The sequence below is a fragment of the Salvelinus alpinus genome, chromosome 9, assembly GCF_045679555.1.
Source record: "Salvelinus alpinus chromosome 9, SLU_Salpinus.1, whole genome shotgun sequence".
Taxonomy (NCBI): Eukaryota; Metazoa; Chordata; class Actinopteri; order Salmoniformes; family Salmonidae; genus Salvelinus; species Salvelinus alpinus.
In genome coordinates, this window is record NC_092094.1 from 24745270 (window position 1) to 24881772 (window position 136503).

A 136503-nucleotide genomic window follows, 5' to 3' on the forward strand; every position below is an offset into this window, starting at 1 on the left:
CATATGGAATCATGTAGTAACCAAAAAAGTGTTAAACAAATCAAAATATATTTTATATTTGAGATTCTTCAAAATAGCCACTCTTTGCCTTGATTACATTTTTGTACTCTATTGGCATTCTCTCAACCAGCTTCATGAGGTAGTCACCTGGAATGCATTTCAATTAGCATGTGTGCCTTGTTAAAAGTTAATTTGTGGATATTTCTTTCCTTCTTAATGCGTTTGAGCCAATCAGTTGTGTTGTGACAAGGTAGGGGTGGTATACAGAAGACAGCCCTATTTTGTAAAGTCCATATTATGCCAAGAACAGCTCAAAAGGCATAGAGAAATGTCAGTCCATCATTACTTTAAATCGCAAAAACCATCAAGCGCTATGATGAAACTGGCTCTCATGAGGACCGCCACAGGAAAGGAAGACCCAGAGTTACATCTGCTGCAGAGGATAAGTTCATTAGAGTTAACTGCACCTCAGATTGCAGCCCAAATAAATGCTTCACAGAGTTAAAGTAACAGACACATCTCAACATCAATTGTTCAGAAGAGACTGTGTGAATAATATTTTTTTTTAAATCACCTTTATTTAACCAGGTAGGCCAGTTGAGAACAAGTTCTCATTTACAACTGCGACCTGGCCAAGATAAAGCAAAGCAGTGCGACAAAAACAAACACAGAGTTACACATAAACAAACGTACAGTCAATAACACAATAGAAAAATCTATGTACAGTGTGGGCAAATGTAGAAGAGTAGGGAGGTAAGGCAATAAATAGGCCATAGAGGCGAAATAATTATAATTTAGCATTAACACTGGAGTGATAGATGTGCAGATGATGATGTGCAAGTAGAGATACTGGGGTGCAAAAGAGCAAGAGGATAAATAACAATATGGGGATGAGGTAGTTGCGTGTGCTATTTACAGATTGGCTGTGTACAGGTACAGTGATCGGTAAACTGCTCTGACAGCTGATGCTTAAAGTTAGAGAGGGAGATATAAGACTCCAGCTTCAGTGATTTTTGCAGTTCGTTCCAGTCATTGGCAGCAGAGAACTGGAAGGAAAGGCGGCCAAAGGAAGTGTTGGCTTTGGGGATGACCAGTGAAATATACCTGCTGGAGCGCATGCTACAGGTGGGTGTTGCTATGGTGACCAGTGAGCTGAGATAAGGCGGGGCTTTACCTAGCAAAGACCACACATGCCTTCAGGCCTTCATGGTCGAATTGCGAATTGCTGCAAAGAAACCACTACTAAAGGACACCAATAAGAGGAAGGGACTTGCTTAGGCCCAGAAACACGAGCAATGGACATTAGACCGTGGCAAATCTGTCCTTTGGTCTGATGAGTCCAAATTAGACATTTTTGGTTCCAACCGCCGTGGCTTTATGAGACGAAGAGCAGGTGAACGGATAATCTCTGCATGTGTGGTTCCCACCATGAAGAATGAAGGAGGAAGTGTGATGGTGTGGGAGTGCTTTGCTGTTGACACTGTCAGTGATTTATTTAGAATTCAAGGCACACTTAACCAGCATGGTTACCAAAGCATTCTGCAGCGATACGGCATCCCATCTGTTTTTCAACAGGACAATGACCCAACATACCTCCAGGCTGTGTAAGGGCTATTTGACCAAGAAGGACAGTGATGGAGTGCTGCATCAGATGACCTGTCCTCCACAATCACCCAACCTCAACCCAATTAAGATGGTTTGGAATGAGTTGGACCGCAGAGTGAAGGAAAATCAGCCAACAAGTGCTCAGCATATGTGGGAATTCGTTTAAGACTGTTGGGAAAGCATTCCAGGTGAAGCTGGTTGAGAGAAGGCCAAGAGTGTGCAAAGCTTTCATAAAGGCAACGGGTGGCTACTTGAAGAATCTAAAATCTAAAATGGCTAATACATGATTCCATATGTGTTATTTCATAGTTTTGATGTCTTCACTATTATTCCACAATGTAGAAAATAGTAAAAATAAAGAAAAACCCTTGAATGAGTAGGTGTGTCAACTTTTGACTGGTACTGTATATACTAATCATTGTGTCTGTGCCATTATAGCGTCTGTGACATCATGGGCAGCGCATTTTTAAAGTGGTCACATTTGTTCTTCTTCACTGGCTGATTGCTCCCAACTCATAGGAATCCTCACCCAGTTGACTACTTTAAATGGTGGATGCCCTCATTGGCAATGTCCATGCTAAAACAGGTTATATCCATGATGAGTCCTCAATCTAACTCTGCGTTCAACTTAAATGTATGCAGCTGGCTATACACTTCTGTCCCCCGGTGACCGGCTCATAATTAAAACATCCTTCATTCAGGCTGCAAGGGTGTCGGTTTCCTCCTTAACTAACTTTAATGGTGAGCCACCACAAAAAAAGGGGGAAATATGCATGCTGTCTTAATAAAACACAATTTACTTCCTAATGTTCAGCCAATCAGGTTACAGTAGTCTGTTGTGGGCGGAACAAAGTGTCACTAGCCTGCGGCTATGGAACCCTGACCTGTTCAACGGACTTGCTACCTACCACCTTGTTGTGTTGCTGATCAAGTTTCTGCTGTTCTGCCTGCGACTATGTAACCCTGACCTGTCGTGCTACGTTCTCCCAGACCTGCCGTTTATGCCCCTGTGTCTCATGTACTCTTATATTCTCCACCCGGCACCACCAGAAGAGGACTGGCCACCCCTCAGAGCCTGATTCCTCTTTAGGGTTCTTCCTAGGTTCCTGCTTTTCTAGGGAGTTGTTCCTAGCCACAATGCTACTAGATCTGCATTGCTTGCTCTTTGAGGTTTTAGGCTCGGTTTCTGTATAATCACTTTGTGACAACTGCTGATGTAAAAGGGGCTTTATAAAGATAGTTGATTGATTGATCTTCAACCAGGATGGTCAAGGGATCCAGCTTTTGTAAGAATTTACTTTTTGTATTAGGTTTAGGACAACTTACGCAGCAGGTTAGGATAATTAGGTTAAGGTTCAGAAAAGGGTTAGGGTTAGCTAAAATTCAAACAAAAATATATGTTTTTTACTTTTGAATTAAATTTGACAAAAGATGGATCCCATCTAGACATGACCACCTAGGATAGCCGGCTGCATGCATACATTCCAGTTGGATGCAGACAATGATGTGTATACGCATCATTGGACGCAGATGACAAATTATGTAAAGTAAATAATATGGCCATCTGCCGGACGGTTGGGCTAGGAATTGTCCATGTTTGGCTTGGGTGGACGAAGAGGTCAGTAACTCATCAAATGTGATACAACAATACATTTGTAGATATATCTGCGCAGTATGTTTGTTATGTTTGTGTATGGTTCTCATGACTTAAGATTGGGTGTTGCGGGACCACTTGTCACATTGTCCAAGGTGTGTTTGTGTTTTGATAAACAATGCGTTCTGTCCAGATAAAGATGGTAATACAGTATTGAAACAGACCTACCACTGGCCAAATGTCTCTTTGTTTTCCTGTCCAACAGGAGTGCATCCCTCATACCACCCTCAGATCATCCCTCAGACCATAACTACTTTATTTTAGTTGGCTACTTGAGCAAAACTTAAATGTAATATAAGCTATTCTAGGAGCCTATTGTTTGTGTATGATCTTTATTCATTGTTCACTTGTTTTCCAGCAATGTCAGGTACAGGCAGGGATGACTGGGGCCTTCAGAAAGTAAAACACAGGGCCTTTAAAGTAATTTGAACATCACAGATATTCAAAATTCAAAAGGCACTCAGACATCTGAGGTATCTAACATCACAGATATACATTCCCACTGTGCCCACGATAAAGTTAACTACATTACTTTAGTTGGCTACTTTGAGCAAAACTTGTATGTAATATAACTTATTATGGGAGCCTAGTGTGTCTGTATGAACTATGAGCAATATGAGTCTGTCAGAGGTCGTCACACTGGATGTGGATGGTGATGGAGTCCTTGGTGGTCCACACAACGAAGAAGCAGGTGTCCCTTCCAGTGATGTGGAGCTGACCTTGGACTTGGTGCCAGTATGGATGGTCTTCACAGAGGCAGTAAGACCCTCTCTCCTTGATATAGAACTCCTTCGACCTCACTGCCTCTTCAATGGTAAGGTCCCTTGCACCATAGGGACAGTTGACCTCCACCACTGCTGTGGTGCCCACCAGACTATCCGGTGAGGCACTAAGGATCCCAGACCCTTTGACCAAAGCAAATCCATCCCTGTAGCCATTTTGAATTCCTTGATGCCCTCCTCTTCGTTATCTGTGCCCCACTTTATAGACAACACCCAATCCAACAACTGTCATCTGAGGACCCTTTTTAGCAGCGACGGTGTAAAGCATTTGGCACTAACCACTGCTCCATAATTGCTGGCCATCAACCTCCCTCTCCTCATGGTGTGCCAGTTGGGGTTGGTACGCTGTCCAACTGTTTCCTGTCGTATAGCCTCCTGGTGCTCCACCGACAGCGGCATGCCAGCCAGGATGCCTGCGTGCCCCAGGTGCCTTTGTTTTTTAATGCCTGGTACAGACACGGATGACAGGGAGGGTAGTGATTGTTCTGGCTCAGGTTCAAGGAGACATGCCATGCCATTCCAATGAACCTGCCCCGGAGACGGTTCCTTAGCCACTGAAAATCCTACTCTGTGGACTCCAGGAACAGAGGTGTCACGTTCTGACCATAGTTCTTGTGGTTTGTGCTTGTTTTAGTGTTGGTCAGGACGTGAGCTGGGTGGGCATTCTATGTTGTGTGTCTAGTTTGTCTGTTTCTGTGTTCGGCCTAATATGGTTCTCAATCAGAGGCAGCTGTCAATCGTTGTCCCTGATTGGGAATCATATATAGGTGGCTTGTTTTGTGTTCGGGATTGGTGGGTGGTTGTTTCCTGTCTTTGTGTTTTCTATGCACCAGCTAGGACTGTATCGGTTTGCCACATTTATTATTTTGTATTTGTTAAGTGTTCACGTTTATCGTTCGTATTAAACATGTTGAGCACTGGCTACGCTGCGTGTTGGTCTGATCCCTGTTTTACCCCCTCTTCTAGTGAAGAGAGGGAAGGCTGCCGTTACAAGAGGGTTGTAGTCTTCAGCCGGGTACATATCCTCCACTGACTGCACCTGGTTGGGCATGGCTGGCTTCCTCCACATGCATTCCACATCCGTACGGTCGATATTGTGAACTGCCAAAATACGCTGCATGGCTACACTTATGAGCTCCACGAAAGCATTTGCATGTGGTAGAAAGAATCCCCTGGTCACCTGCCAAGAGGAAGGATGTTAAGTGCCACATGCCTTTCAATGCATGACTTTGAACACCTTGAAATGCATTTGTTGTAAGAAATGTGCTATATAAATAAAGTTTGATTTGATTGATGACATTACATCTGTAGAATATTTAGTCAACTGTAATTTTCACGAGGACAAGTGCAGTTTTCCCATTTAATTTAATTGACATACAGTGCATTCAGAAAGTATTCAGACCCCTTGACTTTATCCACATTTTGTTACGCCACAGCCTTATTCTAAAATGGAATAAATGTTTTTTTCCCCTCATCAATATACACACAATAACCCATAATGACAAAGCAATATCACGTTTAAAAAAAACGGAAATATCACATTTACATACGTATTCAGACCCTTTACACAGTACTTGTTGAAGAACCTTTGGCAGCGATTACAGCCTCGAGTCTTCTTGGGTATGACGCTACAAGCTTGGCACACCTATATTTGGGGTGTTTCTCCCATTCTTCTCTGCAGATCCTCTCAAGCTCTGTCAGGTTGGGTGGGGAGCGTTGCTGCACAGCTATTTTCAGGTCTCTCCAGAGATGTTCGATCAGGTTCAAGTCCGGGCTCTGGCTGGGCCACTCAAGGACATTCAGAGACTTGTCCCGAAGCCACTCCTGCATTGTCTTAGCTGTGTGCATAGGCTTGTTGTCCTGTTGGAAGGTGAACCTTCGCCCCAGTCTGAGGTCCTGAGCGCTCTGGAGCAGGTTTTCATCAAGGATCTCTCTGTACTTTGCTCTGATCATCTTTCCCTCGATCCTGACTAGTCTCCCAGTCCCTGTCTCTGAAAAACATCCTCACAGCATAATGCTGCCACCACCATGCTTCACAGTAGGGATGTTGCCAGGTTTCCTCCAGATGTGACGCTTGGCATTCAGGCCAAAGAGTTCAATATTGGTTTCATCAGACCAGAGAATCTTGTTTAGCTGACTTTTGGCAAACTCCAAGCGGGCTGTCATGTGCCTTTTACTGAGGAGGGGCTTCCATCTGGCCACTCTACCATAAAGGCCTTATGGGTGGAGTGCTGCAGAGATGGTTGTCCTTCTGGAAGGTTCTCCCATCTCCACAAAGGAACTCTAGAGTTTGGGTTCTTGGTCACCTCCCTGACCAAGGCCCTTCTCCCCCGATTGCTCAATTTGGCCTGGCTGCCAACTCTAGGAAGGGTCTTGGTGTTTCCAAACTTCTTCCATTTAAGAATGATGGAGGCCATTGCTTGGTTTTTGTCAACTGATGGAGCTTTATAGACATGTGTGTGTCTTTCCAAATAATGTCCAATCAACTGAATTTACCACAGGTGGACTCCAATCAAGTTGTAGAAACATCTCAAGGATGGTCAATGGAAATAGGATGCACTTAAGCTCAATTTTGAGTCTCATAGCAAAGGGTCTGAATACTTAGGTAAAGAAGGTATTTCTGTTTTTTATTATTAATACATTTGCAAAAATGTCTAAAAACCTGTTTTTGCTTGTCATTATGGGGTATTGTGTGTTGATTGATGAGGGAACAAATGTATTTAATCAATTTTAGAATAAGGCTTTTAACGTAACAAAATGTGAAAAAAGTCAAGGGGTCTGAATACTTTCCAAATGCACTGTATCAATCATATAGTGCCCTCAAACTCAACTCTGGACCTTGAAGCCAGTTCCACTGCATTCTCTCATTGTTTCTCACACCAGGTGGGTGCAATTAATTATCAGGTAGAAAGGAAAACCAGCAGGCGCCAGACCTCGTATGGTAAGAGTTGAGTACCCCTGATATAGTGGGAAGGATCCTGTAAATCAAGACTGTGTGAATGCATGTACCACTGAATAAACAAACATTGTGTCTTTGAAGATTTTTCTCTGGTTATGCAACTACAATACAGGATGGATGTCTAAACAAATTCAATTCTGAATGTCAATAGATTTTTTGATTCATTCTCATCAATGACACCATTCTAGAACTGAGTTATAACTCATCGAAGTCTGGTATCCGGGGTAATCTGGTTAATGATTATATGATCGAATAAGTGGCTCTTTCCTTGTAGAATGTTGACAGCTGTATAGAACACATTGTATTGCTAAGATGCTCAAACTTAACTTAATAGCTACACAGACACAGGATAAACTTTATCCCTCATGCTGGCCCTGACAAAACCGGCAAATTGTCCCTTACTACAGCTGCACTTCTCCACATGGCCAGACTTATAGTGGTCTTTAATGCTCTTTTGCTCTTCTTTGAAAAATGCCATGTCTGAAATAGACACCAAAGTCGACATACTGTAAAAACATCTACTGATCTCCTGCTCTGCTAACTAGCTGAATCGTAGTCAGTGGCTAGCTAAGACAGAGAAAGGGGACGGAAGAAGTTCAACATTTTATTCAATTAATTTTAATACAGCAAATGGATTCATCATGGATTGGGTACAGGTCTCTCAGATCGCGCTGGTGAACGGTAGCTGACAGTGTCGGCTAGAGATGACTTGCAGGAGCTTCCTGCAGGAATTTGTAGTCTTGCTGAGGTCTTCTCTGTTGCTAATTAGCACTTTGTAAATTGAGACGAATATATTGCTAAAACTCAATTTGGCAGACAGAGAATTACATGGTTATCAAAACATCACACCAAGGTAAGCCTACACCAAACACATACTTAATTTGAAGTGTTTGTATAATTCACTATGTGAAAAATGAATGGTGGAAAGAGATTGGAAACATTTCCGTGTGTGACCGCTAGGTTTTATGGGTATTATGACATGTCCACTATGGCGGACTATTGCCACGTTCAAAACAACTGGGAACTCAAAATTCTCATACTTCCGAATTCAGTGCATTCAAAACAACTCTGAACTCGATTTGAACAGTCACCCAACTCAAGAACTCTGGCCTCTTTCTAGAGCTCCGACTTTCCGTCCTGAAGATCACTTCTCCTTCTTGTTTGGTGTAACGGTGTTGGCATTAACTATATGTGCATTCCACCACCTACTGTACAGGTGGATATTAAGGATCCAAAAAGGGTAAAAAAAAAAGAATCCATACAAACTATCAGTAACAAAATGTTAATTAAAGTAAATCAGCCTGCTTTTCTGTTTTAATAAAGCCCCTTCACAGGCTCAGAAGGATCCTGTGATGGCGGGACATTTCCTGGCGATCACACTCAGGGAATTCGGAAATATGAACCCCACCACAGTTGCAACATTTTACATTCACAGACTCATCAATAACATATTCTTTCTGTCTGCAAACACTTGACACATGGCCAAACTTTTTACACTTCTTGCATTGCATCGGGTTTTGCACGAACGCTCTTACGGCGTATCTTATATATCCAAACTTTACATATGGTAGTAAATACTCATCAAACATCAAATATACAGATAAACGTTTCTATTTTTTCCCATTCTCCATACTTGTCAAGTGTCGTGCATGAACTACTCCTGTAATTTTTAACCTAAGATATTGATTATCAATGTCCAACGGGTGTCACGTTCCTGACCTTATTTCCTTTGTTTAGCCTTTGTTTAGTTGGTCAGGGCGTGAGCTGGGTGGGTGTCGTCTATGTTATGTGTTTCTTTGTTTAGGTTTGTCTTATTGGCCTGATATGGTTCTCAATCAGAGGCAGGTGTTTTACGTTGTCTCTGATTGGGAACCATATTAAGGTAGCCTGTTTTCACTGTTGGTTTGTGGGTGATTGTTCCTGTTCTTGCGTTCATCTGTTTTTGTGTTCTCTAGTTCGGGACTGTAGCTTCGTTGGGTTTTCGTCTGTTTATTGTTTTGTTCATTATTGAAAAAGTATTCTAATAAATATGGATACATACCACGCTGCGCTTTGGTCCTCCTCTCCTTCTACCGACGGAAGCCATTACAGAATCACCCACCACAAAAGGACCAAGCAGCGTGGTAACGGAAAGCAACAGCAGCAGCGGCCGAAATCTCAGGACTCCTGGACATGGGAGGAGATTTTAAACGGAGAAGGACCCTGGGCACAGGCTGGGGAATATCGCCGCCCCAAAGCCTGGCTTAGCCACACTCCCCGTGTTCCCCCCCAAAAACAATTCTGGGGCTGCCTCTCGTACCTGTCGCACTGCCGTGCTGCCTCCTCATATCGCCGAGCGAAAGCTGAGCGGCGGCGATATGAGGAGGCAGCACGGCAGTGCGACAGGTACGAGAGGCAGCCCCAGAATTGTTTTTTGGGGGGGGGCACACGGGGAGTGTGGCTAAGCCAGGTAGCAGACCTGAGCTCACTCCTCGTGCTTATTATAAGCAGCGCGTTACTGGTCAGGCACCGCGTTATGCGGTTAAGCGCACGGTGTCGCCAGTGTGTGCCCATAGCCCGGTGCGCTATAGGGCAGCCCCCCGAAAGCGTCATGTGAGTGTGGGCATCCAGCCAGGGCGTAGTGTGCCTGCTCAGCGTGTCTGGTCTCCAGTACGCCGTTTCGGTCCAGGGTATCCTGCGCCGGCTCTGCGTGCTGGGTCTCCGGGGCGCTGGGAGGGTGCAGTGCGTCCTATGCCTGCGCTCCGCTCGTGCCGGGCAAATGTGGGAGTGGAGCCTAAGGGAGAGGTGCGTGTAGTAGGCACTAGATCTCCAGTGCTCACCCACAGCCCGGTTCAACCTGTGCCTGCACTCTGGAGGGTCCGGGCTAGAGTAGTATTCCAGCCTGGAGGAGTGGTGCTAAGGCTGCGCACCAGAGCTCCAGTGCTCCCCCACAGCCCGGTCCTTCAGGTGCCTCCTCCTAACACCAAGCCTCCTGTAGGTCTCGCCAGCCTGGTGGGTCCTGTGGCAGCCCCACGCACCAGGCTGTCTCTCCGTCTCCTCCCTACAGGTGTGCCCGTCTGCCCAGCGCCGCCTGCGCTGCCCGTCTGCCCAGCACCATCTGAGCTGTCCGTATGCCCAGCGCCGCCTGCGCTGCCCGTCTGCCCAGCGCCGTCTGAGCCGCCCGTCTATCCTAAGCCTTCAAAGCCGCCCGTCTGTCCTGAGCCTTCAAAGCCGCCCGTCTGTCCTGAGCCTTCAGAGCCGTCCGTCAGTCAGGAGCCGCCAGAGCCGCCCGCCAGTCAGGAGCCGCCAGAGCCGCCCGCCAGTCAGGAGCCGCCAGAGCCGCCCGCCAGTCAGGAGCCGCCTGAGCTGCCCGCCAGTCAGGAGCCGCCAGAGCCGCCCGCCAGTCAGGAGCCGCCTGAGCCGCCCGCCAGTCAGGAGCCGCCAGTCAGGAGCCGCCTGAGCCGCCCGCCAGTCAGGAGCCGCCTGAGCCGCCCGCCAGTCAGGAGCCGCCTGAGCTGCCATTCAGCCATGAGCTACCCCTCAGTCATGAGCTGCCCTTCAATCATGAACTACCCCTCAGTCATGAGCTACCCCTCCATCATGAGCTATCCCTCAGTCTTGACCTACCCCTCAGTCATGAGCTACCCCTCAGTCATGACCTACTTCTCAGTCATGAGCTGCCCTTCAGTCCGGAGCTATCCCTCAGTCATGAGCTGCCCTTCAGTCATGAGCTGCCCTTCAGTCCGGAGCTGCCCCTCAGTCCGGAGCTGCCTCTCAGTCCGGAGCTGCCCCTCTGTCCAGAGGCGCCCATCAGTACAGTGGGGTTATTTTGGAGGGTCGCCATTCCGAGGAGGCCAGGGAAGCGGGGATTAACTATGGTGGGGTGGGGGCCACGTCCAGCGCCAGAGCCGGGGGTGATTGTTCCTGTTCTTGCGTTCATCTGTTTTTGTGTTCTCTAGTTCGGGACTGTAGCTTCGTTGGGTTTTCGTCTGTTTATTGTTTTGTTCATTATTGAAAAAGTATTCTAATAAATATGGATACATACCACGCTGCGCTTTGGTCCTCCTCTCCTTTTACCGACGGAAGCCATTACAACGGGACACCAGAGATAACACCTTTTACCGGTGCTCTGCTCTGAAAATCAAAGCTGTTCACTTCATGCTTCGACAATTCCGCGAGCCACAATGCACGCTCCTTTTGCTCTTCAGATACACACGATATCAACACCATACCATTTCTGGTTACTTTGACTGCATCCACTTTTCCCAACACCTTCTTCACCATCCTTCAAAATAAAATAAAATAAAATAATAAACATCCTTATCCAAACGTTGTCCAACAAGCAATGATTCATTAGACTAATTTTCCACAACAATCTTTGCCCTTTTTGTTCCATTCTTGGACTGTTGTCCACTCATCTTCCTCGCTAACTGTACTTGACGTGCTTTCAGCTTCAAACGACCCTTCTGCTTCCGCCATCTCTTCTTCTTCGATGAGGTTTAATGGCGGTTGGCATCCAATAAATGTTGCATTACCGCCACCTACTAGACTCCCTTATACTTTGCTTGAAAAAAAAATACAAAAAGAATATAGAAATAAACACCCTACCATCTAACACTACACTCACAAAAAAATACAAAAAATGAAAAATAACCATACGCTAGGCCAACAGCCTGAAAGGATGGGACACCACCACTTAACACACGCTATAACTCTTCTGATGTCTCGCACACCCAAATACCTCTCTGCAGCTGCCACCACAACCTCTTTTTTCTGTGACTTACGTTCCATCCCTGCAGTACAGTTGATAACCATTGCTATAAAGGCCAAAAATTAAATCTTACTGAAACATGTATCACTTGTCGGTTTATCCCTCTGTACTGGTACAGATCTACTACTCACAACACTCCTCTCAGGATCCCTCCCCCTTGACCCATCTTCATAAACTTTCTTCACTGCCTCAGCATATGACAACTTCTGCACTACTCTAACCCTGGAAACCTCAACATGCATCTCTCACACGGGACATTTCTGATCCTCAGCCCCATAGGCACCCCTACAATTAACACAGACCACTACTTTCCCCAATGCTACATATTCCTTTGTCTCATGCCCTTCTGCACACGTCTCACACCTAGGAACCTCCCTCCTACACACTGCTGCCACATGCTCATAAACTTGACACATGTAACAACGTAATGTATTCGGCACAAAAGCTCGTAGAGGATAACTTATTTTTCCTAACATCACTTTGTCGGGCAAAGACTCAACATCAAAACTCAAAAGAACAGACAATGACTCTTCTGTTTCTCCACACACGCCACCCTGTCTGCGTCGCTCCAAACGACGAGCATCACAAACACAGAGAATCTTCCCCTTCAGTTGGTCAGCTTTCACATTTACCACTAACCCAGTAATCACTTCTTTCAATGGTGCCCTTTTCTTGAGAGCAGAACAATTCACATCTCTTGCCCCCATTCGTTAAACACGGAGCACATGCTCCCTCTGACCAGCAGAAACACAAACAATTATCAGAAGACCACTTCTGGTTACCCTCACCGATTCCACAGCACACAAGTATATTTTCACTCACCCTGAAACCCCAAATGGATCAGCCAAAAGATCCCCTCCATTCCTCCTCCGTATTCCAAGTATAAGTCTCATTATGATAACATTGCACTTCTCTTGACATACATCTTGTTCTTGCCTTGTCAAGGAACACCATTTAACCGGCTGTCACAATCTCCGTACAATCAGCACGACCCCTTGGGATGTAGCGCTCAACAGTGCATCCCACTTGTAAAGCAGTTGCTTCTTCTTGATGTTCTTCTGTTCTTCCGCCATCTCCCTACCCTGAAGATCACTGACTTCATGATTTGACAAAAAAAAAAAAATCTTCAGTTGTTTTGAACTCGGCCCTCCCCCCAAAAAAGGATTAGGCAAAAGCACAAAACAATCTGAGACCAGGCTAAATTAAATGTTTTATTTTATTTGTTTAATCTTTATTTAACTAGGCAAGTCAGTTAAGAACAAATTCTTATTTACAATGACGGCCTACCCCGGCCAAACCCGGACGATGCTGGGCCAAATTGTGCTTCGCCTTATGGGACTCCCAATTACAGTTGGTTGTGATACAGCCTGGAATTGAACCAGGGTCTGTAGTGACGCCTCTAGCACTGAGATGCAGTGCCTTAGACCGCTGCGCAACAGTTGGGGAAAATGTTTGATTTGAAAATGATAGGACTGTCTTGATAAGTAGATTTACAGAGATTTGGGAAATTGTGGAGGTCTGCTGAATCAGTCATCATTTTGATATCAATGTATGACCACTGGTCATGAAGGAAAGGAAACGATGAAAGGAGGCACATTTGGGTCGCGAGATTTTGGGCAGAACGCGAGATTTCCTATGTGACCAAGGGAACCGTGTTTTGTTGCTGGCAGGCATGACTTTCTAAACCGCTGTCTTGCTAGCACAGGAGCATCTTTGCAATTCGCATGGAGCTTCCAGAACCGATCAGAAGACGTTTAGGACACTTTTCCAGAACTGTGTTTGTTGATCAGAGTCGTACTCAACCATCTCCCGAAGATCATGTCACGTTTTTGGGGCACAGTGAGTGGAAACTTGCATGGATTGGTAACTGAAGCGCTAGCTAGCGCTTGTCTCAGCTAGTACTGTAGCTAGCTAAACAAGCCATTGCCACCCCATTATCCATAGGTACCAGGCAGATATTATTTACATCTGTTGGCCCGGCCGTGTATAGGTTATATACTAACTAGCTTACTAGCAAGTAGGATACGGAAAGAACGTGAACCCTATTGTTTTACGTTCCCAGACAGTGAGGTTGTCTCCAGCCTGCCTCTCCAGATGTCACTGTTCTTCAACATGTGTTTTTTCCCACTGTGGTGGATCAGCGAGGTGGTGATGCTGCACCTCAAGGTAACTCACCTCTAGAATTTAGATGCACGCATACTCTATGTACCTAACTAACCAGTATCTAAATAAACCCCTTTGCCTTTTTTTCATATTGTTTCAGTATCCAGCCCTTCCTGACTACTATAAGTTCATCCTCATCACCATCCTCATCCTGATGACTCTTGTAGAGGCTATCAGACTCTACCTAGGCTATGCAGGAAATTTGCAAGAGAAGGTACACACACACACACACACACACACACACACACACACACACACTTTCACCGTATCCTTAATTATTAAAGGGCGACTGCACTTCCTGATTTGGCCTCGTTTTAGATTTGGTTCATTAAGGAATTTTTGTGGCCTTGACTGAATTCAAAAGTGAGTTGGTTTCAGGGTATGGTTTAATAGAGTGGGTATAATTTGTGGAACCTTCCAACAGGAATCTGTTAGAAACACTTTGTAAAGTACAAGGATTCCAACAAACAACGCATACAAAGTAGCATGATCAATTCACCTAGCTAACTAGCTGCCGAATAGGCATCAACTCACCACGTAGCTTATTCTTAATGTTTGTCCATAGGCTACAAGAGTGAGGACAGACATTTTTCGGAGTAAAAAAACGTAATTACATTGCCCACTCCCTACCCGGTATCTTAATCTGCCACTATACAACTTCATATGCGTTGTTTGTTGGCAACCTTGTTATTTACAACGTTTTTGGAACAGATTCCTGTTGAGACGGTCCACAAATTATACCGACCCGGTTTAATATGGGTGTCTCGTGTGTGTTAGGCAAATTATTAAGGCAATTTGCTTCATCCAGCTGGTGTGCAACCCTGGCAAAATTGGTTTGGATAGCCGTGCTTCTACATCTGCATTGCTTGCTGTTTGGGGTTTAGGCTGGGGTTCTGTATAGCACTTTGTTACATCGGCTGATGTAAAAAGGACTTTATAAATACATTTGATTGATTGTTTTGATAGCCTATTTCTGGGGCTAGTTAGGGACTGTCAATAAATTACTAATGTAAATGAGACGATGTTCATGTTGCACACCTTTTACTTTTCTCATTAAATGCTTTCAATATTTGTATATGAATTTCTACAATTTATAGTTGGAGATTTTTAAGTAATTGAAATTAGGAGCTATTGGAATTTTAACATATTGTCCCATGTACATTGTGTAATTTACAGATAGTCCCTAACTAGCCGCATAGGTATATCCAAAGTCAACCCAAACTTACCACAGGCATTACGATTTTTGATGATTACTTGTGTGCTGCCAGCTGTGAGCATGTGGGCAGGTTTGAAACAAACCCAACTTTCATTTACGTTTTGATGTAGTTGCGACCACAAGTGACTGACATTATGGCCAAAATGATCCTATTTACATTATGTAGTTAATTTTGACAGTAGACCTATATCAATACCACAGATTGTTTTCTAAATGAGAAGTTGTTTTTCATGGGCAGTTGCACTTTAAGCCATAGACCACCTCTGGGGTTGGCCCATGGTTGGAAAACATCTCAGAGAACTGGTCTTGGGTGATTGTTTACGGTCTCTCTCTCATGACAGGTCCCTGAGCTGGCTGGTTTCTGGCTCCTGAGTCTCCTGCTGCAGTTTCCTTTGATTCTGTTTCAGCTCTTCAACCAAGCCATTCTGATCCAACCTCTGGAGAGAGGGGTTCACTTCATTCTGGCCCTGTTCATACTCACACAGGTGAGGTTGCATGCCTGTTGCCTGTTCTTACCATGGTAACTAGATTAGTGTCCAATTTGACCACTTTGGGGTAATTTAAACCCTGGTTTATTTTCTCTGTCGTGTATAAAGGTTGTGTGTCTGGGGCCTCCCGAGTGGCGCAGCGGTCTAAGGCACTGCATCGTGGTGCTTGAGGCGCCACTACAGACCCGGGTTTGATCCCAGGCTGTGTCGCAGCCGGCCGCGACCGGGAGACCCATGAGGCGGCGCACAATTGGCCCAGCGTCATCCGGGTTAGGGGAGGGTTTGGCCAGCCGGGGTGTCCTTGTCCCATCGCGCTCTTGTGGCGGGACAGGCGCATGCACGCTGACTTCGGTCGCCAGCTGTTTGGTGCAGCTGGCTTCCAGGTTAAGCAAGCAGTGTGTCAAGAAGCAGTGCGGACGCATGGTTCTCGACCTTTGCCTCTCCCGAGTCCGTACGGGAGTTGCAGCAATGGGACAAGACTGTAACTACCAATTTGGATATCACGGAGAAAAGGGGGTAAAAAAAAGTCTGTTCTAACAGTCCCTTTCTCTCTTAGGCCCTCTCTGGCTTTGTGGCTCTACGTGGGATCGTCAGACACACAGAGAGCCACTTCCACCTCAGACAGTTTGATGGGGTTCAGGAGCTGAGGGCAGCCTGACTGCTCTGCTGAGCTGACATGCACAGACAGAGGTACTCGGGTGTAAATCTCCTATTGATGTTGATTATGAGAAATTTGAGTTGCTTAAGTGCATCTCAAGTTAGAATTCAGCTCTGTGTTTTCAGTGGACCATGTTCAGACATTAACACAATGTGTTTGTGCCTTGAGTGATAATTTTTTGGGGTTGTTGTACAGATGTAAAGACAATAAAGGTTTGGGTTTTTAGACGTATCTGTTTCACAATGTTTATGCTACAATAACACCAAGTTTGAATTTTGAGAATGTAGTTTTCTAACAGATAATTTACTGCATAGATAGTGACTCAATCTGATTATGCCTTCAATCGATAAACGGAAAATAGTTGACACTGAAATGTATACAAAATATTATAAAGTTAAAAGGTTAAATAGGTTTACAACGACATGAAGACTCAATAAGAACACAATCAAGACAAAAAATAAATGTAATTTCTATTGCCATCTGAAAGGCAATGTGCTGTACATGTTAAGGCACGTTCAGACTGCACCTTAGATCAGGACTAAGAGCAGTGTTTGACTTGCAGGAGCTCACATTTAATTGGGTATATCCATGCTAATAATATTGTTACGTGTTTTTGCCAGGATCAGAAAGTTGATGTCTCGTTTGTGCACAGCATTCTCTGTACAGGGGCAAGATCGAATTTCAAAAGTGAAACATTGTTTCCCATGTCGGATAGGCAGATATACTAACCATCACTGTTGGAAATCAAATGCAAGGCTAGTAGAAGCAAAAGGAAGTACTGTTAATAGATGTTTAATTCCTTATAACATTGGTCGCGTGTTGTTTGTCCGTTAACCAGGGCTTTGGAATACAAGTGTGAATCCTTAGCCCAGGGCTAACAAATGCTGAAACATAGGCTAAGCTATCTCAGGGCCAGTCAAGCCTGGGGCTAAGCTAGCCCGGGGCTAAGAACAATGCAGTGTGAAAAGACCTTTTATTGTCCCATGGTCAAAATAGTTGCAGAAACTCCCTCTAGTCTCCATCCATCTTCAAGGGTTCATATCAGCAGTCTGTCAAATTTGCCAATGTGTTTCCCTGCCTGGTTCTCAGCTCCAAAGGTGCTTTATTGTGAGGGGCAGACCCTGACAGTCTGGCGACCATCCTCTCCTCCAGATCTGCCTTTTGTTAAGTTTGATGGGGTGGGGATGTTCAGAGTGCATCAACCTATTAAGAACAGGTTTGGGAGGTCAAGGCCCAGGTTGTTGTAAAACACCTTGAGACAAATGTACCTGTAACAGTATTTTAGTAACACTGCAAAACTATCAAGATGCAGTAGGGCTTGAAGGGTAATTGGCAGCCATACCTTCTCTGACTCCTCCTCCTGCCAGAGGGTCACATGGCCTATGACACCGATGCGAGTAGTGGGATGGGGGATCCAGGAGCGTACTGTCTTTAGAAATGAGGTTCTTGGGTAATGCACAAGCCACAATCAGTCTAAACAAATGAGGAAGAGTGAGCTTCTCTCTCATCCATACCTTCTCTCTCTCTTCTCTCTGACCACAGCTACCGTTGGCCAAGATTTTCTTTAACTCAATGAGATTCAAACCTTGTCATTGACGTTCTTGCTCATCATGGGAGCGAAGATTCTCTCATGGAGCCATTGTGTGGCATCATCGCGGTTGGTACAGTCGTACATGAAGACATTGTTCTTACGACTGTGACCGTGAAAATCCATACAGCACCACATCCCTCTCAGCCATCAGTTTTGGGTGCAATGACAACAACAAGGACAGAGGGGAAACCATAGCAACAAGGTCAGAGAAGGCAGACTGAACATACAAACCTCTCCGTAGGTTAGAGAGGCATGACTCTCTCACATCTGTTTGAGTATCCTCCCACTTCCCCCCTCTCACCAATTGACCATGTTCCTGGTGTGCCAGACGCAGGGGAAGGAGTCCCTCAGCAGAGTCTTGTTGTTCCTGTTCAGGTCCCTGCCGGCCAGAGAGCAGTAGTAGTTCCCCACCACCACCCTGTCTGGGTTCAGCATAGGCATCACCTGCAGGTCCGCAAGGGAGCAACTCAACAATCAACATCATGGGGTCTCTTTATGAGGTGTTTCTAATTCTGAATGGAAAACGAACATTTATCCCACATGGCAATCAAACACATAACTGAAATAGTTGGTTATTTTCAAAGATAAAAAGGCCCAAAGTGCATAAGTGACTTTAAACACAAAGATCTCCCTCAGCTGCCTGGTGTCGTCCGACTCCCAGCAGGAAGTCCAGGAATCCCTGCATCAACCAGGAGCTGTTGTTCTCCCTGGGTTGCACCCCGGCCGTCACCACCACCGCCTGCTTGGCACTCCTCTCCGCCCACCCTCCTCCCGTCGACGTCACTGTCAGCACATGTACAACGTTGCCGGCCAGGCTGCGGCAATGCACCCGCAGCTTGCAGTAGTCGGCGGTGGCCGAATTGGAGGTGAGGCGGCTGAGGTAGCACTGCAGGTGGGAGTAGGTGTTAAGGTGTTAGGTGTTCTGTACTGTATGCCTCTGGATCGTTCTATACAGTGTAGAGGTCAAAACAACATTGAGTGTTTGTGTTACAGCAAACAGTTCAGTGGTATGTACCTATGTACATTACCTATGTCCAAGGACCCTGGGACTAAACACGGGCGTAGCCAGATTTTTTTTGGGGTGGATAGGCCTAGAAAAATTTGGATAGGCATTTTTCTACTTGTTTATTACATTTATTTTGCAATGTGCACCGTATATTATTTCGTAATACAATCGTTTTATACTAGTGCATAGTACTTGGAGCAACCTCGTTACATATACAAATAATTACATATCCCAGCATATTAAAATAAGATAGTAACTTTAGACCAGTTGCCAACTTGCCAACAACATAAAACTCATCTTCAGGCGCACTTTAATCTCGATGGGCAAACAAGTCTATATTTGATGTTACCATTTATACCACAGCGGGCAGTAGTACTATAAGGTACCTTACCTTTAGTAGACGTATCATAAGGCGTGACCTACATCACAAGGCGCAGACGGCGAGACTTTGAGTTGAATATGGTGATGATTTCATCATAATCCAATGTATCTGTCTGTTCACGCTCAAAACAGCAAACTGAAGTGGTTCAGTCGGGCGCTTGTCATTGATGTGCGAACACGTTTTTTATCCTAGTTGGTGTTGAGAAAAGTCTCTCCACACTGCGTGATGTCATTGGAAGTGTGACAGTGATCCTTAACATAGTTTATATTAGGGAAAATATCATCAGGGCAGCTGTCAAGTACACTCATTATGGAGGATACGTCACTCTTTCCCATGTTCATTTTGCAACTCAATTGCTGAATAAAAACAGTGAATTCAGCATCCTCAATTGATATTGCATAATGATCGCATGTGGTCTTCAGCTGCTCTTTAAGGCCGCAGGTTTGGGATTCTTTGGAAAAGGAGGCTGCCGCTTGCATGATCCCATGTGTCTCCTTGAAATCTTGAGTTTAACTCGGTAATCTGTCTGTCTAGAATATTGTTCCAAAGTTGCCTCAGGTCACTGTCACTCTTGATGCTGGATGTTTTCCCTAATGAAGTTGTGACTACACTGTCTGCCAATTTTACAGGCAGTTTTCGCTGCCGTGATGCGCTCACGTCCCAATTACTAATATCACGCTTAACCATCATCTCTTCAGTTAGCTTGAGAACTTTATCAAAGTCTCCCCCTGAGTTCTCTGAACGTAGAAAAGCTGCTTTTGAGGATTTCAATTAAACCAATACAGTCCGTCACAGATAATGTAGAGCTTTGTAATCCCTTCATAGCAAAATCACTAGTGTCAAACTATTTACTAAACGTGACTAACAGGAATAACAACGTATTGTTCTGGATTTCTTGTAAGAGGGCATCAGCTTCTAATTTGGTTTGTCCACAAGCCTCTGAAAAATCTGCAAGAACCTCTAAAATGACATCTAGCAGTAACAGCACTTTACTCACAGACCCTGATTTTGAACTCCACCGTACATCCGTGGATCTTTCTAGCTCGATACGTGGTCTATCGGGATGCAACTCTTTCTGTACTTCTATGAATCCAGCATGTCTGTGGGATCCACTCATAAATGTGTGTAGCTGGTTTACTGTGTCAAAAGAAGTACTGACATGTCCCGACACTTTTTCCGCGGTGCACAGAACCAAATTCAAACGGTGGGAGTTGCAATGCACATATACCGCTTGCTTAAATGTTTGCTTTAGTAGGACATGTACCCCTCCCCTCATCTGTTCCCTGACATGACTGAAGCGCCATCGAAACAAAAACCCACACAGAGTGGGATCCCAAACTGTTATAGACCTATATCCATCCTGCCATGCCTTTCTTAAATCTTCGAAAGCCAAGTTAACAAACAAACTTTTGCACCCCAGTATCTCTACTTGCACATCATCATCTGCACATCTATCACTCCAGTGTTAATGCTAAATTGTAATTATTTACCTCTATGGCCTATATATTGCCTACCTCCCTACTCTTCTACATTTGCACACACTGTACATAGATTTTTCTATTGTGTTATTGACTGTATGTTTGTTTATGTGTAACTCTGTGTTGTTGTTTTTGTCGCACTGCTTTGCTTTATCTTGGCCAGGTCACAGTTGTAAATGAGAACTTGTTCTCAACTGGCATACCTGGTTAAATAAAGGTGAAATACAAAAAACAAATATGGACTTGGTCTTTTACCAAATAGGGCTATCTTCTGTGTACCACCCCTACCTTGTCACAACACAACTGATTGGCTCAAATGCATTAAGAAGGCAATACATTACACAAATTAACTTTTAACAAGGCACACCTGTTAATTTAAATGCATTCCAGGTGACTACTTCATGAAGCTGGTTGAGAGAATGCCAAGAGTGTGCAAAGCTGTCAAGACAAAGGGTGGCTACTTTGAAGAATCTCAAATATAAAATCTATTTTGATTTGTTAAACAATTTTTTGGTTACTACGTTTCCATATGTGTTATTTCATAGTTTTGATGTCTTCACTATTATCATACAATGTAAAAATAAGAAAAACCCTGGAATGAGTAGGCGTGTCCAAACTTGTGACTGGTGCTGTATGTCTATATTTGGCCATAGTTGATCTACCCTGTTGAGAAAAACAAAGCCTTGTGGTGCTGGCAGACACTAATAATAAGAGACTTTACTGTAACTAGCAGAGGCATTTAACAGAGATCTAATCTGGTATTTTGGGATGACAGGCCTTTAAGAGATGACTCAACTGACACCATCCTCTGTGTCTTTTGATGAAGGTATTTCCTGAAGCATCCAACAGGTGAACTGGATTGCCTTAAACAACTGGATTACACTGCTGTATCACATCCAAGAGAAACACAACCCAGCATTGGAAAAGCTGGGGAATCACTTGCTATGTAAGATACAAGGCTTACCAGCCCTCTTGCTCATAGGTCATTCCAATGTGCCCATGCCACAAACTCCACGCTTAACACTTTTTAATCACAAATGCAATTTGAACTTTTAAGTAACCATACAGCCATACAGATGAAGAGAAAATAAGGAATAGTTAATATTACTAACTAAGCTTAAAATAGCTTTAGTCACTATATTGACCCATTTTCCCTTTGTAGCATGTCCATATTGTGGCTGTCATCTTACATAGCCTCCCGCCAGGGTCCTGCTCCTCATCCTCCATGTTGGAGTCATTACTGTCAGGGGAGTTGGTGTCTGGGTGGAGGCAGCCGGGGTGGTGGAAATCCTTCCATCTCCTTTGGCTAGAGGTTGCCTTGGAAATAATTATCTCTGCTTGAGGGGTGTATGTAAACATGTTATTGTATGTTAAAACTGGCTGTTATGGCAAGAGTAGCAGTAGCACAATCTCATTTACCATGTGAAAGTACTGTATAAAAGGTCACAACGACATCTTTGTTTGTTGGGGTAAGATTGATTCCCTTGAATGGATTAATTTGCAGGATAAAATTGCATGATCATTTGCCAGAGAGTGGAATGCTGTAGGTCAGCATCGTTCAGGTCTCACAAAGGGACATTTCTGTAAACAAATGATGCAAGGCAAGCCTCTTGAGTTTCCAGTAATTGTGTCAGGTTGCCAAGTGCCAACCTCCAGTAAAGAGTCCAACCTAAATTAAATGCATGTCCCTGTCCTCTTTCTCAAGATGTGGCCAATTTAAACAGCAAGAATACATGTTTTAATTAAGAAAGAAAAATGAACGAATCTTATGAAATTTAATTTGTGGTCTTATGCTTCCATCTATTGCAAATATTTTGCACTACCTTAAACAATGTGTTGATCAGACCATCAAAGCCTTATTCTAAAATGTATTACATAGTTTTTTCCCTCATCAATCTACACAAAATACCCCATAATGAGAAAGCAACAACAGTTTTTTAGAAAAACTGAAATATCACATTTACATAAGTATTCAGACCCTTTACTCGGCACTCTGTTGAAGCACCTCTGGCAGCAATTACAGCCTCGAGTCTTCTTGTGTATAATGCTACAATCTTGGCACACCTGTATTTGGGGAGTTTCTCCCATTCTTCTCTGCAGATCCTCTCAAGCTCTGTCAGGTTGGATGGGGAGCATCGCTGCACAGCTATTTTCAGGTCTCTCCAGAGATGTTCGATCGGGTTCAAGTCCGGGCTCTGGCTGGGCAACTCAAGGACATTCAGAGACTTGTCCCGAAGCCACTCCTGCGCTGTCTTGGCTGTGTGCTTAGTGTCGTTGTCCTGTTGGAAGGTGAACCTTCATCCCAGTCTGAGGTCCTGAGCGCTCTGGAGCAGGTTTTCATCAAGGAACTCTCTGTACTTTGCTCTGTTCATCTTTCCCTCAATCCTGACTAGTCTCCCAGTCCCTGCCGCTGAAAAACATCCCCGCAGCATGATGCTGCCCCACCACGCTTCACCATAGGGATGGTGTTGGCCATGTGATGTGCGGTGCCTGGTTTCCTCCAGGCCTGACGCTTGACATTCAGGCCAAAGAGTTCAATCTTGGTTTCATCAGACCAGAGAATCTTGTTTCTCATGGTCTGAGAGTCCTTTAGGTGCCTTTTGGCAAACTCCAAGCGGGCTGTCATGTGCCGTTTACTGAGGAGTGGCTTCTGTCTGGCCACTCTACCATAAAGGCCTGATTGGTGGAGTGCTGCAGAGATGGTTGTCCTTCTGGAAGGTTCTCCCATCTCCACAGAGGAACTCTGGAGCTCTGTCAGAGTGACCATCTGGGTTCTTGGAACTTCCCTGACCAAGGCCCTTCTCCCCTAGTTGCTCAGTTTGGCCGGACGGCCAGCTCTAGGAAGAGTCTTGGTGGTTCTAAACTTCTTCCATTCAAGAATGATGGAGGCCACTGTGTTCTTGGGGACCTTCAATGCTGCAGAAATGTTTTGGTACCCTTCCCCAGATCTGTGTCTCGACACAATCCTGTATCTTGAGTTCTACGGACAATTCCTTTTGCCTCATGGCTTGGTTTTTCCTCTGACATGCACTGTCCACTGTGGGACCTTATTTTGACAGGTGTGTGCCTTTTCAAATCATGTCCAATTAATTGAATTTCCCACAGGTGGACTCCAATCAAGTTGTATTAACATCTCAAGGATAATCAATGGAAACACGATGCATCTGAGCTCAATTTTGAGTCTCATAGTAAATGGTCTGAACACTTATGTAAATAAAATATTTATGTTTTTTTATTTTTAATACATTTGCAAAAAAACGAATAAAAAACTATTTTTGCTTTGCCATTATGGGGTATTGTGTGTAGATTGAAGAAAAATGTTTATTTACTAAATTCTAGAATACGGCTGTAATGTAACAAAATTTGGAAAAAGGGAAGGGGTCTGAATACTTTCCAAATGCACTGCATAGCCAAGTTCACTGAATAAGTGTACAGTAATCCTTACTGAAGTAGTAATTACTCAGAATGGCAAAATATCAGATATTTGTTAGTTAATTTTATCACTTACAAACATAAAATAGCTATTTACAGCATAACAATTAACAATACAATTGATGGTCCATATGCTCATAAACAAAAAACACCATACATTTAGTTAATTATTAAAAAACACAATTTCTTAAGATGGGTAACATTATCTGCCAAAGTAACACCTTAAAGCGGCAATCAGCAGTTGAAACAATACCAAAGTCAAATCAAATGTTTTATTTGTCACCTGCGCCGAATACAACAGGTAGACCTTACAGTGAAATGCTTACTTACAAGCCCTTAACCAACAATGCAGTTTAAAAAATATGAATAAGAAATAAAAGTAACAAGTAGTCAAAGAGCAGCAATACAATAATAAAAGCAAGAATATTTACAGCGGGTACCGGTACAGAGTCAATGTGCGGGGGCACTGGTTAGTCAAGGAAATTGAGGTAATATGTACATGTAGGTAGAGTTATTAAAGTGACTATGCATAGATAATAACAGAGAGTAGGCAATGCAAATAGTCTGGGTAGCCATTTTATTAGTTGTTCAGGAGTCTTATGGCTTGGGGGTAGAAGCTGTTTAGAAGCCTCTTGGACCTAGACTTGGTGCTCCGGTACCGCTTGCCATGCAGTAGCACAGAGAACAGTCTATGACTAGGGTGGCTGGAGTCTTTGACAATTTTTATGGTCTTCCTCTGACACCGCCTGGTATAGAGGTCCTGGATGGCAGGAAGTTTGTCCCCAGTGATGTACTGGGCCGTACGCACTACCTTTTGTAGTCCCTTACGGTCGGAGGCCGAGCAGTTGCCATACCAGGCAGTGATGCAACCAGTCAGGATGCTCTCGATGGTGCAGCTGTAGAACCTTTTGAGGATCTGAGGACCCATGCCAAATCCTTTCAATCTCCTGAGGGGGAATAGGTTTTGTCGTGCCCTCACGACTGTCCACAAAGTGGTCTCCCGCCACTGTTTTGGTAAAGCTGGGATGGGGCTGGAGAAATGTAACCACTAGAATGGATAGACAGAGTTATGGATGCAAGGACTGACCATCCATGGTATAAAAATTATATTTGGAACCATGTTTAGAGGCTTTCCAGTGTTTGTTTACATTCACTTTACTTACAAACATTGGAGTAAAACAAGCTTGTATTTTGGGTTCAGATAGGGAATGACAGTTGAACTAAGCTCATGAGGCATTTATTCTTCTAGAATCAATGGGTAAATATCATAAATTTATAAGTAAAAACATGGATGCAGATACAAAAATGGATGTAGCAACTACTGATTGTCCTTTAACATATACACAGACACTGGAAATTAACTTTTTATAGACTTAACTTTTTATAGACTAGCCCGCTGGCCTTACTGGGTCGATAGGAACATTAGCCTGAGCTATGATTGTCTAGTTCTGTTTTTCCTGCCGAGGGGTGCCCTGTACCTGCACCTAGAGGGGAGTAGTTCAAAGTCCGGGTACAGGGGGTGGCTTGGGTATAAAATATTTTTGTGAGAATTGAGGGCCTTGACCTTAAAGATCTCATCCATGCCTGTCTGTTTGACTCCTAGTACCTTGCTTGCTGTGGGGGTAATCCTTCTCAGCATATTTCTCTGGCTGACAGTGGCATTGCCAAACCAACAAACAATACAAAAAGTTAAAATACTCTCAATGAAAGATTTGTAAAACAGAGTCAGTATAGTACAGTCTACATTAAAAGATCCCAGCTTTTTAAGAAAGTACAGTCTCTTTTGACTCTTTTTGTAGATCAGGTCTATACATTCACTCCACTGAAGCTTATTGTCCAAGAGGACACCCAGATATTTGTATTCCTCTACAATCTCTGTTCTGACCTCTGATAGATGTTGCAGAGGTAGGTGTTGTACACTTCCTGAAGTCAATACACATCTCTTTGGTCTTGTTGGTATTGAAGACCAAGTGAGAATCGCCACTACGCTCTACAAAGTCATTTAGGACCGGGCCATGGTGTTCCTCGTCATTATGCAACAGGCTGATCAAGACAGTGTCATCAGCAAACTTAACGAGGTGTCTATCAGGATGGGAAATATTACAACTATTAGTGTAGCTACAGGAGTGGGGACAAAACACATCCCTGTGGAGCCTGTGTTGGTGGTGCGTATGTTCGACACGTGGGGACCTACTTTGACCCACTGTGACCTCTGGCTCAGGAAGTCCAACAGCCACAAAACCAGCCCCCTATTAAAGGAGAAGTCCCTTATGAGTCTCTGACAATGTAAGGCTGGATTGTATTGAAGGCAGAAGAAAAGTCAACAAACAGAACCCTGACATGGGACTAGCCATGGATTTAATCCCTTGCCAGGCCACCCTTGAGTTTCCTGAGAGGGTCCTCTCCACCCTTTGCTTGTATGCCTCCTTGTCCACCAGTATCTGTCTTTTGATCTCACGTTGTACATCTCTTAAAGCCTGTCAATTACCCTCAGCATAAACTGCCATCTACCTATTAAGTAGTTATTTTAGATTTGTTGATACCCAAGGCTTCTTGTTAGGGAATATTTTACAGGTTTTATTAGGCACAACTGACAACACAGAAGTTTACATAATGAACTCACAGATGTTGTTTCAGACTAAGATCAGAGCTGCTGTCCTCAAATACCTCCCACATAAATTAGTACAGTCAAAACAACCTTGGAGACAAGTGATACTATTGTCGTTCCAGATCTGGACAGTTTTAAATGTAGGTTTCTCCCTCTCCAGGAGCCGACAGTAGGTTGGCCGGATGTAGACAACATTGTGGTCTGATGTCCCCAGAGGAGGTCTAGTGGTGGCAGAGAAAGCATTTGGTATTGTCCCATATCACAAATCATGAGTCTTATTTTTCCTAGTATGACATTTCATAATACTGGTGGTACGTGAGCAGGACCTTGTGCAAAGTACAGTTGTTAAAATCTCCTAAAATAAATATGGGTGCGTCGGGGAGATGGATTTCAGTTTCTGTGACAGATTATAAATAATCTCTGATACCTTTGCTATATTAGCTTTTGGTTGAATGTACACAACGGTAATAAACATTTCAGAGAACTCACGGGGCAGATAGTAGGTTCACAATGACACAGAAAGCAGTTCAAGTAGAGGAGTAGACCTGTGAAAAATTAAAATGTTAGTTATTGCCACACTTTCACATAGATGCCAATTATAAACCACAAATTGTAGAACACAAAAAAGGCAAATAGTAGCAGATAAATAGTCAGCTGGTTAAATAAAAGACTGCTCTTAGACTGCCATTGTTTTGGGGAATTAGGGCTATGTCTGTCTATTTCGCAAAATTTTTCACAATGTGTATCTTTAGATTTTTTTGAGCCAGACACCATTTTAACTAGGAGAATATCATATTGGTAATGATGTAAGGCTGGGTAGCAAGCGCTGCTGTCATCAAAAGTTAGCCTTTAAAATGTCAGAAATTACCCATTACTGTTGGAACTCTGAGGCTGCCCCATTGTTTCCCTATGGGGAAATTCTACACGGACATGTCTGTCAAATCTCTCTCAATGTGTATATTTAGATGTTTTAAAAGTCAGACAGTTTTAAAATCAGGAGAATCTCCTCTTTGTAATGATGTAAGGCTTGGCAGCGAGCTCTGTTGTCATCAAACGCTAGCCCCAAAATACTTTTTGCCCTTGGAACCCTGAGCTCTGCCAATTGTTTTCCTATGGAGAGACATGCCGGGCTATTTCGCCAAATATCTCACAATGTGTATATTTAGATTTTTTGAAGTCCGACACAATTTTAAATTAGGAAAATCTCCTCTTTGTAATTATGTAAGTCTGGGCATCAATCACGAGACCAGAAATAGTCAGAAGTGTACATGTTTTCCCTACATCCTCATTACGCTGATGTAAACCCACTTGACACCATCGAGGTGTGCATGTTTACTTTCTACACAAGTTGTTATTTTTCAGTTTCGTCCTAAGAACAGATTGTAGTGGTAAAATAAAAAGGGAAATGGAATTCTAAGCATCACTCCAGTCAAAAGGGGGGGGGGGGGGGGGGTGTAAAGTACTTAATAATTTGCATGTACAAGCCAAGCACCACCACTACGGTCAGTAGCACCAAAGATTTGTATAATTCATCTCGTTGTTTTATCTGTGTTTGCACAGTCAAAGCTGGGGAAAAAAAGTCAATGCAACCAGCCTGAAAACAAAACTGCAATCATTTTCAATATTCTAAGCAATGACTTAGGAATCCATGTGACTAAGAATTAGCTATGCAGCCACTTGTTCTCCTATTGAAATAGAAATTCAGTTCATGAAAATAACTAGCTAGCTAACTACCTAGCCCTGTTCCCCCTAATTTCTAATTTATAAATTATAAATTAGGGGTATTTTAGATGACACCTAGCTAGATACTGTAGTTAGCTACCTATAGCTACTGAATCAACGGATGTCGGGTGGCTATGTTTTGGGGGAGAACATTGTTTGCATTCATTAGCTAGTTAACTTTTGGACCAACACTGTCCACGAGCTTGTGGAAGTGTTTCTGCCTCGTGCAGCAACAGTAGGTGCGTGAGACAGAACTTTACCAGCATCATAGCATATATCAGTGAATCGCTGTGACATATGAAATAGGAGTGACTGTGTAATAACTATGTAAAAAATGTATGAACCTGCTAAATTATTATGACTTGTAGTTTTAGCTAAATCTAACCTTAACCTCATTCTCCTAACCTGCTAGGTTAGTTCTCCTAACCTCGAACGTTAGCCTAACCTGCCACGTTAATTCTCCTAAGCTGCCATGTTAATTATCCTATCCTGCCTAACCAGTTTAGCTAAAATGCTACAAGGAAGCAGCCATGCAAAACAGTCTGTTATGTTTCCATACACCCACTTATTTTTCAACACCCACTTTCAGACACTTCACCAAAGACAACTCTGACTCCACGTGCCGAGACTGATCTACAAAGAACCTTGCATCATAAACAACTACTACTTATTATTTGTAAGTCAGTCAATTTACCCATGACACATTACACCTCCGTTCCGCCAGCAAGAATAAGCAATACCTAGCAAGAATAAGGCCTTGACCTCTGCGATTTCACTTCCAAAATAGTGCTGAGCGATTAACTGTAATTTCTGTAATTTTTTGGTTTTTAAACAGCTCTTTGAGCAACGTCATTTTAATTATTTGAATTCCATTTAGTTAGATTTTTTCTGAGCTCAATGAGTTTCTCTAGAGATAAATCAACTCAAGCCCAAACTGTGCTATGTTAACTCAGCAAAAAAAGAAATGTCCTCTCACTGTCAACTGCATTTATTAACAGCAAACTTAACATGTGTAAATATTTATATGAACATAACAAGATTCAACAACTGAGACAAACTGAACAAGTTCCACAGAGATGTGTCCCTGAACAAAGGGGGGGGGGGTCAAAATCAAAAGTTTGTCAGTATCTGGTGTGGCCACCAGCTGCATTAAGTACTGCAGTGCATCTCCTCGTCTTGAACTGCACCAGATTTGCCAGTTCTTGCTGTGAGATGTTACCCCACTCTTCCACCAAGGCACCTGCAAGTTCCCGGACATTTCTGGGGGGGAATGGCCTTAGCCCTCACCCTCCGATCCAACAGGTCCCAGACGTGCTCAATGGGATTGAGATACGGGCTCTTCACTGGCCATGGCAGAACACTGACATTCCTGTCTTGCAGGAAATCATGCACAGAACGAGCAGTATGGCTGGTGGCATTGTCATGCTGGAGGGTCATGTCAGGATGAGCCTGCAGGAAGGGTACCACGAGGGAGGAGGATGTCTTCCCTGTAACGAACAGCGTGAGATTGCCTGCAATGACAACAAGCTCAGTCCGATGATGCTGTGACACACCGCCCCAGACTATGACGGACCCTCCACCTCCAAATCGAACCCGCTCCAGAGTACAGGCCTCGGTGTAACGCTCATTCATTCGACGATAAACGCGAATCCGACCGTCACCTCTGGTGAGACAAAACCGCGACTCGTCAGTGAAGAGCATTTTTTGCCAGTCCTGTCTGGTCCAGCGACGGTGGGTTTGTGCCCATAGGCAACGTTGTTGCCGGTGATGTCTGGTGAGGACCTGCCTTACAACAGGCCTACAAGCCCTCAGTCCAGCCTCTCAGCCTATTGCGGACAGTCTGAGCACTGACGGAGGGATTGTGCGTTCCTGGTGTAACTCGGGCAGTTGTTGTTGCCATCCTGTACCTGTCCCGCAGGTGTGATGTTCGGATGTACCGATCCTGGGCAGGTGTTGTTACACGTGGTCTGCCACTACGTACACAATCAGCTGTCCGTCCGGTCTCCCTGTAGCACTGTCTTAGGTGTCTCACAGTACGGACATTGCAATTTATTGCCCTGGCCACATCTGCAGTCCTCAAGCCTCCTTGCAGCATGCCTAAGGCACATTCACACAGATGAGCAGGGACCCTGGGCATCTTTCTTTTGGTGTTTTTTAGAGTCAGTAGAAAGGCCTCTTTAGTGTCCTAAGTTTTCATAACTGTTATCTTAATTGCCTACCGTCTGTAAGCTGTTAGTGTCTTAACGACCATTCCACAGGTACATGTTCATTAATTGTTTATGGTTCATTGAACAAGCATGGGAAACAGTGTTTAAACCATTTACAATGAAGATCTGTGAAGTTATTTGGATTTTTACGAATTATCTTTGAAAGACAGGGTCCTGAAAAAGGGACGTTTCTTTTCTTGCTGAGTTTAGTTGTCACACCCTGATCTGTTTCACCTGTCTTTGTGCTTGTCTCCACCCCCCTCCAGGTGTCACCCATCTTCCCCAGTGTATTTATACCCGTGTTCTCTGTTTGTCTGTTGCCAGTTCGTTTTGTTTCGTCAAGCCTACCAGCGTGTTTCCCGTGCTCCTGTCTTTCTCTAGTTCCTGTTTCATAGTTTTCCCAGTTTTGACCATTCTGCCTGCCCTGACCCTGCCTGCCGTTCTGTACCTTTCGGACTCTGCTCTGAATTACTGACCTCTGCCTGCCCTTGATCTGTCGTTTGCCTCCCTCCGTTTTTGTACTATACTTTTGTTGCTTCGAAACTGTCTGGATTTGGGTCTTCTCCTGAGCCTTGACAGTAGTATGAAGTTGTATTTTCCAACAGGCCAATATTATACATAGTTTAGAGAAGAAAACATGGTTATTAACTACAATTACAATAATCCATTGCACGCCTACTTGTCCGGTCTGTGTTTCTTTTATACCTGCTACATAAGAGACAGAAGAACCCATGATCAAGAGAAGAGCCATTCTTATTATACCTCAGTGGAAGATAGCAGTTGCTTAGCAAGGTATCTCTACCTGAAAATACACGAATGCAGTGATTAATAGTTGGTATTTAACAGCCATTACATAAACATTACCTCTTTAAGGAATACCTAGGATAGGATAAAGTAATCCTTCTAACCCCCCCCTCCCCCTTAAAAGAGTTAGATGCACTATTGTAAAGTGGTTGTTCCACTGGATATCATAAGGTGAATGCACCAATTTGTAAGTCGCTCTGGATAAGAGCGTCTGCTAAATGACTTAAATGTAAATGTATTCAGCAGTCATAAAAGTATGCCTTATTTACTTTGAAGAACTACAAAAATAGTGATTTTGCCAGACAGCATAGGCAGATCTATAGAGATGAGATGATGACTTGGAATGAAAGAATAAAGTCATCAAATAAAACAAATGTAATATAGACAACTTAAATATTTTATCAAAATAAAGTAATGTGAATTAATGATGGTTAATAAGTGAAAAGCAGTGATGGGCAGTCACTACCATCAAGGGACTTTAATTAATTGTTTTAGTCTGTGTTGTTACACCTTTCAACCCACATAATGCATAGTGCATTTAATGCCCCCCAAAATTTTGAAACTGAAATGGAAAACCATGTTAATTTTGGTATATCAAACCGAAACCAAACTAAAAAAGCACTAATCGCTCAGCATTAACTCCAAATAAAAGTCCCGCAATGAAGATGGTAAAAATAATACAAATGGTCGAATTAGTAGCATTTTATTAGGAAATGTTAGACCTACAACTTTGTTAAAAAATATCAACAACAAAAAAGTGAACAAATAATATTATAGCATTGACAATATTGTTAACAGTATTAAAAGTAATGATTTACTGCCGTTCTGTACCTTGTCACACCACCCTGGATTACTAACCTCTGCCTGCCCTGACCCTGACTGCCGTTCTGTACCTTTCGGACTCTGCTCTGGATTACTGACCTCTGCCTACTCTTGACCTGTCATTTGCCTGCCCCTGTTTTTGTAATAAACTTTTGTTACTTCGAAACTGTCTGCATCTGGGTCTTCTCTTGAGCCTTGACAGTACGAACTGACCATGACGGACCCAGCAGACTCAGACCATATTCAAAACTTATCAAGAGAAAGACCCTGGTCATCCCTACTGCCTTTAATATGGCGGACTCCCTAAACACAAATGCTTAATTTGTAAACTATGTCTGAGTGTGTCCCTGGCTATCCGTAAAAAAAATAATAATAATTAAAAATATATACACACACATACATACACACAGTTGAAGTCGTAAGTTTACATACACTTAGGTTGGAGTCATTAAAACTCGTTTTCCAACCACTCCACAAATTTCTTGTTAACAAACTATAGTTTTGGCAAGTCGGTTAGGACATCTACTTTGTGCATGACACAAGTCATTTTTCCAACAATTGTTTACAAGATTATTTCAGATTATTTCACTTAATCACAATTCCAATGGGTCAGAAGTTTACATACACTAAGTTGACTGTGCCTTTAAACAGCTTGGAAAATTCCATAAAATGATGTCTTGGCTTTAGAAGCTTCTGGTAGGCTAATTGACATATTTTGAGTCAATTGGAGGTGTACCTGTGGATGTATTTCAAGGCCTAACTTCAAACTCAGTGCCTCTTTGCTTGACATCATGGGAAAAATCAAAAGAAATCAGCCAAGACCTCAGAAAAGAATGGTACAAAAGTACAAAAGTATCTATATCCACAGTAAAACGAGTCCTATATCGACATAACCTGAAAGGCCGCTCAGCAAGGAAGAAGCCACTGCTCCAAAACTGCCATAAAAACGCCTGAATACGGTTTGCAACTGCACATGGGGACAAAGATCATACTTTTTGGAGAAATGTTCTCTGGTTTGATGAAACAAAAATAGAACTGTTTGGCCATAATGACCATCGTTATGTTTGGGGGAAAAAGGGGGAAGCTTGCAAGCCGAAGAACACCATCCCAACCGTGAAGCACGGGGGTGGCAGCATCATGCTGTGGGGGTGCTTTGCTGCAGGAGAGACTGATGCACTTCACAAAATAGATGGCATCATAAGGGTGGAAATTTTTGTGGATATATTGAAGCAACATCTCAAGACATCAGTCAGGAAGTTAAAGCTTGGTCGCAAATGGGTCTTCCAAAATCAAATCAAATTTTATTTGTCACATACACATGGTTAGCAGATGTTAATGCGAGTGTAGCGAAATGCTTGTGCTTCTAGTTCCGACAATGCAGTAATAACCAATGAGTAATCTAACCTAACAATTTCACAACAGCTACCTTATACACACAAGTGTAAAGGGATGATGAATATGTACATAAAGATATATGAATGAGTGATGGTACAGAACGGCATAGGCAAGATGCAGTAGATGGTATAGAGTACAGTATATAAATATGAGATGAGTAATGTAGGGTATGTAAACATTATATTAAGTGGCATTGTTTAAAGTGGCTAGTGATACATTTTTTACATGTATGGCAGCAGCCACTCAATGTTAGTGGTGGCTGTTTAACAGTCTGATGGCCTTGAGATTGAAAAACAGCTTCTGTCTCTCGGTCCCTGCTTTGATGCACCTGTACTGACCTCGCCTTCTGGATGATAGCGGGGTGAACAGGCAGTGGCTCGGGTGGTTGTTGTCCTTGATGATCTTTATGGCCTTCCTGTGACATCGGGTGGTGTAGGTGTCCTGGAGGGCAGGTAGTTTGCCCCCGGTGATGCGTTGTGCAGACCTCACTACCCTCTGGAGAGCCTTCCGGTTGTGGGCGGAGCAGTTACCGTACCAGGCGGTGATACAGCCCGACAGGATGCTTTCGATTGTGCATCTGTAAAAGTTTGTGTGCTTTTGGTGACAAGCCGAATTTCTTCAGCCTCCTGAGGTTGAAGATGCGCTGCTGCGCCTTCTTCACCACGCTGTCTGTATGGGTGGACCAATTCAGTTTGTCCGTGATGTGTACGCCGAGGAACTTAAAACTTACTACCCTCTCCACTACTGTCCCGTCGATGTGGATAGGGGGGTGCTGCTGTTTCCTGAAGTCCACGATCATCTCCTTTATTTTGTTGAGTGTGAGGTTATTTTCCTGACACCACATTCCGAGGGCCCTCACCTCTTCCCTGTAGGCCTTCTCGTCGTTGTTGGTAATCAAGCCTACCACTGTAGTGTCGTCTGCAAACTTGATGATTGAGTTGGAGGCGTGCATGGCCACGCAGTTGTGGGTGAACAGGGAGTACAGGAGAGGGCTCAGAACGCACCCTTGTGGGGCCCCAGTGTTGAGGATCAGCGGGGTGGTGATGTTGTTACCTACCCTCACCATCTGGGGGCGGCCCGTCAGGAAGTCCAGTACCCAGTTGCACAGGGCGGGATCGAGACCCAGGGTCTCGAGCTTGATGACGAGTTTGGAGGGTACTATGGTGTTAAATGCTGAGCTGGAGTCGATGAACAGCATTCTCACATAGGTATTCCTCTTGTCCAGATGGGTTAGGGCAGTGTGCAGTGTTGTTGCGATTGCGTCGTCTGTGGACCTATTGGGGCGGTAAGCAAATTGGAGTGGGTCTAGGGTGGAGGTGATATGGTCCTTGACTAGTCTCTCAAAGCACTTCATGATGACGGAAGTGAGTGCTACGGGGCGGTAGTCGTTTAGCTCAGTTACCTTAGCTTTCTTGGGAACAGGAACAATGGTGGCCCTCTTGAAGCATGTGGGAACAGCAGACTGGGATAAGGATTGATTGAATATCTCCGTAAACACACCACGCGCATGCTCTGAGGACGCGACTGGGGATGTCGTCTGGGCCTGCAGCCTTGCGAGGGTTAATACGTTTAAATGTTTTACTCACGTTGGCTACAGTGAAGGAGAGTCCGCAGGTTTTGGTAGTGGGCCGTGTCAGTGGCACTGTATTGTCCTCAAAGCGAGCAAAAAAGTTATTAGTCTGCCTGGGAGCAAGACATCCTGGTCCGCGACAGGGCTGGTTTTCTTTTTGTAATCCGTGATTGACTGTAGACCCTGCCACATACCTCTTGTGTCTGAGCCGTTGAATTGCGACTCTACTTTGTCTTTATACTGACGCTTAGCTTGTTTGATTGCCTTGCGGGGGGAATAGCTACACTGTTTGTATCCGGTCATGTTTCCAGTCACCTTGCCCTGGTTAAAAGCAGTGGTTCGCGCTTTCAGTGTCGCGCGAATGCTGCCATCAATCCACGGTTTCTGGTGGGGAATGTTTTAATAGTTGCTGTGGGTACGGCATCGCCAATGCACTTGCTAAAATTCGAGACCCTGGAATACGCTCACCGAATCAGCGTATTCGTCAATGTTGTTGTTTGACGCAATGCGGAACATATCCCAATCCACGTGATCGAAGCAATCTTGAAGCGTGGAATCAGATTGGTCGGACCAGCGTTGAACAGACCTGAGAGCGGGAGCTTCCTGTTTTAGTCTCTGTCTATAGGCTGGAAGCAACAAAATGGAGTCGTGGTCAGCTTTTCCGAAAGGAGGGCAGCGGAGGGCCTTATATGCGTCGCGGAAGTTAGAATAACAATGATCCAGGGTTTTACCAGCCCTGGTAGCACAATCGATATGCTGATAGAATTTAGGGAGTTTTGTTTTCAGATTAGCCTTGTTAAAATCCCCGGCTTCAATGAATTTAGCCTCAGGATATGTGGTTTCCAGTTTACATAGAATCAAATAAAGTTCGTTCAGGGCCATCGATGTGTCTGCTTGGGGGGTAATATATGCGGCTGTGATTATAATCAAAGAGAATTCCCTTGGTAGATAATGCGGTCGACATTTGATTGTGAGGAATTCTAAGTCAGGTGAACAGAATGACTTGAGTTCCTGTATGTTGTTATGATCACACCACGTCTCGTTAATCATAAGGCATACCCCCCTCCCCGGCCCTCTTCTTACCAGAAAGATGTTTTGCGTGAAGAAACCAGCTGGCTGTACCGACTCCGATAGCGTGTCTCGAGTGAGCCATGTTTCCGTGAAGCAAAGAACGTTACAGTCTCTGATGTCTCTCTGGAATGCTATCCTTGCTCGGATTTCATCAACCTTGTTGTCAAGAGACTGGACATTGGCGAGTAGTATGCTCGGGAGCGGTGCGCGATGTGCCCGTCTCCGGAGCCTAACCAGAAGACCGCTTCGTCTGCCCCTTTTACGGCGTCGTTGTATTGGTTCGCCGGCTGGGATCCGATCCATAGTCCCGGGTGGTGGGCAAAACACAGGATCCGCTTCGGGAAAGTTGTATTCCTGGTCGTAATGATGGTGAGTTGACGTTGCTCTTATATCCAGTAGTTCCTCCCGACTGTATGTAATAAAACCTAAGATTACCTGGGGTACCAATGTAATAAATAACACGTAAAAAAACTAAATACTGCATAGTTTCCTAGGAACGCGAAGTGAGGCGGCTATCTCTGTCGGCGCAAGCATACTTCCAAAGTTGTTGCAAAATGGCTTAAGGACAACAAAGTCAAGGTATTGGAGTGGCCATCACAAAGCCCTGACCTCAATCCTATAGAAAATTTGTGGGCAGAACTGAAAAAGCGTGTGCGAGCAAGGAGGCCTACAAACCTGGCTCAGTCACACCAGCTCTGTCAGGAGGAATGGCCAAAATTCACACAACTTATTGTGGGAAGCTTGTGGAAGGCTACCCGAAACGTTTGACCCAAGTTAAACCATTTAAAAAGGTCATGCTACCAAATACTAATTGAGTATGTAAACTTCTGACCCACTGGAAATGTGATGAAAGAAATAAAAGCAGAAAAATAAATCACTCTGTACTATTATTCTGACATTTCACATTCTTAAAATAAAGTGGTGATCCTAACTGACCTAAGACAGGCAATTTTTACTCTGATTAAATGTCAGGAATTGTGAAAAACTGAGTTTAAATGTATTTGGCTAAGGTGTATGTAAACTTCCAACTTCAACTATGTACAGTGGGGAGAACAAGTATTTGATACACTGCCGATTTTGCAGGTTTTACTACTTACAACGCATGTAGAGGTCTGTCATTTTTATCATAGGTACACTTCAACTGTGAGAGACGGAATCTAAAACAAAAATCCAGAAAATCACATTGTATGATTTTTAAGTAATTCATTTGCATTTTATTGCATGACATAAGTATTTGATACATCAGAAAAGCAGAACTTAATATTTGGTACAGAAACCTTTGTTTGCAATTACAGAGATCATACGTTTCCTGTAGTTCTTGACCAGGTTTGCACACACTGCAGCAGGGATTTTGGCCCACTCCTCCCTCCAGACCTTCTCCAGATCCTTCAGGTTTCGGGGCTGTCGCTGGGCAATACGGACTTTCAGCTCCCTCCAAAGATTTTCTATTGGGTTCAGGTCTGGAGACTGGCTAGGCCACTCCAGGACCTTGAGATGCTTCTTACGGAGCCACTCCTTAGTTGCCCTGGCTGTGTGTTTCGGGTCGTTGTCATGCTGGAAGACCCAGCCACGACCCATCTTCAATGCTCTTACTGAGGGAAGGAGGTTGTTGGCCAAGATCTCGCGATACATGGCCCCATCCATCCTCCCCTCAATACGGTGCAGTCGTCCTGTCCCCTTTGCAGAAAAGCATCCCCAAAGAATGATGTTTCCACCTCCATGCTTCACGGTTGGGATGGTATTCTTGGGGTTGTACTCATCCTTCTTCTTCTTCCAAACACGGCGAGTGGAGTTTAGACCAAAAAGCTCTATTTTTGTCTCATCAGACCACATGACCTTCTCCCATTCCTCCTCTGGATCATCCAGATGGTCATTGGCAAACTTCAGACGGGCCTGGACATGCGCTGGCTTGAGCAGGGGGACCTTGCGTGCGCTGCAGGATTTTAATCCATGACGGCGTAGTGTGTTACTAATGGTTTTCTTTGAGACTGTGGTCCCAGCTCTCTTCAGGTCATTGACCAGGTCCTGCCGTGTAGTTCTGGGCTGATCCCTAACCTTCCTCATGATCATTGATGCCCCACGAGGTGAGATCTTGCATGGAGCCCCAGACCGAGGGTGATTGACCGGCATCTTGAACTTCTTCCATTTTCTAATAATTGCGCCAACAGTTGTTGCCTTCTCACCAAGCTGCTTGCCTATTGTCCTGTAGCCCATCCCAGCCTTGTGCAGGTCTACAATTTTATCCCTGATGTCCTTACACAGCTCTCTGGTCTTGGCCATTGTGGAGAGGTTGGAGTCTGTTTGATTGAGTGTGTGGACAGGTGTCTTTTATACAGGTAACGAGTTCAAACAGGTGCAGTTAATACAGGTAATGAGTGGAGAACAGGAGGGCTTCTTAAAGAAAAACTAACAGGTCTGTGAGAGCCGGAATTCTTACTGGTTGGTAGGTGATCAAATACTTATGTCATGCAATAAAATGCAAATTAATTACTTAAAAATCATACAATGTGATTTTCTGGATTTTTGTTTTAGATTCCGTCTCTCACAGTTGAAGAGTACCTATGATAAGAATTACAGACCTCTACATGCTTTGTAAGTAGGAAAACCTGCAAAATCGGCAGTGTATCAAATACTTGTTCTCCCCACTGTATATATATATATATATATATATTTTAGTGCCATTTGGTTTGATTAATATAAGGAATCTTTAAATTATTCATACTTTTGATACTTCAGTATATTTTAGCAATTACATTTACTTTTGATACTGAAGTATATTTAAAACCAAATATTTGTAGACTTTCACTTTTACTTGTCATTTTCTATTAAGGTATCTTAACATTTACTCAAGTATAACAATTGGGTACTTTTCCCACAACTGATAACCCATTTATTGATACGATTTTTATTGATGTGATGCTTTAGGTCATGCCCTTTTGTGCCCTATTCGGACGGAATTAGTTTTACTGGGGAGGTCAGGTCTGGGTTTAAGGGTCTCTTTTCCAAGCTTAAAAGGATAAACTTCATGACTTCTGTCGCGTTAACAACAATTGGAAACTCAGAACTGGGAAATCTCAGACTTCAGTGAGTTCAAGACAACTGGGAACTCTGGAAAAAAAACAAGCTCTGACTGGGAAAATAAGTTCTGAAAGGTCATCCAACTCGGAATTCCAAGTCATGGTTCAACCTGATTTCCCCCCCCCGAATTCCCAGTTATCTTGAAAGCACCATATATCCAGAGAATGCCAGACTTTGATGACAAAGTTTTATGAAAAAATGTTCCCACAATGGCCGCCGTGCCACCTTCCTGTTCAAGTGAGCACAGCATAACAAGGTGAGTCAAATAATGTATTGTATGCTACTGCATAAATGATGTAATATGCCAGGGATGTATACTGTATACTGCTATGTATACTGTAGCTAAGAAAGTAATACTGAGTGTATGTTGTGTAGTAAGCTGTTAGTAGCCCACATAACTTAGCCTTCTGTTCTGACTTGGTGGTGCACATGTAGCCTAAAGCCTGTTTTAGAGAAATGTAACAGCATTCAACATGTACTGCACTGACACAAATGACTGATGATTGGTTGAAAGAAATAGATGAGAAGATTGTGGGAGCTGTACTGTTAGATTTCAGTGGAGCCTATGATATGATTGACCATAACCTGTTGTTGAAAAAACATGTGTTATGGCTTTTCAACCTCCGCTTGGAATCTACGATATGGCAATCTATCTAATAGAAGCTTCTGAAATGTTACCCATGGAATATTTGGTGTACCACAAGACAGCTCTCTTGGCCCTCTAATCTTTTATATTTTTGACCTGCCACTGGCAATAAACAAAGCCTGTGTGTCTCTGTATGCTGATGATTCAACCCTATGTGTGTCAGCAACCACAGCTGGTGAAATCACTGCAACCCTAAACAAAGAGTAGTCAGTTTTAGAATTGGTGGCCAGTAATAAACTAGTCCTGAACATCTCTAAAACTAAGAGCATTGAATTTGGTACAAATCATTCCCTAAATTTCAGACCTCAGCTGAATCTGTTAATGAATAATGTGGCTGTTGAGCAAGTCGAGGAGACTAAATTACTTGGAGTTAGCTTGGATTGTAAACTGTCACGGTCAAAACATATTGAGTCAATGGTTGCAAAGATGGGCGAGGTCACACCACACTCCACAAAGGAAGTCCTGCAGGCTCTAGTTTTGTCTAATATTGATTAATGCCCATTCATATGGCACCTTCAAAGGACCTAGAAAAACTGCAGCTGGCTGAGAACAGAGTGGCACGTCTTGCTCTTCACTGTAATCCGAGGGCTAATATCATTACTATGCCAGTCTCTCTTGGCTAAAAGTAGAGGAGACTGACTGCATCACTTATTTTTCTAAGAAACATTAATGTGTTGAATATGACTTTATGTTTTTGCATAGTCAATTTATTCACAGCTCTGACACACACACACACTTACTCCACCAGACATGCCACCAGGGGTCTTTTCACAGTCCCCAAATCCAGAATACAGTCAAGAAAACATAGTGTTATATAGAGCTATGATTACATGGAACTCCCTTCCATCTCAGATTGCTCAAGTGAACAGCAAACCTGGTTTCAGAAAACAGATAAAGCAACCTCACCACACCTCTCCCCTAATTGACCTAGATATGTTGTATGTATGTACTGATATGTAGGCTGTGTGTGATGTTTTAAATGTACTGTATGTATTTCTGTCCTTGAGCTGATCTTGTCTATAAATGTTCTGTGTTATGCAATGTTTAATATTTTGTGTGGACCGCAGGAAGAGGAGCTGCTGCTTTCACAAAAGCTAATGAGGATCCTAATAAAATACCCAATACTGATAGACCTTTTGCACAAAGTAGCAACGCCCACTTCCGCTCAACTTCCTACCCGATACCTAGCTTCCTGTCCCGATTGCGCCCTGTCAGCCTGATTGTAGCCATACTAGCCACGAAGTCGCTCGTTTTAATCATTACCTCAGTATATTAATATAATCATATTTCTATAGCGTTTTTTTAATCATTCTTTTTGAGAATTCTGTTTATCCGTTCAGTTAGTGATTTTTGTAACTCGATTGTGTTCCGTCCTTTTTTGTCTCTTTAGCCAGCAAACGTTAGCTACCAGTACCTAGCTAACGTTAGTGCTAATGACGTCATATTATTAGTTGGTGCAGCATTTTTATTGAAAGTTAGGAAATTAAGAAGATTTCATTGAACTTTCTAGTGGGCTTCGAAGTCTGAAGAAGGGAGCAGTACCTTTGCTATTCCAGTGGAATATTACCATGTCCAAGAGATCCTCATGTCACTGATGGGAAGCATCAACTGCATCTGGGCTGTGGCTTGTCTTTTCACAAAACTAACAGTGTGGGCCTCTTGTGAAGGCGTGGGCCAAGGAGCAATGAGCTACTACCGCAATGCATCTTATCTTTTTTTGCTGTTACCATCCACATTGTCTAAAATCCTTTAGTCCATTTATTGATAAACACTTCTGCTTATACTCCAAACAAAATGTACGTTTCTATTTACATTGACAAGAGAACAGAAAAATGTACCTGAATTATTTAAAATTATTAATTAATTGCACAGGCAGATGTTGGTTTGTTTCTCTTTCATTAATTGAAAGATAAAGGAGCCTGTCCCTTGTTATTTAGTCTTTCCTGCCTAATAACTTTTGCATGTACACATAAGTAGTACCAGTCACCCTTCTCTCTAATTAGTGAGAACACCACTGAGTCTCTATGTATTCTCTCACCTGAAGAGACTATGTGAAGCTGGTCTTCTTCACTGCGCACAAATGTGCAGCCTTGAAAGTTGCTCTCCAGTCTGTAGCCATCCAGGGGCAGTGAAGGAAATGGTGGTGTTCCCTTATGGTGAACTATGGTCACGTTGTGATTGGAGGCTGCTGGTAAGACAGGAGGCTCCCCACCTGTACCTTTCCGAAGTGGGAGTAGACTAAAAGCTTTTCAACAGACATCCCCACGCTGCAGATCAATGGCTTGGATAGAGGGTCAAAGTTATTGTATGCCTCTTCTATCTGGAGAACTGAGAGGTCAGGGAGCGTTCCAAGAAGGGCGCTGTAGAGTGTACTTCTGCAAAGCAGCCGCTGTGGTTAGCCAATCTAAACAATGTACTTGAAACCACCTGAAATTAAATAATTTTATATAGTCAAAGTGTAATAGGATATGACCAGCTACTACCTACTATACTGGCTATTAGGGAATACTCACCTAATCGTTCCTTCTGCCATGCGCTTTTTGGTGGGCTTGATGATGGACATTTTGCCTATGGGCAGAACCTGTAAAAAGACAGTACAAGGGCACCATTCTAAATCTAATCATGAGACAATTTTCACTAAATCATTTATTAGCATTATGATGTTGATATGTGGTACAGCTATTAAAACATAACATAGTCCTTGGCTTATGCCACTGCTGCTCGGCCTCTGTGCAGCTGTGCACAGGTGGGACGACTGGTGTTCCCATCTTGGAATATTAATGCAACTGTGTGGTTGCATAATGCAATGCCAGCAACACATGAACAGTGATGTGTCATTGTTACTGGCTCAGAGGGCTTCAGTACAACCTACGTGGGGATATAAAAATAAAATGATTAGACTATAAAATCACTCAACATGTAGTGACTGGTGCACCAGCCACTAAATTAATTACAGCAATACGGGTTTAACATTTTCTATTAAGAGTATATGCCCTTGTTTAAATGTAATCTAATGCGTCCAACATAACAGAACTTACATAAACAGCAAGGAAGACAACTCAACAATTACTACACTAAGAACGGTTTCATAGACATGGGTTAAGCCTAGTTCCTGTCCCTTTGTCCCTGTTTGAAACTGTTTGGAATAAAAAATAATGAGCAATCATAATGTTAGCTAGCTACTGTAAAAGGCATGTTTTAAACTACGTTACAGCTTTGAGTAAACGTCCTTGTCTGGTCTGATAGGCCACTTGGCTATACTTACCTTCATAGTTGAAAAGTTAACTGGAGACAAAGTTTGAATCATTTTTCCAACTTGGAGGTCGGTGCTTTGCTACTTGTCTTGGTCAGACGATGTACATCCTTTTCCCAGCTCTTGCAAGCGGCTTGAGTAAAACAGTGCCATGGTTGGTAAGGGATTGGCTAATTGCTAGCCACCTTACTAGTTAGCGTGTTAATAGCTAGCTAGCTAAGAGACAAAAAAAAGGACAGAACACAGAAATTTCAACAAGAAATATAAAAAAACGCTCCAGAAATATGATTATATGAATATACTGAGATAATGATAAAACCAGCGACTTCGATACAAGTATGGCTAAAATCAGGCTAACAGGACGCGATCGGAACATGAAGCGATGTATCGGGTAGGAAGTAAAGCGGAAATGGGCGTTGCTACATTGTGCAAAATGTCTATTGGCCCCTCTTTAATGGCCGCAAAATAGTTGTAAACTGTGGATTAGGAAACTAGAAGTGCCCCTGAGTAGAAGCACCGATCTTTTACTGTGACACAATGTACATGCAATAAGTGATTATTGTGACTTTTAATTATTCTTTGTGGGATAAGTAGTATAACATATATTGATAATTGTGCACATTTACCATCATTTTCTCCCTAATTATTAATTTACAAAGTATACAGGACAGGTCTCTTATTCTGAAAGATTCCAAAAATCCATGACCCGGAAGTACTTATTCTTGCCTGCTTTACGGCGGTTAAGGCACAAAGGTAACTAGCTGTAACTTGCATTATCTAAACATGTCTAAAATACAGTTGTTACGGGTGTTTCTCAACGAGCGATTAGCAGTTGCTGTTGATGAGATATTCGGGGCAGTTGAAAAAACAATAACTGAGTACCAGGAAGAAGTTTCCCGTTCAAAGGATGAAAACGACCGTCTGCAAAGGCTGCTTGAAATCGCCCTTAAACCAGAGTTAAAGCTGCACAGAGCAGGTTTGGGTCATTAGTTGGTTTGTCTAGTTACCTTGAATTGTATTTTGTATGTAACAAAATATACTGTATTTATAGGACGATTCTTATCAGCATTTGCGTTTTCTATTTCATGCTGTAAACTCACCTGCTGTCATTGTGTATGATGATTGCAGTCTCATGACAACGTTTGCGTTCTACTTTATTCAGACCTCCAGCAGCTCACTTTCCGTGTGCCTGAAGAGGTTCACCCTGATCAGCAGAAGTGTGTGCAGGAGTGGAGCCCCAGTCCGGGACAGGAGGACCCAGAGTTTACACAGATTAAAGAGGAGCAGGAGGAACCCAGAACCAGTCAGTGGGAAGAGCAGCTTCAAGGGCTAGAAGATGATACCAAAGACTCCATATTCACTCCTGCTTGTGTGAAAGGTGACTGTGATGAGAACCCAACTCTGCACTCATATCTTTATCATGGTCAAAATGAAGTTAACGGAGAGAGAGTCTCTCTACCCAGCACCTCAACTAAACCGATCAATACCGAACCATATGAAGAGGATTACCCGGTATCAGAACTAACCAGTGACTCTCATACTCTTGCTGCAGTAGACTGTTCTGCAGTTCAGAGAGAAAACAGTGCAACTGTCAATGGGATGGAAAGTGGAGTCCCTCAGTCAGGTTTTAAGCGCGGAAAATCAAATAAAACATGGACAGTAAAAAGACAGAGCTCTCGCGTCAATAATAAGGGTAGGAATTCCACAAAGTCCTCCATTCTGAAATCACCCAGTCAAAGTCATAATGCTCCTTGTCATTGTAAGGTGTGTGGCATGTCTTTTCATTACATGGGTTCTTTAGTGAATCATGTGCAAACTCATACAATGGATAAAGAACATCCTTGTGGTGTGTGTGGAAAATGCATCGAATCCACAGAAAGTATGAAAGATCACCTTCAAATTCACAGTGCAGCTAAGTTTTCTTGTAATGTTTGTAGTAAATGTTTTACAAGGAATAGTAAGCTGACAGTGCACATGAGGACTCACACAGGAGAGAAACCACATCACTGTTGTGATTGTGGCCAAAGATTCAGCACTGGGTCCCATCTTAGAGTGCACATGAGGACTCATACAGGCGAGAAACCATATGTCTGTCCTGATTGTGGCATAGGCTTCTTTCAGAGTGAACATCTGAAAGCACACATAAGGATCCACACAGGAGAGAAACCATACCATTGCCGTTTTTGTGACAAATGTTTCAGGACTGGCACCAATCTGACAGGTCACATGAGGACTCACAGGGGAGAAATCATTTAGCTGTGTTCTGTCTGAGAAAATAATGTTGGTGGTCTGAACTTAGCAGAAGTTGGATTTTGTCATTGTTGGACATTATGTATGTCAGTATCTAAGAAGCACTCATGGCTCAAAGATTACATTGTATTCTTTATGAGAAAAAAAACTCAATATAAAAACATAAATCCTCGCTATATCTGCAACTGTTATACCCCTGAACAGGGGAAGTATAGAAATAAATCACACAGAGATGTAGCTTCGGCTTCAAGTCATTTGTAATGAGTGTTTTTCATATAAAATCATCAACCATTTACATGGGGCGGCAGGTAGTCTAGTGGTTAGAGCGTTGGACTAGTAACTGAAAGGTTGCAAGATCGAGTCCCCGAGCTGACAAGGTAAAAATCTGTCGTTCTGCCCCTGAACAAGGCAGTTAACACACTGTTCCTGGGCTGTCATTGAAAATAAGAATATGTTCTTAACTGACTTGCCTAGTTAAATGGAGGTAAAATGTATATTTTGTTTTTAAATGTACAAAATAGAATGTTTCACAAATGCACAAAATATCTTCTCTCAAGCTGTTACAACTGTTCAATAAACCAGTAATTTTTTATTATCCCTCTTAGTATCCCTCTTTAAATGCTTCCTATCAAAACATCCAAGAGGATCATAATGGGACCTTCCTGGACTATGATCAATTTCTGCCACTGCACCCCTCTACTAGCTTGAACCAGAAAATGGATGCTCATTGTCTCGACTCCAGGTGAGCGTAAATGGATGCATGCCTTCTTACCCCGCGTCCGGACTTAAGACTTTCAAACCACTTAGAGCCCATGTACCAGTGGGTTTTCTGCCAGGGTGTTCCCTCCTTGGCTGTGGATGCCCCTCCAGCTAACTCTCCCTGTCCTGGTCAATCAACTGCCTGGGCACAGCCTGGACCACCGCGGCCCCCCTCAGCTGGGCCGTGCACTCTGGATCAGAGCTCTGTCCCTTTGGCTGTTGTGTCCTGCACGCAACCGGCTTCTCAGCAGCCCTCAAGTGAGTTCTGTGGCTCTTTCCTCGCAATCTACTTCGAGACACGGCAGAGGCTGGATCATTCCGGCAATTGTGATAGGGAGTTCAATGGTGAGGCATATATCTGTACCTGGGGCAAAGACTTTGTGTTTTCCTGGGGCAAAAGTTCAGGATATCGCCAGGTTGCTTCCTGAGGCTGTGAGTTAGTCACCGGGGGCTGATACCTTCATGGTTCATGTGGGGTCAAATGACATTATGAAGGGCAGCTTAGAACAGCTGAAGATGGATTTTAAAGAACTGACAAACACCCCATAATATCTGGCCCTCTGTCGTAACGTTGTATTGATTAATGTGACGACTGCTGTTCATCGAATGATTAACTGTTTATAATTACGTGATTCAATTAATTAATATCGATTTTACAGCAGTCGCTAATTAATTAATTTCCTCTACAGTCTCATCCTGAACGTCGCATAATAAGTGAATCTGCACAAACCCGAGTCTCACTAAATCATTCCGTAGCACACCAATTGAGTTGATTATTTATTTACTAACAAGCTAAATGACAATATAAGATACACAAACACACAGTCTAGGCTTTTTATATAAACTTAGTACAATGAAACATGTCCCTAGTGGGCCAACACAATAGGACACGTGTTACCCAAAATGGGTAATTTAGAAAGAGAAAGAGAGTGCACGACAGAAAAGCACACTTGGATAGATTTGTAAACTATGCTTAGTTTAGCCCTAACACCTTGCCCCGAACTGCCGCTCTTATGGGTCAGAATATAATGGTGTAATTACTTGTCGAAGGTCTCCGATGGGGTGTCTCTTCTCCTCTGATGGCGGCACTTCTTTTGTTACCAGGTGTAAGTCTCTGATTGTCCACACGATGTCAGTGCCCTTTCTCTTAGTGGTTTGTTTCCTCGCCCTCGTTCTGAAAAGGGGTCTTCTACGGACTGCTAATCAGCCGTGTATAGATGGTTCCAGCGTGGGAATGAAAGCAGTGTAGACACACGATTCCTTAGATAGAATAACTGTCTGGTTCTGCTTGAATTCACCCACTTAGACACAGCTACTCATCCTTAGCATAAATTGTTAAGGGGTTATTTTGTCCTTTTCAACCTCATGTTGCATTTTGGGGTTGCGACTGTAACAGGGTTGGTTATGTTTCCACTTGCCTCTAAAGAAATGTGTATTTAATGTTCAAGCATTCTTATTGGTTGGTTCAACTCTGATGACAATAAGGTGTGTTGTGATTGGCCCCACTTGCAGATAGGGGCAACAGCGACGTTGTACTTGACGAGACAGAGGTTCTTCTGGCATGGTCTGGAGTCGGATGTGAGAGAGTATGTCAAGACCTGCAAGAGGTGTGTGTTCAGTAAGGCCCCCGAGCCAGAGGCCAGAGCTCCACTGGAGAACATCATCACGACTGAGCACCTCGAGTTGGTGTGTGTGGACTTCTGGTCTGCTGACTCCAACAACAAGTCCTTGGATGTTCTGGTCGTCACTGATCATTTTACTAAGATGGCCCATGCCTTCTTGTGTCCGAACCAATCAGCTAAAGCAGTGGCCCGTCAGCTGTGGAACAACATCTTCTGTGTGTATGGTTTTCCTCGTCGTATCCACTCTGACCAAGGGGCCAACTTTGAAAGTAAATTGATTGCTGAGTTGTTGAGTGCTGCAGGAGTCCAGAAGTCGCACACAACTCTCTACCATCCGATGGGTAACGGGGGAGTCGAAAGGTTCAATAGAACGCTGGGAAACATGATCAGGGCTTTACCTACGAGAGCGAAGCACAGGTGGCCCCAGAAGCTGAAGTCGCTGACCTTCGCCTACAACTGTACAGTCCATGAAACCACGGGCTACGCCCCTTTCCAGTTGATGTTTGGGAGAACCCCACGTCTGCCTGTCGACATGATGTTTGGGACTGTGCTGCAAGACTATGACGAGTACATCAAGTCCCTGACGAGAGACCTGAGGGAGGCCATGGAGATGATACAGGTGTCGGCAACCAAACAGCTGAAGAGGCATGCGGGCCTCTACAACAGGAAGATCAGAGGAGCTCCAGTGGAGGTCAGTGATCGGGTGCTGCTGGCAAATAAGGGTGAACGTGGAAAGAGGAAGCTGGCGGATCGTTGGGAGAACAACCTCTATATTGTTACGGTGAAGAATAGTGACATTCACATCTTCAAGATACAGGACATGTCGACTGGCCAGGAGAAAACGGTCCACCATAATCTGATAATGCCTGTAAACTTCTTGCCTCTCCCTGACACTGCCTTGGAGACACCGAATACGGGAGACCGTGAGGATCCGAGTGAGGAGATGGAGGACTCATCCATGAACGATATACCAGAAATGGACATCGGTGAGAGGACTAGTGTGTGGGTATCAGAACAGACCTCGGAGGAAACACAGTCGGATCCCTCTGAAAAAGAGACCCCAGATGTGCTGGAAGATGGGCCACTGGCGAGGGACCCTCAGAACTCACCACATTCTGAGGGTGCCACTGGTGGCACAAGCATGTCAGAGCTAACCTTTGGAGAAGAAATGTCCAGCAACAGTCACAGAACCCTTGACCTTGACTATCCACTGACTGTGGACAGTGACCCACCAGTGGTGGTTGTAGGTGAACAGGTTAAACGTAATGATAACTCTGTTAGGCCTGTGGCTGGCCAGGGGCTGGTCGGGTTAGGAAACGCCCAGTGAGACTCATAGAGACTATGCAGACACAGAGGGTTTTTCATACAGAATTCATTAGAATACCGGTGTAGGATTAGAATCCAAGTCTGAAGCCCATTTTATTTTTTTACATTTATTTTTTTACTTTCAAGAGACCTCATGGAGGTCATGGGTCAGAGGTCAAGCAGGCCAAGGTTTTTCTGTCTAAGGTTATTATTGTCACTGAGTGTACTGAACATGTAACAGGCATGTTTTCCTACGGGGTCTTTGAATTCCCCTAATTCACTTTAGAGAATAGTCTTTGCACTGGAATATTTGGTGACATATGTATTGCAAGGTATTACATACCTCATTTTGTTTCTTTATAGTATGCAAGTGTAATTCAGCAGGGGAGAATGTAACAGGGTTGGTTATGTTTCCACTTGCCTCTAAAAAAATGTGTATTTAATGTTCAAGCATTCTTATTGGTTGGTTCAACTCTGACAATAAGGTGTGTTGTGATTGGCCCCGCTTGCAGATAGGGGGAGATCGCGAACGTCAGGTCTTCCCAGTATGAAAATGTGATGCAAGGGGTAGGTCACGTTCTGAATATTGTTTTATATTTTACAATGTGTACAAGTTTGCTGTACGTTACTGATTTATACATGTGTGGGTATATGGTACCTGTTAGGGATTGAGGGTCTTTCTGGTTTTTTAAGTGTGTTAGCTAGCATACACCGATGTAATGGTCACATAAGCCCACTGCTAACACAGTTATCTTCATGCTACAGATTTTGCCATCGGCAGCCATCAATATCGTTAAGCACTGCACAACTAACTTGCTGTTTCCCATTTAACAACAACAGCAGAAATAAATGATGCTCAACTGGGACCACTGGCTGATGTGATTTATTAGGAGAAAACACAACGCAAGGAGAGTACGATATACATCTGTTACACGACTACTCGAACCTTGGCTGCAGCGCATGGTCACCTTGTCTGAATTGTACATTCTTAACTCACAAGTTTTATACCCTTGGGTCAGAAAGGGGCGTTTCTGTCTTTATGGCAAGTTCTCTGGGCGTAACTAGTTACGAGGCAAGGTATGGATTTTACTCAGATCCAATTTAGACAACTAACTTAACATTTCATCTTTACAAAAACATTCTATTTGATCTGGACATTTTCCACACAACGTACAGGATACAAACATCAGATACATATTATGAAAACTCTTCAAGTTACAATGTTTCGTTATAACGTCATCATTAATAACATAACAAAAACAACATTCATTTTCATATTACATCTATCGTTGTTTCCACCATTTATGGCATGTTACTGTTCTGAGGTAGGTTCTCCACAGGGCCCACTCACACATTCCAATCCTCCATACTGAGAGGACAAAGGATTCGTCTGCTGTTTAAAAGATTTACAATGGGCATTAAACTTAACACATAACACAGAAAACACAGTGCCAAACTGAATGTCTTTGAATCTGAAATCTCTGAGCTAGAGAAAACCTACCAAAGACGCCAGACGAAAGACCTTTTGGTAACAAAAAAACTGAAATATTATACTCTGAACACATATCAGGCTGAGAGGGCCCTCACTAAATCAAAACAGCGTTACTACGAACTTGGAGAAAAAGCACACAAAGTATTGGCATGGCAACTGAAAGCAGAAGAAAGTAAGAGGACAATTAATGCTATAGAAACTCTTACTAACGAGATAACTTTCAACCCTACTGAAATTAATGATACTTTTAAGAAATATTACAAAGACCTCTATACTTCCCAATCAAGCGATGATCTATCAGGAGATAAACTCTTTTCTCTCCTCTCTCAACCTCCCATGCCTGTCAGAGGAAGACCGAGAGCGCCTGAGTGAACAGTTCTCAGTCCCTGAATTGTTGGAGGCCATTAAATCCTTACCTTCTAATAAATCTCCTGGGGAGGATGGCTTCCCTCCAGAGTTCTATAAAACATTTAAGGAGCTGTTGGTGCCCTACCTTATGAAGGTACTTAAAAAATCTGGGGAGGACAACTGCTTTCCAGAGTCTTTCTCTCAAGCGGTGATTACAGTAATTCACAAGAAAGGGAACCGCCTATAGACCAATCTCTCTCCTTAACACAGATTGTAAACTGGTCACCAAGATGCTATCTAAGAGACTGGAGTCATGTCTCCCCTTGTTGGTCAACCCAGATCAGACTGGCTTCATAATTAATAGATTGTCCTCCAATAATCTCAGAAGGTTCTTTGATATAAATCACCTTGCTAACAAAAACAAAATACCTAGTGTTATAGTCTCCCTCGACGCCGAAAAAAAGGCCTTTGATAGGGTTGAATGGCCATATCTCTTTCGCGTCTTGGAAAAGTTTGGTTTATGCACCGTGTTTGTAAATTTGATAAAATCACTCTACAAATCTCCTAAAGCTAGGATTGCTACCAATGGGATTACTTCCTCCTCGTTCCCTCTCTATAAGGGGAACAGACAAGGTTGCCCAATTAGCCCCCACCTCTTCGCTCTCGCCGTCGAACCATTGGCTGAGGCTATTAGAACATGCCCTGACATACATGGCTTTGAGGTGGGCCCCCATACTAGAGGTTGACCGATTATGATTTTTCAACGCCGATACCGATTAATCGGCTGATTTTAAAAATGTATTTGTAATAATGACAACATTATTACAACAATACTGAATGAACACTTATTTTAACTTAATATAATACATCAATAAAATGAATTTAGCCTCAAATAAATAATGAAACATGTTCCATTTGGTTTAAATAATGCAAAAACAAAGTGTTGGAGAAGAAAGTAAAAGTGCAATATGTGCCATGTAAGAAAGCTAACGTTTAAGTTCCTTGCTCAGAACATGAGAACATATGAAAGCTGGTGGTTCCTTTTAACATGAGTCTTCAATATTCCCAGGTAAGACGTTTTAGGTTGTAGTTATTATAGGAATTATAGGACTATTTCTCTCTATACCATTTGTATTTCATTAACCTTTGACTATTGGATGTTCTTATAGGCACTTTAGTATTGCCAGTGTAACAGTATAGCTTCCTTCCCTCTCCTCGCTCCTCCCTGGGCTTGAACCAGGAACACAATGACAACAGCCACCCTCAAAGCATCGTTACCCATGCAAAGCAAGGGGAATAACTACTCCAAGTCTCAGAGCGAGTGACGTTTGAAACGCTATTAGCGCGCACCCCGCTAACTAGCTAGCCATTTCACATCGGTTACACAAGCCTAATCTCGGGAGTTGATAGGCTTGAAGTCATAAACAGCGCAATGCTTGACACACAACGAAGAGCTGCTGGCAAAACGCACGAAAGTGCTGTTTGAATGAATGCTTACGAGCCTGCCGCTGCCTACCACCGCTCAGTCAGACTGCTCTATCAAATCATAGACTTAGTTATAACATAATAACACACAGAAATACGAGCCGTAGTTCATTAATATGGTCGAATCCGGAAACGATCATCTTGAAAACAAGACGTTTATTCTTTCAGTGAAATACGGAACCGTTCCTTATTTTATCTAAGGGGTGGCATCCATTAGTCTAAATATTTCTGTTACATTGCACAACCTTCAATGTTATGTCATAATTACGTAAATTTCTGGCAAATTAGGCAGTCCAAACTGTTGCATATACACTGACTCTGCGTGCAATGAATGCAAGAGAAGTGACACAATTTCACCTGTTTAATATTGCCTGCTAACCTGGATTTGTTTCAGCTAAATATGCAGGTTTAAAAATATATACTTCTGTGTATTGATTTTAAGAAAGGCATTGATGTTCATGATTAGGTACACATTAGAGCAACGATACGCACCGCATCGATTATATGCAACTCAGGACACGCTAGATAAACTAGTAATATCATCAACCATGTGTAGTTAACTAGTGATTATGATTGATTGATTGATTGTTTTTTATAAGATAAGTTTAATGCTAGCTAGCAACTCACCTTGGCTTACTGCATTCGCGTAACAGGCAGTCTCCTCGTGGAGTGCAATGAGAGGCAGGTGGTTAGAGCGTTGGACTAGTTAACTGTAAGGTTGCAAGATTGAATCCCCCGAGCTGAAAAGGTGAAAATCTGTCATTCTGCCCCGTTCCTAGGCCGTCATTGAAAATAAGAATGTGTTCTTAACTGACTTGCCTAGTTAAATAAAGATGTGGTGTACATGATTTTTTTTTAAAAATTTTTTTTTGCCAAATCGGTGTCCAAAAATACCGATTTCCGATTGTTATGAAAACTTGAAATCGGCCCTAATTAATCGGCCATTCCGATTAATCGTTCGACCTCTACCCCATACCCATAAGTTATCACTTTTTGCGGACGACCTTATCTTATTTCTAACGAACCCAGAACATTCCCTCTCTCACTTACAGAACCTATTACAGTATTATAGTTCTTTCTCTGGATATAAGGTCAATTTTGATTAAAAGCTAAATTTTACCATTGTCTGTCTTTGACCATTAAGCATACGTTTCCTTTTAGATGGTTGCATATGGGCTTCACATATTTGGGCATAATGGTGGATGGTAACCTGAACAACCTCTTAACTATTAACTCAATCTGGCCAGCTTGTTGCAAAAGGTGGATGGTGACCTGTGTAAATGGATGGACTTGCCTCTCACTCTACTGGGTAGAATTTATGTAATTAAAATGAATGTCCAGCCCAGATTTCTATATTTGTTTCAATCTCTCCCCATCCCTGTGCCCGCAGAATCATTTTCCTCTCTCAACAAGCTGACCAGACGGTTTATCTGGCACGGCAAAACCCCTAGGGTTAACTTGGATAAGTTGACCCTTGATTACGGTCAAGGGGGCTTAAATCTCCCCAGTTTCAGAATGTATTACTGGGCTGTGCAGTCTAGATTCCTGGCTCAGAGGTTTGACAATGGTCCTTCTCTCTCATGGTTGAACATTGAAAAGTTTGAGGTAAATGAGGACACTGGAGCAGAATTGTTTTACAAAAAATGAAAATCTATACAAACCATCACAGACAGCCCTTTAATTATACATTCTGTCCTGGCATGGTGCAAACTGCATGAGCTGTTAAGACGAGAGGGATTTCTTTCCCCTAAAACCCCTCTATGGAACAATAGATTGATTCCTATGTTTTTCCAGAATAGTAACTTTAGACCATGGTCTGATAAGGATATCACTCATCTGGAACATTGTTATGAGGGAATTCTTATCTCTTGCGAACAGCTGAAACAGAAATACCACTTGTCTAACAGGGACTTCTTTAGTTACCTACAACTACGAAATTTTATTAGGGTGACTCAAGGGACAATGGGACCTACCTAAGATGTCACCTATTGAACAACTCTGCCATGCAGACCAACCACTGTTCAAGACCATTTCCCGTGTTTACGATGCTCTTATGTCAGGACTAACACTGCCTGAGCTAGACAAACCCCGACTTAGATGGGGAAAAGATCTGGGTATTAATCTTTATGAAGGACTATGGAGAGACCTATGCAGGGATGGTGTTACTTCCACATTGAACTCCAGATTAAAGGTTGACCGATGGCCGATTAATTAGGGGCAATTTCAAGTTTTCATAACAATCCGTAATCGGCCTTTTTGGACGCCGATTATGGCCGATAACATTTCAATTCACAAGGAGACTGCGTGGCAGGCTGACCACCTGTTACGCGAGTGCAGCATCAAAAGGACCTTGTGGCTGTAAGGAGCCAAGGTAAGTTGCTAGCTAGCATTACATTTATCTAAAAAAAACAATCAATCTTAACATAATCACAAGTTAACTACACATGGTTGATGATATTACTAGGTTAACTAGCTTGTCCTGCGTTGCATATAACCAATGCGGTGCCTGTTAATTTATCATTGAATCACAGCCTAACCAATTCAGTTTGTCCGCTTATATGTCCTGTGCCATTATTGTGTATTATATGATTCTATAGTAAGAAGAATATAATTGAACTAGAAAGTATATTTTTTCCATTCCGGGGCAAATGCGCATATGAAGTGTCTATGTTTAGAGTAAAAGTGATCATTTGAAGCAGGTCCTATACGCTAGATTTAGAGTTATTTGGCAACTATAGTTGTGAATGATACAAACCTTAGAATGTCTTAGAAATTAAAACATATATGGGCTGCATGATGCGACTATAGGCTATTGACGATTTGAGAAAGCCTACTTCAACTTCGCCAAACGGGTGATTTAACAAAAGCACATTCACGAAAAAAGCACAATCGTTGCACAAATGTACCAAACCATAAACATCAATGCCTTTCTTAAAATCAATGCACAAGTATATATATTTTTTAAACCTGCATATTTAGTTAAAATAAATTAATGTTAGCAGGCAATATTAATTCTGGAAATTGTGTCACTTCTCTTGCGTTCAGTGCAAGCAGAGTCAGGGTATACGCAGCAGTTTGGGCCACCTGGCTCGTTGCGAACTGTGTGAAGAACATTTCTTTCTAACAAAGACCGTAATTAATTTGCCAGAATTTTACATAATTATGACATAACATTGAAGGTTGTGCAATGTAACAGCAATATTTAGACTTAGGCTTTCCACCCGTTCATTAAAATACGGGACGGTTCCATATTTAAATGAACGTTTTGTTTTCAAAATGATAGTTTCTGGATTTGACCATGTTAATGACCAAAGGCTCGTATTTCTGTGTGTTTATTGTATTAGAATTAAGTCTATGATTTGATATTTGATAGAGCAGTCTAACTGAAGGTAGGCCTTGAAATACATCCACAGGTACACCTCCAATTGACTCAAATGATGTCAATTAGCCTATCAGAAGCTTCTAAAGCCATGACATAATTTTCTGGAATTTTCCAAGCTGTTTAAAGGCACAGTCAACTTAGTGTATGTAAACGTCTGACCCACTGGAATTGTGATACAGTGAATTATAAGTGAAATAATCTGTCTGTAAACAATTGTTGTAAAAATGACTGGTGTCATGCACAAAGTAGATGACCTAATCGACTTTCCAAAACTATAGTTTGTTAACAAGAAATTTGTGGAGTGGTTGAAAAACGAGTTTCAATGACTCCAACCTAAGTGTATGTAAACTTCCGACATCAACTGTATATACATATGTACACAAACACAAGATAACATATGCACTATACACACATGTACACATTGATTTTGGGTTATAGATATGTGGTAGTAGAGTAGAGGCCTGAGGGCACAAACTTAATATGTTGTGAAATCTGTTATGAATGTATTGTAATGTTTTTTGCTGGACCCCAGGAAGAGTTGGGGATCCATAATAAATACAAATGCAAATACAAATTGGCACTATGAAATGCAATTACAAACCTTTTAACCTTTTTTAATTGCATCACGTATTTCACTATTTATTATCACCATGAATTATCCTTGTATATACTGTTCCTATATTTATTACATATGTATTCATTTCTATCAGTATACAAACTCATCCTAATAACAAAGAAAACATGTATAAACTTGTATTAATTCGTACTTAACTCTTTAGATTGCAGCGCTGATCACGAAATCACCTTGTGCAAGTGAGCAGCCTTCTAGCAAGCTAGCTAGCAAAACAGCTAATGGCTAATTTTCAAGTGGTCTAAACATACAAACAGTGGCGCCACTTTGGTTTTCGAAGTGGCGGGGGACACAACCTGGCGAGAAGTCTCGTGGTCCTCCCCCAGAATTGTTTTGGGAATCTAAATGTCAGGTTGTGGGTAACTGGTGCATGGAATCAGGCGCAGGAGAGCAGAGATTAGTGTACAAGGTAATTTATTCCACGAACAGCACCAGTATAAAACAAATACTAGAGGTGCCTGAATTTACCGGTCACTCGTAAATAACGGGCGTAATAACGATGTAACGCTCGTCGTCGGTGGAAGGAAGAGTGGACCAAAGCGCAGCGTGGAAAGTGTTCATGATATTTATTTACAAGAAACACTCAAACAAAAATAACAAATCCAAAAACGAAAACGGTCAGGCACAGACACTAAACAGAAAATAACACCCCACAAAACCCAAACGGAAAATCACAACTTATATATGATCCCCAATCAGAGACAACGATAGACAGCTGCCTGATTGGGAACCACACTCGGCAAAACAACAAAGAAATAGAAAACATAGATTTTCCCACCCGAGTCACACCCTAACCCAACCAAACATAGAGAATAAAAAGGATCTCTAAGGTCAGGGCGTGACAAACGAACCCGGCAAACAATACCAGCCAACAAGTAACGACCTGAACATTATATACAAACACGCACACAAACATGGGGGAAACAGAGGGTTAAATAATGAACATGTAATTGGGGAATAGAAACCAGGTGTGTAGAAAACAAAGACAAAACAAATGGAAAATGAAAAGTGGATCGGCGATAGCTAGAAAGCCGGTGACGTCGACCGCCGAACGCCGACCGAATAAGGAGACGGACCGACTTCGGCGGAAGTCGTGACACTAAAGCTTATTTCCTGCATTAAAAAAACAACAAAAAGTAAGCAAAAATGCTCACAGTCATCAAGCTAGGTAAGAGATCATTGTTAAATGTTTAACTGATTAACAAGACTGAACTAGATCAAAGGTAATTCAATAATAAATATTGTGTTGCACCTTTAACCAATAGCGTAACAAATGAACAACTCTTGAAAAAATACAAAGACCTGATCTTCTTTATTAAGACATCCTCTATATAAAATTTCAGCCAGACCGACCACCCAGCCCAAGCCGCCTGCAAGCCCGATCCCCATCAGTCTAATGAATAACTCAACTCAATTTCCTTCCCAGCTCGCACCATACATTTTTAAAAGTTCCCAAGGGAATGGTTTAGAAGCAAAAAAACAACAACAAAAAAACACACCTCAAACATACATTAATACACAAAAACAGCAAATACTTAATATCATTAATATCATAGGCCTAATAGTACTGTAGAGCTCTTTTTAACTGCACACAATATAGCTAGGTCGGCCAGTCCTGTCCTTTGGTGTCCACCAGCCTGCAGCGCCCCAACCCAACACACCCCACTCAGCTTTAGGATCTTAGTGAAACATTCATTATTTATTTTGAGTGAGTTTGGCCAAGGCCAGAGTGACAACCCACAGGACGGCAGACCACCAGGGACAGGTCTGAGCAGCCCAGCAGCTAGGAATTTCCTAAATAGGTATCTCGCCTGACGTGGGCATGTTTTCAATACAGGCTCCTTTAGTTGTACTGTATTCCATATAAGGCATCCAGACCTGATGAAAGTTGCCCAGTATACCCTTAGTCTGGTAATAAATCAAAGCTAGTGGTACACAACTTGACATTGGGGGAGGATAACCAACCTTCCAATTAATGACAATGCATTTCTTAGCCGCTATAAATGCTTGGTTACACAGGTTCTTTTGATAACAGTCTCCAGTATCAACATTTCCAAGCAAACAAAAACAGGTAGAAGGGAGAATCTGTAGATTTGCTGAGATAAAATAACATACTCTTTGCAAGAATTCAGTCAGCCTTCACAAGACCATAACATATGCAAATATGTCCCCTTCTGTGTTTTACACCCCCAGCAGAGGAAGTACATTTCTGAGTGCATGATATTCAGTTTCACTGACATATAGTACGTTATATGGATGGTCTTGAACTGCAGTAATTTATGTCTGAGATTATATGAACATGACTAGGCATTCAAACATATCTGTATCCATTCATCAGCAATAGCTTCTACCATGTCTTCCTTACAATTTTGTTTTACACCGGACAAACCCGGACGACGCTGGGCCAATTGTGCGCCGCCCTATTACGTCCGGTTGTGATACAGCCTGGAATCTAACCAGGTCTCTGTAGTGACACCTCTAGCACTGAGATGCAGTGCCTTAGACCGCTGCGCCACTCGGGAGCCCCTAGCCTCTAGCAACCCTTGATACAGTTTGTAAATCAACTTTGGAGGTTTATCAGACTGCCTTAAAATAGAATCTGGCTTGTAAAGTGTTTGCTGCACAGAGAGAATAAAGTGTTGTATCTTCAAAAATTCCCCTCAGCTCTGTCACAGACTGGTCTTCCCCGGCTGCCTGACCCTGCTGAGACCCCTGTCACCATCTGATCCTCCTAAAATGAAACATGACAAAGATTGACCTTGGTGTACATGATTACATTACATTATCCAGGAATATAATCAATGGTTCAATAATTGAAATGACCATTATTCCCAGATCCTAGACTGTAGCTTTAAGCTTAAGCTGCTGTCCTGTAGCTACTGTAGGTCTACCCATCAATTCAAGATGGAACTTTGTATCATTCACTGATATTGTTAATATACTGCAAAATTCACCTGAGCTCAGTAGACTGGTCTTCCCTGGCTGTGTGACCCTGCTGGGACACTGTCACCATCTGATCCTGCTAAGACATGATGAACATAGTGTTGTGTATTGACTGTGCAATAGAGGGCTGCATTCCTGCAGGATGCCTCAGGTCCTGACAGAGATCATTGCAACGATCTGTGGGCAGGAGCAGGGACTTTGGGATGAAAAAAATGTATTTTTGTTGTCCCACAGATTATTTGGAAACAGTGTCTTTCTGCTTTGTATGTGTTAGCCTACCTATTGTATTAAAAACACATATTTTTCACATTATTCATACTCAGAATTCACTGCTTCAACATCAGTAGCATATCTCTCCTAGTTGGGCGTGAGAGTTCAAGTGCGCCAACTATGTGTGGTCTCATTGAAATAGAGAAGGCTGCCTAAATGGGCGGAGAATCACATGGCAGTTAATTTAAATGAACTTAAATATGATTAGACTGTAGTTTACTACAGTGTCTGTAAATAAATATTGATAATGGACAGAAGTGGAGAGTGCTCAACTAACGTGAGTCGAAGTGCAATCGAAATGTAATCATCATTGAAAAGGAAAAGGCACAACGCGCACATAGGTTATACAGAACCCAAACCGGCTGCGCGCGTGTGCCATCGTGCATATATGTATTTTGTCCCCCCACACCAAGCGCAATCACGACACGTAGGTTAAAATATCAAAACAAACTCTGAACCAATGACATTAATTTGGGGACAGGTCGAAAAGCATTAAACATGTATGGCAATTTAGCTAGCTAGCTTGCACTTGCTAGCTAATTTGTCCTATTTAGGTAGCTTGCACTTGCTAGCTAATTTGTCGTATTTAGGTAGCTTGCTGTTGCTAGCTAATTTGTCCTGGGATATAAACATTGAGTTGTTATTTTACCTGAAATGCACAAGGTCCTCTACTCCGACAAGTAATCCACACATAAAACGGCCAACCGAATCGTTTCTAGTCATCTCTCCTCCTTCCAGGCTTTTTCATCTTTGAACTTATATGGTGATTGGCATCTAAACTTTCATAGTATTACCACGATGACCGGGAACACAGTTCATCTTTCAATCACCCACGTGGGTATAACCAATGAGGAGATGGCACGTGATTACCTACTTCTATAAACCAATGAGGAGATGGGAGATGCAGGACTTGCAGTGCGATCTGCGTCAGAAATAGAAAGGATTTCTATTTTAGCCCTTTGGCAACGCAGACGCTCGTTGACGCGCGCGAGCAGTGTGGGTGCAATAATTGAATAACATAGATTTCTACACCACACGCAACGCAAGCGGTGTAGTTAGCCTGTTAGGCTACTATATAGAGCAAACGTTGCGCCTTTTCATTTTCAATAAGTGTTATGTTGTTAATTACTGATGTCCTCTTTAAGAATGGAGCACCCTTGGTCATGCGCAGTGTTGTTCTATGTTATTCTGGTACTAACTCGTTTTTAGTAAATGTGAAGCTCCAGTTCAATTTCTTGTATTCAGAGTCTTTCTAATTATAGAAATAAGTAATAAGAGATAAGACACTACAATGGCAACGAGGATGATTACCTGCAGTGTACATCACGAATGCAGATGGAGCTCATAGGAAGAGAGGAAGATTTTGACCCTGTAGCACAACAGCTAGCAAGCAGTGACGACGAGGGGAGAGCTGACGAGAACGAGGCGGCAGATCAAAGACCCGTGGAGCCGGCGGTAAAGAGAATAGCTAGCATCGGGAAAATAGATGTGTTTGATGACTCGCAAGAAAACTGGGCAACTTACATTGAACGACTGGAACAGTACTTCATTGCAAACGACATTGCTGATAACAAGAGAGTACCAGCGTTGTTGAGTTTAATTGGCCCAAAAACGTAGTTTGCTAAGAGATCTGACTGCCCCTCTGAAGCCCTCCAATAAAACATTCACAGAGATTGTGGAGATATTGCAAAATCACCTATCACCTAAACCACTCCTCATCGCGGAACGTTTTCGTTTCCACAAGAGAGATCAGAACGAGGGGGAGGGTGTTAGTACATATGTAGCAGAGTTGAAGAAACTGTCTGAACATTGCCAGTTTGGAGAGAACCTAAATGACACATTAAGGGATAGATTTGTTTGTGGACTGAAACATGAACACATTCAAAAACGTTTGCTCACAGAATCAGATCTCATGTTTGCAAAGGTTGTTGAAATTGCTGTGATAATGGAAATCGCGACTAAAGATGCATTTAAGTTGCAAAGTAAAAGAAATACTGACCTATCACAAACTTCCCTGCACAAAATTTTCACGCAGCCGACAGCTCCCCTGTGTGGCCGAAAAATGCAACAGGTGTGACAGAGATGGTCACAGAGCAGAGGACTGCCGTTTCAAAGACATAATTTGTCACAAATGCAGTGGAAGGGGGCACATTCAAAGAGCATGCAGAGCAAAATTAAGTCACAACAGGAAAACTGAGAAAATTAAAGGGTCTGTGAATGCACTAGTAGAGAACAGTGGCAGTGATTCAGATGAACGATTAATTGGTAAAATGGAGTTAAACACAGTGACTTCTCCCAGCAGTAGCATAATATGGGTGACACCAGAAATCGAAGGCAAACCCCTCCAAATGGAGCTGGACACAGGATCTGCAGTGTCTATAATTTCCACTACTGTCTACAATGAGCACTTCAAGGCTATCAAGCTGAAGAACACAAATGTGTTGCTGAAGACCTACTCAGGAGAGAGATTGAGCCCAATGGGGGTGTTGCAGGTCAGAGTGAGTTATGGGGAGCAAACACAACAGTTACACCTGTATGTGGTGCCTGGAACTGGCCCCCCATTATTTGGCAGGGAATGGCTTTCAAAAATAAAGCTGAACTGGTGTGACTTGAAAATGCTCCACACGTTCCAGTCCAAAGAGAAAGGCACAGACCAAACACTGGAACACTTGCGGAAGAAATACAACACAGTTTTCAGTGATCAGATGGGAACAGTAAAAGGCTTCACAGCAAAACTTGTACTAAGAGATGACGCAACCCCAAAATTCTGCAAAGCCAGATCTGTTCCATACTCCCTGAGACCAAAGGTGGAAGCGGAAATCGATCGCTTGCAGGATACAGGGATCCTGACGAAAGTGCACAGAAGGACAGAAGCGAATGGGCCACACCCATAGTTCCTATTGTAAAGAAAGACGGGTCTGTTAGAATGTGTGGGGATTTCAAGGTAACTGTGAATTCAATGTTGCATGTGGACCAATACCCCCTGCCACATCTGGATGACATCTTTGCTGCACTAGCTGGTGGGAAACACTTCAGTAAAATCGATCTGAAACAGGCTTACCTGCAGCTACCGGTTGAAGAGAGCTCCAAACAGTACCTGACAATAAACACACACAAAGGTATAAGGTCTATACAGGTATAACCGCCTGGTTTTTGGCGTTGCATCAGCCCCAGACATTTGGCAACGAACTATTGACCAGATTTTGAAAGGAATCCCAGGAACCCAGTGTATCCTGGATGACATGATCATAACAGGACGCACCGACAAAGAGCACCTGGCTAACCTGGAAGAGGTCCTGAAAAGACTGAAAGAGTATGGTCTACAGGCAAACTTACAGAAGTGTGAGTTCTTCAAAGACAAGATTGTCTTCTGTGGACATGAAATCGACCGCAATGAATTGCACACAACACAGGACAAAATTGATGCAGTGGTACAGGCACCACGACCACAAAATATCACAGAAGTGAGATCTTTTACGGGACTGATCAATTACTACAGAAGACTCCTCCCAAACCTGTCAGCAGTACTCCAGCCTCTAAATCAGCTCCTGGAAAAGAATAGGACATGGCGGTGGACAGAACAGTGTGAAAATGCGTTTCTTGAGGCAAAACGGCTCATCACATCTGAACAGGTCCTGATGCATTACGACCCTGAACTGCCAGTGAAGTTGGCTTGTGATGCGTCCCCTTATGGCTTAGGTGCCGTCCTTTCACACACACTGAAAGATGGGTCAGAGAGGCCAGTTGCATTTGCGTCACGAACATTGAATGATGCAGAGAAAAACTACTCACAAATCGACAAAGAAGCACTGGCGCTAGTGTGGAGCGTCAAGAAATTCCACGCATACCTATATGGCAAGCGTTTCACACTGGTTACGGATCACCAGCCGTTGCTTTCCATTTTCAGTCCAAAGAAAGGCATTCCGGCAATGACAGCAGCCAGGTTACAGCGATACGCCTTGTTCCTTGCCAGTCATATGTATGACATTGAGTTTAAGCCGTCGTCCCTCCACACAAATGCAGATGGATTATCTAGACTGCCGTGTACAAGAGAAAGACAAAGGAGTGTGGATGCAGTGGACATTTTCCATACCGCTCAGCTCGAGGCACTACCAGTCACAAGCACAGTTATCAAACAGGAGACAAGGAAAGATGTGACCTTGTCAAAAGTGTACACATACACCATGTCAGGATGGCCAGCTACAGGCAGAAAGGAGCTGACTCCGTATTTCCAGCAGAGAAATGAAATTACAACGTACCAAGGATGTTTGATGTGGGGAATGAGAGTCATGATACCCCAGAAATGCCAACATCAGGTTTTGCAGCAACTACATGAAGGTCATGTTGGAATTGTCAAAATGAAGCTGGTCGCAAGGAGCAACTTCTGGTGGCCCGGTCTGGACCAACAGATAGAAAACATGGCGAAGAACTGTAGCGGATGTTTGGAAACCCTTCACATGCCTGCTCCTGTCCCAGTCCACCCATGGGAATGGCCCACAGAGCCATGGCAGGGAATTCATGTGGACTATGCTGGTCCCTTTGAAAAGCACATGTTTCTGGTTATAGTTGATGCCCATTCCAAATGGCCAGAGGTGTTTTGCACTGACTCATCCACCTCAGCTCAGACGATAGAGTGTCTCAGAACAACGTTTGCACGCTTCGGATCTCCGCTGCAGCTGGTAAGTGACAACGCGCAAGCTTTTGTAAGTGACGAGTTTACAAGATTCATGTCAGTAAATGGAATCAAACACTCAACCTCAGCTCCGTACCACCCTGCCACCAATAGCTGGCAGAACGCTTTGTGCAAACCCTAAAGCAAGGACTCCGTGCAGCAAAACGAGACGAAGGGACTTTGCAAACAAAACTGGCCAAGTTCCTGGCCTCCTACCGAAACACCCCACATGCCACGACAAATGAAAGCCCAGCCGCACTGATGTCCGGGAGGCCTCTCCGCACACAGCTGGACATCATGAAGCCAAACAGGTGTAATGAAGTGCTGAACAAACAAGCCAAGATGCTCTCCGGTGGCCGGGAGCGCCATCTCCAAACAGGACAGGAAGTGATGGTGCGAGACTACAGAAGGGGAGGGAAATGGACAAGTGGGACCGTACATACACAAACGGGACCCAGAACTTACCAGGTTCAAGTGAGCCCAGACATAATGTGGCGGCGTCACATTAACCAAATGCATTCCACGGAAAACAGCACAACAATCGAGAGAGAACAGGCACAGAGAGCTCCTGAGAGTGACACACAAGGAACTGTAGAAGACGGTGGGGCAGTAAAGAGACCCCAGGCTGAAAGAAGGGAACGTGTTGATGAAGGTGCTGCTATAGCAGAAGCTATAATGGAACAAGCACACACTGAGGATGTTCAGGAGCCTCGAGACAATCCTAGACGCTACCCAGAACGAAGGCACCGTCCACCAGACAGACTGGACTTATAAACAAACAAACAAAAACTAACTGTTCAAGTTCAAATCAAAAGATGCAAAATAACTACAACAAGTTCTGGGAAATGTTTCAGTTGTGGTTTGGTAAAAGTAACTCTGATTGTATAAGAGAAGGAATGTTATGTTCTGTTAATTACTGATGTCCCCTTTAAGAATGGAGAACCATGGTCACCCGCAGTGTTGTTCTATGTTATTGTGGTACTAACTCGTTTTTAGTACATGTGAAGCTCCAGTTCAATTTCTTGTATTCAGTCTTTCTTATTATATAAATAAGTAATAAGAGCTAAGACACTACAATAAGTATTGATTACTAAGAATTGTCACTGCCTGCAAAACATCCACCTAAAAGGTAGGCTATATCCGATAGGCCTATACAAAACGTAAGGGTTGCTTTTATTATTCTTGCTGCTGTAACAGTATAACTTTAGTACGTCCCCTCGCCCCGACACGGGCGCGAACCAGGGACCCTCTGCACACATCAACTGACACCCACGAAGCGTCGTTACCCATCGCTCCACAAAAGCCGCGGCCCTTGCAGAGCAAGGTGCAACACTACTTCTAGGTTTCAGAGCAAGTGACGTAACTGATTGAAACGCTAGTAGCGCGTACCCGCTAACTAGCTAGCCATTTCACATCCGTTACACTCACCCCCCTTTCAAACTCCTCCTTTTCCGCAGCAACCAGTGATCCGGGTCAACAGCATCAATGTAACAGTATAACTTTAAACCGTCCCCTCGCCCCGACACGGGCGCGAACCAGGGACCTTCTGCACACATCAACAACGGTCGCCCACGAAGCATCGTTACCCATCGCTCCACAAAGGCCACGGCCCTTGCAGAGCAAGGTGCAACACTACTTCTAGGTTTCAGAGCAAGTGACGTAACTGATTGAAACGCTAGTAGCGCGTACCCGCTAACTAGCTAGCCATTTCACATCCGTTACACTGCTTCAAGTTCAGTATCCATACCTGCGCGATCATGTGGGCGTGTGGTCTCAATTAAATTGAGTAGGCTATAGCCTATGCATGCGCGGAGAAGAACGGGACAGTTAACTTTTCAAGGAAATGTAATTCCTAAATAGGCCTATGATTAGGCTATAGTTTACTACATTGCCTAGAAATGCCTAAATATTAATCACCCATATTTCTCCTTCTGAAAATCTTCACACTCCTAAAGGATGGGCTATATAAATAGCTCAAGAGAAAGTGCATGTCTCTCCAACTCTGCTCTCTTCAAACTACATCTAGCATATTGGCTGATCTTGACAATGTGAGAATCTCTATTAAAGGCTTGCAAGTGAGCTGCGTCACATACGCCTAAAATAGCATTGTGGGACTGTGGTTGGGTTTGGGACCAGTTCTTGCGGTAGCGGGTGGGAGTCGGACAGAAAGCCAGCTGGTGCTGTATGAAAAGCTGTGGGTGCAGGCAGGAGCGGGATGAAGAAATCAGTCAGGCGCAGACCTCTACTGTGCACCATGACAGAGAAGCCTGTCACGTTAGAGCTGTTTATTACTATGTCAGTGTGAAGTGTAGGGAATTAGCTAGAGAAACAGACAGATCAATAATGTTACCATATTGACTAATAAAAACTCACTGCATTGAAAAAATTTCACAATATCAATCTTCAGTCGTTTGGCCGATTGTCACATCGTTTGATTCAGGTCTAGTGTGATTGAAGCAAAAGAAATAGCTAACATTTGCCAACTTTTGGGCAGCTCTCCCTCTAACTGTACATCAACTGGCGAAAGCTAGCTAAGTTAATTTACTTCTGTTGAAACGGACGAAACAAAGGCTACAAAACAACAGCTGTTAGATATTAGTAACAGTCACCTCATATCGCTATCTGACAGATAGCTAACTTAGAGGCTAGGGCTGACCTGGCTGTGGTAGCTACTACTAGCTAGTGTAGCTTATTCATTAACCTCAGACAGAGAGGGGATGAAACATTAGCTAACGTCACATGTCAGTTACAATACTAGCTCAACACTGCGAATAAACACTAGTTTAGTTGTTTTCAGCAGTTACCTTTCCAGCTACATCAATCAACTAAAGAGTAGCCAGTTTCTGCTCTGCTTCCGTTTACAACTCGGTGAAAGAGCGCAACACATACACACTATGTTTAACTCTCCCGTGCTGGTCCAGCCAGCCTTCCAGAAGTTTTGCCTTCACACAGCCTATCAACCCTCTCTGTGGTGTCCGCTTGGTCTTAAATCCAGCCTCCTGAACACTCCCAACAGCCTACCTGACCGCTCTGAGGCGCCCACATGGTCCTAAAGCACACCCGCCAATTTTTGTATCACATTGAAATGATAAAACTGGGGGGGCACAAAAATGCAATTTCAGAATGTGGGGGCGGACATGACCTCCCCATCCCCAGTGAAAGTTGCGCCCCTGCACACAAATAACACATATCGTTTTAAACAAGTTTTCTACTGCCTAAATAACACATAGTAACATCCGTAACATTCTGATATTAACAAATATGTTCGACATCACATTCATACCTAAAAGGGGGAAAATATAGAAATAAATCACACGGAGATGTGGCTTCTGCTTCAAGTCACTTGTAATGTGTGAGCGCCCTATACAGGGTTGCCAGGTCTAGTAAAAATGTTTACACAATGATGACTCAAAACCCACCCAAAAGGCCTGAAAACTAGCCAATTGTTCCCCCCCACATCAAGAGAGGATTTGCCACGTTTATACAATAAACAATTTCCCCATAATGTTATGGAAACAATTAAGAAGGAATATCGACATAACCTGTAACTAGGTTAGAAGCAAAATTCGGTTTTCATCAAAATAATGATTATTGTGAACTATGAAATGACGTAATAAACTCATTTGAATATGTTGCAAGAGAAAATATAATTTGCCCTTATTAAACTCGCCAGATAATTTTCGATCAATGGATGTCGATGTAAGTCGTTTGACTGCTATGATTAAGCAATAACGCACAAGGTGGTATGGTATATGGCCAATATACCCCGGCTAAGTACTGGTCTTCAGCGTAAACCAACACTGAGTGCCTGGAAACAGCCGTTAGCCGTGGTATATTTGCTATACCACAAACCCCTAGGGTGCCCTATTGCTATTATAAACTGGTTATTAACATAAAATACTTGTTTTGTCATACCTATGGTATATGGTCTGATTAACCACGGCTTTCATTCAATCAGCATTCAGGGTTGAACCTCTTTATAATTGTAAATACATCCCTTTTGCGCATGTGCAAATTATAGATAAATCAGACAGGAGAGTTTGAGTAATTCTAATGTTAGGCTATTTTCTGGGAGAACTACAAATAGTTATAAATGGCCCATTTGTGAGATTGACTTGTCATTTATAGGATACTGACTAAAATCTGGGTTTATGATTGTAATTCAACTTTGCCATGGTTTGCTTAGATTCACTACATGGCCAAAATCATGGGCATTAATATGGAGTTGGTCCCCTCTTTGCTGCTATCACAGCCTCCACTCTTCTGGGAAGGCTTTCCACTAGATGTTGGAACATTGCTGCGGTGACTTGCTTCCATTCAGCCAGAAGGGAATTAGGTCGGGCACTGACGTTGGGCGATTAGACCTGGCTTGCAGTCGGTGTTCCAATTCATCCCAAAGGTGTTTGATGGGGTTGAGGTCAGGGCTCTGTGCAGGCCAGTCAAGTTCTTCCACACTGATCTCGACAAACTATTTCTGTATGGACCTCACTTTGTGCATGGGGGCATTGTCATGCTAAAACAGGAAAGGGCCTTTCCCAAACTGTTGCCACAAAGTTGGAAGCACAGAATCGTCTAGAATGTCATTGTACACTGTAGCGTTAAGATTTCCCTTCACTGGAACTAAGGGGCCTAGCCCGAACCATGAAAAACAGCCCCAGACCCTTATTTCTTCTTCACCAAACTTTACAGGTGGCACTATGCATTCGGGTAGGTAGCGTTGTCCTGGCATCCACAAAACCCAGATTCGTCCATTGGACTGCCAGATGGTGAAGCATGATTCACCACTCCAGAGAACAAATTTCCACTGCTCCAGAGTCCAATGGCGGCGAGCTTTACACCACTCCAGCCGATGCTTGGCATTGTGCATGGTGATCTTAGACTTGTGTACGGATGCTCGGCCCTGGAAACCCATTTCATGAAGCTCCCTACGAACAGTTGTTGTGCTGACGTTGCTTCCATAGGAAGTTTGGAACTTGGTAGTGAGTGTTGCAACCAAGGAAAGATGATTTTTACGCACTTCAGCACTCGGCGGTCCCGTTATTTTAGCTTGTGTGGCCTACCACTTCGCAGCTAAGCCGTTGTTGCTCCTAGACGTTTTCATGTCACAATAACAGCACTTACAGTTGACCGGAGCAGCTCTAGCAGGTCAGAAATTTGACCAACTGACTTGTTGGAAAGGTGGCATCCTATGACGGTGCCACGTTGAAAGTCACTGAGCTCCTCAGTACAGCTCATTCTACTAACAATGTTTGTCTATGGAGATTGCATGGCTATGTGCTCAATTTTATACATCTGTCAGAAACGGGTGTGGCTGAAATAGCCGAATCCACTAATGTTAAGGTTTGTCCACATACTTTTGGCCAAGTAGTGAAAATGCACATAGCCTATAGCTCCTTATAGGCCTACATCTTATTTCAGATAGTCTTCAGTAGCCTAGGGAAAAGGTAGGCAAGATGTAAACTGAACGATTTAGCAGCTTGCTTTGTTCAAATGAACATACTAATTTATTTGGCCATTAATAATTACATAATAACATAATGCTACAACAACAATACACTGAAGTTATAGGTTATTTATTAAATCCGTTTGCTAGCTCCAGGAAGGCTACACAAGTGGCACAAATTGATTTGCAATGACTCCAGCGATATAGTCATTTCAACACATTTACTGTATCAAATCGTAGCCTACAGTAGCCTACAATGGCATATAAATTAATAGGCTACTTGATGGCCAACAGATGCAAATGTAACATTCTCCACATTTAATGTCAGTTTCATTGAGATCTTTTCCCCATAACAGAAGCATGCGAGGGAATTCCATAACTTCCATTTCAAACTTACACTCAAGCATAATGACAAGTTAAATTGCCTACCTACCACTTGTAAAAAAATGTCACGACCTGCTTGTGTGCTGCTCTGTCTCCTCTCACTCTCGTGGATTAAGCTGCACACACACACCTCCGGCCCCACCCACCACTCAATAACTCAGCAATAGCACTGCCTGATAGTCAGCAGTAGCATGTCACAGTGAAATAAAAATGTTTTAAAGAGAAATGCCATGACGGTCGCTGTGTAACTTAGAAGTAGCCCAGAAACCTGCAACCCATGACCAATAGTATTAGGACAATTTACAGTACAAAATAAATCACAAATATGGCAACCCTGCCCCTATAGGAATTCCTAGGTATAACCAATCAAACCCAGATCATTTAAAACAAATGTTAACCTTTATTTAACGAGGCAAGTCAGTTTTAAGAACAAATTCTTATTTACAATGACGGCCTAGCCCGGACGATGTTGGGTCAATTGTGCACCGCCCTATGGGACTCCCAATCACGGCCGGATGTGATACAGCCTGGATCAGACATCAGTAGAGCACACATATCGAAAAAATGGATAGTATATTACTTACTGCTACACATTATGATTCTGTATTATTATTTTGTTATTATTAAGACACTTTTAATTATATCACACGTCCCTCCCGTCAAAGTATCCACATCTCACCTGAGAAGGTTAAAATATAGGATTAATATATAATGTACAGATATGTGATTAGTGATACTTCAGTCAATATAGGATATGTCATGGGGTGCATTTTGTATTTGAAAAGATTTCCATAAACTGAACCGATCTTCTCGTACTCCAGTCCAGCAGGTGGTGATAAATCAAAATGTGTTACCTCCTACCAGATGAGGTTGCCCGCGGAAACGGACAGAAACCAGGAACTAGCTACCTCGGAAGCTACTAAACGTAATCTAAAATGTCTAAAATACAGCTGTTAAGAGTGTTTCTCAATGAGCGATTAAGAACTGCTGCGGAGGAGATATTATGGGCAGTTGAAAAAACGATAGCAGAAGAAGTTTCCCGTTCAAATGAGGAAAATGACCGTCTACAGAGGCAGCTTGAAATCGCTCTCATAAAGCTAAACAGAGCAGGTTTGTGATTACGTTTGTCTATTCAACCGTTATTGTATGGAAGTGGATAGAAAATATCACATCAGCTTTTACAGTTACATAGTTATGTCGTTCATGTCTGAATAGTCATAGAGCTCGCCAGTTTGTAGTCCTAAAAACCGGAAATGAGTTACCTGGTTCGTTCAGCCGTTCCTATGGAGGGAAATGAATGGGGAAAGAATGCAGTTCGGTAGGGTCTGATGCTTCTTAATAAACTACGAAAATAAGGTCTGAGGTTAACACAGGCTTAGGAGATCTCATACAGTACGTTTTGTTCTATGAGATGATCAGTCAGTTAACATAACCTTTATGAATTAAGAAGCCTTTATGTGCTTCTTTTGATTACATGCATGCTTCACAAAAAGTAACGTTAGCTGATGATGATCTCATAGAACAGTAAGATCTGAGCCTGTGTTTACCACAGACCACATTTTATGTGTTTATCCAAAAGCCCTACAAAAAAACATTAATTTCACCCATAGGCTTTGGCCAACGAGCAATGGCGGAGTTAATGCCTACAAAAATACGCTGTTAATAATGCTCTCTATTGTAGGCTTACAGGTTTTCTATATCTCATCCTTCCTTTCTACTTGCCTCTAGACATCCTCCAACAGTCAGTCTCGGAACAGGTTCCCCCTGAGCAGCAGCAGGAGTGGAGCCCCAGTCTCGGACAGGAGGACCCAGAGCCTACACAGATAAAGGAGGAACAGGAGGAACTCAGGACCAATCAGTGGGAAGAGCAGCTTCAAGAGCTGGAAGATGATACCAAAGACTCCATATTCACTAATGCCTTTATGGAACCTGACTGTGAGGACCCAACTCGGCACTCATATCTTTATCAAGCCCAGAATGACGGAAAAGAAGAGAGAGACTCTCTACCCAGCACCTCAACTGCACATATCAAAACAGAAACTGGTGGAGAGGACTACAGATTATCAGAACCAACCAGTGATGCTCAGCCTAATTATGCAAGAAATCCATACTGTTCTGCAGCTCAGAGGGAAAACATTGATTGGATGGGAGTCGGAGGGCCTCCGTCATGTTTTAAACCAGTCAAATCAAAGAAAAGATGGACAGGAAAAAGACAAAGCTCCCATATGAATACTAAGGGTAGAAAATCCACAGAGTCGTCCGATCTGAAATCACCCAGGCAAAGGGATAATGCTCCTTGCCGTTGTAAAGTGTGTGGAAAGTCTTTCCAGTACATGGGTTCATTAATGAAACATGTGCAAACTCATACAAATGAGAAAGAACATATTTGTGGTGTGTGTGGAAAATGTTTTGAGTCCACAGAAAGTATGAAACATCACATCCAAACTCACATTGCAGATAGGATGTGTTGTCATGTTTGTAGTAAATGCTTCACTAGCAATAGGGATCTGATTGTGCACATGAGAACCCACACAGGGGATAAACCGTATCAATGTTCTGATTGTGGCAAAGAATTCAGCGTTCGCAATAGTCTGAAAAGGCACATGAAGATTCATGCAGGAGGTAAAGGATATAGCTGCAGTCATTGTGACAAGTGTTTCAGCACTAGCTTCCGTCTGACATTTCACATGATGAGGAGTCACAGGGGCGAAATCATACAGGTGTCCTGTATGTAGAAAAACAGCTTTACCCAATCATGTGTAATCAGAAAAGTCACACTGGGGAAAATGTGTATGAGTGCAGTGATTGCAGTAAATATTTCAGTGACAGTGGCTGTTTGAATTTCTAAAAAGTCCACACAGACCACTGTCATATACGTTGCTCACCTAAATCTGTATAGTCCTAATGCTGGAGTAACTCGCCTTTGAATGAGCCTCGCTCGCAAAAAGAGACAACCTGTGTGTTTTTGGAGTTCTATTATGGTGGGAGGAAAGGAAATTAGCTACTAATGGTAATACATCTAAAACATAATAAAAGTACTGTGATTTCAAGTATGTTTTATTCCATTGAAATCTGTTGAGCTACTTTTTAATGCCCAATAAATATAAGCACAAAGCATATACTCAGTTTGGACAGTATGTGTAGGGAGTTGAATTTTAGTTACTGGAATTGTAGCCCAAAATAATTGTGGGCAAACTACATAGTCAACCACCAGGCTCTGTACACGTTGACAGTAATTTAAATGGTTATGGACAAATTATAAACTAGGTGGTTCCAGCCCTGAATGCTGATTGGCTGACAGCTGTGGTATATCAGACCGTATACCATGGGTATGACAAAACATATTTTTACTGCTCTAATTACATTGGTAACCAGTTTAAAATAGTAATCAAGCACCTCGGGGGTTTGTGGTATATGGAAAATATTTGTTTGTAAGGATAGAGTAGCAAACAAATTGTCAGTCAACGTAACTTATTTGAAAAGGCATTACTTTATTACATTTTTCAACATTTTCCTAACATTTGTCATAATTAGTTAAAGCAAATCATTTGTATCTGCTCTCGCTGGACTTCGGCTGCATATTTTCTGCCATTTTCTTCAAATCTGAAAAGTTATGAAGCCACACCCATTTCCTGAAGAATGGCATTAGCTTGGGTGCTTGCCTGCGTTTGTAAGGTCAGAACGCTCAAATCAACCATACTCCTCCGCCCGAACATCCAGTGTGTGCACAAACAGTCAATGCTCTGAATTAATGAGCACACTCCCAGCACTCCGGATTGAATTTAAGAACACCCCCGAAGAAGTCGTGAAATGTCAAACTACTCATTTGCTATGCTAACTAGATAGCAAGAGGTTGCATAGCAACAGCATCAACTTCCGGTAGACAGATGAAGAGCTAGTAAGCTCAACTGAAAGGATACTATTAATTTACAGTATACTAAAATGAACTAATAGTATATAGTATGTAGTATACAGTATGTTAGTATGGGTATTCGAACACAGCTTTTGTATTTTGGCGAATTTAGTACGTCATCCGGGAAATTTTGGCATACTAACTACATCCATACTATGACCAATAAGCACACTATATACTCAATTCACATCACAAATAGTACGGTTAGTATGAGTATTCAAACACAACTCAAGTCTGGGTTCCATTGGCGCAGGCAGCCGCAGAATAGCAGGTGACACGTCCGGCATTTCGACTTAATAATATTACGTAAATTCCGGAAAGGGAAGTGGCTCCTTTGGAAAGTTATCGAAGCAGAAAGTTCTCAGAAGTTATCTAGCTAAACAAACAGAAGAAGGGAAAAATGGGAACAACAGCAAGTCAATTAGGGAAGGATCTGCTCTCAGAATATCAGGTGACATAAGATATTTAACGTGAATTAGATATTTAGCCAAGAAAGTGTACACAACAAGTTGTTGGCCATTGTCGTTACTAGGTTAGGGAATAACTAACGTTAACTAAAAGCTAACCAAGTTGTTTTTAGCCAGCTGGCTATTTATCGTTACTTTTTGCCCTCAAAAGAGTCAGCTTGAATTATTGCCTTTAACAAGCGAGTGCATTTTCAGCTTTTGACGACTGTTAGCTAGTTAGTAGGACAACTTGTTGAGAACATTGCAAGTGACCAACTGATAAAAGCAAGAAGTTGTGGTAAAAATATGGAATGTGTGTAGTATTAAATAATGTATTAACACTTCCCTTCCAGGAGCTGACATTTCTTACAAAACAAGAAATTCTGTTGTAAGTAACTAGCTTTATTCATGATCATTTCAATTGACTGATACTTCTTTCAATATCCTATTTGATACATATACAGTATAAATATATAGGCTCCATTTTGCCAGAGCTTAACGTCCTTGTCAACTGAAAGGGCTAAAGTCCCAATTTACAACGAAATTTGATCGGCAAGATGGATTGTTTGAACTAGGTTGGAATGGTTTGTCATTTTAGATTTATTGCGAAAGGGCCTTGATGAACAATCAACATCCATACAGGCAGAGCTAAGTTTGTTTGATGCGTCTTTTCTGTAGGGCACACAAGCGATTCAGTGAACTCCTTTCCAAAGAGGACAGAAACCTCACCAGTGTGCCCATGGAGAAAGTCCTTTCACTGCCAGAACTCAAGGTGACAAGATTGCAATTGAAATTCTACTCCATTACTAATACTTGAATGTTGTTACAAATCATTGTAACATGTTGGATTACCTTTGGTCCCTAATGTTTATGTTCTGTCCCCACCCTTTAGTCCAACCCTTTCAGGAAAAGGATCTGCCATGTATTCTCAACATCTGATATGAAAGATGGAAGTCTCACCTTTGAGGACTTCCTTGATCTCTTGAGTGCCTTCAGCGATTCAGCAACACTGGAAATCAAGTCCCACTACGCATTCCGCATTTTTGGTAATACAATTGTTGGGAATTCTTGGGGTATATGTATGTCATGTATTCATGGATGTCTGGCAGTGTGTGGGTGGCTGGTGAAAACATAAAATGGGAATTGTTTTGTATGTTCAGACTTTGATGACGATGGCACTCTGGATGGCGGGGACCTGGAGAAGCTGGTGAACTGTTTGACTGGTGAGACTGAAGACACAAGGCTTACACCTGAAGAGATGAGGCAGCTCATCAGCAATGTAAGTTTACAGATTAAGGCCACTATTGGTTCTTCCCAATGTGAGCCTACCTCAAAGAAGACCTGCTGTGTATGATATAGTCAGGTCTGCTTTGTATGATTTCAAGTCTCCGTCTGCAATATCCAAGGGTAAAGCAACTACTTATTTACTTTTCAATTTTACAGATTCTTGAAGAGTCAGATATAGACAAAGATGGGACAGTAAATCTGTCAGAGTTCCAACATGTTATCTCGAGGTCACCAGATTTCATCAGGTGAGTTGAAATCTGATTAGAATATCTCTCCATAATCACTACATTTTAACTATGTACCCCCCTCTAATATTCCACATTTTTCTTCAGTTCTTTTAAGATTGTGCTGTGAAGTCTACGGATAACACACCAGGATATGGATGCTTTGGATTCTGTTCTATTCATACTAAGAGGACCTCTTCTATTTTTTCATTGTAATACCAGTAACTTTGAGATTTTGCCTTAAATTATACAGAGTGGCTTTCCCCCCCAGACTAAAGGTTCCTAAGCTTCTGGGCGTGTGCGGATCACACACGGTGCATGTTTTTACCTCTACTTGACGCATACATTTGCGTTGTCTCTTTCCTTTCACATTTCTCATTGTGAATCGTGAATGATAAAGAGATAATGGAATTTTTTTTGTAGGCACAAACTCCACCATGGTTCGTTGGAGGGGAAATGAATGGTGTTTTTGGTTAAACACCAAAAATAAGTTTAGGTAAACACGGTCTTGAGATTTTTTTGGTTCTGAGAATCTTCATCAGCTAACATCACTTTCTTGAATTTTGAAGAATTCATATAATCTATTAAAAAAAAAGCATAGCACAAAGGCTTAATTCATAAACGTCATGTTAACTGACTGGTATTATCGGATAGAACAAAACAAGATCTCCTCAGCCTGTGTTAACCTCAGACCTTATTTTCGGCATTTATTCCAAAACCCTATTCTTTCCCCATTCATTTTTCACATAGGGTTGGCTGAACGAACCAAAGGTAACTAATTTATTGGGTTTTAGGACTACAAGCTGGTGAGCTCTGATAATTCTTCAAGTTTTTACCGGTTAAACGTCCATACAGCATCTGCATACCAACCATTTGATCTCATCAGTTTCATGGGATATACATTTATAGCTTCGTGTTATTATTGTTTCGAATGATGGGCTAGTGAGCCAATTTTTAGAGCAGATGTTAAACTGTAGCATAGTTTAGGCTGTGTTTTTGCCTAGTGGCCACATGGAAAAATTTGTTTTTTTGTCTGACAGTAATGTCATACTATTATATTCGGTTGTTTTGTAGAATACTATCATTGTGATCTTGCAGGCTTTGATCAAACTTTATTAAACAAGCACCATTAGCCAGAGTAGCCTGTTCTCTGAGTAGAGCAGAGTGTGCATAAAGTAGAGAATAATTTTTCCAGGGGGGAAAGGTTTGGGAAGAGTCTGATCCACAGCCTAAATTATATTGGTCTGTGTAGATTAATATTTTCTGTTTGAAAATGTATTTCTACATCATGTCAGTGCTCTCTTAACTGTAAAACTTTTTAAAATCTATAAATAGCTAGAATAAAAGTAATCAAGTCTTAGTCACTAACTTTACTTCTTTTTGAAACAAACAGCTAGTCAATCAATCTGTGCCCCGTCCTTAGTGCTCAACTCCTACAGGCAGTTTTTCCATTCTATGTAGTCCTTGGTTACAGAGGAATAAGGATATTTGTGTCAGGATGGAGAGAGGGGTCCTCTTTGATAGCAGAAACAAAAGTGTTCCATGGTCCACACACTACATCCACCACACGCAGCCCCTGGTCCTTGAAAAACTCTACCCGTCTTGGCTCGTCTGAACTGTTCACAGTCCCCTGTCCCAGCTGGCCGTATTCACCTGAAACGGTGGCAAATGCGAAACTTGTAGCCGTGCATATGAAAAAAGACCATGTCTATCCATTGATATGAATTGCTAGGTGAAATACATAACGGCTATTTATTCAATACACAGGCCTACTCAAAGCCACGTAGACTAGAATATTTGACATTTAAAGCTTACCCCAGCCCCAGGTGTAGAGATCACCTGTACCTGGAAAATAAATAGAAAAAATACTCAGTGTCATCTCTCTAAATTAGCAGTTTGAGGCAGCTTGTGTGAAGGGCTCTTACTTGTGACTGCCGCAGTGTGACGCGACCCACAGCTGATCTTGCTGACCTCACATGACTGAGTAACATCCACCAGGGCTGGGAAGGCCTGTATTGATATGAACACCTCATCGTTGCTCTCCTCTTGATCTTTACATGTGCTGGCACCACCTAAACATACAACAGTTCAGATATAACATATTTATATATTGTGTATCTACACCAGTCCAGAACCTCAATGTAGGTGTTTTGCAACGCAGCCAATTTGGGGTATATAAGTATCATCCATTTGCCTGCATGAACACTAAATATTAAAACAAGCTGAGCTGGTGGGTCTGCCCTCCCAAAATATAACACAGATTTCAGACAGGCAGACCTGTGTCCTGGCTCTTCTGCTGCTCTCCTCTTAGCGCTCGTGATGGCAGTCCCACCTGGCCACTCTCATTCCAGCCCCACACGTACAGGTCTCCCCCAGCTGTGGACCAGACTAGTGATCACATTGACTGAATAATGTAATGCAATCACTCTACTTTATCATTCTTTTGTAAGTTCCATCCCAGTCAGTCCCTCTTACCACTGGTGCAGACAGAGTGCCAACCCCCGGCGGCCACAGTGCTCATGGGCATACCCATTAGTGCCTCCATTGCTCTGGGCTCCTCCTGCGGGCTCAGGTCCCCATGTCCCAGCTGCCCATGGCTGCCAACAACACCAGGGAGCAAGGTTTTAACAACATTTAATACAGATCCTATGCTGTCGTTCATTCTGCCATGTCTGATGTACCCAAAATAGTCATCAGTAACCTATGAAAGGTGTGCTGTAAAAATGCCTATTGACTAAACTGTTGTACAGGATTTGTTAAATCCATTACAAAACATGACATTTGTGGTCTTCACCTGCCTGAGCCCCAGGTGTAGATGTCTCCAGAGGCAGTGAGGAGGACTGCGTGCTCTGTGCCTAGTGCCAGGCTAACAGCCAGTAGTTGTGGGGAAAGTGGGCGGTAAAAGGGAGGGTTGGAAGCTATGTACCCTCCTGGAACTAATGGGAATGCTAGTGAGGGCCCTACAAAACACACAAGAATACATTATGATTACAACATTATTGAAATGCAACTATTGATCAGAGCTTCATTATATTTTCCACACACCTGTACATGGACCTGGGTGGGGGAAATAACAAGATTTATTTCATTCTAGGGGCTGTGGGTGGTACCAACTATGCTACAGCTCCAGTCAGTATAAATCAATACCAGTATTATCTGGAATCCCCATACTCCACCCTGGTTTCTTCTCATTTCGTTCAGAGTTCCAGCACTCTACTCTGTCTGTGAAAGACAGGGCCAGATATCCCTCGCTGATATGTGCATCCTGGCACCCTCGGCTTTCCTCTACACAGCCGCCACAACCTCTCTGACTGGGGGTCCCTACTCCAAAACCTGCCAGACACAGCCTTCCATCACCTGAAACGTAAACAAATGATACAGTTAAGTGGAAACTTTGAAACAGTCCATGTAGTTAGACGAATTGAGGTACATGGTTGCAACTTAATTGATACACTGTGGGAACTGGTTCATGCAGTTATCAACCTTTCACTGCGGTCACTGGTTGAGCGGTCTGCCTGGACTGCAGAGTTACAATCACAAGAAAGCAGACCTTTCAAAAAAATATAGCAGTTTTAAAACTGCAGTCGACGGGTATTTTGGACGCAGGATTTGGCAGCATACTGCAGTTATACTAAGCTCTAACTGCAATCTCTTTTCGTAAGGGATGATCGAGTTGAGTACTCTACTCACTATTTGAATGCAGAGCTGCTCTTCGACTCCAACTCGTCCTGATCTGCGTATCAACATTGCTATTATGTTGACAGATTTGGACAGGCTCCTCTTCCAAATTCCGACAAACAATATCAATAGAGATTGGATATGTCACGTTGGCATCTCCGGCACTTTCCGCATCAGTACATTTTTCATTCGCTCGTATTTGCCCAAAGCCGTTGAAGCCAAATCCAAACCAATTCATCAGCAACTCTGCGTTTCGCGGTAGCGTAAACCAAAAAATCCGTACAACGTTGCGATCAGTGCTACAGATAGAACAATGAGACGGATACTTCACCGGATGTATAAATGTGAAGCATCCGCTTTGCGTTTCCAGTCATTACCAAATATGGTAGCGAAAGGAAACCCACTGGCCGGCAGTGGGAGAAGATGAAACGAGATGGGTTTTGGCCAACATTCTGCAAATTCTCATCGATTAAACATTTGATCTCAATTGAATTTTCTGTTCCCAAAATGTGAATGAACAGAGTGGACTACGTTTGGTAGACTTTACACTTTGGCGGTTGGCATCCAATATGTTGCATTACCGCCCTCAACTGGACTACAATATAAATCCATTAGGCTATACTTTAATACTTATATATATATATATATAATACACACACATATATATACACACACACATATATATATATAAATAAAACACCCGTCCAACTAACCCTACACTCATTAAAAACCCACTACCCCATTCAGCTACTTTGACCCTATCTGCTCCTGCACCATGCCAAAGGCCTGGGAGGACGGGACACCACCACTCAACACACCCTGTAACTCTTCTGAAGTCAAATCTTGTATATCCAAATACTTTTCTGTAGCTGCCACCACAACATCTATTTTCTGTGATTAATGTTCCATTTCTGCGTTAGTTAATAACCATTGCTATGAAAGCTTGATAACCATTGCTATGAAAGCTAAGAAACCAACCTTACAGAAGCATATATCACTGGTTGGCCTATCCCTCTGTGCTGGCACAGATCTACTACTCACAGGGATCCTAACAGGATCCCTCACCCATCCTCTACTTTTTTCACTGCCTCAGCATACAACACCTGCACTACTCTGACTCTAGCCACCTCAACCTGCCTCTCTCCCCCCGGACACTTCCGATCCCCAGCAACATGGGCACTCCTACAGTTGACACAACTTTATCCACGGAAACTACACAATCCTTTATATCCCATGCCCTCCTGCACACTTCCCACATCTTGGAATCTCCCTCCTACAAACTGCTGCTACATGACCGTACACGTTGCACCTGAAACAGCGCAGTGGATCCGGCACAAAAGCTCTAACAGGATAACTGATATATCCTGACTTGACTTTGTCAGGTAAAGACTGAAGCAAAACTCAAAAGGGCTGACTGACTGTTTCACAGCACTCCCCACCGGGTCTGGGTTGCACCAAACTGCAGGCATCACAAACACCAGGAATCTTCACCTTTACACTTAACACTAAATCATTCCTTTCAATGGTGCAGATCTTAACCCAAGTAGTGTGACATAGAGCGTCCACTCCCTCTGGTCATAGTAAATACAAACAAATATCACAAGTTCACTACAGGTTACCTTCACTGATTCAAATGCACCCACCTCCTTTCTCATCCACCCTGAAACCAAAAATGGATCCGCTAAAAAGCAAGGATCCCCTTTCTACAAAAATGTCACTCCTACTGGACCAGATTCTTCTTTATCATGTCCATTGATGCCAGGCTCAGGTTTCGAGTTCTTCAACACAATTTCCACCTCACCTAACTCGCCCTCATTCACTTCCATTTCACCTCCAGAATTCGGTCTGGCGCACAGCTCACTCTGTTTGCACTTGACACCAGTCTTCTTCAACACCCTATCTCCATTTTTATCACCATCTTCCTCAAATTCAAATCCAAACCTCTGCTTTCCTCATTCTCTTCGACCTCTTCTTCCTATTTGTTCCCTCCATTCCTCCTCAGAAATCCACATTTGTGTGTCCCTGTCCCAATATTCCTATTCTCCGGACTTTGCTTGCGGCCTGACGTAACCCCATCTCATAGTCGTCCTGCTCACCTCGGAAACGTGTCTTCCCTGGGCGCCGACATTTGTAGAGCATCTTCCTGGTCATTTTCAGCTCTTGCCTCCAGCTCCATACGCTGCTGGAGATGGGTGTGAGAGAATTTGATCCGTTCGATTATGGGAGGTCAGATCAGCATTTTGAATGCATGCTGTGCAGTAGTCCGACGAGTTGAAACTAATTACATATATAAACACTGGATTGCTGATGCTATTCCTTTATCTTGCTGACATTTTTCCCCTCATGCATTTCCTTTGCATTCCCTGACAATGTCTACAAGTGTTTAATGTTTCCAACATATTATTTATGTTGTTCTATAATGCACAGAGAAACACAAATTATTGACTTGCACCTTCTTATAATATGGATCATTTTTGCTTCCCTTTCCTATTTCCACTAGATTTCCAATGTCTCAGTTATTGTTTGTAAACCAAAAACACCAAGACTTTAGAAGGCTGTCTGACAAAAAAACTTGCGATGTTAATACATCTGAGTGATTTCATTAAAAGCTAATCCTTTGTATCTAAATCATTTCATCACTAAAGACTGCATCTAGCCTTAAATATTTATGTGCAATTTCTGGATTATGGAAACCACAGGAGGCTGCTGAGGGGAGGATGCTCATAATAATGGCTGGAACTGAGTGAATGGAATTACATTAAACACATGGAAACCTCTTTGATACCATTCCACTTATTATGTTCCTGCCATTACTACGAGCCCATCCTCCCCAAATAAGGTGCCACCAACCTCCAGTGATGGAAATTAATTTCAAAGCAAGATGTTTCAACCAATAATGAGTATAAACCTTGGATGACTGACAGGGGGTGCTGTATTGAAGCTACCGCCAACTTGGTACTCCTCGATTGTAAAAAAATATATATTTTGGAAGCTATATAAATGCATTTATTAATGTCTACATTCGTTTTTGACACATTTATTATATTAAAGACACCTTAATGCATACTTTTAAATGATGTGAGCTAAACATACAAATAAAAAAATAGATACAGTACCAGTCAAAAGTTTGGACACACCTACTCATTCAAGGGTTTTTCTTTATTTTTACTATTATCTACATTGTATAATAATAGTGAAGACATCAAAACTATGAAATAACACACATGAAATCATGTAGTAACCAAGAAAAAGTGTTAAACAAATCAATATATATTTTAGATTCTTCAAAGTAGTACAATGACCCAACCCACCTCCAGGCTGTGTAAGGGCTATTTGACCAAGATGGAGTGCTGCATCAGATGACCTGGCCTCTACAATCACCCAACCTCAACCCAATTGAGATGGTTTGGGATGAGTTGGACCACAGAGTGAAGGAAAAGCAGCCCACAAGTGCTCAGCATATATGGGACTCCTTCAAGACTGTTGGAAAAGCATTCCAGGTGAAGCTGGTTGAGAGAATGCCAAGTGTGTGCAAAGCTGTCATCAAGGCAAAGGGTAGCTACTTTGAAGAATCTCAAATATAGTTTTGATGTCTTCACTATTATTCTACAATGTAGAAAACAGTAAAAATAAAGAAAAACCCTTGAATGAGTACTGTAGGTGTGTCCAAACTTTTGACTGGTACTGTAGATATTGGAAATATACACGTAATATCATATCACCACATATATATCTCCCTTATACCCTGTTATGTCATAGTGTGGCAGTATGCTATCAATTTGTTTTCTGGCCATCAAGGGATTAAGATGGTCAAATGTAGGACTTGGCATGGAAATTCCTGGACTAGTCTCCTAGGACAGGGTTTCCCAACCCTGTCCACGGGCCCTCCCAGACTTTTCACATTTTTGTTTTAACCCTAAACTGGCACCCCTGATTCAATTAGTCAAAGGGTTGAATATTAGTTGACTAATTGAATCAGGCATGCCAGTTAAGGGTAAAAACAAAAATGTGAAAAGTCTGGGAGGGCCCGTGGACAGGCAGAGGAGAGGGTTGGGGAACCTTGCCCTAGGACACTGTCTTTAATGGGTCAGACAAATTGCCTAATTGTTGTGTGTGTCCTCTGTTGCTTTAGAGACAAGAGGAGTCTTGAGAAATCTTGTGCTCACATAGGACTCCTGAGTCCCTCCCATTGCCAAGGTAGCGCTGCTGCTGTGTCTTGTTACTGTAGGGGAAGAAGAGGCTAGAGATCGAGCGGGGACAGGTGACATGCCTCCTAAGAGCTGACGTTACTGTAAAACCCCACACACGATAGAAACATAGGAAGTCCACAAGCATCAGAACCAGTACCAAGGACCCATAGAGCAGAACCACAGTCTGGAACAGGGACCTCTAACTGGAATCAAAACAGACAGCTCTCATGAAAAACCAGGGCCATGCTTTTCACTGGTAAATGACTAAAATGCTTTCATCAAAGTCTAGTTTGCGGACAGTGCCCAAAGTTTCCACACAAGGAAAATGAAAAAACATCTGTCACAACAATGTAAAAATAACAATGCAGGAAATATCAATATTACCAAAGCTCCAAGGAGTTCTAAGGCTGAAATGAGTCACAGACAATGCCATCTGTCTCTATTATATCCCTGACAGCTTGTTAATAAATTATTCAAGTGTCAGTTTTGCTCATATTTCCACAAAAGCAGCTGCAGCATGTATAGGGCATGAGCTACCCTCCTGTAGGTTTTTACTCAAAACAAGCAAAAACCTACACGATGGTAGTGGTTAGAGCCCTGCTGTAGACAGGTTCTTTAGAGTTCCCTCCGGTCTCTGTCTGATTGCTGTTCATGCTGTTGTGGTACTAGGACCTTTGGAAGCACTGTTTGAACCCTAGCCCCCCTCCTAGCCAGCAACAGAAGGACAGGTCGGGGGTCAGAGTAGCCCTCACACAGCATAGCTCTGTACCCTACTTCCCTACTTTATTATGAGTTTTGCCAATAAAAAGCAGCACATGTTAGTTACATATGAGACATGTTAGTTACATGTAAGACAATTGTTAGTTACAATCATTTGTAATAGGTGCCTTTATCAATATTACCGGGATAAAGAGGAGATTCTTACCTGATGCAGATCTACAGTATTCCACTCAAATACAAGGCACAGTTTAGAGTAAAGGTCTTCTCGGTTCCAAAAAGTTGGACCCGGACAATCAGACCCGGACCTGATCATAAAATAAAAAGGGGACCCAGACCCGAAAACAATGAAACCCTAATGGACCCAACGATAACCAGACCTAGACCCGATACGTACCCTAACAGGACCGGGTCTAGACCAGACTCGATTGGATCCGAATGACCAAAAAATGATGTTTATCAGCCAAGTTGCTCTTCTGGTTAATTAATTGGTCTTTGTATGTTGGCTAGGCCTTCTATAAGTCAATAAATTCACATTATTAGCATAAAATAAATACGCTATAAGCTATGCTGAGTCATTGTCGGGTCCATTCAGGTCCACGTGGGTCTATCGGGGCGGCAGGTAGCCTAATGGTGAGAGTGTTGGACTAGTAACTGAAAGGTTGCAAGATCGAATCCCCAAGCTGACAAGGTAAAAATATGTTGTTCTGCCCCTGAACAAGGCAGTTAACCCACTGTTCCCAGGCTGTCATTGAAAATAAGAATTTGTTCTTAACTGACTTGCCTAGTTAAATAAAGGTGAAAAATATATATATATATAGTGTGCCAACTTTTCTGAGCACGCATAAAAATCACTCTAAAATAGAAATGGTTATTTATGAACCATATGAGTCTTTTGACCAATCATCCAATAGTGCAGGGGGCTAGTGCAACCTTTTCTTGCCCAGGGACACCTGCCCTTGCAAACTGGCAACCCAGGGATCCCCACCATATGTTAGCAAAAATATTTTATTACGTGTGAAAAAGGTGAATGATAATGGCAAGGAGAAGTATTAAACCTTTTTAAATTAATACATTTGGTAGATAGTCATTATTTTGACCTCCCCACGTTATAATTGTAAGAGGAAGCATAAACTCAAATAGCCTATTAGCTAGAAAGCTAACTCCAAACACATTTTCGCTAATAGCAGCTGTTGGTTAAACAAAGGTTAGCCATGTGTTGGCAAAAAAGTATGTCCAAGTCAAGACAGCTTAGTTTACCAGCAGCTAGCGGTACTTGCCACTGCTGGTACTTGCATGTGCTTTTTCAAAGCCTATTAAGATACTCCAGTGAGTGTAATTTGCTCAATATTAAGACAAATAAGGTCATAAAAGAGATTATAAAAAAATATATATTCTCATATTTTCTACTGTAGGTAGCTATGTAAACATATATTTGTTCCACTTAAAATATATATATTCGTGGCCCCTGCAGTACCTCGCGGACCCGATGTTGAATACCCCTGGGCTAGTGCTTTGCTCCTCTGGTTGAGTAGCTAGCTAGTGCTACATCCCACAAATCTTTGCTGTTATGAATTGCGCTAACGTTACTAGGCTAAAAGCTTTACCAGAGTAGCCCCCACACTGACACACATATCCAAACGGACTGACGGTGAAACAAGAGAACAAACCATTCCGTAGCTATAGATAACCGTGCACGGGCATCATTTAACGGCTATTCTTAATGTGTCCCTACAACAGCTATTCGGCAGGATTCAACTCTGACTGGTAGGTTATCATTTCTTTGACACTTAGCTAGTTGACGCCAGCTAGGCTAATGCTAGCTAACTGGTTGTGTAGCCATGTGACTAGCTAACAAACGTTACAGCGTTTTAGCGAGGGATTGTGTCCAGCAGTTAAGTGTCGGTTAGAGAAGAAAGTGCAAGCTTCAATAACTGAAGGCTTGCTGAAGAAAGATGGCAAGCTTGCTAACTTTACCTGCTAGCTAGCTGACTAACAGGATAAGTTATGGTAACAGACAGAAACGTCAACCTGTCATTCTAGCAGCTATCTAACTAGCCAGCTAGCAGACTACCAACGTCAGGCATGACTGCAATAATCACGTTTTGTGGTGTCTGAATGATATCCGATTGACCCTTTGAGCGACATAGCTAGCTAACGCAATTGAAATTGAATGACAGCCGAGCTTTGACTAACTTATTTAGCTAGCTGGTGCACTGGTTTTCTGTTAGGACTTAACTATCTAACTGATTTTAAATTATTACAATAGACAATGATTATAATTAGCTAGATCTTGATATATTGATACTGGTTTGCTTGTTGCCATGTTCTTGCTGCTTCACACCTTACACTAACGTTAACCCACACACTGGGAAATCATCATGACCTATTGAGCTTTATTCCACTTCACTGATTGCTGCTGTTTTCATTCACAGGTTACTATACTTTTCCACAAACAAGGATTTTTACAAACATTGGTTTCCATCATCTCGCTATTGATGAAGGGGAATCAGCAGTCAGTGGCTAAATCATCTCCATTTGTATTAAAAGCATAAAGCATGTTACTTTGGCACTACTAATATCACTCTGGAGCCTGTCATTTCCATGTTATAAGAGTTTGAGTCATCATCATGCACAGATGGCCCAACAAATACTTTTTGAATTGGGACCCATTTAGTTGTTTTGCAACCAGCCTAAGCAAGTGTTGGGTTTTATCATCCAAAATCCCCTTGGCAAGGCTAAATCACTGACATCCTGTGAGTTGAAAGGATTAAGATCATACAGGATTTGCATGCTGAGGGAAGAAGGAACACCTGTCTTAGCAAGAGCTCTGAAATCCAGGCCACTGTGCTCAGCTTGGTTGTTTTGTTTTTTGGTATACATTTACTTATCATCATCTGTCTGTGACTCTCTCTCTCCCACAAACTTACATTCAGTCTGTTACTGAGTGCTGACAAGCGTTATTCTGTTGCCTGGAAAGCAGAATTACATTAGTTTTTTTTGCCATGTTTCGTTAAACTGAGATTATCCCACCGGCTTCAGAAAAGGACCCAAGGACATAATTTAAACATCGTGCAAACGTGACCAATGGAACTCAACCTCTTGTTTTTTTGTCACTGTTGGTATGCTTCGGCTTTGTCATAGAGCGCATCGCAGTGACATTTGTCGCATTCAAAGTCCTGATGTGCTGTAAGCCAAGCGAAAAAGGCTATCTAAAAAGCTGCTGGTACCTGTAGCCAAGTCCCTCTCTCATTCAGCCGTTTCTCTGCATCACTGCAGCCCTGTGCTTACTGTTATGGCTTTGCCCTGGTGGCCAACTGAGCGAAATGGGACTCTGGCTGTGCTGAAGGATTAGACGCAGCCCTGGGAGTTGGACTGGACCAAAGGATCGCGCACACAGACACACACCATGTTGCGGAGACAGTAGGTTTCCTGTTTGAGCCCCTGCTGTTTAGAGCTTGTTTTTGTGGGGGGGTGTGTGTGTGTGTGTGTGGGGGGGGGGGGTTTGGCTGGAGCTGACAGACTGTTTGCCAGCTACTGATGATTTTTTCTCTCCTAAAAAAGCTTTTCTATGGGCTCAAGGATGAAGCTGAAAAAGCAGGTGACGGTCTGTGGAGGAGCCATATTCTGTGTGGCCGTATTTTCCCTGTATCTTATCCTGCAAGGCGACAGAACGGCGGTGGGAACTTCCCACGGGTAAGACATTACCTATAGACATAGCATCGCTTGTTATTTTCTAAATCCTTGTCTGCAATCAAACACCATGTTGTTGTGATACATCTCACTGTGGCGTTAAAAGCCAGAGGCAGGCAGTACCTTCGAAACAGTTTTGTGAACTTTCCTTTGATATTGAGTTACATCAAAGCTGTAATTAACAAATGTTAACTAAATTAATTGGTGAGATGCACACGTGTTTGAATAATTCATATCTCTAATCTATACGTTTATTTTGTACTGTAACCTGAGAGGCAGTCAGTTATTTTCATAAACACACCTTCTGTAGAGTCGCGGCCCAGCCACCACAGCTGAACTGCTTCGCAGCAGCAAAGCTTTGTGACTGATTATGTTTACAGACCTGGTCCAGCAACAGTGTGTATAATGAGGGCTGGATTTGATTGTTACTGACAGGATTTTAGTCATGTTACCCCAAACTTGTTTTTGCAGTATTTTTTTGTAGAGCTGTCGATGTGTAAATTGGCTTGAATAGAATCCATAAATATAGAGAACACAAATATATAAATGCAGAAATTTCAAAGATTTGACTGAGTTACAGTTCATATGAGGAAATCCGTCAATTGAAATAAATTCATTGGGCCCTAATCTATAGATTTCACATGACTGGGAGTACAGATATGCATCGGTTGGTCACAGATACCTTTATAAAAATAAATGGGCCTCACAATGGGCCTCAGGATCTTGTCACGGTATTTCTGTGCATTCAAATCGCCACCATACCATAACCCCAGCGCCACCATGGGGCACTCTGTTCACAATGTTGACATATGCAAACCGCTCGCCCACACGTCACCATACACGTGGCCTGCCAAACTCTCTAAAATAACATTGTAGGCGGCTTATGGTAGGGAAATTAACTTTCAATTCTCTTTGAAATTGTTGCATGTTGCATTTTATATTTGTGTTCTGTATATTTATGGCTTATATTCAAGCCAACTGCCACATTGATAGCTCTACAGAAAATACTGCAAAACAAATGAATATTCAATTATCTGGCAACAGCTCTGGTGGTCATTCCTGCAGTCAGCATGCCAATTGCACGCTATCTCAAAACTTGAGACATCTGTGGCATGTGACAAAAGTGCACATTTTAGAGTGGCCTTTTATTGTCCCCCAGCACAAGGTGCACCTGTGTAATGATCATGCCGTTTAACTGGCTTTTTGATATGCCACACCTGTCAGGTGGTTGGATTATCTTGGCAAAGTAAAAATGCTCACTAACAGGGGTGTAACCAAATGTGTTCACAAAATTTGAGAGCTTTTAGTGTGTATGGAACATTCTGGGATGTTTTATTTCAGCTCATGAAAAATGGGACCAACACTTTACATGTTGTGTTTTTTTATATTTTTGTTCAGTGTAGTTTTGTTTGATTTGATTGATTTATTAATTCATTTATCTATTTGCTACAGCTTGAGTGAACAAGGACCTGCATTTTCACAACAACAGTGTTTCCTTTGGTAATGGGACTGTGAAGTAGTGTCAAATAAAACAATAAATGTTTTTCACATGCTTAATGTACACCTGTACACTAACAGTGAAATGCTTACTTACGGGTCCTTTTCCAACAATGTAGAGTTAAAGATATAAGTAGAATAAATACACAGTTACTAACGAGTAAAATTAACATGGCTATATACAGGGAGTACCAGTACCGAGTTTATGTGCAGGGGTACGAGGTAATTGAGGTAACTATGTACACATACAGTACCAGTCAAAGGTTTGGACACACCTACTCATTCTAGGGTTTTTCTTTATTTTTACTATTTTCTACTTTGTAGAATAATAGTGAAGACATCTAAAATAACACATATGGAATCAAGTAGCAACCAAAAAAGTGTTGAAGAAATCTAAATATTTTATTTTCTTCAAAGTAACCACCCTTTGCCTTGATGACATATTTGCAAACACTTGGCATTCTCTCAACCAGCTTCATGAGGTAGTCATCTGGAATGCATTTCAATTAACAGGTGTGCCTTGTTAAAACGACGTTTGTGGAATTTCTTTCCTTAATGCGTTTGAGCCAATCAGTTGTGTTGTGACAAGTTAGGGGTGGTATACAAAATATAGCCCTATTTGGTAAAAAGCCAAGTCCATATTATAGCAAAAATAGCTCAAATAAGCCCACTAGTCCCACTATCATTTGTTTTTCAACAGGACAATGACCCATAACACACCTCCAGGCTGTGTAAGGGCTATTTGACTAAGAAGGAGAGTGATGGAGTGCTGCATCAGAGGACCTGGCCTCCATAATCACCCAACCTCAACCCAATTGAGATGGTTTGGGATGAGTTGGACAGCAGAGTGAAGGAAAAGCAGCCAACAAGTGCTCAGCGTGTGGGAACTCCTTCAAGACTGTTGGAAAAATATTCCTCATGAAGCTGGTTGAGAGGATGCCAAGAGTGTGCAAAGCTGTCATCAAGGCAAAGGGTGGATACTTTAAAGAATATGTTTAATACTTTTTAAACATATAAACATATTATTCCGTATGTGTTATTTCATAGTTTTGATGTCTTCACTATTATTCTACAATGTAGAAAACAGTAAAAAATAAAAACCCTTGAATGAGTAGGTTTGCCCAAGCGTTTGACTGCTACTGTAGGTAGGGCTAAAGTAAATAGGCAACAGGATAGCTAGTAGCAGCAGCACAGGGAGTGTGAAAGTGTCTGGTGTAAGTATGCGTGTGTGTGTTGGGGTGTCGGTGTAAGTATGTGTAGGTAGAGTCCAGTGTGTGTGTGCGTCGACTCAGTGCAAGGTAGTTGGTGCAAAAATCCATCCATCCATCCATATAGGCTAGCTAGTCCTGTTTAGCACCTCCTGTGACCTTCATTCCCCTCCCCCCCGGGTCCTTTTCCTCTTGTGTTCTAGAGCCAAATCTCTGTTCTGCAGAACCGCATAGAACAGCTGGAGCAGCTACTGGAGGAGAACCACCAGATCATCAGCCACATCAAGGACTCTGTTCTGGAGCTGACCGACACTGGCGCTGTGTCCCCCAGCGGACAGCTGCCCTTCCACAGTGCCAATGGTTCCTGGGTCCTGCCCTTTGATGGACGCCCCACCTTCCTCTCCGTCAAGCCCCAGGACTGCCAGTTCGCACAGGGACGCGGCGGACATACCGACCTGCAGGTGACCAGCTCTTCAGGGACTGTCTGGTCTCGGAGGAACTCTGTTGTTCTGTTGGCCATCAGTAGGCGTGTGTGTAATTGTTAACATGCTGTCTCTTGTCTATGTGGCAGGTTTAAGGTGAGGGGGTTACAGATATCATATTATTTGCCTCTGTTCTAAACGCAAAGCAGAGTTAAGTTTAGCTAACTTTGGTCTGTTGCCTTCCAGATGCTAGACATATACTCCCTGTTGAAGTTTGACAATGTGGACGGGGGTGTGTGGAAGCAGGGCTTTGAGATCACCTATGAGCCTGGGGCGTGGGACAATGAACCGTTGCAGGTGTTTGTGGTCCCTCACTCCCACAACGACCCAGGTGAGACATGGCTCTAAAACTGGGTTCTTCAGGGCACATTGTAGCAAAAGACGAAGGAAGGCCAATTTCTAAGGAAACAAAAAAGTGAATAAAATATTTTTTTTTCAATTTTTTTTATTTTATATATATACTAAGCAAAAAACGAAACCTTGATTGAGTTATTACCTGCAATATTAAGCAAATGACTGGATTGACAAATTGAGTGACACAATGACATTAGAATTCCAACGTCTTAGTTATTTTTAGATTAGAACGGCTGTGTATTAGCACAAGATTTGATTTTAGCCAGAGACCAACAGTTCCATTAAATTTGTTTACAGCCAATGCAAGGCCAGCTAGCTAACTTGACAGTTATTGACTTGTTGACTTTGGAAGAAACTGTCAAGTTTTGTGATTCAGTAGCAGGAATAGCCATTCATTATGGCTCCATTTTAATTAGGGTAGACTTTGCTCTTTACCAAGGTGTCACTGAGTAAATGTTCACAGCTTGTCCTGGGTCTTTGGAGAGCTATGAGAGACCACTGAGACTGTTGTCAGCGAATCCAAAAAAGCAGTTTTCTGTTATGGGATGTTCTCTCTAAAAGCCAGGCCAGAGCTTATAAGGTTTAACAAGACTGCAGGTAAAGGGAAGTAGGTCAAACCGCAGGACTGGCACCAAGTCAGACAACGCAACGTTAAAATGCCCCTTTCACTGTCCGTCCTTTAGTCTATTTGGTTGGTCTACCTTCTACCAGTCTGTGCATCCAGTGGCGTGGACTCCTATGGTTTAGTCTACGGTGAGCATATTGCTCTATAGATTAGTTAGTGTTAGGCTGCTCTGTTTATGTATTGTAGAGTCATCAACTTCTCTCCTTTCTGAGAGATTCATAGTCTGCTTGTTTCTCAGCCTCTGACAATACTTTCAAGGTGGTTCATTGTTACTGTTCTCTTTAAATAATAAAACGGGAGTTATTTGTAATACTTCACTGCTATGTTGTGTTTGGTACTGTACCACTGACCTGCTTTTACCCCTCCTTGTCATGGCAAAATCCAAAATACATGATAGGAAATAGTACAGTACTGCCTGTTAGGGGGGTCGATGGTAGATTCACTCTTTGTTGTTCATCTTCTATTTATGTCTGAAACTGACCTACCCTCAAACCAAGGTCCTGGGTTATATTTCATAGACACAAATGTTTTGAAATGGGGCCTATTACTTGAACGTTTCCAATAAGGGATTCCCATTTTCATTTTAAATTGTTTTGCTGCGGTGTCCGTGCCAGTCAAACTGAAGAGGACCCTGTTCCTGCTGATCTGGGTTGTTGTGCTCATCACCTCTGTGCTGCGATCTCCTGTCCCGACAGGCTGGATCAAGACGTTTGATAAGTACTACACAGATCAGACGCAGCACATCTTCAACAACATGCTGGTCAAGCTGACTGAGGACCCACGCAGGAAGTTCATTTGGTCTGAGATCTCCTTCTTCGCCAAGTGGTGGGAGAGCGCCGACATGCACAAGCAGGAAGCCATGCGCAAGTGCGGATCTCAGTCACAGCACTAGCTCTCAAACATCTTACTACAACACAATTTAAGTCTGCCACTGTTGGTTCTTCCCTAAAGTATCTAAGCCGTCCGTTGAGGATTGCCCACATAGGGAAGAGTCAATAATGGCAGTCTTGGTAGATAAAAATTCAGTTGTTGTAGTGTCGTAATACAGAATTTAACGTGTGTGTGTGTGTGTATACACTGCTCAAAAAAATAAAGGGAACACTTAAACAACACAATGTAACTCCAAGTCAATCACACTTCTGTGAAATCAAACTGTCCACTTAGGAAGCAACACTGATTGACAATAAATTTCACATGCTGTTGTGCAAATGGAATAGACAACAGGTGGAAATTATAGGCAATTAGCAAGACACCCTCAATAAAGGAGTGGTTCTGCAGGTGGTGACCACAGACCAATTCTCAGTTCCTATGCTTCCTGGCTGATGTTTTGGTCACTTTTGAATGCTGGCGGTGCTTTCACTCTAGTGGTAGCATGAGACGGAGTCTACAACCCACACAAGTGGCTCAGGTAGTGCAGCTCATCCAGGATGGCACATCAATACTGATTATTATTTGACCATGCTGGTCATTTATGAACATTTGAACATCTTGGCCATGTTCTGTTATAATCTCCACCCGGCACAGCCAGAAGAGGACTGGCCACCCCTCATAGCCTGGTTCCTCTCTAGGTTTCTTCCTAGATTTTGGCCTTTCTAGGGAGTTTTTCCTAGCCGCCGTGCTTCTACACCTGCATTGCTTGCTGTTTGGGGTTTTAGGCTGGGTTTCTGTACAGCACTTCGACATATTAGCTGATGTACGAAGGGCTATATAAAATAAACTTGATTTGATTTGAATGCGAGCTGTGGCAAGAAGGTTTGCTGTGTCTGTCAGCGTAGTGTCCAGAGCATGGAGGCGCTACCAGGAGACAGGCCAGTACATCAGGAGACGTGGAGGAGGCCGTAGGAAGGCAACAACCCAGCAGCAGGACCGCTACCTCCGCCTTTGTGCAAGGAGGAGCACTGCCAGAGTCCTGCAAAATGACCTCCAGCAGGCCACAAATGTGCATGTGTCTGCTCAAACAGTCAGAAACAGACTCCATGAGGGTGGTATGAGGGCCCGACGTCCACAGGTGGGGGTTGTGCTTACAGCCCAACACCGTGCAGGACGTTTGGTATTTGCCAGAGAACACCAAGATTGGCAAATTCGCCACTGGCGCCCTGTGCTCTTCACAGATGAAAGCAGGTTCACACGCACATGTGACAGACGTGACAGAGTCTGGAGACGCCGTGGAGAACGTTCTGCTGCCTGCAACATCCTCCAGCATGACCGGTTTGGCGGTGGGTCAGTCATGGTGTGGGGTGGCATTTCTTTGGGGGGCCGCACAGCCCTCCATGTGCTCGCCAGAGGTAGCCTGACTGCCATTAGGTACCGAGATGAGATCCTCAGACCCCTTGTGAGACCATATGCTGGTGCGGTTGGCCCTGGGTTCCTCCTAATGCAAGACAATGCTAGACCTCATGTGGCTGGAGTGTGTCAGCAGTTCCTGCAAGAGGAAGGCATTGATGCTATGGACTGGCCCGCCAGTTCCCCAGACCTGAATCCAATTGAGCACATCTGGGATGTCATGTCTCGCTACCATCCACCAATGCCACGTTGCACCACAGACTGTCCAGGAGTTGGCGGATGCTTTAGTCCAGGTCTGGGAGGAGATCCCTCAGGAGACCATCCGCCACCTCATCAGGAGCATGTCCAGGCGTTGTAGGGAGGTCATACACACACACTACTGAGCCTCATTTTGACTTGTTTTAAGGACATTACATCAAAGTTGGATCAGCCTGTAGTGTGGTTTTCCACTTTAATTTTGAGTGTGACTCCAAATCCAGACCTCCATGGGTTGATACATTTGATTTCCATTGATCATTTTTGTGTGATTTTGTTGTCAGCACATTCAACTATGTAAAGAAAAAAGTATTTAATAAGAATATTTCATTCATTCAGATCTAGGATGTGTTATTTTAGTGTTCCCTTTATTTTTTTGAGCAGTGTATATATATATGATATTATAAATGCCTCATGCGACTTGTAATAAGACTAAGCAATTAGCCTATTAAAATGTGACTCCATAAGATAAATAGCAATATGCAAGAGACTATAGTTGAGTCAGAGTAATAGGCAATGAAGAAATGTCTGAGAATGGAATTCTAAATACAGGTGTATTTAATTACTTTAGAAAATGAATGGTAAGCTTATGCCTTGTATAATAAGTTACAAAGCATTATAAGGCAGTATTCTAAGCATGGTCAGAGAGAGAGAGAGAGACAAAGAAACCATGGCTTGTGCCATGGCCCATAGCTCAGGGAAGAGGGTAAGACATGGTGTAAGTATCTCACCACAGAAAGGAACAAATAAGAAAACAGAATCTAATATTATTTTTAAAGTGTAAGCATTGGACCTGTTTGGATTAAAAAATGGAGTTGTTGACCAATGGAATTACTGTGAAGTTAACCTCGAATCCGATATCGGACCTACAGGATGTAACCTCTGGTTCTCAGAGGTGAGACAATGGAGGTTGCCAAGATCAACACAGAGAATGCTGAATTCCTAAGACAACACAAAGGAATTTCTTGCATACAGTTAATAAGAAGAGTCACTTCGGGGGCTGGCCTACTTTGTTGTTTTCTGTAAGCAGGAACTCGCCCAGCTGTGAATGTCTACCCAACTAGCAAAACAGTGTCTTTTCAGTATCTCTTATCTCAGTGTAAACAACCTGCCAGGCCACATTAGCAGCGTGATCTACGATAATTAGCTAATAAGCGCCACATCTCCCTTGGCAGAGAGACCAGATACTTCTAAAATAGCTGGTTATTTGGGTGACGTGGTGGCTCCAAGTAAGCGTTGGCTTTTCAAATCAAATTGTATTTGTCACTTACTTTGTAAACAACAGGCAGGTGTAGACTAACAGTGAAATGCTTACTTATGGATCCTTTTCCAACAATACAGAATTGTCCTCATGTCTCTACTGGGTGGATGTCTTAAATCCTCTCGCTGTCACAGGCTAATCCTGGGAGGGCAGCTGGAGATAGTGACCGGAGGATGGGTTATGACTGATGAGGCCAACGTTCACTACTTCGCCATGATTGACCAGCTCATAGAGGGCCATCAGTGGCTGGAGAAGAATGTGGGTAAGCAACACGCTTCCCCTCTCCGAGATGCCTTCTCTTATTCATGCAAGGGGTTTTGCCCACTGATGTTTGCAGCAGAAGCATTGGAAAGTTAAAATAATTCAAACTCTGAGTGGATAACTTTGCAATGACACCTTTGCGCATATTGTGTGAAGTCCTGTATGACTTCGGTCATAGTTCTGTTGCAGTAGGAGTTCCATTATGACATAAACTGTGCACAATGCTTTGTTGTATTCTCCATGATGGTAACCCTCTTGTGCTGTGCCCTACTGTAGGTGTGACTCCTCAGTCGGGTTGGGCGGTGAACCCCTTTGGCCACAGTGCCACCATGGCCTACTTGCTGAAGAGGGCCAACCTGACCAGCATGCTCATCCAGAGGGTCCACTACTCCATTAAGAAGCACTTCGCCTCCAGCCGCAGCCTGGAGTTCATGTGGAGGCAGTCCTGGGGTCAGTTGCTGGCTGTTTTCGTGGCAGCAGACCAATCTCATCTATTTACACCATAATGTGCTTATCTCTCTGGAACGCAGAGTGCTGCCACTCTGGATGGCCTTTCAAATTGAGGATGAGGGAAATGTTGTAAATGTCACAAGTGGTCAATTTATAGTTTGGACTAAGAACACTAACAGTTGTTTGTTCCTTGCTTGTATTTGCATTGTACTTTTGAATTCACACAAACCCCAAAATAAAAATGTAAAACCTTTTTTTTGTGATGCCAGACCAGGAGTCGGGCACGGACATCTTCTGCCACATGATGCCCTTCTACAGTTATAACGTGCCACACACCTGCGGACCTGAACCCAAGATCTGCTGCCAGTTTGACTTCAAGAGGCTGCCGGGCGGCCGGGTCAACTGTCCCTGGAAGGTTCCTCCGCGGGCCGTGGTGGAGGCCAACGTGGCAGAAAGGTGAGCCCAGCAGAGAGCCTCCCCCCGGCCTTGTACGCCACACTGCTAGGGGGGAGATGTCTGACCTCTGCAGTAGAGCAGGGAGTGTGGGTGCTGAGAAACATGGAAATATGCAACCGGCTTTGTAGACCTTCACTGCGACTTGCTTATCAATGAATAATTTTGTGTAGAAAAAAACAGCTTCATGGAACTTTCCAAAGCACACATTCCTGAGAGAGTCTAATGGAAAATAGCTCTCTCACTGAAAGCTATTGATTGCCTTTTTCCATTAAAGCTCCTCTTTTTATCCTCCATTTTCTAAGGTCATGTCAGTCATCTATTGCCCTGTAACACAGGCATTGCACTGGGATGCACACACTCATTTACATTGATATTTTAGTCATTTAGCAGACGCTCTTATCCAGAGCAACTTACAGTAGTGAGTCAATACATTTTAGTTATTTTTCCCCGTACTGGTCCCCCGTGGGAATCAAACCCACAACTCTGGCATTGCAAGCGCCATTCTCTACCAACTGAGCCACACACAAATTGCTGTTCTGGTTAGTGTTTATTGGCTTATTTCACTGTAGAGATTCTAGCCCTGCTCTCTATACCATATCCAACCTCTCAGTTCCACCACCCACATATGCGATGACATCACCTGGTTTCAATGATGTTTCTAGAGACAAGATCTCTCTCATCATCACTCAATACCTAGGTTTACCTCCACTGTATTCACATCCTACCATACCTTTGTCTGTACATTATTCCTTTAAACTATTTTATCGCCCCCAGAAACTTCCTTTTACTCTCTGCTCTAGTAGCTCTAGGCGACCAATTCTCATAGCTTTTAGCCGTACCCTTATCCTACTCCTCCTCTGTTCCTCTGGTGATGTAGAGGTTAATCCAGGCCCTGCAGTACCTGGCTCCACTCCTATTCCCCAGGCGCTCTCTTTTGATGACTTCTGTAACCGTAATAGCCTTGGCTTCATGCATGTTAACATTAGAAGCCTCCTCCCTAAGTTTGTTTTGTTCACTGCTTTAGCACACTCTACCAACCCGGATGTTTTAGCCGTGTCTGAATCCTGGCTTAGAAAGACCACCAAAAATTCAGACATTTTCATCCCCAATTACAAGATTTTCAGACAAGATAGAACGGCCAAAGGGGGCGGTGTTGCAATCTACTGCAAAGACTGCCTGCAGAGTTCTGTTATACTATCCAGGTCTGTTCCCAAACAATTTGAACTTCTACTTTTAAAAATCCACCTCTCTAAAAACAAGTCTCTCACCGTTGCCGCCTGCTATAGACCACCCTCTGCCCCCAGCTGTGCTCTGGACACTATATGTGAACTGATTGCCCCCCATCTATCTTCAGAGCTCGTGCTGCTAGGCGACCTAAATTTGAACATGCTCAACACCCCAGCCACCCTACAATCTAAGCTTGATGCCCTCAATCTCACACAAATTATCAATGAACCTACCAGGTACCACCCCAATTCCGTAAACACGGGTACCCTCATAGATATCATCCTAACAAACTTGCCCTCCAAATACACCTCTGCTGTTTTCAACCAAGATCTCAGCGATCACTGCCTCATTGCCTGCATCCGTAATGGGTCAGCGGTCAAACGACCTCCACTCATCACTGTCAAACGCTCCCTGAAACACTTCAGCGAGCAGGCCTTTCTAATCGACCTGGCCGGGGTATCCTGGAAGGATATTGATCTCATCCCGTCAGTAGAGGATGCCTGGTCATTTTTAAAAAATGCCTTCCTCACCATCTTGAATAAGCATGCCCCATTCAAGAAATTTAGAACCAGGAACAGATATAGCCCTTGGTTCTCTCCTGACCTGACTGCCCTTAACCAACAGAAAAACATCCTATGGCGTTCTGCATTAGCATCGAACAGCCCCCGTGATATGCAACTTTTCAGGGAAGCCAGAAACCAATATACACAGGCAGTTAGAACAGCCAAGGCTAGCTTTTTCAAGCAGAAATTTGCTTCCTGCAACACAAATTCAAAAAAGTTCTGGGACACCGTAAAGTCCATGGAGAATAAGAACACCTCCTCCCAGCTTCCAACCGCTCTGAAGATAGGAAACACTGTCACCACCGACAAATCCACTATAATTGAGAATTTCAATAAGCATTTTTCTACGGCTGGCCATGCTTTCCACCTGGCTACCCCTACCCCGGACAACAGCACTGCCCTCCCCTCTGCTACTCGCCCAAGCCTTCCCCATTTCTCTTTCTCCCAAATACAGTCAGCTGATGTTCTTAATGAGCTGCAAAATCTGGACCCTTACAAATCAGCCGGGCTAGATAATCTGGACCCTTTCTTTCTAAAACTATCTGCTGAAATTGTTGCCACCCCTATTACTAGCCTCTTCAACCTCTCTTTCGTGTCGTCTGAGATCCCCAAAGATTGGAAAGCAGCTGCGGTTATCCCCCTCTTCAAAGGGGGGGACACCCTTGACCCTAACTGCTACAGACCTATATCTATCCTACCCTGCCTTTCTAAGGTCTTCGAAAGCCAAGTCAACAAACAGATTACCGACCATTTCGAATCACACCACACCTTCTCCGCTATGCAATCTGGTTTCAGAGCTGGTCATGGGTGCACCTCAGCCACGCTCAAGGTCATAAACGATATCGTAACCGCCATCGATAGGAAACAATACTGTGCAGCCGTATTCATTGACCTGGCCAAGGCTTTTGACTCTGTCAATCACCACATCCTCATTGGCAGACTCGACAGCCTTGGTTTCTCTAATGATTGCCTCGCCTGGTTCACCAACTACTTCTCTGATCGAGTTCAGTGTGTCAAATCGGAGGGTGTGTTGTCCGGGCCTCTGGCAGTCTCTATGGGGGTGCCACAGGGTTCAATTCTTGGACCGACTCTCTTCTCTGTTTACATCAATGATGTCGCTCTTGCTGCTGGTGATTCTCTGATCCACCTCTACGCAGACGACACTATTCTGTATACTTCTGGCCCTTCTCTTGACACTGTGTTAACAACCCTCCAGGCGAGCTTCAATGCCATACAACTCTCCTTCCGTGGCCTCCAACTGCTCTTAAATACAAGTAAAACCAAATGCATGCTCTTCAACCGATCGCTGCCTGCTCCTGCCCGCCTGTCCAACATCACTACTTTGGACGGCTCTGACTTAGAATATGTGGACAACTACAAATACCTAGGTGTCTGGTTAGACTGTAAACTCTCCTTCCAGACCCACATCAAACATCTCCAATCCAAAGTCAAATCTAGAATTGGCTTCCTATTCCGCAACAAAGCATCCTTTACTCATGCTGCCAAACATACCCTTGTAAAACTGACCATCCTACCAATCCTCGACTTCGGTGATGTCATTTACAAAATAGCCTCCAAAACCCTACTCAATAAATTGGATGCAGTCTATCACAGTGCCATCCGTTTTGTCACCAAAGCCCCATATACTACCCACCACTGCGACCTGTACACTCTCGTTGGCTGGCCCTCGCTTCATACTCGTCGCCAAACCCACTGGTTCCAGGTCATCTACAAGACCCTGCTAGGTAAAGTCCCCCCTTATCTCAGCTCGCTGGTCACCATAGCAGCACCTACCTGTAGCACGCGCTCCAGCAGGTATATCTCTCTAGTCACCCCCAAAACCAATTCTTCCTTTGGACGCCTCTCCTTCCAGTTCTCTGCTGCCAATGACTGGAACGAACTACAAAAATCTCTGAAACTGGAAACACCTATCTCCCTCACTAGCTTTAAGCACCAGCTGTCAGAGCAGCTCATAGATTACTGCACCTGTACATAACCCATCTACAATTTAGCCCAAACAACTACCTCTTTACCTACTGTATTTATTTATTAATTTATTTTGCTCCTTTGCACCCCATTATTTCTGTCTCTACTTTGCACTTTCTTCCACTGCAAACCAACCATTCCAGTGTTTTTTAGTTTTTATTTTACTTGCTGTGTTGTACTCACTTCGCCTCCATGGCCTTTTTATATTTTTTATTTATTTATACATATATTTGTTTGCCTTCACCTCCCTTATCTCACCTCACTTGCTCACATTGTATATAGACTTATTTTTTTTCATCTGTATTATTGACTATATGTTTGTTTTACTCCATGTGTAACTATGTGTTGTTGTATGTGTCGAACTGCTTTGCTTTATCTTGGCCAGGTCGCAATTGTAAATGAGAACGTGTTCTCAATTTGCCTACCTGGTTAAATAAAGGTTAAATAAAAAAATAAAATAAACAGGACTACATAACTAAGAGACTATTGAATATGTCATGCGTTTCAAAATAAGACATTTCCGCCCACTGCCTGCCAAGCTTTCTTCTTTTCATTCAAATATGCTTTGACGAAGGTCAATGGACAGAAATGTTGCTATTGTCAATCATTTCTATATTCTAAAGCAAGCAGTGCTCAAGTCGGTGTGCTTGGTTTTTGGTAAGCAATTGGGTGCGTGTATTTCATGATACTACAACACTTTGCTGAAACAAGGAGGAACAAACTGTCTTCACATTATGAAGAGTCCATGTTACTGTGGAAACTGACTCAATCGCATGTCTCGTATTGTTGAATCAAATCAAATGTATTTATATAGCCCTTCGTACATCAGCTGATATCTCAAAGTGCTGTACAGAAACCCAGCCTAAAACCCCAAACAGCAAGCAATGCAGGTGTAGAAGCACGGTGGCTAGGAAAAACTCCCTAGAAAGGCCAAAACCTAGGAAGAAACCTAGAGAGGAACCAGGCTATGAGGGGTGGCCAGTCCTCTTCTGGCTGTGCCGGGTGGAGATTATAACAGAACATGGCCAAGATGTTCAAATGTTCATAAATGACCAGCATGGTCAAATGTTAATAATCACAGTAGTTGTCGAGGGTGCAACAAGTCAGCACCTCAGGAGTAAATGTCAGTTGGCTTTTCATAGCCGATCATTAAGAGTATCTCTACCGCTCCTGCTGTCTCTAGAGAGTTGAAAACAGCAGGTCTGGGACAGGTAACACATCCGGTGAACAGGTCAGGGTTCCATAGCCGCAGGCAGAACAGTTGAAACTGGAGCAGCAGCACGGCCAGGTGGACTGGGGACAGCAAGGAGTCATCATGCCAGGTAGTCCTGAGGCATGGACCTAGGGCTCAGGTCCTCCGAGAGAGAGGGAGAAAGAAAGAAAGAAAAAGAGAGAGAATTAGAGAGAGCATACTTAAATTCACACAGGACACCGGATAAGACAGGAGAAATACTCCAGATATAACAGACTGACCCTAGCCCCCCGACACATAAACTACTGCAGCATAAATACTGGAGGCTGAGACAGGAGGGGTCAGGAGACACTGTGGCCCCATCCGATGATACCCCCAGACAGGGCCAAACAGGCAGGATATAACCCCACCCACTTTGCCAAAGCACAGCCCCCACACCACTAGAGGGATATCTTCAACCACCAACTTACCATCCTGAGACAAGGCCGAGTATAGCCCACAAAGATCTCCGCCACGGCACAACCCAGACAGGAAGATCACGTCAGTGTTTCAACCCACTCAAGTGACGCACCCCTCCTAGGGATGGCATGGAAGAGCACCAGTAAGCCAGTGACTCAGCCCCTGTAATAGGGTTAGAAGCAGAGAATCCCGGTGGAGAGAGGGGAACCGGCCAGGCAGAGACAGCAAGGGCGGTTCGTTGCTCCAGAGCCTTTCCGTTCACCTTCACACTCCTGGGCCAGACTACACTCAATCATATGACCCACTGAAGAGATGAGTCTTCAGTAAAGACATAAAGGTTGAGACCGAGTCTGCGTCTCTCACATGGGTAGGCAGACCATTCCATAAAAATGGAGCTCTATAGGAGAAAGCCCTGCCTCCAGCTGTTTGCTTAGAAATTCTAGGGACAATTAGGAGGCCTGCGTCTTGTGACCGTAGCGTACGTGTAGCTATGTACGGCAGGACCAAATCGGAAAGATAGGTAGGAGCAAGCCCATGTAATGCTTTGTAGGTTAGCAGTAAAACCTTGAAATCAGCCCTTGCCTTAACAGGAAGCCAGTGTAGGGAGGCTAGCACTGGAGTAATATGATCAAATTTTTTGGTTCTAGTCAGGATTCTAGCAGCCGTATTTAGCACTAACTGAAGTTTATTTAGTGCTTTATCCGGGTAGCCGGAAAGTAGAGCATTGCAGTAGTCTAACCTAGAAGTAACAAAAGCATGGATTAATTTTTCTGCATCATTTTTGGACAGAAAGTTTCAGATTTTTGCAATGTTACGTAGATGGAAAAAAGCTGTCCTTGAAACAGTCTTGATATGTTCGTCAAAAGAGAGATCAGGGTCCAGAGTAACGCCGAGGTCCTTCACAGTTTTATTTGAGACGACTGTACAACCATCAAGATTAATTGTCAGATTTAACAGAATATCTCTTTGTTTCTTGGGACATAGAACAAGCATCTCTGTTTTGTCCGAGTTTAAAAGTAGAACGTTTTCAGCCATCCACTTCCTTATGTCTGAAACACAGGCTTGTAACGAGGGCAATTTTGGGGCTTCACCATGTTTCATTGAACTGTACAGCTGTGTGTCATCCGCATAGCAGTGAAAGTTAACATTATGTTTTCGAATGACATCCCCAAGAGGTAAAATATATAGTGAAAACAATAGTGGCCCTAAAACGGAACCTTGAGGAACACCGGAATTTACAGTTGATTTGTCAGAGGACAAACCATTCACAGAGACAAACTGATATCTTTCCGACAGATAAGATCTAAACCAGGCCAGAACTTGTCCGTGTAGACTAATTTGGGTTTCCAATCTCTCCAAAAGAATGTGGTGATCGATGGTATCAAAAGCAGCACTAAGGTCTAGGAGCACGAGGACAGATGCAGAGCCTCGGTCTGACGCCATTAAAAGGTCATTTACCACCTTCACAAGTGCAGTCTCAGTGCTATGATGGGGTCTAAAACCAGACCGAAGCATTTCGTATAAATTGTTTGTCTTCAGGATGGCAGTGAGTTGCCGTGCAACAGCTTTTTCAACATTTTTTGAGAGGAATGGAAGATTTGATATAGGCCAATAGTTTTTTAAATATTTTCTCGGTCAAGGTTTGGCTTTTTCAAGAGAGGCTTTATTACTGCCACTTTTAGTGAGTTTGGTACACATCCGGTGGATAGAGAGCTGTTTATTATGTTCAACATGGGAGGGCCAAGCACAGGAAGCAGCTATTTCAGTAGTTTAGTTGGAATAGGGTCCAGTATGCAGCTTGAAGGTTTAGAGGCCATGATTATTTTCATCATTGTGTCAAGAGATATAGTACTAAAACACTTAAGTGTCTCTCTTGATCCTAGGTCCTGGCAGAGTTGTGCAGACTCAGGACAACTGAGCTTTGGAGGAATACGCAGATTTAAAGAGGAGTCTGTAATTTGCTTTCTAATGATCATGATCTTTTCCTCAAAGAAGTTCATGACTTTATTACTGCTGAAGTGAAAGCCATCCTCTCTTGGGGAATGCTGCTTTTTAGTTAGCTTTGCGACAGTATCAAAATGAAATTTCGGATTGTTCTTATTTTCCTCAATTAAGTTGGAAAAATAGGATGATCGAGCAGCAGAGAGGGCTCTTCAATACTGCACGGTACTGTCTTTCCAAGCTAGTCGGAAGACTTCCAATTTGGTGTGGCGCCATTTCCGTTCTAATTTTCTGGAAGCTTGCTTCAGAGCTCGGGTATTTTCTGTATACCAGGGAGCTAGTTTCTTATGACAAATGTTTTTAGGAGTACAACTGCATCTCGGGTATTGCGCAAGTTTAAATTGATTTCCTCAGTTAGGTGGTTAACTGATTTTTGTCCTCTGACGTCCTTGGGTAGGCATGCACGGGAATGCACGGCCATCCCTTCTTCAGTCAGATGCTTGTTCCACAACACAAAATGATTGTGTCTCCTCTAGTCTCTCCTATTTTCTGTCCTCTCTCCTTATATTGGCTGTTAGATGTGAACCAGGATTACTTTTACTTTACTGCTTTTGGGTAAGTTTGTCGTCTTGAAAATGAAGTTGATAAAATAAAACAATTGAAGACAATTACATTTTCTTGACAGTCTTCATCCACAATGGTCAGTTACATGAATATACACTTACAGTGCCAGCCCTACTATGACCTGAGTCACTCTCTCCACCCCAAGGCCCACCTGCTCTTGGACCAGTACCGTAAGAAGTCCAAGCTGTTCCGCAGTAAGGTGGTTCTGATTCCACTGGGAGATGACTTCCGCTACGACAAGGCCCTGGAGTGGGACCAGCAGTACCTCAACTACCAGAGACTCTTTGACTACATGAACTCTCACTCAGAGATGCATGTGCAGGTATGTTCGTTTTGATTGATATTTGATTAATTCTAAGATGTATAAAATGTAATGTCTCACCTTTATGGTCCTGTGTGTCTCCAGGCCCAGTTTGGGACCCTGACCGACTACTTTACTGCGGTTTACAAGGCCAATGGTGTGCTCCAGGGTGTCAGACCCCCAGAATACCCGGTGCTGAGCGGGGACTTCTTTGCGTACGCAGACCGAGAGGACCACTACTGGAGCGGCTATTACACTTCCCGGCCCTTCTACAAGAGCATGGACCGGGTGCTGGAGTCCCATCTCAGGTAAGGCCAGATGTTAACAGACAGACATGGCTTTAGTACATCTGTAAAACAGCAGGTTGGCATTTGCGCCTTACTCTCAGTCCTTAATTCAACAATGTTAGCCACATGTGCGTAGGTTTCAAAAGTAAAATCATTGGAGATGGAGACCTGTCTGCACACTGTCAAAGTTAGGAACAATCCCAAAACGTTCTCTTGTCTTTGTTAATTTGTTCCTCTGTGTTGTTCCACAGAGGTGCAGAGATCCTGTTCAGTCTGGCTGTGGCTTACGCTCGCCACGCGGGAATGGAAGGCCGCTACCCCACGTCAGACTACACCCTGCTGACGGAAGCCAGGCGCACCGTCGCCCTGTTCCAGCATCACGATGCCATCACAGGTACCGCCAAGGAGAACGTGGTTATCGACTACGGCAACAGGTCAGTTGCTAAGAGAGAGACACAGAATAAAGATAGAAGTATATTTTTCAACTTTAAAAACTTTTATACGGAAAAGTATTCACTAGTTTATTTTTTTTTCTTTCTACATCCCTGCCTTTGTGACCACTGGTCTCAAAAGAAAAATACCGCCATTTTACACTTAAGTCTCCAACTCAGTTGAATGGTTCAGAAGGAACAGAGAAAAGAGACGAGGCTAAGTGGACATTCAAGAATACTAGCATAACGTCTCATTGGTCCTTTGTCTTTCCTTTAGGTTACTGCGCTCCCTGCAGGGCTTGAAGAGAGTAATCATTAACGCAGCCCACTTCCTGGTAATGAAAAACAAGGACGTGTATCGCTTCTACCAGACAGAACCCTTCCTAGAGACGGTAACGGACGACAGGGAGACATGGAGCTCTAACAATGCATTGCAGTGTTAAAATAGCTCACATAAGCTCAACTTCTTTTGTATGTTAATTTCCCATATGATTCCTTGTTGTTGACTGTATATCTATCAAGTTGTGATCTACTCCTACTCAGTGCTTCTCTAGTCTAGTAACAAGCAATAAGTGCATTTCTGACTCTCATATACAGTGCCTTCAGAAAGGAATCATACCTTTGACTTATTCCACATTTTCTCACCCATCTACACACAATATCCCATAATGACAAAGTGAAAACATGTTTTTAGAATTTTTAGCTAATTTATTGAAAATGTAATATCTCATTTACATAAGTATTCACACCCCTGAGCTTTGCATACCCGGATTGTACAATATATGCACATTATTCTTTAAAAAATTCTTAAAGTTCTGTCAAATTGGTTGTTGGTCATTGCTAGATAGACATTTTCGAGTTTTGCCATAGATTGCGAAGCCTATTTAAGTCAAAACTGTAAGTAGGCCACTCAGGAACATTAAATGTTGTCTTGGTAAGAAAGTATAGTGTATATTTGGCCTTGTGTTTTAGGTTATTGTCCTGCTGAATGTTGAATTGGTTTCCCAGTGTCTGGTGGAAAGCTGACTGAACCAGGTTTTCCTCTAGGATTTTGCCTATGCTTAGCTCTATTCCGTTTCTTTTTAGCAAAAAAACCTCCCTGGCAGATGACAAGCATACCCACAACATGATGCAGCCACCACCATGCTTGAAAATATGAAGTGGTACTCAGTGGTGTGTTGTTGGATTTGCCCCAAACGTAACGCTTTTTATTCAAGATGAAGTTAATTTCTTTGTTGCATTTTTTGCAGTTGTACTTTAGTGCCTTATTGCAAACAGGATGCATGGTTTGGAATATTTGTATTCTGTACTGGCTTCCTTCTTTTCACTCTGTCATTTAGGTTAGACGAGTGTTGTGGAGTAACTCCAATGCTGTTGGTCCAGACTCAGCTTTCTCCTATGACAGCCATTAAACTCTGTCGCTGTTTTAAAGTTACACTGGCCTCATGGGAAAATCCCTGAGCGGTTCCCCTCCTCTCCTGCAACTGAGTTAGGAAGGACGCCTGTATCTTTGTAGTGACTGGGTGTATTGATTCACCATCCAAAGTGTAATTAATAACGGCACCATGCTCAAAGGGATATTCAATATCGGCTTTTTTGTTTTTACCCATCTACCAATAGCTTTCCTTCTTTGCGAAGCATTGGAAAACCTCCCTTTGTGGTTAAGTCTATCTTTGACATTCACTGCTCGACTGAGTGACCTTACAGATAATTGTATGTGTGGGGTACAGAGATGAGAGAGTCATTAAAAAGTCATGTTAAACACAACTCCATGCAACTTGTTATGCGACATGTTACGCAAATATTTACTCCTGAACTTATTTAGGCTTGCCATGTCAAAGGGGTTGAATACTTACTGACTCAAGACATTTCAGATTTTCATTTTTTATTAATTTCTGAAAATATAATTCCGCTTTGCCATTATGCAGTTGTGTGTGTGTGTGGGCCAGTGACACAATCTTCATTTAATCAATTTTAAATTCAGGCGGTAACTAAAGTCAAAGGGTGTGAGTACTTTCTCAAGGCACTGTATACTTCTGTGTTTGTGACTATAGGATGATAGGCGTGCCACCCAAGACACCCTGCCCCAGCGCACCCTTATCGAACTGGACCAATCAGGACCTAGGTAACCCCCTCTTCCCCTCTGCCTCAGTATAGTCTCTCATGGGTGGAGTGTTTGACTGATCTCCCCCTGTTTCTCTCTGTTAGGTACCTGGTGCTGTTCAACCCAGTGGAGCAGGACAGGCTGTGTGTGGTGACAGTGTTGGTGAACTCTTGTCAGGGTCCGGGTGCTCACAGAGGATGGACAGACCCTCCCTGTACAGCTCAGTGCCCAGTGGAGCTCTGCTAGTCAGATGAGCGCAGAGGGCTTCCAGGTGTGTGTGTAGGGTTGCTGGTTTAATTTGTGGTGCTCTCAGTGACTATTTAATGTACATTGTGTGGTACTTCAGTTGACAGATGCATTGATATATTATGTGTAGCATGAGGGTCTGCCGTGTGTGTGTGTGTGTTTAACTGTGTTCTCTCCTGTCTGCAGGCCTCCTTCACGGTGCGTCTGCCTGCCCTGGGCCTGGCTGTGTTCCAGCTTTATGACTCTGCTGACACCCCCATGACGCTGCGCTCTGAGACCCTGCTGAGGCGGTCTGGTCAGGGGCAGACTGCCCACGCCGTGGACCCCTTCCCATTGCGCTCCCAGACAGCAGATCCACAGATCTTCTACATCTCCACCCAGTCCGTTACACTGGGCTTCTCTGGAACCACTGGCCTGCTGGAAATATATGGAGGGGAAGAGGCTTGTGGCCCAAATGGCACCCCGTTTCCTATGTGGTGCACTATTTTTTGCCAGAGCCCTAGGCTGCCATTGCGGATGCAGCCACTGACTATTCTTTGTCTCTAACAGATTGACTGATTTGGAAGTCAGCCTAAACGCTGTGACTAAAATTAGCCCAAGGCCGTTGATCATTTGCTGAATTCCAAATAGGCAGCACAGACTAATTTGCTTGAAGTGTAATGTATAATTCTCTCTCTGTCTCTCTCGCTTGGTCCATCAGAGTATCCATCGTAAAGACGACCCCCAGGAGGTCAAGGTTCAGATCCAGTTTGTGACGTACGGCACTCGGTCCTCAAAGGACAAGAGCGGAGCTTACCTCTTCCTGCCTGATGGGAAGGCTAAGGTGAGCTAGCTAAAGTTGAGGATCGGTAGGCTAGTCAGTTTTACGAGGATATGTTTGGAAGCATGAGTGAAGGATGCTTTGTTGCGAAATAGGAAGCCGATTCTAGATTTCATTTTGGATTGGGGATGTTTAATGTGAGTCTGGAAGGAGAGTTTACAGTCTAACTAGACACCTAGGTATTTGTAGTTGTCCACATATTCTAAGTCAGAACCGTCCAGAGTAGTGATGCTGGACGGGCGGGCAGGTGCAGGCGATCGGTTGAAGAGCATGCATTTAGTTTTACTTGCATTTAAGAGCAGTTGGAGCAGTCTGTGCCATTGAGCAAGGCACTTAACCCTAATTTGCTCCAGAGGCATTATGGCTATTATGGCTGACCCTGTACATCAACACATTTCACTGTACCTATCCGGTGTATGTGACAATAAAACATATTTTTTAACTGTATAATGTTTTAAGATCAGTCTACCCTGCCTCAATCCATTACAGAAACACACTGTCTCTGCCTCTCCGTCTCTCAGCCCTACAGTCAGAAGGAGCCACCGGTGGTGCGTGTGGTGGAGGGCCCTCTCTTCTCTGAGGTAGTGGCTATGTACCAGCACTTCCAACAGACCATTCGCATACACAATGTGGTCAGGTGTGGACGGTCTGTCCCTGGATGTCACCACCATGGTGGACATCAGAGAACAGTCTAACAAAGAGCTGGCCATGCGTCTGGTCACGGACATACAGAATGACGATACCTTCTACACAGACCTCAACGGATTCCAGGTCAGACCACAACGCACACTTTACACTTGAGTGTCTGTCCTTTGGCTTCAACATGTACCTCAATACTGTAATGTTTCCACAGATGCAGCCCCGGCGCCACTTTCTGAAGCTCCCCCTGCAAGCCAACTTCTACCCCATGCCCAGCCAGGCCTACATCCAGGACAGCCATCTCCGGCTCACCCTGCACTCTGCCCAGGCCCTGGGCGTCACCAGCCTAGAGGGCGGTAGGGATGGACAACTCATACGTTATTTTTTCTTAACACCTTAGTGTTCCTGAAGTTTTTTATCTCTTATATCTCTAAATAAGTTTTCATTAAGAGGGACTGGTAGCAGTTTTTCCTTTTTCATTTACTGAAATGTGGTGACTTCTCTGCTGTTTGCCTTTGCAATGTTATCTTCATTTATCCACCATTTTTGGCAGTGCAATTGAGACGATCTCCATTTTAAAGTAGTACATTCTCTTCTGTGTTTGTGTTGGGGGGGAAAAGTGCTGGAGTCCTGAACCAAATATTGTCATTCATTTATTGTGGCCACTAGATGGTGGTCATATAGCTTAAAGCCATTTGCAAACTATAGGCAACTCAATTTGAAGAAGACAATGCTCTGATTTTATTGGCTGGTCGCTCCCAACCCATAAGAATCCCCACCTAGTTGACTACTTTAACATGGTGGAAGTCCTCAATGACAATATCCATGCTAAAACAGGTTCTATCCAGAATCTAGAGTCCCCTATCGATCTCTATGATGGAGCTATATATGCATGTCTCTGCTTTTCCCTCCGGCAGGCCAGTTGGAGGTGATTCTGGACCGGCGGCTGATGCAGGATGATAACCGTGGCCTGCGCCAGGGCCTGAAGGACAACAAGAAGACGGCCAACCGCTTCCGCCTCCTACTGGAGAGGAGGTCCACTGGCAACAAGGTCAGTCAGTCTAAAATCCTCAGATGGAAGGGAGTTAGTTACTGGAGCTACCTGGATTTAGTTTCTAGGTGTCATATTCAAGCAAATTAACACAATCTAGTCTGAGGGGAAACAGTGGGTGAGCCGGGACTACTTCTCAGTGTGTCTCAAATGTCTTAATCTCTCATGCTGCGCTCTTTAACCCATGTCTCCGTTCTTTATTTGTCACCCCCCTCCATTTATTTTTGTCATCTCTCTCTCTGTCTCCTGCTCCATTGCACTCAGCATGATGGCTTCTTTGCCAAACTCTCCATGTTTCACTCTCTCGTCTCCTTCGCCCTGAGAGGCGGAGCTCAAGAGGTAACGTTGCCATGGCAACAGCGAGGTCACTAGATACCCAGCCATGGCCGTCTGTCTATGTAATCTGTGTTATAGCTGTTCTTACCTTCTAGTTTAACCTGTGTTTAGTTGCCCTGTACCCTATAGCTAAAAAGCCTGCCGTAGCAGCATTGCAAGAAATCCTGGAATTGGATATGCGCTTAAAATGCAAATAATTGTTTTCAGCTCTGCAGTTTCCCTGCTGTGTTGACTGTTGAAGCTAAGCAGGGTGGGATGGAGTTAACAGATTTGACCTGTGTTGAAACCTGTCTTCAGGCCTCCCAGGTGGTGGACAGCAGACCAACCAGCTTCCCCTCCCTACTTAGTCACATGACCTCGGCCATCCTCAACCACGAGGTGCTGGCACTGCCCGTGCTGCCCAAGAAGCGTGGCATCCCTCCCTTGCACACCTTCGCCCCCCTTACGGGGGCCCTGCCCTGTGACTTCCACGTGCTCAACCTGCGCAGCGTCCAGCACCAGGTAACTAGAAGTGAAGAAGTAATTGTCCTGTTTGTGGAACGTCAATATACTGGAAGATATAATACATGTAGGGTTCTGTGTACTAACCATTGATGCTAATATGTTTGTGTGACTTGTAGCAGGACACCCACTCCCCGTCTCCCTACACGGCCCTCATCCTGCATCGGAAGGGTCTGGACTGTGACCTGGAGACCCCCAACCCTGGGTTCAACTGTACCACTTCCGAGGGACAGGTCAGTGGTCCTCAACAACACGCACACATGGATCACCACAGATACAACTGGGGCGATAGTACAGTGTGTTGCACAGATGCATACAGCACTGCAGTGGGAGTCATTCTAGCAGTCTGGAAAGATTATTCTCTGTGTTAGACATGAGGAGTGACTGGACAAATTGTTCTCTCATACACACTCTTTCTACCTCCTCTCTTTCACAAACTGTATCCATCTCTCGCTCTCTCTCCTTATCTGTTCCTCTAGCTGGGTGTGTCTTCTCTGTTCCGTAACCTGGACCTCCAGCTGCTGCAGCCCGTGTCTCTGTCCCTGATGTACTCCAGCCCCCCTCTGGCCAATGACTCCTCCATCAGCCTGGAGCCCATGGAGATCTCAGCCTTCAGGCTCAAACTGCTCTAGCCAGGCTCAGATAAACACATCAGACCAGACACACCCAGGCCAGGCCTGGTCCCACCTGGTTTTGTCTGTTCAGTTCTAGTCTATAGGAAGACTGCCTCCCAGTGAACAGAGGGGTAGCCAAGCTGGGGCTTCCTGGTCCAACCTGTGTATACAACACATAGTACACTACACCACTCTACACTAAACCACTCTGCACCACACCACACTACACTACACCACACACACCCTGAACTGTAAAGTCAGCTTTGAAGAGCAGGTGTCCACCATGACTAGACTATAACTGCAGGGGGCAGATGGCTGTCAGACACAGTGGCTGTCTCCAATCTATCTCAGAGAACCAGAAACCTTTGGTGATTTAGTTTTTGTGCTTGTGATAATAAAGGTGATGTCTTTATCACAGAACATATACTGGTGGTCTTCTGCCTTTGCATTGCAGTAGCAATGTCAAGTTAGTGGAAACATAATTTTTCAGTTTTTAAATGAACTTTATTTGTTTTCTTTAAAAAAAAAAATCCTTGACTAACTAATGAATGTAAATATCACATGTATAAGGACCTTGGAATGACATGGCGACCGAGTGCAATTTGTAAACGCTTTATTTTTGCCACGTTCTAGTCAAAACTAGGAAACTGGTTGTAGTTATACACGTGCCGCTTTCAACCAATTAGCAAGTCGAACATTTTCGATTTTCGTAGTTCCGACTAGCACATGAATGCGGTGTTAGTTTGGAAGTTTGGACAGCCTATCCACCCGCTGCAGACTAGAGAACTGTTAACTCCATTACGAGCTCATCACTGCTCATTGAACTTTTATTGACTGCATTGACCGACTGAATGCAGTTGTGTACTACCAGTGTGAATGTTTGCTCTCTCTATCTCTGCAGTAGAGGCGCTGAGGCTATGGCTCTGTAAGATACTGTATGTCAAGCAGAGTCAGTCACTACCAGGCTGGGGATTAGGTCTCTCTCTAAGGAAATACCAATCCCCACGCTACTTTTTTGTTTTTAGTCATCATTATCTCCCTATTGCATGACTGTACGGCCTGCTATCCTTTCAATCCCCCCTTGCTTGTAGATGGTCTGAAGACTTTCAAACTTTTCTTACGTGAGCCTCTCAAAGCTATCATGTCCGGATGAGTTGGCTGTGGAGGACCTGTGATGGAATTTAAGTTACGTTTGTATTTAAATGCTCCTAAAGCCATTCCTGTGCTTCTTTGTATGTGTACACCAATCGATGGACGAATGGTGGTGTGTCCTATACTGTATGCAGTATAAGAAACTACTATGATGACGATACCTCATATTTAACATATGACACATTGGTATGTACAGTGGGGAGAACAAGTATTTGATACACTGCCGATTTTGCAGGTTTTCCTACTTACAAAGCATGTAGAGGTCTATAATTTTTATCATAGGTACACTTCAACTGTGAGAGACGGAATCTAAAACAAAAATCCAGAAAATCACATTGTATGATTTTTAAGTAATTCATTTGCATTTTATTGCATGACATAAGTATTTGATCACCTACCAACCAGTAAGAATTCCAGCTCTCACAGACCTGTTAGTTTTTCTTTAAGAAGCCCTCCTGTTCTCCACTCATTACCTGTATTAACTGCACCTGTTTGAACTCGTTACCTGTATAAAAGACACCTGTCCACACACTCAATCAAACAGACTCCAACCTCTCCACAATGGCCAAGACCAGAGAGCTGTGTAAGGACATCAGGGATAAAATTGTAGACCTGCACAAGGCTGGGATGGGCTACAGGACAATAGGCAAGCAGCTTGGTGAGAAGGCAACAACTGTTGGCGCAATTATTAGAAAATAGAAGAAAATAGAAGAAGTTCAAGATGATGGTCAATCACCCTCGGTCTGGGGCTCCATGCAAGATCTCACCTCGTGGGGCATCAATGATCATGAGGAAGGTGAGGGATCAGCCCAGAACTACACGGCAGGACCTGGTCAATGACCTGAAGAGAGCTGGGACCACAGTCTCAAAGAAAACCATTAGTAACACACTACGCCGTCATGGATTAAAATCCTGCAGCGCACACAAGGTCCCCCTGCTCAAGCAGGCGCATGTCCAGGCCCGTCTGAAGTTTGCCAATGACCATCTGGATGATCCAGAGGAGGAATGGGAGAAGGTCATGTGGTCTGATGATTCAAAAATAGAGCTTTTTGGTCTAAACTCCACTCGCCGTGTTTGGAGGAAGAAGAAGGATGAGTACAACCCCAAGAACACCATCCCAACCGTGAAGCATGGAGGTGGAAACATCATTCTTTGGGGATGCTTTTCTGCAAAGGGGACAGGACGACTGCACCGTATTGAGGGGAGGATGGATGGGGCCATGTATTGCGAGATCTTAGCCAACAACCTCCTTCCCTCAGTAAGAGCATTGATGATGGGTCGTGGCTGGGTCTTCCAGCATGACAACGACCCGAAACACACAGCCAGGGCAACTAAGGAGTGGCTCCGTAAGAAGTATCTCAAGGTCCTGGAGTGGCCTAGCCAGTCTCCAGACCTAAACCCAATAGAAAATCTTTGGAGGGAGCTGAAAGTCCGTATTGCCCAGCGACAGCCCCGAAACCTGAAGGATCTGGAGAAGGTCTGTATGGAGGAGTGGGCCAAAATCCCTGCTGCAGTGTGTGCAAACCTGGTCAAGAACTACAGGAAACGTATGATCTCTGTAATTGCAAACAAAGGATTCTGTACCAAATATTAAGTTCTGCTTTTCTGATGTATCAAATACTTATGTCATGCAATAAAATGCAAATTAATTACTTAAAAATCATACAATGTGATTTTCTGGATTTTTGTTTTAGATTCCGTCTCTCACAGTTGAAGTGTACCTATGATAAAAATTACAGACCTCTACATGCTTTTTAAGTAGGAAAATCTGCAAAATCGGCAGTGTATCAAATACTTGTTCTCCCCACTGTATATTGATGTGGAAACTTCTGTGAAGATACAGTATGCTAGAGGAGTAGTAAGATCCAGAGTGCAGTATCAGGGACAAGGTATCTGTTCATAGCACTGTACTGCTAATCATCATTAATGTGTCTGTGTAGTGGGGTTGGAGCATCTGGCTTTCAAAGCCAGGCATGGAGACCCTGTTTTTAATTGCAGGATCGTGGTTCAACCTTCCCTTCATGATGATGTGGAGACATGGTCCGGTGAACAAACAAACAGGGATCCTTCAGGTCTGACTTTGACAGCGAGTTTACATCATCATAAAACATCTCTATAGCCTTGATCCTGGTGGGGTTAAGGTACCTGTCTATGATTCATTTCTGCCTTGTTGGTGTGGAAGGCTAAACATCAGTAGCTTACATCAGTAATGGCAGATGCACTGTTTATCAGTCATTTCTGCCATTTCTCACTATACGTTTCTCCTCTACCATCTCTTAGACCATCCTACTATCCAAATATTTTTTCACCCTGCTGTGTTCTGTTTTACACTCCTCACTCAGAACACACGTACCTACAGTCCAACATTTCACTCTACAATGCTCAGGCACTAGCCTGGCCCCATACAGCGGATGTGCTGTAGCCAACTCCTCTATTGATGTCATACTATCTTTGGTATGAGAACAAAGAAACAGAGAGGAGTTAGTTGTACGTATCAACAGACCGGACCATCAGACTACCAATGTAGCCTGCATCACTTTTCATCATCAGCACTTCCACACTGTCTTTTCGGATTGCATTTTCCCTCTAGCTACATGTCATGACACTACCCCTGTTACTAATACGGCACTCCCCCCTATTGTCCCTTTCTTCCCGCTCTCCTACTGTCTATGTATGTGTCCGAGTCCCTCTGTAGACTTGTCTTTTGTATGTGATATTTGTTGTAGGACTTTTTTTAAGATGGAGTTTATGAAGGACTAATTTATTTGCTCTCTTTTATGTTTCTTCCTGGATGTGTGTTTAAAAAAAAGATGCATAGAAGAAAAATGCAGACGCGGTGGAGTCAGAATAAAGATCAAATATGATACTTGGTGTGTTTAGCCACTGCATATTTGTCTCTTATCACTAACCCTTTATGTTAACACCTTTTTATTAACTGTTTTTTTAGCTACTGATCTCTAGTTTGTCAAACTTGTTGAAGGGGGCAGTAGGGGGCAGCACTAAGTTTGTGGGAGACGCACAAGCATCAGTGGTGAGCCATGCTGTTTGTCTCAGTCCTATAGAGGTTTTAAATACTAACCAAGCTGCGATTTTATATTTCAATTCCTTGAACTTGACATGAAAATGTTAAATTTATTTAATGTTGAATGAAAATGGGTAATTTTATAAATTTTAAGTTTTTGTGATTTACACAACTGAATGCGTTTTGTAAATGAGGACCTAGATGAGCCCCGGGTATCAGCCAGTTGTATTGGTCATCCACACTGAGGGTGAGGAAAAGACAGACAGACAATCTCTGTGACCAGCCAGCCAGGCCAAAGGACCCCAGCAGCTATGGGCTGCACCGGCTCAAGTGCTTTTGAGATCACCTTTTTGGGAGGCAGAAACGACTGTGGCAGAGATTGCTCCCCTTTATCTCACAAAGAGGAGGGTATTTAAGGGTGACAAAATACAAAATTATTCAGACAGTCAAGCAAAAAAGGGGATTCAAACCAGAACTAGACCAAGGACAAAGTTAAGAAAAAGTGAGAGGGGATCCCTAAAGGGCAGGGTTGGGGAATACAAAATCAGTTTATCATCAAAAATATTGTAATCAGATTAGACACTTTTGGAAAAACTACACTGAACAAAAATATAAATGCAACCTGTTTCATGAGCTGAAATAAAATACATTTTCTATATGCACAAAAAGCTTATTTCTCAAACATGTTGTGAACACATTTGTTTACATCCCTGTTAGTGAGTATTTTTACTTTGTCAAGATAATCCATTAGGTGTGGCATATTTGGAAGCAGATTAAACAGCATTATCATTACACAGGTGCACCTTGTGCTGGGAACAAAAGGCCACTCTAAAATGTGCAGTTTTGTCACAACACAATGCTACAGATGTCTCAAGTTTTGAGGGAGTGTGCAATTGGCAAGATAACTGCAGGAATGTCCACCAGAGCTGTTGCCAGATAATTGAATGTTAATTTCTCTACTATAAGCCGCCTCACAACCACAGACCATGTGTAACCAAGACAGCCCAGGACCTCCACATCCAGATTCTTCACCTGCAGCATCGTCTGAGACCAGTCACCTGGACTGCTAATGAACTTGGGTTTGTACAACTGAAGACTTTTCTGCACAAATTGTCAGAAACTCTCAGGGAAGCTCATCTGCCTGCTCGTCGTCCTCACCAGGGTCTTGACCTGACTGCAGTTTGGCGTCGTAACCGACTTCAGTGGGCAAATGCTCACCTTCGATGGCCACTGGCATGCTGGAGAAGTGTGCTCTTCATGAATGAATCCCGGTTTCAACTGTACCAGGCAGATGGGAGATAGCATAAGCTACGAACAATTAACACAATTGCATTTTATCGATGGCAATTTGAATGCACAGAGATACCGTGACGAGATCCTGAGGCCCATTGTCGTGCCATTCATCCGCCGCCATTACCTCATGTTTCAGCATGATAATGCACGGCCCCGTGTGGCAAGGATCTGTAGACATTTCCTGGAAGCTGAAAATGTCCCAGTTTTTCCATGGCCTGCATACTCACCAGACGAGCATGCTTTGAAATGACATGTACGACAGCGTGTTCCAGTTCCCGCCAATGTCCTGCAACTTCGCACAGCCATTGAAGAGGAGCGGGACAACATTCCTCAGGCCACAATAAACAGCCTGTTCAACTCTATGCGAAAGAGATGTCGCACTACATGAGGCAAATAGTGGTCACACCAGATACTGACTGGTTTTCTGATCCAGTCAGATTAGGTATCGTTGACCAACAGATACATATCTGTATTCCAAGTCATGTGTAATTGATAGATTAGGGCCTAATGAATTTATTTAAATTGACTGATGTCCTTATATGAATTGTAACTCAGTAAAATCTTTGAAATTGTTGCATGTTGCGTTTACATTTTTGTTCAGTGTAGATGATTACTTCTTGGATGACATTGATACCTTTCTGTTTTCTCAATGACATTCAATTCATCATTGAAAAAAGGAGCACGTTTTTTAAGTTTGTTCGAACTGAGCGAGTTTGACCCCAAGTCAGAGACCACTTTGATGACACAACATATTTCTTTGATGGATCCTTTTTGTCTTCTTCAAATCAAATGTATTTATAAAGCCCTTTTAACATCAGCAGATGTCATTAAGTGCTTATACAGAAACCCAGCCTAAAACAGCAAGCAATGCAGATGTAGAAGCACGGTGGCTAGGAAAAACTCCCTAGAAAGGCAGGAGCCTAGGAAGAAACCTAGAGAGGAACCAGGCTCTGAGGGGTGGCCAGTCCTCTTCTGGCTGTGCCGGGTGGAGATTATAAGAGTACGTGGCCATTATGGCAAGATTGTTCTTTAAGATGTTCAAATGTTCATAGATGACCAGCAGGGTCAAATAATAGTCACAGTGGTTGTTGGGTACAACAGGTCAGTACCTCAGAAGTAAATGTCAGTTGGCTTTTCATACCCGAGCATTCAGAGGTCGAGAGAGAGTCGAAAACAGCCTGTCCGGGACAAGGTAGCACGTCCGGTGAACATGTCAGGGTTCCATACCCGGCGGAAAAGTTTAAACTGGAGCAGCAGCACAACCAGGTGGGCTGTGGGCAGCCAGGAGTCATCAGGCCAGGTAGTCCTGAGGCATGGTCCTAGGGCTCAGTTCCTCCAGGAGAGGAGGGAGGGAGAGAGAATTAGAGGCAGCATACTTAAATTCACACAGGACACCAGATAAGACAGGAGAATTACACTAGATATAACAGACTGACCCTAGCCCCCTGGAACATAGACAGCATAGATACTGGGGGGCACGGCCTCTTATGGGGAAAGTAATTGGATTGCGTTACTGAGTTTGGCTAATCCCAAAGTTACATTACTGAATTACAATTTTGGACATGTAACTAACTTATTACATTTAGACAGTAACCTATCCAACCCTGCCTAAGTGTGCTCTCTACAGCACGGAGACGGAGAGGAGAAGAGAGCCAGTTGTGTGAGAGGGAGATAATGGATTCAGGGAGGTAGAGCTGAGAGGAGAGTGATGATCCTAATTCAATGCTCTGCGATTAACTGAATTTCTGATGTTTTGACTGACCTTTTGACATACTATTCCTTATCCTGTAGACAAGATACTATTCCTTCTATATCTTGTAGCTTGTATTTGAACTAGACTGGTAGCGTTTTATCATGATTTTACCAAGTTTTTGACAACATCCCTGTCTCTTGCTGCAGCAGTATTTCTTATCCCATTTCCTACCAGAGACTGGCATGTTACAGAACTACTCAAAATAAACCAAGAGCTTAAAAAGCCAACTGATAAACTAACTGGAAGAATAGCGAACAGTATTACACAGACCATGACTGTTCTACAAGGACCTGCATAAAAGCCAGAATCCATCCAGCAAGCCTGGCCCTCCAGGAGATCAAAACCTTGCAGAAACCCTCCACTACTGCCTCAAATAGCTGATAAATCAGCCCGTTACCAACCCTTAGTAAACTTTTGGATAAAATTGTGTTTGACCAGATACATTTCTATTTTACTGTAACCAAATTGACAACAGACTTTCATTACGCTTATAGGGAAGGACATTCAACAAGCACGGCACTTACACAAATTACTGATGATTGGCTGAGAGAAATTGATGATAAAAAGATTGTGGGAGCTATTTTTGTTAGACTTCAGTGCGGCTTTTGACATTATCGATCATAGTCTGCGGATGGAAAAACGTATGTGTTATGGCTTTATTGTGGATAAAGAGTTACCTGTCTAACAGAACATGGAGGGTGTTCTTTAATGGAAGCCTCTCCAACATTAATCCAGATAGAATCAGGAATTCCCCAGGGTAGCTGTCTATGCACCTTACTTTAAAAAATCTTTACTAATGATATGCCACTGGCTTAAGTAAAGCCACTCAACACTATACAAGTCAGCTACTACAGGGAGTGAATACACTGCAACACTTAACAATGAGCTGCAGTTAGTTTCAGAATGGTTGGCAAGGAATAAGTTAGTCCTAAATATTTCAGAAGCTAAAAGCATTGTATTTGGGACAAATCATTCACTAAACCCTAAACCTCAACTAAATCTGGTTATACATAATGTGGAAATTGAGCAAGTTGAGGTGACTAAACTGCTTGGGGTAACCCTGGATTGTAAACTGTCATGGTAAAAACATGTTGATACAACAGTAGCTAAGATGGGAGAAGGGGAGAAGTCTGTCCATAATAAAGCGCTACTCTGCCTTATTAACAGCACTCTGAAAAAGGCAGCTCCTACAGGCCATAGTTTTGTCGCACCTGTACTACTGTTCAGTCGTGTAGCCAGGTGCCACAAAGAGGGACCTCGGAAAATTACAATTGTCTCAGAACAGGGCAGCACAGTTGGCCCTTAAATGTACACGGAGAGCCAACATTAATAATATGCACGTTAATCTCTCATGGCTCAAAGTGGAGGAGAGATTGACTTCATCACTACTTGTTTTTGTAAGAAGTGTTGACATGCTGAATGCACCGAGGTGTCTGTTTTAAACTACTAGCACACAGCTCGGACACCCATGCATACTCCACAAGACACGCAACCAAAGGCCTCTTCACAATCCCCAAGTCAAGAACCGACTATGGGATGTGCACAGTAATACATAGAGCCATGGGTACATGGAACTCTATTCTGTATCAGGTAACTGATGCAAGCAGTAGAATCAGATTTTAAAAACGGATAAAAATACACCTTATAGAACAGCGGGGACTGTGACAATAAACACACCCACCCACAGACACACTTGTACATGATAAGACACGCACTCTACACACGCATACACATGGATTTTGTATTGTAGATAATGTGGTAGTAGAGTAGTGGCCTGAGGGAACACACAATGTGATGTGAAAAGTTATGAAATGTAATGTCATGTAATAATTTAAATTGTACAGTCGTGGCCAAAAGTTTTGAGAATGACACAAATATTAATTTCCACAAAGTTTGCTGCTTCAGTGTCCTTAGATATTTTTGGCAGATGTTACTATGGAATACTGAAGTATAATTACAAGCATTTCATAAGTGTCAAAGGCTTTTATTGACAATTACATGAAGTTGATGCAGAGTCAATATTTGCAGTGTTGACCCTTCTTTTTCAAGACCTCTGCAATCCGCGCTGGCATGCTATCAATTAACTTCTGGGCCACATCCTGACTGATGGCAGCCCATTCTTGCATAATCGATGCTTGGAGTTTGTCAGAATTGGTGGGTTTTTGTTTGTCCACCCGCCTCTTGAGGATTGACCACAAGTTCTCAATGGGATTAAGGTCTGGGGAGTTTCCTGGCCATGGACCCAAAATATCTATGTTTTGTTCCCCGAGCCACTTAGTTATCACTTTTGCCTTTTGTCAAGGTGCTCCATCATGCTGGAAAATTGTTTGTCACCAAACTGTACTTGGATGGTTGCGAGAAGTTGCTCTCGGAGGATGTGTTGGTACCATTATTTATTCATGGCTGTGTTCTTAGGCAAAATTGTGAGTGAGCCCACTCCCTTGGCTGAGAAGCAACCCCACACATGAATGGTCTCAGGATGCTTTACTGTTGGCATGACACAGGACTGATGGTAGCGCTCACCTTGTCTTCTCCGGACAAGCTTTTTTCCGGATGCCCCAAACAATCGGAAAGGGGATTCATCAGAGAAAACGACTTTACCCCAGTCCTCAGCAGTCCAATCCCTCTACCTTTTGCAGAATATCAGTCTGTCCCTGATGTTTTTCCTGGAGAGAAGTGGCTTCTTTGCTGCCCTTCTTGACACCAGGCCACTTGACACCAGGCCATCCTCCAAAAGTCTTCGCCTCACTGTGCGTGCAGATGCACTCACACATGTACTGGTGGTGCCCCGATCCCGCAGCTGAATCAACTTTAGGAGACGGTCCTGGCGCTTGCTGGACTTTCTTGGGCGCCCTGAAACCTTCTTCACAACATTTGAACCACTCTCCTTGAAGTTCTTGATGATCCAATAAATGGTTGATTTAGGTGCAATCTTACTGGCAGCAATATCCTTGCCTGTGAAGCCGTTTTTGTGCAAAGCAATGATGACGGAACGCGTTTCCTTGCAGGTAACCATGGTTGACAGAGGAAGAACAATGATTCCAAGCACCACCCTCCTTTTGAAGCTTCCAGTCTGTTATTCGAACTCAATCAGCATGACAGAGTGATCTCCAGCCTTGTCCTCGTCAACACTCATACCTGTCTTAACGAGAGAATCACTGACATGATGTCAGCTGGTTCTTTTGTGGCAGGGCTGAAATGCAGTGGAAATGTTTTTTGGGGATTCAGTTCATTTGCCTGGCAAAGAGGGACTGTGCAATTAATTACAATTCATCTGATCACTCTTCATAACATTCTGGAGTATTTGCAAATTGCCATCATACAAACTGAGGCAGCAGACTTTGAAAATTAAAATGTGTCATTCTCAAAACTTTTGGCCACGACTGTATACTGTACCAGTCAAAGGTTTGGACACACCTACTCATTAAAGGTTTTTTCTTTATTTTTTATATTTTCAACATTGTAGAATAATAGTGGACTTAATGTTGCAGCCTTGTCAGCAGCTAATGGGCATCCTTAATAAAAACAATACAAATACTACAGTAGACTCTTCCTACATCCCACTGCAGCAAGGACACAGAGGACAGACTTAATGACCACTGAACAACCCCTACAGCACACGCTCACACACTTACATGGGTGAGTGAAAGTACATGGCAAGTCACTCCATCTCCTCTGCAGATTCAACACAACACAACACTCATTCACTCACACACACGTACTTGCCATGCAAGGCATGCACAGGTTACGGGTTTCCTAAATGAGCTACAATTTCTCCCTGCATATCTAATTATGGGGCGCATTCAGGATATACTATTATCTTAGACCTGCTCCCCTCTCTACTCTTCAGGAGGCTGGAGGAAAACTCCTCTTAATGATCTCTGCAAATACTACTGACTGACATGCACAACTTTTCCCATTCAAATTAATCTAGGTTAAATATTAATGTACTGGTATTTCAGCAGTATCTAGGGCTAGAGGAAGTTATTGCATCTCTGGGGGATCGGGCAATGCTCTTCCTGTAGCTGAGTAGTGTGGAGGAGAAAACAGGTAGATGAGAGTTAACTTGGCAGCACAACCAAAACAAGCCCTAGAGATCAGGAAGTGGGCTTGTGTACTGCTGGCGGCCTCTGACAGGGCATTAGCTCTGTGAGTGTGTTGTGTGAGTGTGTCTGTAAGTTTTGGCTGACTGCTGTGAATGGGTCAACACAACAGATCTCATTTCACATGACCTCCCAAAGTCATTTTATTTCAGCATGACATTTATCCCCACAATATTGACATCAACCATCAGTCAAATAAAAAAGGATATAAAATAAAAAAAATAATATAAAATACAATCCAATATGATCTATTTAAAATATGTTGTAACCTTGATTGTATCGGCATGATTGAATCGACGAGTTCAGAATATACAGTTGAAGTCGGAAGTTTACATACACTTAGGTCGGAGTCATTAAAACTCGTTTTTCAACCACTCCACAAATTTCTTGCTAACAAACCATGGTTTTGGCAAGTCGGTTAGGTTATCTGACCCTGCCTCACACAGGAAGCGGCGCAGGTCCTAATCCAGGCACTTGTCATCTCCCGTCTGGATTACTGCAACTCGCTGTTGGCTGGGCTCCCTGCCTGTGCCATTAAACCCCTACAACTCATCCAGAACGCCGCAGCCCGTCTGGTGTTCAACCTTCCCAAGTTCTCTCACGTCACCCCGCTCCTCCGCTCTCTCCACTGGCTTCCAGTTGAAGCTCGCATCAGCTACAAGACCATGGTGCTTGCCTACGGAGCTGTGAGGGGAACGGCACCTCCGTACCTTCAGGCTCTGATCAGGCCCTACACCAAAACAAGGGCACTGCGTTCATCCACCTCTGGCCTGCTCGCCTCCCTACCTCTGAGGAAGTACAGCTCCCGCTCAGCCCAGTCAAAACTGTTCGCTGCTCTGGCACCCCAATGGTGGAACAAACTCCCCCACGACGCCAGGTCAGCGGAGTCAATCACCACCTTCCGGAAACACCTGAAACCCCACCTCTTTAAGGAATACCTAGGATAGGATAAAGTAATCCTTCTAAACCCCCCCCCCCCCCCCCCCTTAAAAGAGTTAGATGCACTATTGTAAAGTGGTTGTTCCACTGGATATCATAAGGTGAATGCACCAACTTGTAAGTCGCTCTGGATAAGAGCGTCTGCTAAATGACTTAAATGTAAATGTAATGTTATCTACTTTGTGCATGACACAAGTAATTTTTCCAACAATTGTTTACAGACAGATTATTTCACTTATAATTCACTGTATCACAATTCCAGTGGGTCAGAAGTTTACATACACTAAGTTGACTGTGCCTTTAAACAGCTTGGAAAATTCCAGAAAATTATGTCATGGCTTTAGAAGCTTCTGATAGGCCAATTGACATCATTTGTGTCAATTGGAGGTGTACCTGTGGATGTATTTCAAGGCCTACCTTCAAACGCAGTGCCTCATTGCTTGACATCATGGGAAATCAAGAAATCAGCCAAGACCTCAGAAAAAAATGTAGACCTCCGCAAGTCTGGTTCATCCTTGGGAGCAATTTCCAAATGCCTGAATGTACCACGTTCATTTGTACAAACAATAGTACCCAAGTATAAACACCATGGGACCACGCAGCCATCATACCGCTCAGGAAGGAGACACGTTCTGTCTCCTCGAGATGAATGTACATTGGTGTGAAAAGTGCAAATCAACCCCAGAACAACAGCAAAGGACCTTGTGAAGATGCTGGAGGAAACAGGTACAAAAGTATCTGTATCCACAGTAAAAACGAGTCCTATATCGACATAACCTGAAAGGCCGCTCAGCAAGGAAGAAGCCACTGCTCCAAAACCGCCATAAAAAAGCCAGACTACGGTTTGCAACTGTACATAGGGACAAATATCGTACTTTTGGAGAAATGTCCTCTGGTCTGAGGATACAAAAATATAACTGTTTGGCCATAATGACCATTGTTATGTTTGGAGGAAAATGGGGGATGCTTGCAAGCCAAAGAATACCATCCCAACCGTGAATCACGGGGGTGGCAGCATCATGTTGTGGGGGTGCTTTGCTGCAGGAGGGACTGGTGCACTTCACAAAATAGATGGCATCATGAGGGAGGAAAATGATGTGGATATATTGAACTAATATCTCAAGACATCAGTCACGAAGTTAAAGTTTGGTCGCAAATGGGTCTTCCGAATGGACAATGACCCCAAGCATACTTCCAAAGTTGTGGCAAAATGGCTTAAGGACAACAAAGTCAAGGTATTGGAGTGGCCATCACAAAGCCCTGACCTCAATCCTATAGAAAATTTGTGGGCAGAACTGAAAAAGCACGTGCGAGCAAGGAGGCCTACAAACCTGGCTCAGTTACACCAGCTCTGTCAGGAGGAATGGCCAAAATTCACCCAACTTATTGTGGGAAGCTTGTGGAAGGCTACCCGAAACGTTTGACCGAAGTTAAACAATTTAAAGGCAATGCTACCAAATACTAATTGACTGTATGTAAACTTCTGACCCACTGGAAATGTGATGAAAGAAATAAAAGCTGAAATAAATCATTCTCTCTAGTATTATTCTGACATTTCACATTCTTAAAATAAAGTGGTGATCCTAACTGGCCTAAGACATGCAATTTTTACTCTGATTAAATTTCAGGAGTTGTGAAAAACTGAGTTTAAATGTATTTGGCTAAGGTGTATGTAAACTTCCGACTTCAACTGAACATTACCAGTCAAAAGTTTGGACACACCTACTCATTCAAGGGTTTTTCTTTATTTTTTAAATATTTTCTACATTGTAGAATAATAGTGAAGACATCAAAACTATGAAATAACACATATGGAATCATGTAGTTACCAAAAAAGTGTTAAAGAAATCAAATACATTTTAGATTCTTCAAAGTAGCCACACTTTGCCTTGATGACAGCTTTGCATTCTCTCAACCAGCTTCATGAGGTAGTCACCTGGAATGCTTTTCCAAAAGTCTTGAAGGAGTTCCCACATATGCTGAGCACTTGTTGTCTGCTTTTCCTTCACTCTGCGGTCCAACTCATCCCAAACCATCTCAATTGGGTTGAGGTCGGTGGATTGTGGAGGCCAGGTCATCTGATGCAGCCCTTACACAGCCTGGGGGTGTGTTTTGGGTCATTGTCCTGTTTTTGAAAAACAAATGATAGTCCCACTAAGCGAAAATCAGATGGGATGGCGTATCAGACCAAAGGACAGATTTCCACCGGTCTAATGTACATTGCTCGTGTTTCTTGGCCCAAGCAAGTCTTTTCTTCTTATTGCTGTCCTTTAGTAGTGGTTTCTTTACCACAATTCGACCACGAAGGCCTGATTTACGCAGTCTCCTCTGAACAGCGGATGTTGAGATGTGTCTGTTACTTGAACTGTGAGGTGCATTCTGATGTGCAGTTAATTGACGATTTCTGAGTCTGGTAACTCAAATGAACTTATCCTCTGTTACAGAGGTAACTCTGGGTCTTCCTTTCCTGTGGCAGTCCTCATGAGAGCTAGTTTCATCATAGCTCTTGATGTTTTTTGCGACTGCTCTTGAAGAAACTTTCAAAGTTCTTGAAATTTCCCAGATTGACTGACCATGTCTTAAAGTAATGATGGACTGTCGTTTCTTTTTGCTTATTTGAGCAGTTCTTGCCATAATATGGACTTGGTCTTTTTCCAAATAGGGCTATCTTCTGTATACCACCCTTACCTTGTCACAACACAACTGATTGGCTCAAATGCATTAAGAAGGAAAGAAATTCAAAAAATTAACTTTTAACAAGGCACAAATGCATTACATTACCTCATGAAGCTGGTTGAGAGAATACCAAGAGTGTACAAAGCTGTCATCAAGGCAAAGGGTGGCTACTTTGAAGAATCTAAAATTTGTTTAACACTTTTTTGGTTACTACATGATTCCATATGTGTTATTTCATAGTTTTGATGTTTTCACTATTATTCTACAATGTAGAAAATGGTAAAAATAAAGACAAACCCTGGAATGAGTAGTTGTGTCCAAACTTTTGACTGGTACTGTATGTTCTTAAAAATACAACATAATACCAATAACTTAATAATGCATGTCTGCCAAGGTGAAAAATACCAGCAAGCCAATACATTTGCTTGTCAAAGTGTGTGAAGTGTGTAATAACAAGAGAACGCTATTCTCTTCTTTCCACTGATAAAGACTTGGCGGTGAAAGAAACCCTGAAAATCAATACAGCCTCCAGAGGGAGAATGAAGACAATATGATGTAATTTCTTGCCAAAAGCAAGAGAATAGAGAAATGTTGAGAAGGTCAAATAGCTTTTTGGGTTAAGTGCTTTTTTAGAAAGATGGCAACACACATTACCGCAGGGTTGGGAAATCCCTCTATAGGTAAAGCAGTGTGCCAATATAATCAAGTGGCTTACTAATATAATCTGCCATCCCTCCTCCCACTTGTTCTACAGGGTGTGTGTTTGCTGATTGATGCATGGGCTTTCTGCTTATGTCCAACAAACAACCACACTACTAGGACTTTTGCCTTTCAACAGTTGCCTATATTGGTATTCAGTGCTATTAAGCTGTTGTGGACAATATTTCTAAACTAAAGCTCAATAGTTATCAAAACCCTGAAGACTACTCCAAAAGAGTCTGTGCTGGATTTCTGATGTTTCTACACTTGCTTTTTCCATGACATAGACTGACCAGGTGAATCCAGGTGAAAGCTATGATCCGTTATTGATGCCACTAAATCCCCTTCAATCAGTGTAGATGAAGGGGAGGAGACAGGTTATATAAATATTTTTTTAAACCTTGAGACATTTGAGACATGGATGGTGTATGTGTGCCATTCAGAGGGTGAATGGGCAAGACAAAATATTGAAGTGCCTTTGAATGGGGTGTGGCAGTATGTGCCAGGCGCAACAGTTTGTGCTAAGAACTGCAACGCTGCTGGGTTTTTCATGCTTAACAGTTTCTGTGTGTATCAAGAATGGTCCACCACCCAAAAGCCATCCAGCCAACTTGAAACAACTGTGGAAAGCATTGGAGTCAACATGGGACAGCATCCCTGTGGAACAGTTTCGACACCTTGTAGAACTCAATATTAGGGAGGGTTCTTAATGTTTTGTACACTCAGTGTATAGTGGGGTTGTATTAGCTGCTGAAGAAGTGCAGCAGCCCACTGATTATTGAGCAGAGTAGGAAGCTCTCAAAGAACAAGCAGTAGGAAAAAGTTTAACCAGAAGGTGTTTATCTCAGAGAGAATCTAATTTACAAATCCAAACTTTCTCTTTCTCTCTCTGTTGTACATTAAATAAACCCTGCTGTGTTCTTCATCCACTCAGAAACTGTGTTGGGCGGCTATTTAGCTCTTGTGTACAAAGTCACAGTCACACATACACGCGCATGTATGCTGATCTCTTCCCATGCCTGCTCATATTAGGACAGAGGCTCAGGGCCATGTGTATACCACAACAAAAATAACATTAGCGGGAAACATTAGCGAAAACTATGGATCCCCAACTCAATTCAGAAACTGTAGTTTCCCTTTACCCTTGGGCCAGGGGAATAATCTTATTTAAGTCTTTAAAAGCAAAGAAAAAGAATATACAATAAAATATGGTACTTATAGAATTAAAACATTTTCTGTTGACTAATGCTTGAGGGTGAATCAGTGGACCTGGAGGTGCTTGCTGGGCTGCCATCACATCCCTGGATCAGCATCTCTGTGTATCAGTCTCAGCAAGGGACGAGGCCTGAGCCAGACCCAAACCACAGACCCATAAGCTCCAGCAGAGGAAGGGGCCGGAGAGACCAACCCCTCTGAAGAGAGTTTCCCCCAGATGTAGGGGTCAGAGAGGGGGCTAGAGGGAGCTCTGTGTCCTGATAAAGGCTGTCCTCTCACTGTGGCAGTCTAGCTCCTCGCTGTCCGATTCAGAGCCCCCCAGTGTTACCTGGTCCTCGTCCCTCCACACAGTGGGGATCCCCTTATAAGACGCCCTGCCCTGCCTTTCCCAGCCCAGCCCCAGGCCGAAGCCAAAGCCCACACGGATGCCCCCCGAGGCCCCTCCCCCTGTTTCCACAGAGTGCAGTTTGGTCCTTCGGGCCCAGGGGGCGCAACCAGAGCGCAGCTGCAGCAGGAGGAAAACCCCAGCGAAGGCTGCCAAGATGAAGGCACAGCTGAGCACTGCAAGCAGGGTAACCAGAGGGGAGGACAGGCCCAGGTTAGGCCCTGGAGGCTCTCCCTCTCCCCCCTGCTCTGACCCCACTGGGCTCTCCCCTGGTCCACTCCCCTCTCCCTGGAGGACTTGGCCGGTTGGGGACTTGCGCTGGACTTGGTTCTGGTGTAGGCAGGCGGTGAGGACCAGGTGACTGTGAGGGGGGCAGGAGAGGCAGTCGTTGGGCCTGGGGCCGGAGCAGGTGAGGCAGGCAGGATGGCAGGGCAGGCAGGCCTGGACGGAGGACAAGTCCACCCAGTTGTCCAGGGACAGGTTGAGGAGCTGGGGGCCTGAGGTGAAGCCGGGGGGGCAGAGCTTCACACAACCCTGCAGGAACAGGGAGAAGCCTGGGCTACACTCTGGATAGGGGGAGAAAGGGGAAGAGGGAAAGAGAAAGAGTAAGAGATGAGAGAGAGAGTGAAAAAGCGAGATGATACCCATACAAAGGGGGATGAGGTGCTGCTTTTCTGAGCAGTCAGTGGGGACAAACGCTCGTACATAGAACCCCACACAAAAAGGCAAAAACATGCCTGAAACCTTTTAACAATCCTGCCATATGCATGAGAAGCCCACATCCACATGCTGAGTGTCACCAAGAGGCATCTGACCCCATCTGCTTCCTCTCAGCCTCCCAAAACACAGCTGCTCTCCAACCCAACACCTCTCTCAATGTCATAGCCCTACTGCTGCCTGCCAGCCACTACTACATACCCTCTCTGCTTTTCTAGTGAACCACATATGTTGTTTTCTCACATATTTAGGATGATGCATATTCATAGCTGGCGTACAAGTCACAACATCACGATAAGTGAGACATTTAACTTTCAAATGGGTTTGGCTTGGCATTAAATGTGTATTCATGGTTTTGCGCAGCCCTCAAACTAGACACTGAATATATTATGACCTGAGCTAGGCTAGATAACTTCATAAGTAGGTCAAGTAAGTGAATACTGTCCATAGCAATGAGCAAGGAACTCAACATGTCCCATCCTCAGTACCAGCAGTTACCTATGGAGGGCGATGTCTCAATGTGTAAAGAGAGTACGAATCTTAGTGCTAGCTAGCTGTCTCAGTGTGTCTCACCTATGCAGATCTGCTGGGCGTCGAAGGTCTTGCAGCTGTTGTTGGACGGCCGGGGGAAGTCAGGAGACAAGGGGTTAATGGAGCTGGAGCCCGTACCGTACAGGATCAGAGTAAACTGACTCAACACACCTGAGAGAGGGGGAGGAGAGAAAGGAGGGAGGAGAGAGGAGCGGAAGAGAGAGAGAGTGAACCCATTTCAAACTCAAGAGAGAGGAGAAAGAAGAACAAAGAGAATGAACAATTCAATACCCCCAAGAGGAGAGAGGTAGACTGGGTGAGTGTGTCAGAGAGATAGTAATATAATGATGAGAAGAAGGAAGAGGTAGGTGAGCTGACTGACAAACCAAGGGAGAGGAGAAGAAAGGCTGACTGAGAGAGAGCGAGAGCGAGAGAGAGAGAGAGAGAGAGAGAGAGAGAGAGAGAGAGAGAGAGAGAGAGAGAGAGAGAGAGAGAGAGAGAGAGAGAGAGAGAGAGAGAGAGAGAGAGAGAGAGAGAGAGAGAGAGAGAGAGAGAGAGAGAGAGAGAGAGAGAGAGAGAGAGAGAGAGAGAGAGAGAGAGAGAGAGAGAGAGAGAGAGAGAGAAACTGCACACCCTAATTGGCAAACAAACAAACCAAAACAAAGGCAGTCTTCTAATGCTTTGTTGATTTCAAAAACGTTTCTGACTCAATTTGGCATGAGGGTCTGCTATACAAATTGATGGAAAGCGGTGTTGGGGGAAAACATACAACATTATAAAATCCATGTACACAAACAACAAGTGTGCGGTTAAGATTGGCAAAAAACACACATTTCTTTCCCAAGGGCTGTGGGGTGAGACAGGGATGCACCCCCACCGTCTTCAACATATACAGTGCATTCGGAAAGTATTCAGACCCGTTCCCTTTTTCCACATTTTGCTTCGTTACAGCCTCATTCTAAAATGGATTAAATAAAACAAATCCTCAATCTACACACACTACCCCATAATGACAAAATGAAAACAGAAATACCTTACTTACATAAGTATTCAGACCATTTGCTATTAGACTTGAAATTGAGCTCAGGTGCATCCTGTTTCCATTGATCATCCTTCAGATGTTTCTACAACTTGATTGGAGTCCACCTGTGGTAAATTAAATTGATTGGACATGATTTGGAAAGGCACACACCAGTCTAAATAAGGTCCCACAGTTGACAGTGCATGTCAGAGCAAAAACCAAGCCATGAGGGGGCTCGCGAGTGGCACAGTTGTCTAAGGCACTGCATCTCAGTGCTAGTGGCGTCACTACAGACCCTGGTTCGATTCCAGGCTGTATTACAACCGGCCGTGGTTGGGAGTCCTATAGGGCAGCGCACAATTGTCCCAGCGTCGTCTGAGTTAGGGTTCGGCCGGGGTAGGCCGTCATTGTAAATAAGAATTCGCTCTTAACTGACTTACCTAGTTAAATAAAACAAATAAAGATTAAATGAGGTCGAAAGAATTGTCCGTAGAGCTCTGAGGCAGGATTGTGTTGAGGCACAGACCTGGGTAAGGGTACAAAAAAATGTGTGCAGCATTGAAGGTCCCCAAGAACACAGTGGCCTCATTGTTAAATGGAAGTAGTTTGGAACCACCTGAGTAATCGGGGGAGAAGGTTCTTGGTCAGGGAGGTGACCAAGAATCCGATGGTCACTGACAGAGCTCCAGTTCCTCTGTGGAGATGAGAGAAACTTCCAGAAGGACAACCATCTCTGCAGCAGTCCACCAATCAGGCCTTTATTTGGGCTCCCGAGTGGCGCAGCAGTCTAAGGCACTGCAATTCAGTGCTACAGGTGTCACTACAGACCCTGGTTCGATCCCAGGCTGTATCAGGAGTCCCATAGGGCGGCACACAATTGACCCAGCATAGTCCGGGTTGGGGGAGGGTTTGGCCGGGGTAGGCCGTCATTGTAAAATAAGAATTTGTTCTTAACTGACTTACCTATTTAAATAAAGGTTAAATTAAATTAAATTAAAAATACAATTATGGTAGAGCACCTAAAGGACTCTCAGACCATGAGAAACAAGATTCTCTGGTCTGATGACACCAAGATTGAAATCTTTGGCCTGATTGCCAAGTGTCACGTCTGAAGGAAACCTGGCACCATCTCTACAGTGAAGCATGGTGGTGGCAGTATCATGCTGTGGGGATGTTTTTCAGCGGCAGGGACTGGGAGACCAGTCAGGATTGAGGGAAAGTTGAACGGAGCAAAGTACAGAGAGATCCTTGATGAAAACCTGCTCCAGAGCGCTCAGGACCTCAGACTGAGGTGAAGGTTCACCTTCCAACAGGACAACGACCCTAAGCACAAAGCCAAGACAACACAGGAGTGGCTTCGGTACAAGTCCCTGAATGTCCTTGAGTTGCCCAGCCAGAGCCCGGACTTGAACCCAATCCAGCATCTCTGGAGAGACCTGAAAATAGCTGTGCAGCGACGCTCCCCGTCCAACCTGACAGAGCTTGAGAGGATCTGCAGAGAAGAATGGGAGAAACTCCTGAAATACAGGTGTGCCAAGCTTGTAGCGTTATACCCAAGAAGACTCGAGGCTGTAATCACTGCCAAAGGTGCTTCAACAAAGTACTGAGTAAAGGGTCTGAATACTTATGTAAATGTGATATTTCAGTTTTTATTTTATTTATACATTTACAAAAAACAGCTTTTGCTTTGTCATTATGGGGTATTGTGTGTAGATTGATAAGGCTGTAACGTAACAAAATGTGGGAAAAGTTAAGGGGTCTGAATACTTTCCGAATGCACTGTAAATCTCAGTAAGACAAAAATAATGGTTTTCCAAAAAAGGTCCAGTTGCCAGGATCGCAAATACAAATTTCATCTAGACACCGTTGCACTAGAGCACACAAAAAAATACATACCTCGGCCTAAACATCAGCGCCACAGGTAACTTCCACAAAGCTCTGAACAATCTGAGAGACAAGTCAAGAAGGGTCTTCTACGCCATCAAAAGGAACATCAAATTCGACATACCAATTCGGATCTGGCTAAAAATACTTGAATCAGTTTTAGAACCCATTGAATTGTTAGATACTACTGCACTGTTGGAGCTAGGAACACAAGCATTCCGCTACTCCCGCAATAACATCTGCTAAATGTGTGTATGTGAACAATACAATTTGATTTGATTTGATTAACACTTTATGGTTATGAGGTCTGGGGTCCGCTCACCAACCAATAATTCACATAATGGGACAAACACCAAATTGAGACTCTGCATACAGAATTCTGCAAAAATATCCTCCATGTACAACGTAAAACACCAAATAATGCATGCAGAGCAGAATTAGGCCGATACCCGCTAATGATCAAAATTCAGAAAAGAGCTGTTGAAATCTGCAACCCAAACCTTACATAACAAAGCCATCACTTACAGAGAGATGAACCTGGAGAAGAGTTCCCATACGCAAGCTGGTCCTGGGGCTTTGTTCACAAACACAAACAGACGCCACAGAGTCCCAGGATAGCAACACAATTAGACCCAACCAAATCATGAGAAAACTAAAATATAATTACTTGACACATTGGAAAGAATAAACCAAATAACTGAGCAAACTAGAATGCTATTTTGCCCTAAACAGAGAGTACACAGTAGAAGAATACCTGACCACTGTGACATACCCAAAATTAAGGAAAGCTTTGACCATGTACAGACTCAGTGAGCATAGCCTTGCTATTGAGAGAGGCCGCCAAAGGCAGACCTGGCTCTCAAGAGAAGACAGGCTATGTGCACACTGCCCACAAAATGAGGTGGAAACTGAGCAGCACTTCCTAACCTTCTGTCAAATGTATGACCATATTAGAGACACATATTTCCCTCAGATTACACAGATCCACAAAGAATTCGAAAACAAATCCTATTTTGATAAAATCCCATATCTATTGGGTGAAATACTTCTTGTTGCAACAAGAAAAAAGCAGCCAGTGAAGAACAAACACCATTGTAAATACAACCCATATTTATGTTTATATATATATATAGAGAGAGAGAGAGAGAGAGAGAGAGAGAGAGAGAGAGAGAGAGAGAGAGAGAGAGAGAGAGAGAGAGAGAGAGAGAGAGAGAGAGAGAGAGAGAGAGAGAGAGAGAGAGAGAGAGAGAGGAAAACACTAAACAAACAACAACACGAAGAATTATCTATCCAAAATGGAGATGTATGGGTAAACCACTTCTCCAATCTTTTTGGCTCTATAACAAAGAATAAAGAACAAAAACATATACATGATCAAATACAAATCCTAGAATCAACTATTAAAGACTACCAGAACCCATTGGATTCTCCAATTACCTTGAATGAGTTACAGGACAAAATAAAAACCCTCAAACCCAAAAAGGCCTGTGGTGTTGATGGTATCCTTAATGAAATGATCAAATATACAGACAACAAATTCCAATTGGCTATACTAAAACTCTTTAACATCGTCCTTAGCTCTGGCATCTTCCCCAATATTTGGAACCAAGGACTGATCACCCCAATCCACAAAAGTGGAGACAAATTTGACCCCAATAACTACCGTGGAATATGCGTCAACAGTAACCTTGGGAAAATACTCTGCATTATCATTAACAGCAGACTCGTACATTTCCTCAATGAAAACAATGTACTGAGCAAATGTCAAATTGGCTTTTTACCAAATTACCGTACAACAGACCATGTATTCACCCTACACACCCTAATTGACAACCAAACAAACCAAAACAAAGGCAAAGTCTTCTCATGCTTTGTTGATTTCAAAAAAGCCTTCGACTCAATTTGGCATGAGGGTCTGCTATACAAATTGATGGAAAGTGGTGTTGGGGGTAAAACATACGACATTATAAAATCCATGTACACAAACAACAAGTGTGCGGTTAAAATTGGCAAAAAACACACACATTTCTTCACACAGGGTCGTGGGGTGAGACAGGGATGCAGCTTAAGCCCCACCCTCTTCAACATATATATCAACGAATTGGCGCGGGCACTAGAACAGTCTGCAGCACCCGGTCTCACCCTACTAGAATCCGAAGTCAAATGTCTACTGTTTGCTGATCAT

At 43.3% G+C, this 136503-nt stretch overlaps 7 protein-coding genes and 2 long non-coding RNA genes across 18 annotated transcripts in view; 5 read left to right on the plus strand and 4 right to left on the minus strand.

Annotated features, from left to right (window-relative positions):
- Nucleotides 1–13319: 13319 nt before the first annotated feature.
- tmem17 (transmembrane protein 17) lies at nucleotides 13320–22411 on the plus strand. 3 transcript variants are annotated; one of them, XM_071416538.1, is made up of 6 exons: nucleotides 13379–13589; nucleotides 13813–13916; nucleotides 14014–14127; nucleotides 15471–15614; nucleotides 16174–16307; nucleotides 21559–22411. In XM_071416538.1, exons 1-5 carry the CDS (start codon nucleotides 13475–13477, stop codon nucleotides 16273–16275), a joined length of 579 nt encoding a protein of 192 aa, XP_071272639.1. In that variant the 5' UTR covers nucleotides 13379–13474; the 3' UTR covers nucleotides 16276–16307; nucleotides 21559–22411. The 3 variants fall into 3 exon arrangements, with proteins under 3 accessions (XP_071272638.1, XP_071272639.1, XP_071272641.1); XM_071416540.1 differs by lacking the exon at nucleotides 21559–22411 and adding an exon at nucleotides 17818–20968; XM_071416537.1 differs by lacking the exon at nucleotides 21559–22411 and having other exon boundaries at nucleotides 13320–13589; nucleotides 16174–16506.
- A 2011-nt stretch (nucleotides 22412–24422) lies between these two features.
- Nucleotides 24423–43761, minus strand: LOC139584544 (uncharacterized). Of its 3 annotated transcripts, none has more exons than XR_011676780.1 (5): nucleotides 43353–43761; nucleotides 42601–42955; nucleotides 42126–42462; nucleotides 27262–27317; nucleotides 24423–26993 (listed from the first exon to the last, which is right to left on the minus strand). It is a non-coding gene; the product is annotated as an uncharacterized lncRNA (long non-coding RNA). The 3 variants fall into 3 exon arrangements; XR_011676779.1 differs by having other exon boundaries at nucleotides 42126–42514; XR_011676781.1 differs by lacking the exons at nucleotides 24423–26993; nucleotides 27262–27317 and adding an exon at nucleotides 29467–29981 and having other exon boundaries at nucleotides 42126–42514.
- Nucleotides 43762–43848: 87 nt separating this feature from the next.
- Nucleotides 43849–46187, plus strand: LOC139584542 (zinc finger protein 37 homolog). 2 transcript variants are annotated; one of them, XM_071416536.1, is made up of 2 exons: nucleotides 43849–44093; nucleotides 44503–46187. In XM_071416536.1, exons 1-2 carry the CDS (start codon nucleotides 44042–44044, stop codon nucleotides 45594–45596), a joined length of 1146 nt encoding a protein of 381 aa, XP_071272637.1. In that variant the 5' UTR covers nucleotides 43849–44041; the 3' UTR covers nucleotides 45597–46187. The 2 variants fall into 2 exon arrangements, with proteins under 2 accessions (XP_071272637.1, XP_071272636.1); XM_071416535.1 differs by having other exon boundaries at nucleotides 44024–44316.
- Nucleotides 46188–57163: 10976 nt separating this feature from the next.
- LOC139584545 (uncharacterized) lies at nucleotides 57164–68943 on the minus strand. Its single transcript, XR_011676782.1, has 2 exons — nucleotides 59569–68943; nucleotides 57164–59345 (listed from the first exon to the last, which is right to left on the minus strand). It is a non-coding gene; the product is annotated as an uncharacterized lncRNA (long non-coding RNA).
- A 2146-nt stretch (nucleotides 68944–71089) lies between these two features.
- LOC139584547 (zinc finger protein 77-like) lies at nucleotides 71090–73443 on the plus strand. Its single transcript, XM_071416544.1, has 2 exons — nucleotides 71090–71436; nucleotides 72055–73443. Exons 1-2 carry the CDS (start codon nucleotides 71262–71264, stop codon nucleotides 73059–73061), a joined length of 1182 nt encoding a protein of 393 aa, XP_071272645.1. The 5' UTR covers nucleotides 71090–71261; the 3' UTR covers nucleotides 73062–73443.
- Nucleotides 73444–73842: 399 nt separating this feature from the next.
- LOC139584548 (calcium and integrin-binding protein 1-like) lies at nucleotides 73843–77556 on the plus strand. The gene is made up of 7 exons (XM_071416545.1): nucleotides 73843–74690; nucleotides 75039–75073; nucleotides 75364–75457; nucleotides 75578–75731; nucleotides 75846–75964; nucleotides 76129–76217; nucleotides 76305–77556. The coding sequence occupies exons 1-7, from the start codon at nucleotides 74640–74642 to the stop codon at nucleotides 76324–76326; spliced, it is 564 nt and encodes a 187-aa protein (XP_071272646.1). The 5' UTR covers nucleotides 73843–74639; the 3' UTR covers nucleotides 76327–77556.
- Nucleotides 77552–84226, minus strand: LOC139584546 (RCC1 domain-containing protein 1-like). 3 transcript variants are annotated; one of them, XM_071416543.1, is made up of 9 exons: nucleotides 84041–84226; nucleotides 81971–82056; nucleotides 79344–79553; nucleotides 78991–79156; nucleotides 78672–78793; nucleotides 78474–78572; nucleotides 78122–78268; nucleotides 78012–78041; nucleotides 77552–77849 (listed from the first exon to the last, which is right to left on the minus strand). In XM_071416543.1, the coding sequence occupies exons 2-9, from the start codon at nucleotides 82023–82025 to the stop codon at nucleotides 77665–77667; spliced, it is 1014 nt and encodes a 337-aa protein (XP_071272644.1). In that variant the 5' UTR covers nucleotides 82026–82056; nucleotides 84041–84226; the 3' UTR covers nucleotides 77552–77664. The 3 variants fall into 3 exon arrangements, with proteins under 3 accessions (XP_071272644.1, XP_071272643.1, XP_071272642.1); XM_071416542.1 differs by lacking the exons at nucleotides 81971–82056; nucleotides 84041–84226 and adding exons at nucleotides 79680–79746; nucleotides 79887–80091; XM_071416541.1 differs by lacking the exons at nucleotides 81971–82056; nucleotides 84041–84226 and adding an exon at nucleotides 79887–80203.
- A 4138-nt stretch (nucleotides 84227–88364) lies between these two features.
- Nucleotides 88365–113354, plus strand: man2a2 (mannosidase, alpha, class 2A, member 2). Its single transcript, XM_071416547.1, is given in 26 exon segments — nucleotides 88365–88434; nucleotides 88437–88477; nucleotides 91383–91640; nucleotides 91848–91992; nucleotides 93336–93507; nucleotides 96574–96701; nucleotides 96977–97150; nucleotides 97420–97606; nucleotide 97823; nucleotides 105744–105920; nucleotides 106005–106207; nucleotides 106438–106620; nucleotides 106895–107009; nucleotides 108672–108742; nucleotides 108826–108892; nucleotides 108894–108992; nucleotides 109154–109388; nucleotides 109666–109790; nucleotides 110309–110419; nucleotides 110421–110558; nucleotides 110641–110782; nucleotides 111344–111477; nucleotides 111742–111816; nucleotides 112120–112314; nucleotides 112434–112547; nucleotides 112794–113354. Coding segments are annotated over 26 exon segments (3513 nt in total). The 3' UTR covers nucleotides 112947–113354.
- A 16021-nt stretch (nucleotides 113355–129375) lies between these two features.
- Nucleotides 129376–136503, minus strand: part of furinb (furin (paired basic amino acid cleaving enzyme) b) — a 248012-nt gene continuing 240884 nt past the window's right edge. For all 3 annotated transcript variants that reach the window (XM_071416549.1, XM_071416550.1, XM_071416548.1), the window contains exons 14-15: nucleotides 131456–131584; nucleotides 129376–130731 (exon numbers count right to left, since the gene is read on the minus strand). In XM_071416549.1, the coding sequence (XP_071272650.1) occupies nucleotides 130019–130731; nucleotides 131456–131584 (842 nt within the window). In that variant the 3' untranslated portion in view covers nucleotides 129376–130018. The remainder of the gene's footprint in view (nucleotides 130732–131455; nucleotides 131585–136503) is intronic.

Excerpts from the sequence above, each read along its gene's own strand:
- LOC139584542 (XM_071416535.1), top strand. The coding sequence starts at position 44,124 with ATGTCTAAAATACAGTTGTTACGGGTGTTTCTCAACGAGCGATTAGCA. Across the intron at positions 44,317-44,502 it reads GTTAAAGCTGCACAGAGCAG|ACCTCCAGCAGCTCACTTTC; the intron begins GTTTGGGTCATT and ends TACTTTATTCAG.
- tmem17 (XM_071416537.1), top strand. The coding sequence starts at position 13,475 with ATGGAGCTTCCAGAACCGATCAGAAGACGTTTAGGACACTTTTCCAGA. Across the intron at positions 13,590-13,812 it reads TGTCACGTTTTTGGGGCACA|ACAGTGAGGTTGTCTCCAGC; the intron begins GTGAGTGGAAAC and ends TTACGTTCCCAG. Across the intron at positions 14,128-15,470 it reads CAGGAAATTTGCAAGAGAAG|GTCCCTGAGCTGGCTGGTTT; the intron begins GTACACACACAC and ends CTCTCATGACAG.
- LOC139584547 (XM_071416544.1), top strand. The coding sequence starts at position 71,262 with ATGTCTAAAATACAGCTGTTAAGAGTGTTTCTCAATGAGCGATTAAGA. Across the intron at positions 71,437-72,054 it reads CATAAAGCTAAACAGAGCAG|ACATCCTCCAACAGTCAGTC; the intron begins GTTTGTGATTAC and ends ACTTGCCTCTAG.
- LOC139584548 (XM_071416545.1), top strand. The coding sequence starts at position 74,640 with ATGGGAACAACAGCAAGTCAATTAGGGAAGGATCTGCTCTCAGAATAT. Across the intron at positions 75,458-75,577 it reads TTTCACTGCCAGAACTCAAG|TCCAACCCTTTCAGGAAAAG; the intron begins GTGACAAGATTG and ends CCCACCCTTTAG. Across the intron at positions 76,218-76,304 it reads AGGTCACCAGATTTCATCAG|TTCTTTTAAGATTGTGCTGT; the intron begins GTGAGTTGAAAT and ends ATTTTTCTTCAG.
- LOC139584546 (XM_071416541.1), bottom strand. The coding sequence starts at position 80,112 with ATGAATTGGTTTGGATTTGGCTTCAACGGCTTTGGGCAAATACGAGCG. Across the intron at positions 79,554-79,886 it reads AGCAGCTCTGCATTCAAATA|GTGATGGAAGGCTGTGTCTG; the intron begins GTGAGTAGAGTA and ends TTTACGTTTCAG. Across the intron at positions 79,157-79,343 it reads GGGGATTCCAGATAATACTG|GGCCCTCACTAGCATTCCCA; the intron begins GTATTGATTTAT and ends TGTGTTTTGTAG.